The sequence below is a fragment of the Lacerta agilis genome, chromosome 15, assembly GCF_009819535.1.
Source record: "Lacerta agilis isolate rLacAgi1 chromosome 15, rLacAgi1.pri, whole genome shotgun sequence".
NCBI classification, from domain to species: domain Eukaryota; kingdom Metazoa; phylum Chordata; class Lepidosauria; order Squamata; family Lacertidae; genus Lacerta; species Lacerta agilis.
The window spans coordinates 28,595,006-28,724,503 of NC_046326.1; the positions used below are offsets into that span (position 1 = coordinate 28,595,006).

The 129,498-nt window shown below is 48.9% G+C and overlaps 4 protein-coding genes across 8 annotated transcripts; 3 read left to right on the forward strand and 1 right to left on the reverse strand.

Moving 5' to 3' along the window:
* Positions 1-5,322: 5,322 nt before the first annotated feature.
* MLXIPL (MLX interacting protein like) lies at positions 5,323-46,964 on the forward strand. Its single transcript, XM_033171986.1, has 17 exons — positions 5,323-5,744; positions 16,211-16,317; positions 16,671-16,753; positions 18,401-18,490; positions 19,879-19,923; positions 20,111-20,306; positions 21,930-22,010; positions 36,184-36,365; positions 37,489-38,053; positions 38,907-38,980; positions 39,394-39,559; positions 41,828-41,934; positions 43,110-43,229; positions 43,917-44,044; positions 44,635-44,758; positions 45,512-45,641; positions 46,388-46,964. The coding sequence occupies exons 1-17, from the start codon at positions 5,455-5,457 to the stop codon at positions 46,507-46,509; spliced, it is 2,610 nt and encodes an 869-aa protein (XP_033027877.1). The 5' UTR covers positions 5,323-5,454; the 3' UTR covers positions 46,510-46,964.
* A 4,422-nt stretch (positions 46,965-51,386) lies between these two features.
* On the forward strand, positions 51,387-53,098 carry DNAJC30 (DnaJ heat shock protein family (Hsp40) member C30). Its single transcript, XM_033172189.1, has one exon. The coding sequence runs from the start codon at positions 51,509-51,511 to the stop codon at positions 52,181-52,183; it is 675 nt and encodes a 224-aa protein (XP_033028080.1). The 5' UTR covers positions 51,387-51,508; the 3' UTR covers positions 52,184-53,098.
* A 10,863-nt stretch (positions 53,099-63,961) lies between these two features.
* Positions 63,962-73,259, reverse strand: VPS37D (VPS37D subunit of ESCRT-I). Its single transcript, XM_033172470.1, has 4 exons — positions 73,056-73,259; positions 68,786-68,957; positions 65,788-65,870; positions 63,962-64,826 (listed from the first exon to the last, which is right to left on the reverse strand). Exons 1-4 carry the CDS (start codon positions 73,182-73,184, stop codon positions 64,329-64,331), a joined length of 882 nt encoding a protein of 293 aa, XP_033028361.1. The 5' UTR covers positions 73,185-73,259; the 3' UTR covers positions 63,962-64,328.
* A 10,538-nt stretch (positions 73,260-83,797) lies between these two features.
* LOC117060124 (septin-5-like) lies at positions 83,798-128,586 on the forward strand. 5 transcript variants are annotated; one of them, XM_033172248.1, is made up of 13 exons: positions 83,798-83,861; positions 87,270-87,277; positions 109,835-110,167; positions 111,164-111,257; positions 112,144-112,230; positions 113,066-113,189; positions 115,521-115,655; positions 116,478-116,595; positions 117,296-117,397; positions 118,090-118,186; positions 119,236-119,398; positions 126,676-126,775; positions 127,938-128,586. In XM_033172248.1, exons 1-13 carry the CDS (start codon positions 83,831-83,833, stop codon positions 127,995-127,997), a joined length of 1,452 nt encoding a protein of 483 aa, XP_033028139.1. In that variant the 5' UTR covers positions 83,798-83,830; the 3' UTR covers positions 127,998-128,586. The 5 variants fall into 5 exon arrangements, with proteins under 5 accessions (XP_033028139.1, XP_033028141.1, XP_033028140.1 ...); XM_033172250.1 differs by lacking the exons at positions 83,798-83,861; positions 87,270-87,277 and adding an exon at positions 98,024-98,217; XM_033172249.1 differs by lacking the exons at positions 83,798-83,861; positions 87,270-87,277 and adding an exon at positions 103,443-103,520.
* The last annotated feature ends 912 nt before the right edge of the window (positions 128,587-129,498 follow it).

The following is a 129,498-nucleotide window of genomic DNA, read 5'->3' on the forward strand; positions in this document are numbered from 1 at the left end:
ACTCTGGAGTTAAATGATTCTATGATCTGCAGGTGAAATTCCCAAAGCAGCTGGCTCCAAACTGTATATTCTGATTTCCCACCAGGCTGGCCTCCTGCAGCCCCACGCTTAGGAGACGTGGGGCTGGAGTAGAGGGGTGACGGGGAGAGGCACATGCCTGGCAATGCCAGGGGGTGCATTTTCAAGCCTGGTCTTTTGCCAAGTCAGCCAATGTGCATCCTGCTGATGCAACCCTGGGGCCTTGCGGGGGGGGGCTCTGTTTTCACGTAGCGCCATGGCAACACCACCCATAATGATAGCCCTGGAGCCTGCTGGAGGAGGCCTCTTCTGCGCTTGCCCTCACCTGGGTGACAGGGCACCGTACCTGCTTGTCTGACAAAGGAGGGCTCCCTTTGATTCTCCACTGCCCCCCCCAGCTGCTCCAGAGGACTGCCCCCTCTGCTCTGCAGAGGCTCCTTTGTGCCTCCACTTGCCATCTGTCACCATTCTCTGCCAGGGCCCACATGCCAGCCCCCCCCCCCGATCCACCCTCCCAGTGACACATCAGCAGAGTCTTAGGACAGGCAGAAAGGAATTAACTCATAATTGGTTCAAGTGTTTGTGAGCATGAGGTGCAGCAATGGCAGCTGGCCTACACCTGAACATAAGACCAGAAGAGGAAGAGTATGCTTGATCAAGCCAGAGGCCTGTCCAGTCCATCATCCTGTTCTCACAGGGGCCAACCAGATGCCTGTGGGAAACTGCCAAGCAGGACCTGAGCCCAAGAACCCTCTCCCCTTCTCTGGCTTCCAGCCAGTATTCAGTATTCCGAAGCATTGCTGCTTCTGAGTGTGGAAGCAGGGCATGGCCCTCATGTCTAGTAGCCATTGATAGCTGTCTCCTCTATGAATTTGTCTAATCCTCTTAAAAAGCCATCTGGGTTGGTGGTCATCGCTGCCTCCTGTGGGAGGGAGTTCCACAGCTATCAACTGCTTTGAAATGACAACTTCTAGGAGGGAGGAGAGGTCTTATTATTGCTAGGCATTGATCACTATATGGAGGCTCCATACTACATGCAGGAGGAACCTGGGTTCAATCCCTGATGAGCTCTTTGTGGGAATGTTGAGGGATGTGGGAGAGGATATATTGTTTTAGATATCCTATCCCAACTTGCGTTTACAAGCTCGATAATATCAGCAGAGCTAACATTCCCTTTTTACTTCATATGCGCAGCAGATAGTTTGCATAGACTCGCTAGAGTCATTAAAAATATTGTCCTGGTGTCTTCCCCTTTTTATCCCTCTTTCAATAAGACACTTCACAGTGTTTGGTAAAGTGTATAGCGTTTACTTACAAGTAATCATCTAGTCACACAAGGATCCTAGAGGCAGGCTTAAAAGTTACTAAATAATATACATATGGTGACTTTCTCCTTTTGAGAGAAAGTCCCTCTTTTTACTTTTGGCCTAGTGCCAACGGTGCATTTTAATAATGCTGCTTTTAAACTGTCTTAGAGATCAACACGACAACTGACCAGCGACATGGAGACTCGGCATATACTACAGTTGGAAGCTCCCAACTGTAGAGTTCACTCCCAACTGTAGAGTTCCATATAAGGAAGTTGGGTTTGACTGCCCCTGTCCTTTTACATCCCACACTCTTCGCAGAGACAAAAATATTTGGCCGCAGTTGGGGATCCTAAGAGCAGGGGTGGGAAGCCTGTGGCCCCCTCAAATGTTGTTGCAACACCCAGCAGCCATGAAAGCCAGAGGAGCTCCCCAGGTTCTACTTCGTCAGGATTCTGTCCCACAACAGCAGAGGCCAGGGGTGGGTAACATGGTGCCCTCCAGATGTTGTTGGGACTACTACAACACCCATTATCTCTGGCCATTGGCCACATGGGCTGCTGGGAGTTGTAGTCTCAGAGCATCTGAAGGGCCCTGTGTTAGCTCTCCCTGGGGGAAGCCATTGTAAATGCATTCGGTGGTGTATATCTCACCATTTCCTCCAGCTCCAACACCCTTCCGCTGCTGGCGTTCGAAAATGTGTACTCGCAATTCTTAGCTATTTTGTGCTTTCTAGAGAAATGCTGCAGCTTGATGTGTCTTCCCTCAAATCAGCTTCCATCCAATTTGAAAACGTAAGACACTGTCACTTCCCTTTTAAGCTGAGGTGTGCCCATTTGAGACAGCCATTGCACATGCTCAAATGACTTCTTTTTCTTTTTGTGAACAGGAGTTCCAGGGTGTGGGTGTTTGCAGGTGTGGGGAATTCAAACAGGCAATGTGCATCGGGCAAAGACCTCCTTGCACCCCTCCTCATGCAACTGTGACTTGAAACGGGGGACAAGGATGACCTCACTGCATTTTAGGCCACTAATATGAGCACTGATGTAGTCTTTAGGGTACCACAAGACCATGTTGTTTTTGCAGACTTGACAGCACCGGTTTTGCCATTCTGGAAATTTATGTCTTCTTTCTTCTGCTCCTTGTTGCAGAATACCGGTATTTATCAGCACTGCCAGACTGATGGGGCAGCATTCTTGCCCTGGATTGCAGATACACAGCCTGATTGGTGGTGACCCACTTCCTATTTCTAAACCTGGTTGTCCCAGCAGTTGGGTGAGTTTTGTGACTGTTGCCAAGTAGTACAGGAACGACCACACCTTACACAAGCATGTAACTTGAGCAAATTCAACCAAGGTTGAAATCACACAAGTGAAATCCAAGCAAGGCGGAGAGCCTGAAAGCTGTTTTCGTGCTGGATGCGCTTGGGGTTACCTGTCACGAAAATAGCCTTTAAGCTCTCTACCTTGCAAGAGGGCCAAGTTCCACTCAGCGCAGCAGCACTAGGATGCTCTTGTGAGATATTGTGGGACCGTCCGAGTTCCCATGAGATCGCACGTGAGCATCCCAGAGCCAGCATGCTGAGTGGGCCTTGCCCAGCAAAGCAAGGCAGAGAGCTAAAAAGTTATACATATGTCTGATCCACTTGGGGTTCCCCAATGCAAAAAGAGCTCTCGAGCCCCCTGGTTCTGGGAGGATGGAGAAATTCTTTCTCTCTCTTCCCGTCACCTGCTAGCTATGAGGTGGCTCCAAGGGTTTGCAGGCAACCCCTGATTTCTGTGGGTGTTGCATTCCTCCCCCCACATCAGTGGGGTACTCATAAGCCCATTCCACCTCGTTCCGCCCCCATTCTGCCCTTTTCTGGGTCCAAAATGACTCGCCCCTTGGCATTTGTGCATCAATTGAACCCGTGCAAAATGGTCGCTGCCTGGATGTGGTTTTTGTGTAAACATGGAACCCTTGGGACCGAACCCCTGCATAAGATGCAGTCGTCTTGTAGACGTTTTCAACACCCATGTTGCCGCCTCCCTTCCTTCTGAAAAAGGATGTGCTTGTTGACACTTCTGCTTGTTCCATGCTTTCCAAACCTTTTCCCCCTTGTCCTGCTCCTTTCCCAGGGAAAACCTGCTCTTTAGTGCTAAATTGGAGCAAACATTAATCTGGAGGAAACCGGAATTGCTGTTTGGTGCAACTAAGCACTAAAGAGTGGTTTTCTCAGAGGTGGGGTGGGGAGCAGCAGGAGAAGTGGATAAGCCCCTAGTTGAAATGAACCATCTCTCCATCTCAGTACTGAGTCCAGAAGCCCAGGGTAATTGACAAAGACGCCTTGCTGGCTTTCATCCACCATCACTTCCTCTTGTTTTTGTAGAGATCTGTCAATTTCACATATACTTTCCAAGCAGCGCTCCCCATCTTTGGTGCCCCTGTGATGACCAGGGGGCTGGTTGGAGTCGTGGTCCAAAACAGCTGGAGTCCATCAGGTTGGGGAAGGCTGCTGCAAATTGTTGACAATGTGCTCCAGTGTTCACACTGTAAATTGGTGGGTAAAGTGGATAGAGAGACTTATTCCTCCTCCTCTCCCAACACTAGAACTAGATCCAATGACGCTGAATGTCAGAAGGTTCGGTGCAGATAAAATAAAGTACTTCTTCACACAGCACATAGTAAACTGTGGAACTCCTTGCTACAGGAGGCAGGGTGGTCATCCACATGGATGGCTTTAAAAGAGCATTAGATGGATTCATGGAGGGGAGGGCTATCAATGGCTACTGGCTGTCATGCCTATGTTCTGCCTCCACAGTCAAGAGACAGCAGTGTTTCTGAATGCCATACACCACAGGACGTGAGAGGCATCTCGTTGGCCACTGTGAGAACAGGATGCTGGACTAGATGAGCCCCCTTTGGCCTGATCCAGCAAGCTCTCCCAGATCCTCCAAGTGTCCCTATTTTCCAGGGATGTCCCTGATTTAGAGAAGCTGTCCCATTTTCTGATTTGATCCCAGAATGTCCCGCTTTTCCTTAGGATGTCCCTATTTTCATTGGAGAAATGTTGGAGGGTATGGAGTTATCTGAACCCTGAGCCGTCTGAAGGCAATCCTGTATAGGGAAGTGTTTTCTTTTTAAAAAATGTTTAATGTTTTATTATGTTTTTATATATGTTGGAAGCTGCCCAGAGTGGCTGGGGCAACCCAGTATAAGATGTGTGGGGTACAAATAGTAAAATTATCAAAATGGGGACTGGCACATCCCTATTTTCATCCGAGAAATGTTGGAGGGTATGCTCTCCTTATGTTCTTATGGTCCTCCTATGAATCTGCTTGGCTGCCTTTTTTTCCTCTGTGGGTGCTCAAACACACAGGCACCATCTGTGGCCTACCCCCCCCCACAAAGACTGCAAGAGCCCCCTTGCTCGCTCTTTCCGTTGTTGTTTCCTGCGGGTGGGGAGCAGCTTTTCATGTCCATTCACGCTGCGCTGCACCCGGGTCACTCTCCTCTTGCTTATTTTTGTCCTTTAATCGGTGTTTGCTCGTTGGGAACTCTGGGAAGGGGAGTACATTAGCAGTGGGTAAACACTGGGTATAATTCGCTCTCCTGCACATACTCTCAGCCAAGGCAAACAAACCCTGTTTGAGTAGCTCGTTGGCAGCAGCTGTCTCTCTGTGTGCGCGCGTGTAGAGGGGGTGTCCCTGCCCCCCACATATGCAGCAACTGGAGCGAGAAAGTGGCTGGGACAGTTTCCTTGACGTGCCCTATCACCCAATCGTGGCAGAAGACCAGAGGGTTGCCTTTGCACTTCAGAAGCTGGCAAACTTAGCTGGAATTTCAGGCGGCTCTTTTTTGAAAGTTGCCTCTTCCCAGTTGCTCATTTCTGAATACACCAAGCCCACGAGGGGTTAACTCCCCTCCCAACTTTTTTTGTGCCCGCCCACCAGGAGGTGGAGCCAACCGGGCTGCTCTATAAATGCAGCCGCCACAGGAGGCGAGAGCAGGTGGCAGCAGGAGAGGCTGTGAGAGGTGGGGCTCTTCGCCTGTTTGCCAACTAAGGTGCGCCATCGTCACCTGGGGCCCACGTGGGGCACCAGCTTGGACTGCAGGAGCCCTCTGAGCCAGCTGGCCTTTGCCCCTCCCCATGGCATCCCTCCAGCCGGGCTCTTCAGGACTCTACCTGGAACCGCAGATGGGACCCAGAGATGACTCGGATTCTGATTCCGACAGCCCAGCCCCCAGCGGCACTAGGCCCGGGGCGGCCTACCCCACCTGCTCCCAGGTCATCCACAGTGGACATTTCATGGTGTCGTCTCCGCACAGCGATGTGGGGCCTCGCCGGCGCCACCATCAGGCGGAGCAGGAATCCCCTGCCCCTCCAAGCATCGACCCCACCCTCACCCGGCTTTTTGAGTGCATGAGCCTGGCCTACAGGTGAGTCTCAGGTGGCTACTGGTGGCCAAGTCTGTTTCTTGACAGGTCTGGGGTGCAACTGGGGTGGCCATCTACTCGTTGGCTCGTCTTCGGGAATATCTGAGGCAGGAGGAAGTTCCTGGAAACCACAGGAAAGGGGGCTCTTGTGTTCGAATGCTGTTTGCGGGTTTCACAGATGTAGTTCCATAGAATTGTAGATGGGACCACAAGAGTCACCTAGTACAACCCCCTGCAACACAGGAATCCTTTTGCCAGACGTGGGGCTCGAACCTGTAACCCTGAGTCGCATGCTGCACCGACAGAACCCCCGCTGCGTTTCTGAAAGGTTACTGGTAGGCCACTGTCAGAACAGAATGGTTGGCAGGATTGGCCCCCTTTGGCCTGATCCAGCAGGCTCTTCTTATGTTCTTTCGGGTTTCTCCTTCGCCCAGGAGAGGGATCTGCTCAGAAGTGATACTTTAGTTAAACTATGGAACTCCCTCCCACAAGAGGCAGTGAAGGCCACCAACCTGGATGGCTTTGAAAGAGGATTAGACAAATTCGTGGAGGAGCAGAGGGCTATCAATGACTATTGGCCACAATGGCTATGCTCTGCCTCTATGATCAGAGGCAGCAGCAGTGCTTCTGAATACCAGTTGCTGGAAGCTAGAGAAGGGGAGAGGGCTCTTGGACTCAGGTCCTGCTTGCAGCCTTCTCTTGGGGGCATCTGGTTGGCCACTGTGAGAGCAGGATGCTGGACTAGATGGGCCACTGACCTGATGCAGCAAGGCACTTCTTATATTCTTAGGGGCTTTTCACGTCCTGGGAGGGCAGGCGCAGGTTAATTGCAGAGTTGGGGCCCCTGTATGCCAATAGCTCTCACTGGTAAATGTTCTCACTGTCATACATCTTGTACTGTTAGCCAAGCTTGCTTTTCTCTCCCGAAATCCCCCAAATCCCAAACTAGGGGAAAGTTTAGGCTGTACAGATGACAGAGCTCTAAATGATTGTATAACATGGATGGGCTTCTTTGTAGAGTTGAAAGCTATGGGGTGGGGTGGGGTGGGGGTGAATAGTAGAATCACAGAACTGTAGGGACCCCAAATCCATCTAATCCAACCCCCTGCAATGAAGGAACCACAGCCGAAGAATCCCTGATGGGTGGCCATCCAACCTCTTCTTGAAAACCTCCAGCAAAGGAGAGCCCACCTCCCAAGTGAGTCCATGTCTGGTCTTGAGAGCAAACTTGTATTGGAGCCCATCACCTCTCTTCAACCCCCACCCATGGCCTGTCTCCAGCAGAGGGCAGTAAGATTCTTCTGGGAACTCCCAAAGGGCTACTTCACACGATGCACGATTAGCATATGGAACTCTCCGCCACATGACTGCTGTTGGGGACAGAAAGCCTCTCTTCTTTCATGCTGCCTGCAAAGCCTGACACAGAGTTACTGTATATTCTGGTGTATAAAACTACTTTTTAATGCAGGAAAATCTTCTCAAAAGTCGGGGGTCGTCTTATACGCCGGGTGGAGAATCTGCGGTCGAGTATGTCTCAAACTCTATATTTTAACTGGAAAAGTTGGGGGTCGTCTATACACCCAGTCGTCTTATACGCCGGAAAATACGGTAGGGGCTGAGCGCTCTGCTTCCCCGACCATATCAAGGCTAGCCACCAATGCCAGCTGAAGTGTGTGAGCCTTAGATTTCTTCCCTTTGCTGCTTTTGTCAAAACGGCTAGGGTTTTAGAAATCCTTAGGGTTTTGGTGGGACTTTGGCCCTCCAGTGAGCGGCGCGCTGAGCTACAACAGCTCAGGAAACTTTGGAGGAACAAAAGTTCCCCACACCTAGATTAGTGGGTGCTTCATAAGCCATCCTCTGTCTCCAATCCTTGTGACATGACCAGGGAACATTTGACCTGTATCTAAAAAAGGGTGCTTTTAAAACATTTTTGTTGCCTGTTATCACCTGTCAGGGTTGACCAGGAAGGCCCTTGGCTCAGGGGCCAGAGTGTGGGTTGCTGGCACACAGGCCTAGGTATTGTGCCCCCTAAGGCAAATATGGTGCCCCCTAACTGGCTTCTCCATGCGTTGCTGCTGCTGGGTGGAGCTGAGGAGCAGCAGTGGGGCATGCATGTGTGCGTCCTCAGGATGGGGCACTGCCACCACCTGAGTCTTGCCGTCTGTCCCTCCATGCTACGCCACTGCCTTGGTTGCTGCTGTGGTATTGTGCTGTTGTTACTCCACAAGAACATCAGAGCAGCCTGCTGGATCAGGCCAGCGGCCCATCTAGTCCAGAGTCCTGTTCTCGCAGAGGCCAGCCAGATGCCAAGCAGGACCTGAGTGCAAAAGTCCTCTCCCCTCCTGTGGTTCCCAGCAACTGGTGGTCAGAAGCATTGCTTTCTCCAGCTGTGGAGGCAGGGCAGAGCCACCCATCGATAGCCCTCTCCTCCATGAATCTGCCTTTTAAAGTCATCTAGGTTGTTGACCATCGCTGCCTCCTGAAGGAGCGAGTTCCATTGTTCAACTGTGCGCTGCAGGAAGAGGGACTTCCTTTTATCTGCCCTCAATATTCCAACATTTGGCTTCAGTGGATGTTCACGAGTTCTGTAGACCCTCCAAGTGTCTCTGCGGTTTCTGATTTGATCCTGGAATGTCCTGCTTTACCTTAGGACATCCCTATTTTCACTGGAGAAATGTTGCCAAGGAAATAAGTAACTGTACAACCTTTAGAAGACATTTGAAGGCAGCCTTGTATGGGGAAGTTTTTTTAAAAAATGTATATTGTTTTGCTATGTTTTTATATATGTTAGAAGCCGCTCAGAATGGCTGGGGCAACCCAGCCAGATGAGCGGGATATAAATAATGTTGTTGTTGTTGTTGAATAGGACATCCCTATTTATATCAGAGAAATGTTGTAGTGTTAGGGGAGAGGGAGAAGAACTACATTCACTTTCACTACATCCACTTTCTCCAGGCCATGTAAAAATATATGCCCTCCAACATTTCTCCAATGAAAATAGGGACGTCACATTCCATAATGATAATTTGACTATTTATATCCCACACATTGCTTTTGAATTATGGTGCTGGAGGAGACTCTTGAGAGTCCCATGGACTTCAAGAAGATCAAACCTATCCATTCTCAAGGAAATCAGCCCTGAGTGTTCACTAGAAGGACAGATCCTGAAGCTGAGGCTCCAGTACTTTGGCCACCTCATGAGAAGAGAAGACTCCCTAGAAAAGACCCTGATGTTGGGAAAGATGGAGGGCACAAGGAGAAGGGGACGACAGAGGATGAGATGGTTGGACAGTGTTCTCGAAGCTACTAACATGAGTTTGGCCAAACTACGAGAGGCAGTGAAGGATAGGCGTGCCTGGCGTGCTCTGGTCCATGGGGTCACGAAGAGTCGGACACGACTGAACGACTGAACAACAACAACAATCCCACACATCTAACTGGGTTGCCCCAGCCACTCTGGGCAGCTTCCAACATCTATAAAAACATGATAAAACATTATACATTTTTTGAAAACTTTGCTGTACAGGGCTGCCTTCAGATGGCTCAGGGGTCGGATAACTCCATACCCTCCAACGTAAATAGGGACATCCTAAGGAAAAGCGGGACATTCCGGGATCAAATCAGAAACTGGGACGTTCCTGGAAAATAGGGACACTCTGAGGTTCTGAAAATATGCAATTCAAGAGTCCTCCTGGGCCCAGCTTGCTGAAGCAATGCCACTGGGGTGTTGTTGCTAGCGCAGACCTGCCCGCTGTCAAACGAGGAGGGTGGGAGGACAATGCCAAGTCTTCCATTGACTTTTGGACATGCTGTGCTCAAGTCCTGTTTACTTTGACCAGCAGGGCAGTCCAAGTGCAGACAGAGCCGGAACACGGGAAAGGGACCCCCGTGGTGTTCAGCCGTCCACTCCACAAATGGCCTTCTTTGGTGTCTGCTTTGACAGAAAAACTGAGCTGTGACACGCATATACACACACGGGGGGAAATGCATTTGCTGTTTGTTTTTCTAAGAAATGCCATAGAAGGGAGGGACAGAAGGGAAATGACCTCTCCCACTCCATACACTAAAATTCAGATTGGTGCCGGGACGTTCACTCAGGGAATACTTTAACTGAATGGCCTTCATTTCCAACAGAGGTTGTGATGATGGCTAGTAGCACTCAACAATACAGTGATGCAGAGATCCAGGGTGGGGTAGAGGTTAGAGTGTCGGACTAGGACCTGGAAGAGCAGGGTTCGAATCCCCACTTGGCCATGGAGCTCACTGGGTGACCTTGGACCAGTCACTTCCTCTCAACCTAACCTACCTCACAGGGTTGTTGTGTGGATAAAATGGGGAAGTCGTGGACACCATTTTGAGATCCTTGGCGGTATAAATGTAATAAATGGTAAATAGGCATTGCCAAATCCGTCAATTTTGCTTTCTCCCAGTTTCTCCCCCAACTCCACCTCAAGATATTGCAAATGGCTGCAGAAATGTGGAGATCTGAATTTAAGTCCTCGTGAAAATTCACTGGCCTTTTTGTGTGAATTTCTCCTAAGGCATGTACAGTATCTGTGTACACAATTTCCCCTGGGAGAGAGAGAGAGAGAGAGAGAGAGAGAGAGATGTATTTGCAAAGCAATCTTCTTTATTATGATGCATTTTTAATATGTTGTTTCCCCCTGATAGTTGCATGGTTTTTATGCACCCTTTGCTCTAATAAGTGTTATTTTATACACATTGTGTGGTTGGAGAACTACACTGCAAGATTTGACCAAACACGAATTTGGAAGGAAATTGGCTTTCCTGCGCCTTGTTTTTGAAAGAGTGGATTAAGTCGTTTTTGCCTTTCAGTGTGAACTGAGTTGAGAGCCTTTCAGCCCGAGCCCAATCCTGACAGTGTTCGGGGCCTCATGAGAGGACTTTCTGCAAGGAAACCAGGTGCTCTGCTGCTGAGCTAAGATCCTAGTCCTCATGATTCCCAATTGAGGGCTGTTTAGGAACATAGGAAACTGCCTTCTACTGAGTCAGACCCAGCTGTCCAGCCAGCTCAGTGTTGCACACACTGACTGGCAGCAGCTCTTTGGGGGCTTCAGGCAGTGGACATTCCCTGCCCTTGCATAGACTCATAGAATTATAGAGTGGAAGGGATCCCAAGAGTCATCTAGCTCAACCCCCCCCCCCCCACAATGCAGGAATCATAGCTAAGGATATTTGCCTTTCTTGGCTCATCCTTGGAACCTCTGCATGAGAAGCTGTGAGCCATGGGGTTTGGATATCTCAGATCTCCTGAATGGCTCCGCTTGAATGTTCCATGATGTGAGGGCCAGATCTGACTGGGGAGCTCAGTCAGCAGAGCGTTTGACTCTCCGGGTTGTGGGTTCGAGCCCCACGTTGGGCAAAAGATTCCTGCATTGCAGGGGGTTGGACTAGATGACCCTCAGGATCCTTCCCAACTCTACAGTTCTGTGATTCTGTGACTCTGTGACGTCACTGCGGCATCCTGAGCAGGGCAAACACACCCATTTTCATGACTCTTCCCTGTACAGCTGATGCTGTTGTCCCTTTTGGCCCCCATTGTGACTGTGTCTCTGGGGCAGCCCAGATCTGCTGTGTCCCTCCCGACCAAGAATGGGGTCACCTCTGTAGCCTCCCTACCCTTGGTTCTCCCTGTCGCTTGGCACCCAGATGCTGTCCCAGACATGTGGGGGAAAGGGTGCTAAACTTTAGTGAACAAAATAAAGATCTGCTCTGTCCGTGAACCAGAAGGATTTCTGCATCCTGCTTGGCAGGGAGTGTGAAATCCCACTGGGAATTCTTGGACTCTCCCCCCCTCCAATGCGCTTCCCATAACTCTCTTTGGCGAATGCAAAGTAGTGAATGCACATCAGAGCTGATTTGGGCTGCATATGCACAAATACTTATTTGAGAATCTTGAAAAGCTGCCTTGGTTGCAATCTCCTTTTAAAAATGTATTTATCATGTTTACATCCCAAGGAGCTTTACTCCAAGGTATTTACTGCTCTCCACATTATTTTCACAACAACCCTGCGAGGTAGGTTAGGCTGAGAGACACTGTGTCTGGCCCACACCCGATGAGCTTCGTGGCTGAGCAGGGATTCAAACTCAGGTCGCCTAAATCCTGCTCTGACACTTTTAACTCAGTGGTTCTCAAACTTTTTCAGGCCGTTGTCTCCTTGGTCCCATAAACTCCTCCTCCTCAGTGCCCCCTACTCAACCCTATAAAAAGCCTAATTCAGAAGAGTGGCTTGCACAGCCCGCTATGGAAGATAAAATTCAAAACAGGAACAATTGATTGCACATTTGTTCAAAATCCAGTTAAAACGATCTCATTTAATGAATTTAACAAAATGGATGATTGGCGTTTGCACCTCCAGTGCTCCCTGCCACCCCCTTGCCCCCTAGCACCCCTTTAGCACCCCACCGCCCACTTTGGGAACCACTGCTCTAACCAATGTACCACACTGCCTCTCTGTGGCAGAGCTGAGGCTTCCGACCGGCTCCCTTTCCAGCGCCAATTCCAGAGCAGCAGGCTCTTGTGATCTGGGCTGTGGCCCTGCAGCCCAGGTGCTCCAGTGTGCTGTCCCCTTTAAAGGGGAGAGTCTGCACTGTGGCAACCCTTGGCTTCCCAACAGCTGGGTAGCCTTGGCCCCTGGGGCATTTGGCCTGGCGCCCGGAGCTGCTGCCTCCCCGTTGGTTAACTCACCTGCTTGTCACCAGCTTAACATGTTTGCCCTGGAAGAGTCCAAAATCCCAGTGGATGACAGAGTACAGACAGGCTCCTTAAAGTGGGACGGCAGGCTTGGCTGGCCACGCCTCAGCCCTGTTTATCTTTTCCAAAGCAAGAGAGCATGTGCAGAGTGCTTTTCTTCCTTTCTTTTACCTGGCAGGGTAATGGATGCAGCCAACACTGTGCAAACTGCTTCAGTTACCTCACTAAATCCTTAGGAAGCTATCCAAGTTGGTGGCCGTTGCTGCTTCCTGTGGGTAATTTTAGTGGCCTTTTCCAGAACCCTTTCCAACTCTGCAATATCCTTTTTGAGGCGAGGCGACCAGAACCATATGCAGTATTCCAAATGTGGTCATACTGTAGATTTGTATCTGAGCAAAAAACAGAAATATGGTCACCTAAGCACGTTTAAAACAGATTTAACAATATCGTATGGTGGGAACTTCCCAATTGCCCAAGAAAATAAGAATGCCTTTTCTGACTTTGACCGGAACCAATGGATTTAAACGGCAAGAAAGGAGATTCCGACTAAACATTAGGAAGAAATTCCTGTCAGTAAGAGGAGTTTGACAGTGGAAGGTGGTGGAATCTCTTTCCTTGGGGGTTTTAAAGCAGAGGTTGGATGACCACCAGCCAGGAATTCTCAAGCTGTGATTCCTGCATTGCATTGCAAGGAATTTGGTTCGATGATCCTTGGGGATCCCTTCCAACTCTATTATTCTATTCTTCTCCTTCTTCAGCATGTCATATTAATTACATGCATTATTGTTCAATGTAAAGTGGTTCCATATTTCAGTGTGAGGTTACCTGGGCTGTGGGCATCCTATTATGTACTGCTGGAAAACAAAATGAAACCTCCAGACCTACCTTCTGTCCTGATCTTTCTCTATATGACATTCTTTTAATCCTCGCCCCTTCCCTCCGAGATGCTCAGAGTATCCTGCAAGGCTCTCTTACACACACCCATTTCCTCCTCACAACAACCCTGTAAGGCAACTTTGGCTGAGAAAGTGGCCAAACCCACGAAACAGTTTCATAGTTTTGCCCCCACACCGCCAGCTCTTGGCCTCTGTTTTCCCCACCCCACCTGTTGTTTACTTGCTTTCCTATCCGGGAGACAAGGAAGGGTTGCTCTGAGTGTGGGTCCGTGCCTGGCCCCATTAGGCCCCTTTTCTCAGCAGCAGAGCAAACAGCATCTGGACTCTTCCTGGGAACTTGGATACGAGGAGAAGAAAAAACAATCTGAGCTGCCATCACCCTTCAGTGTTTCAATTCTCTCCCCCCCCCCAGCCCCCACACTGCCAGGGTTGCCAACTGCTGCCACTCGTCAGCCTCATCATCACTGCTCCCACCTTGCTAGGCAGAGAGCCACTGAGCCAGCAGGCAGGGGCATCTGTTGAGCCTCCCCCCCTTTCTTTGGTCAGGGAGAGAGGCGGATGAGCAAGCAGGTTGCACTGCTGGAGTGGAAAAGCAAGCCGGGTGTGTGTGTGTGGCTAGGTGGGTTTTGCTGTGGTCTGGGGCCCCGCTTTTGGATTGGGAGCCCCAGGCAGATGCCTGACCGAGCCGAGTCCCGGCGCCAGCTCAGTTCCTCTTTATTAAATTAGGACTCTAACATTATGTTGTTACATGCCATCACCCCCCAGTCTCTGAGCAGCGGGAGACTCCAGGGATTCCGGACACTTTCCAAGATTTGGTTTCCTTGCAGTGGTCAGTGGAGATGGTGGTGTCTTTAGGATATATGGTTTTATTTACACATCTATACAACCTGAGCATAGGATGGAGGGGCTCTCAGCATCGGATCTTGCTTCTGCATTCGTCGCAGCTTTGGATTCAGCACAGAGCAAGCAGGTCTCTGTGTGTCTTCAGCTACCAGCCTGCTTCCAGCTCAGTTCACATGCATCTTACTGGCTATTGCTCTCCTACCCATGTCTTCTAAAGGTTGTATAGTTGCTTATCTCCTTGGCTCAGGGGTTGCATACCCTCCAACATTTCTCCGATGAAAATAGGAACATCCTAAGGAAAAGCAGGACATTCCAAGATCAAATCAGAAACTGACAGCTTTTGTAAATCTGAGGCTGTCCCTGGAAAATAGGGACATGGAGGGTCTGCACTTAGTGATAGCTCTTGCAACTGAGCTCATTCTTGATGGGGACACTGAAGTGGCCAGCCAAGGTCATTGTCTTACAAAGAAACTTGTCTCACTCGTTCAACAGCCTATTCTTCTATTAGGTTCTATCCCTCACTGGACTCCCAAGTATTAGAAGGGACGCAGGGCATCATCCAAACTGACCCCTCAGACTTAGCTTAGCTCAAAGGCCCAAGGGCAGGGTGTGGAGTGAGATACTCTCAGTTGAACCCCCTTGCATGCCCCTTGGATGAAGCCACAGCAGCTGCACTTCAAGCAAACTTTAATCAAAACAAATGCTCAAGAAGAAGCAGGCATCGTTTAAGCCAGTGTTTTTCAACCTTTTTTGGGCAAAGGCACACTTGTTTCATGAAAAAAATCACGAGGCACACCACCATTAGATAACAATAATAGTAGTAGTAGTAATAATAAAAATGATAATTCTTCTCATGTCTGAATTGAGCATGTGAAGATGGCGCACCTTGCCCCGGCCCCACCAGGCTAATAATAATAAATAACAACTATAGTACTAGTCAGGACTCTCCCCCCAGCCACAGGAACTCAGTTCTGGCACCTCTCAGGTGGGCGCCTTCGCCATTATAAGAGAACGAGGGAAGGCGTCCGTGATGAGTTCCAGGCTCCAGCACCTCTTTTTCTAGAAAAATAGCATTGGTAGCAGCAGATGCCCCAATGCTAGGTAGGCAGCAGAGGTAGGAGGCGGTGTCGTAGCGGCGGCCGCCTCGCCCCGCACGGCGCACGGGGGTCAGCCAGTTGCTCCACTCGCGCAGTGCCCAGATGTTGGGCACGCAGCTCAGGTGTCGGCACAGCTGCAAGAAGCTGCCGGGCTGCCGCTGCACCCGCAGCCGCCACTCAGCCAGTCCCGAGGACGGCGGGAGGTGCTCGGCTGGCAGCAGGCGGGCCGGGCCCGCGGTGGTAGCGGCGGCGGCGGCATCAGCCACCGGCCCGGGCAGTACCAAGAGGACTCCGGCTTCTTCGAAGGCCTCGCGGATGGCGCAGAGGCGGAAGGCCACGTCTCCCGGCAGCGGCGAGCCCAGCTCCGGGCGCTCAGCAGCGAAGAGCGGCGCCCTCGGGCACTCGCCCCGCACTGAGCCCAGTCCGCAGCGCGGCCCGCCTGCCAGCAGCTGCAGCCAGTCGGACGAGAAGTCGGCCGCGTCCGCCACGCCGCCCGCGAAGACGTGAGCACTGGGCAGGAAGGCGCTCCGCGGGCTCCGCCGCAGGAGGAGCAGCTCATAGTCAAAGGCGCCCGCCGCCGCCGTGGGCCGAGGGGGAGACGCGCCCAGCCCACCTGCCGCTAGCAGCAGCGTCGCCACCTCCCGCCAGTGCCGCAACCGCCTGCCCATGTTTTCCCACGGAACACCAGGCAACATCTCGCGGCACACTAGTGTGCCGCGGAACAGTGGTTGAAAAACACTGGTTTAAGCTCCCTGCAAAGAGAATAACGTCATGTGACAGGTCATCTAGAAGCCCCCTTAAACATTTGAGGCATTTCTATAAATTTCCCAAATCGGACAGCATCCGTTTATGTTCACCTTTTGTATGTATCTCCACCCCCCCACCCCCCCATTCATATTCTGCTGCTTGGCGTTTTAGTGAGAAACTGGTGTCCCCCAAATGGAAGAATTTCAAGGGGCTGCGGCTGCTTTGCCGGGACAAGATACGCCTCAACAATGCCATTTGGAGAGCCTGGTACATCCAGTGTAAGTTCTGGGGCTGGGGAAGAGTGGGGGTGGGTGGGTAGGTGGGTGGGTGGGACTGGAGCTTAACTTGCAGCCAGAACTGAAAATTGGGCTTCTGCGGTTTCCCCCCCCCCTTTTTTTTATTTCGTGGGCCACCTTTTAAATAAACAAGGGCCCAAATGGCAAAAAAAGAGATTCTGATGAAACATCAGGAGGTTAGACTGTGGAATGGAGTCTCTCAGAATGTGGTGGAGTCTCCTTCGTTGGAGAAAGGGTGAGAAAGGGTTGGAGAGGCCTTGCACTGAGGAGGAGGAGGGGTTGGTGGTGGAGGAGCAGGATCGGGACCCTTGCTCTGAAGTCTTCCTCTGCCACAGATGTGGAACGTCGGAAGAGTCCCGTCTGTGGATTCGTCACCCCCCTGGATGGCTCAGAGGCAGATGAGCACCGGAAGCCAGAGGTGAGTATCCTAAACACATTTCCATCTCTCCATGGTGAAAACTGTGTGTAAGGTGTGTGTGTGTGTGTGTGAGGTGGGTGGGTGTGTATGGTTTGATTTCATTTCCTTTACGAAAATGGACACATATTAATGGATAGTGCCCCAGCTAATGGGTTGCATGAAAATACAATCAATAAAATACAACACATTCATGCTCTTTAATTTTATCATATTGTATTCTGATTATATTGATTTTTTAAAAAATTATTTATTAAATTTGCATAAGACCTTTCATCCAAAGATCACAGGGCAGGTCGCAACATAAAAATACAAAGCGAGAACACAAAATACATAAGAGAAACAAACAAACCAATACCCCCCCCCCCTCCGCCGCAAGCACATCTAAAGGCCTGGTTTATAGAGGAACGTTTTCACCTGGCGCCTAAGGATATGTAATGAAGGTACAGTACAGTTGTACCTTGGAAGTCAAACAGAATCCATTCTGGAAGTCCGTTCAACTTCCAGAATGTTCAGAAACCAAGGCGTGGCTTCCGATTGGCTGCAGGAAGCTCCTGGAGCCAATCGGAAGCCGTGTCGGATGTTTGGGTTCCAACGAACATTCGCAAAGTGGAATACTAATTTCTGGGTTTGCAGCATTTGGGAGCCAATATGTTCGAGTCGCAAGGCGTTCATCAACAAGGTACGACTGTACTGTAATATCAGAGTCAAGATCCCAGTGGATGCAATCAATTTTATCCTCAAAATGCTTTGCAAACAAGTCACAGCTACCCTCGGTTCTGCCACCTCCTTAGGGCCAGACTACCTGGGGAGTCTCTGCTGGACGGCACAAGGGGGACGCAATGGAGGCAGAAAAGTATGCCTTCTTTGCTGCCTTCACTGCCATTATTCTGTTCCTATGGTGTACACATGATGAAAAATCAAGGGGATCCAACTTTTTTGTTGGATCCACTTTGTGTTCAACACATTGCTTATTATTGTGGCATTTCCCAGATATGTAGAAGTATTCGTTAAACCTGAAAAATATTCTGCTGTGTACATACGCTTCAGGTTACAGACTCCGCTAACACAGAAATAACGCTTCAGGTTAAGAACTTTGCTTCAGGATAAGAACAGAAATTGTGCTCTGGCAGCGCAGCGGCAGCAGGAGGTCCCATTAGCTAAAGTGGTGCTTCAGGTTAAGAACAGTTTTAGGTTAAGAACGGACCTCCAGAACGAATTAAGTACGTAACCAGAGTCTACCACTGTATTCATATTCATTGACACTGCATAATGCTTTTTGGTTTGTTTGCTTGTTTCTTTGTTTGGTATCTTTTCTCTTGCTTATTTTCTGTGTATAAATGTTACCTTTTCTTATAATTATAAAACTTCAAATATATCTGTATGGGAGTGGGGGTCCTAGGCAAAGCCTCCAGGGTTTGGATGAGGTCAGATATGCACACGGAGAATTATTTCAGGACATGTATCTGTGCCTGATCTTCCTGGACAATCTGTGCCAATCAAATGCTGTGAGGGCACTAGAGACCCTCTTGAGGCCCAGGCAAGCTCCCAACTTGGCGATCCTCGGTATCAGCTGTGTCTTAAGCACTTAACCATTTCTCTCCTCTCCTTCCCTTCTCCCTCTCCTCCATTTCTCCCTTTCCTTCTTAGGCTGTTGTGCTGGAAGGGAACTATTGGAAGCGACGCATTGAGGTGGTGATGAAGGAGTATCACAAGTGGCGGATCTACTACAAGAAAAGGGTCAGGTTTCTTTCCCCCACCCTCACCTTTGTTGGAAGATTCAGGACACGTAAAGGAAGTCCTTCTTCATGCAGCGCATGGTTAAACGATGGAACTCCCTCCCACAAGAGCCACTGATAGCAAGATACGGCTGTTAGTGGCTATTGCCCTCCAAGTGTCCCTATTTCCCAGGGACAAACCCAGGCTGGATCTACAGCCCCCTTTAAAACGTTATTAGAAATGTCATTCTAAAATGGAACGCCTTCCCACCAGATGTAAAAGAGAAAAACAACTACCAGACTTTTAGAAGACACCTGAAGGCAGCCCTGTTTAGGGAAGCTTTTAATGTTTAATAGATTATTGCATTTTAATATTCTGTTGGAAGCTGCCCAGAGTGGCTGGGGAAACCCAGCCAGATGCGTGGGGTATAAATAATAAATTATTATTATTATTATTATTATTATTAAACCTCAATCCCATTTCGTTTCTCTTCGTTTTGTTTCCACAAAGGTCTACCCAGTTTTAGATAGCTGGTAGCTCTGCAGAGCCCTCTGCTGTCAAGTTTTAATAACACATTATTAACATTCTAAAAGGAAACGTACCATGCCTTTACCTTTAACTATTGTGCATGTTATTGTTGGCTGCGGCAAGGGCTGGTGTTGATTGGCTGACGCTGCGGCAATTGGGTGGGTACCTCCCCTTAAAAAAAGCTCAACAACTCTGGGTAATTCTCCCCCCCCCCCAAAAGCTCAACAACTCTGGGCAATCTCCCCCCATTTTCTTATTTTGGAGTCCCCCCCAAATGGGGGGGGTGTTATACAAGGGGGCATATTATACACGAAAAAATACAGTAATATGACCATTACATTTTGAAACATTTTCTTAGCCCTTTCCTAATGTTATAAAGCACAAGTGTAGCTCCACCCCTGGAATTACAAAAAAAAACTGTCCCAGTTTCTGATTTGATCCTGGTTTTCGTTGTTCCTCCCCTCCATCTCTTGGAGAACAATTAAAAGTCGAGTTGGTGGAAAAAAAATACCTGCACCAAATGAAGGAAATGTTGGTGTTGCCATACCCTATCATTTTGAAGGAAAAGGTCACCAATCCACTTTAAATTCTTTAATTGCAATGCTTCAGTGTCTAGCCGTTTGTTCCGAGGTGCAGGGAATGTTGATTCCTTCATTGCCGACTGGGATTCTAATGGATCTCACTTTCTGCCTGTTGATATCAGGATGGTACCTTCCCTACACACTTTTTGGCGCCTGCTGAAACATTTTTGTTTATACAAACCTGCCTAGACACTCAGAACGTTAATGTGTGTTTTATTCTGGTTTTTAGATTAGCGTTGGTTTTATTCATTTTTTTAAAAAAATGTTTCAATCATTTTGTTGCCCGTGTTTCCCTTGCAGCTCCGCAGGTTCAGCCGGGAAGAGGAAACCGCCAGCCCCAAACTAGTGAGTTAAGAAGCATGACAGAATTGGAAGGGAACCCAAGGGTCATCTAGTCCAACCCCCTGCGACGCAGGGACCCTAACCAGTCAGGCTTGCTGGATGGGGAACGAGGGCCCCCCTGGTCCCCATTTCGGGGTAGGGAATGGTTCTGGGTGGATCCCTCCCAGACCTGCTTGGCTCTCCTCTTCAGGCTGAACCTTGGAAGTCTCCGGAAAACTGGTGCGACCACCTCTTCTCCAACGTGGTCCCGATGCTGCTGCGGGACCAGGAGGAGGAGGCCGAGGGGAGGCAGCTCTTTGATCTGGACAGCTTCATCTCCGACATCTCGGACACCCTCTTCACCATGACCCAGGCCAGCTGCCCCCCTCAGTTGTCACCGGAAGAAGGTAATTGTGTGCTGGAACCCACAAGCTGCAGTTAGCACAGAATGCTGCAGCACAATTGCTGGTGGGAATGAGGCCTTGTCACCGCATCACACCTGTGCTCAGAGACCTGCCCTGGTTGCTGATTTGCTACTGGGCCAGATTCAAGGTGTTACCAGGGGTGTAGCAAGGTAAATTGGTACCCGGGGGCAAAACAAAATTGCCCCCCCCCAGGCATGGGAAGGTCAGGTGGTACCCAGTGCGGAAAATTTCATGTCAACCCCCCCCCATTGACCCCCCCCCCGCAAAAATGGTTTTACGTTATTTCATATTTTCTTACAAAGGAATAATAACAAGTAATAATAATAATAATAAACATTTTATTTATATCCCGCCCTCCCCGGCCAAAGTCAGGCTCAGGGTGGCTAACATCAGATACATAACATTGGTATAAAATCAAACAATAATTAAATTACCTCCTAAAAATCTCAAAATCAAATTAAAGTCTAATTAGATGGCTTTCCACAGGGTTAGGGTTGGGAACAGTAAGTGTTCTCTGAACTGAAATTTCAGCCTTCATGACATAGGAAAACAGCCAAGTGAACAGCTATTTTGGTGGAGGAGGCTCAAGATATTAACCGATATGCATGAAATATCATAATCCCCAGTATTGTTCCTTGGTAATTTGTCACCCCCTCCATTATGGAACCTGGGGCGGACCACCCCCCACCCCCCTTGCTACGCCCCTGGGTGTTACTATTAGCTTGGGACCAGTTTACCAGTGAGAACGCCTTAGTCCATATGTCATACCCTCCAACATTTCTCCAATGAAAATAAAGACATCCTACTCCATTATTATTATTATTATTATTATTATTATTATTATTATTATTATTATTATTATCCTGCCCATCTGACTGGGTTACACCAGCCACTTTGGGAGGCTTCCAACATATATAAAAACATAAGAAAACATCAAACATAAAAAACTTCCCTGTACAGGTCTGCCTTCAGAGGTCTTCTAAAGGTTGTTTAGTTACTTATTTCCTTGGCTTGCATAGCTTCATACCCTCCAACATTTCTCCTATGAAAATAGGGACATCCTACCATACCCTCCAACATTTCTCTGATGAAAATAGAGATGCCCTAAGGAAAAGCGGGACATTCCAGGATCAAATCAGAAACCAGGACGGCTTCTCCAAATCTGGGACTGTCCCTGGAAAATAGGGATACTTGCACCTACTGACCGCTTTAATCTGTGGAAATGGCCCTGTTACAGGTGCCACATTATAACAGCCAATCGGGATCTGTAAGCACCTGCACTTTGGAACTCCCTGCCTCATGATATCAGACAGCTGCCTTCACTGTAATCTTTTCGATGCCTGCTAAAAACATTTTTGTTTAGGCAAGCCTGCCCAGATATGTAGAATATTGATGTGTGTTGATTTATTTATTGATTAAATCCCTATCGCACCTTTTTCTCCAAGGAGTTCATGATGGTATTCATAGCTCATGGCCGAGTGGGGATTTGAACCCTGGTCTCTGGGGTCCTAGTCCATCACTCTAGCCGCAACACCACATTGGTGCTTTTTAGGAAAGAGGAAAGCTTGGTGATGTGCTGATTCCTCTCTCTTCTCTTGCCTACAGCCTACATTGGCAATGCAGACATGATCCAACCAGACCTGGCGCCGCTGCAGCCGACCCTCGATGATTTCATGGAGATATCTGGTAGGAGGCAGCTTTGCTTCTAAGGTCAGAAATTAATGCAATGAGTGGGGGGGGTCACCTTTATGGGGGAAGGGAGGTATGGGAAATTGGAGTGACTTTGGGGGGAACTGGTTGCTTCCACTCTGGGACCCCTTGAGCACATCTAAGGTTGCAATTATGCAGTTATTTGAAAGCGGGATTAAAACAGAGGGTAGCTGTGAAGCCGGATGTGGGTGGCGTGTGGGTTAAACCACTGAGCCTAGGGCTTGCCGATCAGAAGGTTGGCGGTTCGAATCCCTGCGATGGGTGAGCTCCCGTTGCTCGGTCCCAGCTCCTGCCAACCTAGCAGTTCGAAAGCATGCCAAAGTGCAAGTAGATAAATAGGTACTGCTCCGGCGGGAAGGTAAACGGCGTTTCCGTGCGCTGCTCTGGTTCGCCAGAAGCAGCTTAGTCATGCTGGCCACATGACCCGGAAGCTGTACGGCGGCTCCCTCGGCCAGTAAAGCGAGATGAGCAGCGCAACCCCAGAGTCGGACACGACTGGACCTAATGGTCAGGTGTCCCTTTACCTTTACCTTTTAGCTGTGAAGCCACTATACACTGGGCCACTGAGCACCCCATCACGGGGATTCGAACCGCCGACCTTCTGATGGCAAGCCCTAGGCTCTCTGGTTTAGACCACAGCACCACCCGCGTCTCTGCATTAGTGACCCCTCAAATATTCTAGAAGGGTCCATTTCTGTTCTGAGGTGAGTTATAGTGGAGGCACAAGTGGTTTCCTCTCTCTCTCTTTCTTTTAATTTTTCTAACAGGAAGCAGGCACCATTTCGCTATTTATTTAGAGTGGTTTCTAGCCCACACATCATTAAAATAATCTCAGGGCATCTAAAAACCAAACACAAAGCATAAAAAGATTACCTGAAACCAAATAACCCCGTACAACATACCAATGAGGACACGTGGCTCAATTCTCAACCCATTTAGCCCGAAGCCTAGCGGAATAAAAATGTCTTTGAGTGGCTCCTAAAACCCATCAAGGTCAGCACGAGTTGTTTGTGGGGGGCATGCCACAGACGGAGAGCCAATACTGAGAATATCTCTGTACCGTATTTGATAATGAAATATATCATTCTGTACTCCCAAGGAATAACAGATACTGGTTTGGGGGCCATTGGGAGGGGCAGATTTTTCCTTCCTATATTCATAGAAATGTAAGACTGTCGTCACACAGCTCCAGTTGCAGGATCTGTAGTGCCGCGTCACAGTCCTGGATTTACAAGAAGTCTGGGTGGAGAGCAAAAGAAATGCCAGGTTTTTACAAGGGTGGTTTTAAACAAACAGAGGTTTGACTAAAGCAGGGATGGAGAAGCGTTGAGGAGCTCGTGTGTGTGTGTGTGTGTGCCAGACTGGCAGAGGGGGCAAAAATGGGACGGTCAATATATTGAATGAGAATAGAGTGCCTGTGTCTTGCAGCAGTTCCCAAAATAGAGTTTGGGTTACAGGAATGTGAAACCACACTGGGGGCGAGACGAGAGAGGAAGGGAAACTTTTGACCCAAGAAAGGGGAAAGAGGGGCAGCTGGAGCTGTCGAGCAACAGAGGGCTGAGGACCTGAAGAAGAGGGGTTGAGTTTATTTATCTATTGTATTTATACCACACCTTTCCCCCATAGTTCTCCTCCTTCCTTTTTTATCCCCACAACAACCCTGTGAGGTAGGTTAGGCTGAGAGCAAATGGCTGGCCCAAGGTCACACAGTAAGGTTCATGATTTGGTTAGGATCAGCCAAGTGTGTGTTTGTGTGTGTGTGTGTGCCCTATACCAGGCTGTCTGAAAGAATACAAACCTTCCCAGGGTGTGAGATCTAGGGAGGAGGCCATTCTCTTGATCCCGCCACCCCCAGAGGTGCACTTGGCAGCACCTACACTGTGGAACTCCCTGCCTATTGATATCAAGCAGGCACCTTCGCTGTACTCTTTTCGGCACCTGTTTAGAGGCAAACCTGCCCAGATGCATAGAAAGTTGGTGTGAATTTTAGTCTGTTTCAGTATTTTAACTTTCCGTTTGCTCTAAATTATTGCTGTAAAATTTTTCTTGATTTTATCCTTTTACCTTTTTCTAAATTGCTTTGAAGGTTGTTGTTGTATAAATATTATTAAATAAATCAGTTAGTTTAATTGTTTTTTAATTACCCCCCCCATGTTTTCAGCTGTTTCTATTTTAACAGTAAGCCACTCTGAGTCCCAGGCTGGGAAAAAGGCAGGATATAAATAATGATAAAGATAATACGTAATAAAAATTTGTGAGTGTGATGAGCTCTCAGTCTTTTGCACCAGCCTCCTTGTTCCCCCTTTTAAAAATATTTTTTTTAAAAAAAAATCTGCATATGGGGTAACTGGGCCACACTCCAAAAATGAGATGGCAGCGAGACCCCCCCCCCCAGGTATCCACTGCCTTACTTTTTTTAGAGGCCCTCTTGGAAGATTAAGGTTGTGGCGTGGCAAAAGTCAATTTCTGTCAATTTCACTAGCTCATCTATGCGTTTCCGCACCAGTTTTTAATTAATTTATTTTTTCCTTTAAAAAGACCTTGAGAAAATTTGCCAGTGTTGCAGTGCAAATCTCTCCTAAAATACGTACACAGTTTTGAATGCCGTTCTGTCTAACAGATGCAACTTCCCCTAGTGCAACGCACTTGTGCATGTCATTTTCACTAATAGACATGGATGTCATTTTTGCTATCAGAAGTACATTTCCGTGCACATGGGCTGCAGTAATGGGCTGCAAAGTTCAGAGATGTGTGGATTTCAAAAGATAGCTGCCTTCCGGTTTGCTGGCTAGTTTAAGAAGTGCCGATTGTTTATCAGGAAAATGCAAATAAAACTAAATTTCTCCCTCACCTCTAAATGCTGGCAAGGCCCCCAGCTCTCCAGCCGCCTTAATTTCCTTAGAGCCCCTCTGGTTAAAGCAAGATGTTGGGGTCTGTAGGGCTCGCTGAGCTTTGCAGGAAAGCTGGCTGCTATGCAGCTGGGATTTCAGGGATCATAGCCCCTGCCTCGCTCCCTGACAAGGATCTGTTCCTTCTTGGTCTTTGAAAACTCCTCTCTCCTGGAGTTCGGTTCACATCCCCTCCAAAAGCCTATTGTAGAGTTGAAAAAGGTGCAGAAAAGTGTTTGGGACGTTTCAATTTAGAGAAAACAAGAGTTAAGAGGTGAATCAAGAGGCCACATGATAGAGGTTTCATACCTTCCAACATTTCTCCAATGAAAACAGGGACATCCTATTTGATAACAATAATAATTTTATTATTATTTATACCCAGCCCATCAGACTAGGTTACCCCTGCCACTCTAGGCAGCTTCCAACATATAAAAACTTATAACGAAGCATTATACATTTAAAAACTGCCTTCAAGTGTCTTCTAATGGTTGTATAGCTGCTTATCTCCTTGACTCGGGGGTCGCATAACTCAGTACCCTCCGATGAAAATAGGGATGTCCTAAGGAAAAGCGGGACATTCCAGGATCAAATCAGAAACCGGGACAGCTTCTGTAAATCCGGGACTGTCCCTGGAAAATAGGGACACTAGGAGGATCTGAAGTTTATAAAAATTATGCATGGCATAGAGAAAGTGGATAGAGATTCCCCCCCCCCCTTGCCTTTCTCCTAGCCAAGCCAAGGATGGAAGATTCAGGACAGATAGGAAAAAGTTTTTTCCCCAATGCAGATCAGAGTTAAACAATGCAACCCTCTCTCGCAGGAAGCAGTGATGGCTGCTAACTTAGAAGGCTTTAAAAGATAATTGGAGAAGAGGGCTATCGATAGCCATTTTTTGTTTATACTGGTCAGAGGCTGTATTGCTTCTGAATGCCATTTGCTGGAAACGGAAGGGTTCTTGCGCTCTAATCCTGCTTGCTAATTTCCCACAGGCATCTGGTTGGCCACTGTGAGAACAGGATGCTGGACTAGATGGGCCTCTGGCCTAATCCAGCAGGGCTCTTCTCACGTTCTTACGGAAGGCTGAAAACGCCTCCATCCTGCCTCCAGATGCTCTGGGAGGTTGTGTAGCTTGGGTGGGTGGAGGGAAGGCCAAGCAAGGCACTTGGGCCAGCCCCACAGAGGGCTGTTGCAATGGGCTCGGGGGTAAGGTCACCACCTCTGTCCCCAGCCAGCCAGAGGCTTCCTGGGCTCCTGCCTGTCAATCAAAGGGCAGAGTGAATGAGGAACCGAGGCTGGAGAAGGAACCTGAGCCATATGTAGAAGTCCCCATGGCAGGTCCGTGGCAGACCACCCTAGGGATGGTAACCGACCGCGGGTGGAGCCCTTCTGCAGGTAGGAGACTGGGGTGGGGGGGCAGGGGGTGGGGCGCAGGGGTGGGGGGTGGGGAGCTGCCTAATCTTGCTTGCACGAAAATGGTAGAAGGGCAAGAACTCAGGCCACAGAAGTAAAGTAATACTGGATAGTGGTTCAAATCATACAAATGTTTCAAATAGCCTCTTCTGTAATCTTGCTTGCAGTCAGTCCCCTGCTCTCTGGACACCCTTCCCTCACTGAATCCCACAGGGGCTGGCAGTGGGGATCCCAGAAAGGTAGAGTTGGAAGGGACCCCCAAGGGTCATTTAGTCCAACCCCCTGCAATGCAAGAATCACAGCTCAAGAATCCCTGACCGATGGCCGTCCAGCCTCTGCTTAAAAATCTCCAGTGAAGGGAGCGTTTCACGGTTAGATAGCTCTTACTGACAGAAAGCTCTTCCTTATGTTTAGCTGGAATCTCCCGGCCACTTGAATCCAATGGTTTGGGTCCTCCTGGCAAAGGCCCGAGAGACTTTGCTGCTGGCTTAAAGGCAGGATGGGCCCTGCCCACGCCACCGTTGCCCAGCGTCTCTTGCCGCAGCCACCTGCTCCATTTTACCTAATGCTACGGTCAGCTCCAGCTCTGCTCCTTGAAAAGCATTCTCTCCTGGTTGTTGCCCAGGAGGCCGCTGTGAAAGGCTCAGGAGCTGAGGGCAGTTGGAAAACCGGCCACACTTTCCCTCCCAGCATGCTTTTGGGGGGATCAAAGCTTCGGGGCAGGGGTGTTGTCAGGTATAGTTGCCCACTTCTCTTGTCTGTGTTTCATTTCAGTTGAGTTTTGTCTGATTTGGGAGTAATTCTGACTGCTGTCAGTTTTTCTTCTGTAAAATGGGCACATGTGTGTGCTTGGTACCCACAACAGCCTCTTAGATTACCAGATATGCTCCAGGTCCAAAGGTGGTTTGGGTGTCACCGCTCCAGATGCTACTGGAGTCGAACACCCATCATCTCTAACCACTGGCCATGCTGGTCCCGTTGGGAGCTTGGGGGGGGGTGTCTCCCCACAAAATCTAGAGGGCCACAGGTGCCAACCAGAGCTGTACTAAAGGTTTGCCAAGCTCTTCTGCGTACCTGGCAGTCACCTGATCTCCACTTTATGGGTCTGGTAGAATTTCTTGGTGAATATGCTAACATCACATTTTATTCCTTATTCTTGCATGTCAGGGACATTTTAGTTTCGAGAAAAGGCATATGTTTGTTTACTGCATTTACTTACTGCATTTCTATCCCACCTTTTTCTCCAAGGAGTTCAAGGTGGTGGAGATTATTCTCAACCTCAGTTAATCCCCACAACAATCTTGTGAGGTAGGTTAGGCTGAGAACTCCCAGGTCCTAGTCCAACACTCTAACCACTGCACTACACTGTGACATGATAGAAGTTTATAAAATTATGCATGTCATGGAGATAGGAGTAAAGTTTTCCTTCCTCTCTCTCCTGGATATCCAATGAAGCTGAGCACTTCAGGAGAGACAAAAGAAAACCCTTCTTCATTCAGCGTAGAGTTAAACTATGGAACTCCCTCCCACAGGAGGCAGTGATAGCCACCAACTTGGACAGCTTTAAAAGAGGATTGGACAAATTCATGGAGGAGGAGAGGGCTATTGAAGGCTAGTATCCGTGCTGGCTATGCTCTGCCTTCATGGCCAGAAGCAGTTTTGCCTCTGAATACAAGGGTTTCCTTTTGCTCCAATCCTGCTTCCCACTGAGACATCTGGTCAGCCACTATAAGAACAGGACACTGGATAGGCCATTGGCCTGATCCAGCAGGCTCTCTCCACATTCTTAACGTAAGAATTCCAGCTAAAATCACTTTCGCCCTAGCTGGGCAAATCGGGAGGCTTTAACCTGGTGCCAAAAAGATTGCAACGTTGCCATGACACATGTGGTTTTGAGGAGGGGGCGCACTGCAGAGTTGGGGTGCTACCACAAATTGTGAGTTGCCTTGATTCTGTGCCAGTTCCCAGTTGCCTCCCTCTCGGTGTTAATATAACCTGGCGACGATTCGATTTTGCATTCCTGCTTTTTACAAATGCGAGTGGGGCAGGCCCCTTCTGTGGCTTAATCTTAACGTGTGCATCCCCCACCGCACACGTTTTATAAAGCCAAGAGGTTGCTTTATTCTCTCTTTTAACATCTTGGCTGATGCAAGAAGAGGATTCAAACTCGTGATCTGAATGGAAACTTGAGAGGCGGCTGCTTGAGCTGTAATTTGGGGCAATGGCGCAATCCAGCTTGGAAGTTGCGGTGCCATGAAATCTCTGCTCTTTCCATGATAGACAAAGTTCTCTCGTTTTGCTTATTTATATGTGGCATGGGACTAAAGATAAGGCAGAGCCTTTGCTTATTATTTAATCAATCATTAATTTCTTAGTCACCCACTATTAGAATTAGTCTTGGGTGACTTATAAGAGTATTTTAAAGTACTGCTGCATGCCACACCAATTTCTGGTGGGATGTTTTTGGTTTTTTTTTTTTTTGGCTCCAGGGTACTCCAATTTCTTTGCCACACCAATTTCTGAGTGCTGAGAGAATCCAGCTGCTTACAGGTGAAACTCGAAAAATTAGAATATCATGGGAAGGTTCATTTCTTTCAGTAATTCAACTTAAAAGGTGAAACTAATATACGAGATAGACTCATGACATGCAAAGCGAGATACGTCAAGCCTTTATTTGTTATAATTGTGATGATTATGACGTACAGCTGATGAGAACCCCAAATTAACAATTTCATCAGCTTTACGCCATAATCATCACAATTATAACAAATAAAGGCTTGACATATCTCGCTTTGCATGTCATGAGTCTATCTTATATATTAAACTCCAGTAGCTAATGAAAACAATTGCTTACATAAATGGACTTTTCAACGATATTCTAATTTTTCGAGTTTCACCTGTACATAGGCTTGGTTTCGTTGGAATGAAGGTCAGAGGAGACTGTGGTGTCTTTAGGATATACGGTTTTATTTGCACATCTGTACAACCTGAGCACAGGATAGAGGGGCTCACAGCATCAACACCCCAACAGATCTTACTTCTCCATTAGTCACAGCTTTAGATCCAGCACAGAGCAACCAGGTCTCTGTGTCTCCAGCTTCCAGCTCAGCTCACACACAACTTACTAGCTATTGCTCTCCTACCTAGCAACTAGGTGAGGGAGTGAAGGAAAGGCCCACCCATTCGCCTTCAGGGCCCCATCACTTAGTGGGAGCTCTTGCAACAGAGCTCATTTTTGGGGGATGCTGATGGGGACGCTGAAGAGGCCAGCGAAGGTCACTGTCTTACTGAGGAACCAGTTCAGCAATCTCCTCTGCTAGATTCTAACCCTCACTGGGTCCTGGACCCCAAGAATTGAGAGGGACTCAGGACATCATCCAGACTGACCCCCCAAACCCATACCAGTGCATATGACTTACATTCTGTCCCTCCCGGGGCTCATGAGCTAGAATCAATAGCAAAGTCCTCTGCAGGTTTGGCCTATATTTATTGTTTCTTTATTGCACTTCTATCCCCTCTTTTGTCCTTCCAAGGAACTGGAAGTGGCATACATAGTTTTCTTCTCCCATTTAATCCCCACAACAACCCTGTGAAGTAGGTTGGGCTGAGAGGCAGTGATTGGCCCCCAAGGTCACCCCGTGAGTTTCACTGCTGAGTGGGGATTTGACCCCTGGCCTCCCAGGTCTTATTCCAAGATTCCCAGCTGTTATTATTATTTTTTAAAGAGAATTTTTTTCCTAGTGTTTGTAGAATGTGAGAGATGAGGCAAAATGTCCATGCACGGCTCTTTCTGGAGGAGAAAGCAGCCTGCTCCCATCTTTCACTTTCCCTTTGAATCCCCACTGGTTGGGGGGGGGAGGAATCCCACAGACACCCAGGCAAAGAACCCTGCTTGAAATCTGAGAGTGCTGCTGCCAGCCAGTGCAGGAAATACAGTGGTACCTCGGGTTACATACGCTTCAGGTTACATATGCTTCAGGTTACAGACTCCGCTAACCCAGAAATAACGCTTCAGGTTAAGAACCTTGCTTCAGGATAAGAACAGAAATCATGCTCTGGCGGCACAGAGGCAGCGGGAGGCCCCATTAGCTAAAGTGGTGCTTCAGGTTAAGAACAGTTTCAGGTTAAGAACGGACCTCCGGAACGAATTAAGTACGTAACCAGAGGTACCACTGTACTGAGCTAGATGGACACCCCCCCCAACGGTCCGACTTGGGGTGGGGTGGGGATGCAGGAAGCTAAGGGACGAATGTGAGATGAAAGGCATTTTCACACCTGCTGACTTTTCTTAAGGTGGCGCGTGAGGTACATTTCCTGCTTGCGAACGTGGAACTAGGCACATTCCTTGGGATCAGAGAATTGCAGAATGCAAACCTACCTTGCAGGGCTGTTGCGCAAGGAAGCGATCGGCAGAAACGGGAGAGCGTGGCGGTTTATTTATGTGTGCTACTACAGCTCTTTGAAAAAAGGCAAATGCTGGTGTTTACATGCAAAGGGGAAGTTGCAGTGGAAAGGAAGAGAGAAGTTATATATGTGGATATTTTGGTGTAAGGGGGGGGGCGTGGAGGAGGAAGCCGCATAGGCGGTGTTGTGTTTGCATGAAGCAATGAGGGCTGTAGTAAATGTGCTGGAGGGGAGGTGTGTTTTGGGGGGGGGCATCTGTTTGATGGGGTGACAAAAAGGGGAAATGGCTTGGCCCAAGATGCCTGTGTGTGTGTGTGTGTGTGTGTGTGTGTGTGTTTCGGAGGGCATATTGTGTGTTATGGAGGGCAGTTATTTTGGGAGGGCCTGGGAGCAGGAACAGACAAATCAGTCCATTTCAGTTTCTCTCATTTTCCCAGTCTTGAGTTCACTTCACCGCATTTCCGCGGCACTTTGCATTTGCCTTTGTACCCGGGCACGAGGGGCTGACTGCGCTGCGGCTGCCCACTTAAAGGCAAATCAGCTGCCATATTCATAGAATCATAGAACTGTAGAGTTGAAAGGGACCTCAAGGCTCATCTAGTCCACCCCCCTGCAATGCAGGAAGCTTAGCAATTCCGTCCTCCGTCCCCTTTGTCTCCCTTTGGTGGGCCACCTAACATTGGCCTGCAACCTTTGCTGCAGGCCTGTGCTAGGAGGCCCAGCAGGGAACTGTGCAAAGGACTGTGTCAGTAAATCAGTTAAGTTCCTACACTTTAGAACTCCCTGCTTATTAATATCAGGCAGGCAAGTTCACAAGACTCATTCTGGTGCCTGTGGGGAAAAAAACCCCATTATTTTTCCAGACAAGCCTACGCAGATGTTTAGAAAATTGATGCAAGCCTTAGTTTTTAGTCTATTGTTATTTCAACTTTTGGAAATCTCTAAATTACCACCACCCATTTTTCTTAGGGGTAATATTATTGGGTTTTTTTCCTTTTTGTAAACCGTTTTGAGATTTAGAAATTCGCCTTTTTTCACAATCAAGCAGTGCGTAAATTGCGTGAAATACATAAATGACAAAATAAGGGGCAATTAGTTTTTACTCGTGCAGGCGCGATCAATTGTTGGCAAGTGGCTAAAAAAAAACTCCCCTAAAGGGTTTTAAATGGGTGACTTTGTGTTTAAAGGTCAGGACTTGATATGGGTCAAGGAGCCCAATCGAAGGCGGTGGAAAAAACCGCCACAGAGAGGTTGATGTGGGGTTGCGGTTTGCGAATTTTCCACTCCGGAATGAGGAAGAAAACAAGCCCGTGTTGGATGTGTGTCCCTTCGCAGGAGCCCTGAAAGTGCCGCCGCAGCAGTTTGGGGGTCGTCTGACTCTGAGGAAGCGAGAGGGTTGCGGCGCAGGGGCAGGAAGGGAGAGGGGGGGCGCGGCAGGGTCACGGGGCTTGGATTCGGGAAGGCCACGGGATGTGGTTAGCCACAGGCTGCACGCAAGGTGAGCGCAAGAGGGCAGGGATCGAGACCCAGGAGGGAGAAACCGCACCCACCCACCGAGGGGCTCGAACGTTTCCAAGCTGACTCAGGGCTCATGCACACCTATTCTTTTTTCCTTTTTTTACAAATTTGTCTTTAAAAATATTATATTTTTTATGATTTTATGTTTTTTTTAGGGGGGAAGAAGTCTCCCACATCCACTTTCTCCATGCCAGGAATAATTTTACAAACTTCCACCATGTCACCTCTCACTTGCCATTTCTCTAAATTGAAAAGTCCCGAATAGTGCAAGGGGATTGCTCCACCCGCTTGACCATGTAGTGGCCCCTTTCCTGAAGTTTTTCCAGCTCTACAATATCTTTTTTTTTTAGGGGAGGGGAGCAGAACCACCCGCAGTATTTCAAATGCAGTTTCACTATATTGGCAGTTTCAGTTATTTTCCTATTTCTCCAAGATAGGCACATTCTTGCAAACAACTTTCCCCAGTGCATTTTGCATGCATTACTTCAATGAATGTAAACACTCTTGAGCATGCTTTCCCCTAATTTACACTTTTGAAACATTTTTCCCCCAAAAAAATGTTGATTGGAGAACTGCACCGCAGGATTCAAAGGTGTTGTGCATTTCAAAAGGCAGGTGGTTCAGAAAGTACAAATCAGGTAACTTTGTGCTAGGATGTGACCTGAACTCATGGCCTCCCCATCACTAGCTGGGGATGGATATAGCTCAATTCATACCCCCGCCCCCAACGAAGCCAAGCTGCATCCCTGAATTCATGGGGAAGATTAATCACTCAGTGGCATAGAGCACCTGCTTCGCACACAGAAGAAGATCCCTGTGACCGCATCTGGAATAGTGTGTGCAGTTGTGGTTGCCTCACCTCCAAAAGCACACTGTAGAGTTGGAAAATATTGGCAAAAGGGCTTCCAGAATGATCATGAGGAAAGGTTGCAGCGTTTGGATCTTTTTAGCTTAGACAAAAGGTGAGTAAATTGTCCCAGGAAGTGTTGATCCAATTCTACAGAGGCATCATTGAAACTGTTCTCTGCAATTCTATAACAGCTTGTTATGGTACAGCCTCCAAGAGAGACAAGAAAAGGCTCCAACGAGCTGTAAGAATTGCAGAATTGGTGTTAGCTTGCCTTCAATAGAGGCAATTTATGCTACCCGAGTTAGGAAGAGAGCAGAGAGAATTGTAGCAGATCCTTTACATCCCGGTCATCATCTGCTTGATTTACTTCCATCTGGACGTTGCTACAGGACTTCATATACAAAATCGGCCAGGCACAAGAATAGTTTTTTCCCTTGTGCCATTAAATTGTTAAATTTGTAGTTGTATAGCTGAAGGGGAGGTAAATTATGGGTGGGGTTTCTTTGCTTCTTTGTATTGTGAGAGGAACAGTGTCTGTAGCCGAAACAAATTCCAAGTATGTTGGAAAATGTACTTGGCCAATAATAAATTATTCCTATTCCTAAAAGATAACACGATAGAAGTTTATAAAATTATGCACAGCAGGGAGAAAGCAAAGAGAGAAAGGTTTTTCTCTCTAGAACTTAAGGACAAGCAATGTAGGTTTTAGCAAAAGCTGAATTGTAGCGGAATGGAAATCGTGCTGGTTGGAAGATTCAGGACGGATAGAAATACTTTTCCATGCAGAGCAGAGTTAAACTGTGGAACTCCCTGCCACAGGAGGCAATGTTAGCTCCCAAGCTAGATGGCTTTGAAAGAGGGTTAGACAAATTCATGGATGTGAGGGCTATTGATGGTTACTAGCCAGGTTGGCTATGCTCTGCCTGCCCAGTTTGAGGCATCAGTGCTTTTGCTAAAACCTACATTAATTCGTTTCCCCCACCTGCAAGGATTGAAATGAGCGTGATTAATTTCTATGGAACGGCGTTTTCATAAACAATGCAGAAAACGACATTACTGATTTACTTAACATTTGTGCACTGAAAAAAAAAACCCACAACAGTAGTGAATACTGCTTGTACGACATTGCATGGTTTCTCTTCCTGACCTCAGACAAATATTCAGATTGCGGTGATTTTTGCTCCTCTCTATGTTTCCAGGAGAATTCTCTGACATTGCTAGAATAGAATTGTAGAGTTGGAAGGGGCACAAAGGGTCATCCAGTCCAACCCCCTGCAAGTGATGAGAAAGTTCTTTCTCTCCCCGACGCCCCAAAGGGATGCTGTGAGATTGGGCTAGATCAGGGATGATGAACCTGTGGCCCTCTAGAGATGCAGCTGGACTCCAACTCCCATCATCCATGAACATTGAATCTTGCTGGAGCTGACCCCTGATGCCCCAGGCTCTCGTGCGAGGCAGAGGGCGATTGCACCGCATGTTTAGGGTGGTTCGACTTGCAAATGTGGCAACGCCGTGCCCCCCACCCTGCTGCGGTCAGGGCCCCGGAAGGTGTCGGGTGCGGCTTGAGTGATCCGTGGGTGGCCCTGACACAGGCTTGCCTGCCCATGCAGCAAAAATGCTCGTGTTTCACAACTGCAGACGTTCTTGCTGCTGCTGCTGCTTGAAATGACAGCCCCTCCAAACTGGTAGTTGGCTAGATGAGAGAATGAAGGCAGCATGGGTGGCAGCAGCAGCAGGAGACTTCCCTCGCAGGACTGGCACAAGCAGAAGCACAGTTGCCCCCACCCAAAACTTTGGGATTGCTTGCTGATCAGAAGGTCGACGGTTCGAATCCCCGTGACGGGGTGAGCTCCCATTGCTCAGTCCCAGCTCCTGCCCACCTAGCAGTTCGAAAGTGCAAGTAGATAAATAGGTACCACTCCGGCGGGAAGGTAAACAGCATTTCCGTGCACTGCTCTGGTTCGCCAGAAGCGGCTTAGTCATGCTGGCCACATGACCCGGAAGCTGTACACCGGCTACCTCAGCCATTAACGCGAGATGAGCAACGCAACCCCAGAGTCAGACACGACTGGACCTAATGGTCAGGGGTCCCTTTACCTTTACCTTACCCTAAGGAGACTTCCTGATTGTCCTTAATTTACACAAAATTCACCTGTTCCTTTACATGCAGCAAGAAGACTGGCAGGTTGGAGGGGGTGTCTGTTTTTCTTTCTTTGGAAGCCCCGCCCCCCAATTCATTTAGTTAAGAGAGAGAAAATTGTTCATCTCATAAAAAAGTATCTAAAGGGAAGAGCTCAAATGACATTTTAAAAATATATGGCATGATTTTATTTCTTATATGAGTATTGAGGCACATGATTGTTCAGCACGATTTGTATATGCTCATTTAAGACTACAGTATATAAAATCTTTATTCTCAGTAACGGTGAAACTCACAGGTGGATAATCCTTTTTTTAAAAATAAATGTGTATTAATTGCAGGGGGAATCTTTGTATGAGTTAATCCTTTAGTATCCCTTTGGTGCTGCGCTGAATCCTTGTATTTCTGCCCATCCAGGCTGTGACACTTTATGGCTTAGTCTTCTGATTCTTTGCTTTCTTTCTTTCGTTATGTTTGCACTTTTTTTTTTTGCTAACAATTTTAAAAAAAGAAAAAGAAAAGAAAATTCATCATCACCGCGGCTTAAGAATAAACACCATGGCCTTCCTTGATATTTGTCCCCCTCCTGCCTGAAAGGCTTCCGGGTGAAATGGAGATGGCATAGATGCCTTTGGGAAACCCATAAGCAAGATCTGAGCACAAAAGCACTTTCCCCCTCCTACGGTTTCCAGCAACTGGTTTCAGAAGCATTTCCTGCCACCAGCCGTGGAGGCAACACGTAGACCTTGTGGCTAGTGGCCCTTGATGGCCCTCTCCTCCATGAATGTGTCTCCATGAATTGGTCCTCTCCATGCAAATACACACAAATGTCGTTTGTTGGAATTGGCACGGTTTCATCACGTTGCAAAACATGGCATGTTTGGTACAGCCATTTGCCTGGCCTGCTCTGACTTCTCTTTCTCATCCCCTGCCCAGATTTCTTTTCCAGCCCTCGGCCGCTGCCAGCTCAGACGTCCCTGAACTACCAGGACCAGCCCTGTTTTGCACCAGAGACCCTCTTCGGGACCACCGGCACCACCCTCCTCTCTAGCCCTGCAGACACCTTACTTTCCCCAGGCCCTGCCGCTTCTCCCGTCCTGCCCAGTCCTCGGCACCAGGTGCGAAAGCTCTGCTTGCCCTCAGACTTACCAGCTGATGGCTCTGCCCTATGGTCTGCCATTTTGCTCTCTTGTCCTGCAATTCCTGCCCTGGTCAGAGGCTTAGCTTGAGCAGAAGTTCCTGGGTGATGAAGCCCTCTCGCTGGTATGGGTTATCTGTGCATGTGCAGAGTGACTTCGGTAATTTGCATGGGTTGTTGTGCGTGTGGACTCCTGGGATGGACAGGTGGTCTGGCTTCCTTCAGGAGGCTGAGCTATTTCCTCTCCAGTCAGATGGTGCTGAGTCCCACCCAACCAGTTTTGGCCCTGCTGTGAACAGGCTGATGGAGTTGTCCCACCTCATGGCGAAACGGCAAGATTTGGTCTTTATTTACATGCCACCCAAATCTCTGAGCAGTGAGAGACCTCAGGGGTTCCAGGCACACGTCCAGAGTTCAGTTTCCTTTGAATGAAGGTCAGCTGAGATTGAAGTTTTATTTACACATATAGAACCTGAGCCTAGGATGGAGGGGCTCACAGCATTAACCCCACAACAGATCTTGTTTGTCCAATAATTTCCGCTTTGGATCCAGCACAGAGCAAGCTGGTCTCTGTGTCTCCGGCTTCCAGCTGGCTTCCAGCTCAGCTCAAACGGACTCCTGTTGTTCTTGCCCTCCTACCTAGCAGGTGGGGCGGGTGGGGGGGGGAGTCCCATCCATTTGATCCACATCACACATCAACATCTCTGGTTGTGCTATTCATTGTGCTTAACTAGTCAGCCACAACCACTGACTAAACAAAAATATTGGTTTGGCAAGCTTGCTCTCACACCTTGTCCCCCAGAGATACAGGACCCCAAGAATAGGAAGGAAGTCAGGGCATCATCCAGACTGACCCCCACCCTCAAACTCATAACATTAATTTCCTGCCGTTTTCAATGGTTTGAGTTTTCTCCCCGAGGCACCTTAATATACCAGCCCCCTCCCCTCAATCTGCTGTTTTTTTTCCTGTTTGCAAGCTTCTAGTCCTCAGCATTGCAAAAAGAAGCTTGACAACAGCTGCTGAATGACACTCCTGCAGTTTCTTTTGAGAGTGAGCAAATTGCACCCTCCTTCTTTTCCCTCCCTTTTCTGTCTCCCCACAGCCAGCCAGCGGTTGCCCTGCTCACCTCAGTTCACCTGGCGCCTTCCTCAACCATGACCTCCTGCCGGCTCCACCCTCCTCGACGCCCCCCAGCAGCCTCGGCCCTGACCTCAAGCAGAAGTCCGTGTTCCCATATACGTACCCTGCCAAATGGCTCAGCCTAGACCCCTATGGGTCCTACTGCCCCACCCCAATGCCCGGCGCCCCTCTGCTGAGCCAGGAGCCAGGGCGCCCTCCTGCCCCCAACCCCAAGTTCCACTACCCGCCCTCCCCGCTCTTCTCCCGACCCCCATCCCCATCGCTCTCCACTCCCTGCTTTTCCCAGAACGTCCCGGGGTACAGCATGGACCTGTCCTCAGGGTACCACTCTCCTCTCAGCACCCCACACCTACACACTGGTGTGCAAAGTCCCCCCATATTTGCTGCTGGTAGGGGGCAGCCACAGTCGGGGAGTGACCGGCCCAGGGCAAAGGGGGCCAATGCCAAGACCAAGAGGCCCTCGAGAATCCCAGCACCTCCACTTGTGGCAATGCCCAACCCGTGTCTGACACAGCTGCTGATCTCAGGTAGGAGAAAGGTGGGGTTTCTTTTCCAGGGGTCCCTTCTGCTCTTTAACATTTAACTCCTCTCCAGTGCCCCCTACCCTATAAGAAACCTTATTCAGAATAGCGGGTTGCCTGAATCACTAAGGAAGAGAGTGACACAATCAAATTCAACACAGTAATAATTAATCGCACCTCTATTCAAAATCCAGCTCAAACTGTTTAGTTTGATTAAATCCGCCCAGTGGATGTACTTGATCCAGTGATACCTGCTTTTCAAAACCTGAAAGTCATTTACTGTATACCTCCAGCCCCCGGCCACCTGCTTGCCTCTTAGTACCCACCTAGCTCTTAGCTTCCACCGCCTTAGCTCCTGCTGCTCCCCAGGAGGTAGTATCACCCACCTTGGGAACCACTAGGCTAAATTCTGATTGACCAAAAAAAGTACTGTACTCCAGTTAATCAAGGATACACCCACAGATATAATAAAAAGGTAAGTGTGTCATCATGCTGCAGTTTGCTTGGCCAAAGACAGGTGGCGCTGCAAACTACAGCACAATGAGAAACCGTGGATGGTGGTCTAGGCATGAGCTGCAGAGGGACAGCTAGAAGAGGCTGTACAAGCCCCTCCCCCTCGCAGCCCCCCCCCCCCCGGGCCCAGTCTGGCTGGTACCACTATCAACCACTTTCCTCCTCCCAGGCCAGCTTCGGGATCCACTGCTTCTGCTCTTCTTAGATTCTTAGATATGCACTAGAAAACCTGTTCTGCATACCTTAAGGCACAGGGAGGCAGAAGTCTCAGGGGGTGGAGGTTGGCGAGGACGGCCGCAGTCCCCCAACTAGTTGCCTTCAACACATTTTTCCTTCCTTCTTGCAGCTAAACCAGAGCCAATTCAAGATGCTTTTCCTGGTCCTAGCCACACCGTTGCTCCTCCGGTGCCTGAACCTCTGGTAGGAGTCAACTGTTGATAACAGGGGGCCACATTTCCTTTCTGGGTTCCAAACTGGCCTCGGGATGGGAAGGGATGGGTCTGTGACCACACTGGATCAGGCCCAAGGGTGCTTCTAATTTTGCATGCTGCCTCCAACAGTCAGGGGCTGGGAAGCTCATACGCAAAGTGGAATGGAAACAGCCATCCCGTTGACTGATCCTGGAATTTGGTATTCAGAGCTATACTCTCCCTGAACCTGAAAGCTCCATTCCTTGCTGTCAGGAGGGCTATGAACTGACAGAGCCACCCTCCACACGCTCCTGTCAATTATGCCGCTGGCCACCACAACATCCTGTGGTGGTGAGTTCCGCAGGCACCCTTGCCACCGAGCCGGTGTGCCTTCTAACTGTCTCTTTCTGTCCTCCTTTGTAGCAAAATGCCTTTGGCGAGGAGCCGGCCAACTTCCTGCCCAGAATGACCCAGCTCAGCCCTCGGCTGTCCCCCGCCTCCAGCCCCTCACATTCCGTCCCAGCTGCGCTGCCATCGGGACCCTTGCTCGTCCCCAAGACAGAACGGCTCTCCCCCACCCCTGTCTGTGGTGAGTAGTGCAGAGCTGGCAGTCCATCCCCCGCCCCCCTCACCAGCACAGCCTCCAACTCTACTGACTTCTGGTTATACGTCTGTCTCTGTGTGTAAAGGGTCTATTCTGTAGCAAGTCAGCAAAAGGGACCAATTTTGAAGTGTGTGGGGACTCCTCATGGCCCTCGCTGCGGCCCGTGGAGAGTCCCTAGCCATGCCCCCAAAGAAGGATCCCAAAATGCAGGCAGTTGTGTTGACCTGCATATACTGATACCTGCCCCCCCCCAATCTCTGAGACCCTCTAGGTCTAGGGGGTTCCTGTGTTTTCCTTGGGTTCAGTTTCCCTGGAATGAAAGTCACTGGAGACTGTGATGTCTTTAGGATATAGGTAGAAGTGGTTCCCAAACTTTCTGGGGCCACCACCCCCTTGGTTCTATTAACTCACCCCCAGAGCCCCCTACCCTATAGACAGCTTTATGCAGAATAGCAGTTTGCACAACCCCTGTGGAAGTTAGTAACACAATCACATTCAGCCAAGAATATTGCAGGAGAAATATTGCTGCGCCTTCTTACTAACAAATGCAGTGCTTTTTTCTGGGGGGGTTACGCAGGGGTACGCATACCCCTAACCATTTTGTGAATCTTTGTACTTTTTCCTTTTACTCTATTTATTTTCCCCCAATTTGAACTATAAAATGGTGATTTTCTGGAGTCAAAATGAGAGTACCCCTAAACATTTTTTAAAAGAAAAAAAGCACTGAACAAATGTGTAAGGGTGAAGGAAATTTATAGCATGAAACATTCACCTTTACCTTCTTACCAGACATGCACAAACTTTCCCCTACCACAAATGTACAGTGACTGATTTATAAGGAAATCAATAGCTATTACCAGTGCTGTTTTTCTAGAAAAAAGAGGTGCCCAAACTCACCATGAATGCCTCGTTCTCTTAGAATGGCACCTGAGAGCTGCTGGAACTGAGTTCCAGCTGAATAAAAGCCCTGCCTATTACCAATAATCTTGTGATCATACGCGCCAACTCTATGGGGCTGAGGACAGCTCAGCCCCCCTCCCCCAAGTATGCGGGGACGGGACTGAGCCCCCCTATCTTGAGGGGTTGGGTCCCACCGGACCTCCCTGAGGTAGCAGAGGGCCCTATCGGGCCTATCCATGGTGTTGGCAGACCTCCCTGGGCCTCGCGGCCTCTTCCCGGCAGGTGTGATGTCACAGGTGAGTGTCGCATGTGTTATTTCATGCGCACGTGATGAGCTCCCCCCCCCCCCCCGTGTCGTGTGGAACTTGGCTTGTGACAACTCATTAATAGAAATAAAAAGATGAATGTAAGGCTAAGTAGAGAAGAGAATTGAAGATTTGTATATAAGGGTGAAAGTATAAAAAAATGACAGATAGAAGAAAGTAACAAACTAGAATTATGAACCGTTGTAAAAGCAGTGGAAATACATCTAGAAGATCAACTGTGGATGCTTACTGTTGATTTTCTTTTGTCCTAATTCCTTTCTTTTCTTTTCTGTTTCCCTCTCTCCTTTTTTTTTCTTTTTCTTTTCCTCCCCTCTCCCTTTCCTTTTCTTTTTTGGCTTACCTTTTCTTATTAATTCCCCCCCCCCTTTTCTTTCACTTTCGATAATCATCTTACTGGAGCCCCTATTAGTAATATCAATGATGGAAAGTGATTCTTTTTATGTATTTTCTTTGTCTTTTTCTTGTGGATGCTGGTGATGTTTTAAATTGATATTTGTGTATGTATATGTATATATGAACGTATTTTAAATTAGTAATAAAGATTTGTTATAAAAAAAATAGAAACATACACGATCAAAGGAAATAGCTTTGGAAGAGCAGGAAAACATTAAATATGAAGCGAGGAAGGTGTTTCGCTCAAGGCTCTAGCCTGGTCAATTGTAAAGAAGCGGTCAATGTGCTCAGAGGGGCCCAGCTCCAGTGCCCCCCCCGGTAACCCCACTGCTCCCTTGGGGAATAACCAAGACATAGGGTTTTATTGACCACGTATATATGACCTGAGCACGGGATGGGAGGCTTGGCAGCACTAACACTCCAAAACACCTTGCTTCCTCATTCATCAGTTCCTCTGGTGCTTGGGGGACAATGCTGTCTCTCCTGCTTTCAACAAAACGAAACACAAGCCCCATATCCCGGACCTACGCTGCCTTCCTCCACTGTGCTGTGGGTCAGCGGCGAAGGGGAAGCACTCTGTGCATGCTCAGATGTGATTGAGAACAGCAGGGTCTCTTTCTCCCCCCCTCCTCAGCCAGTAACCGGAGGATGTCGGGGCAGGGATCCCCAGTGCTGCTGTTGGAGGGGATGATTTCTCCCAGCCCCTACTCGTGCAGTCGGAACAAGACGGAGCCAAGCAAGGTAAGGGGGCGAAACAGAGGGGTCTGTGCATGCATTTGATGAAGAGCGCTTGCATCCCGTTGGACAGGTACCAGTGATCGAAGCAGAAAACGTGACAAGTCATCTCCCAATGAAAAGAGCGTCATTGTGGTGCAATGTTGGACTACTAGGGTCTGGGTTCAAATCCCCACTCGGCTGTGAAATTCACTTTGGGGGCCAGCCACTGCCTCTCAGATTAACCTACCTCACAAGGTTGTTGCGGGGATTAAATGAGGAAGAGGAGAGCTTGAGCTTTTTTGGGGGGAAAGGTGGGACTTAAGTGCAAAAAATAAAATAAAATTACAATAATACAAATGTATTCTTTGATGGCAGTTTGGACTCTGTTTTGTGTTCCAAGGTTGGTCACCTGAATTAATTCCTCTCACCGGCCTCATGGGAAGTATGGGAGCTATAAGACATACTTCTTGGCCCCCTCATTCACATTCCCAATCCTCTCATTCAATGATATATATATTTTCCAGACGGGTCAATTGCCTTCGGTATATGCACTTCATCCTCTGGCCGTCCTTTGCTTGTTTCTTTTGTCTTCTTTTGTATCTGTTTCTTTTTTCATACTGCATTGCGATACTGAAAACCTTAGTGGAAGTTACTCCAAGAAGAACGGGGAGAAAGAAATGGAGTTGTTGTTATTGTTATTATTCTGCCCATTATTCTGCTTTTTATTATCTTTTAATTTTCATGCTCTGTTCTTAATGTTGTACACAGCCCTGGGATCTTGTGATCAAGTGTGGTACATAAAGGGAAATAATAATAATAATAATAATAATTATTATTATTATTATTATTAATATTAATATTTCCAGCCCTCCCTCGAGATTCCATCAGGGATTGAACCTGGGGCCTTTGCCAATGCACATTGGCAATGCAGGTGTGCCTCTGTCCAATGCTCCTCTTACGTGGCATACCAAAATCTGACCCATAGAACCATAGAGTTGGAAGGGACCCCAAGGGCCATCTAGTAGAAACTCCTGCAATGCAGGAATCGCAGCAAAAGCATCCCTGGCCGGTGGCCATCCAACCTCTGCTTAAAAACATCTGAGGAGGGGCAGTCCCCCACCTTCCAAGACCGTCCAACAGGAATGGCTTTCTGTACCCCACCCCACCCCGCCTAGCAACTGCCCTTCCCTCTACCGCAGACCGAGAGCCGCCGGATCACCCACATCTCGGCTGAGCAGAAGCGCCGTTTCAACATCAAGCTGGGCTTCGACACCCTGCACAGTTTGGTCAGCACACTGAGCTCCCAGCCTAGCCTCAAGGTGAGCAGCAGGGAGTTGGGGTGGGAACAGACAAACAGGACAGCGAGGGGCACCCTGAGGCTCGCAAGACCACAGGAAGCTGCCTTATACAGAGTCAGGCCATTGGCTCATCTGGCTCCATATTGTCGACACTGACTGGCAGCAGGGAATCTCTCCTCGAAGTGCCGGGGCATTGAACCAGAGAATTTCTGCATGCCAGTCAGATGCCCAGCATTGAAATGGAGTCATTCTCTGTATTTTACTTACTTACTTATTTCATAAGATTTCTACACCACTTGGTTGCAAGAGAAATCATCCCAAAGCAGTTTACAGTGTACAGATAATACAATGAAATTACCAAGGAAGACAACTTTCAACAGATAAAACCAACAGCAAACTCAAAACAGATTAAGCCACATTCTTGCTTAAACAAAAATGTGTTTAGCGGACACCAAAAAGAGTACAGCGATGGTGCCTGCCTGCCGTCAAGAGGCAGGGAGTTCCATAGCGCAGGTGCAGCCCCACTACAAGATCGATTTCTTAACAAATGCGGAACTGGTGTTATGTGGCACCTGTAATGGTGCAGCAGCCGTAACACTGAATGGCTAGGGCTCTTGTAGTCCTCTCTGGCCTCTTGATGAACCTGGCCTCTCTAAGCCTACCCTGCTTTCTCCCTCCTGCCTCCCCCCACCTGACGATGCTGTGCAGGTCAGCAAAGCCACCACCTTGCAGAAGACGGCTGAGTACATCAGCAAGCTGCAGCAAGAGCGAGCTGCCCTGCAGGATGAGGCACAGCACCTGCGGGATCAGATCGATGAACTGAATGCTGCCATCAAGTAGGATTCTATGTGGTTTTTTGGGGGGGGGGGAGACACACCAGGCCTTTTCTCAGGGGTGGGGATCTCAAGCTGGCCAATGGGACAGTTCCTGACCTTCCCTGTGAGCCCCGTTTTGTCCCGTTTTCTGGTTCACATCGAACCATGCAGGCAAAGCCACAGCGCGTTGTGAGCACTGGTGATTTATTAGTTTATTTATTAAATATACTTGTATACTGCTTGCCGTAAAAAACATATAACCAAGCGGTTTACAATTCAGCAATAAAGACATAAAAACCATACAAGGAAACCAATGAAAAGTTAAAAACAGACATCCGTTAACCATTGTGAAAAGATGTGTTCTTAATTGCCTGCGTAGGTCAGGCAGACTTAGAAAAGTTTACAGCAGGCATTTTAAGAGTTAGCACAGGAGGTGCCCGCTGAATCTCTAGTGGCAGAGAGTTCCACAGGACTGGGCTGACAATAAAGGCTCTGTTCCTTGTTGTCAAACGAGCCTTGCCAATTTAGGAAAGACTAGCAACGCCCCTGCAGATGATCTCAGAGATCGTTTCCCCAAAAGGAAAACTGTCTCCTTGTGGTTCCTTTTGCAGCTTGTGCCAGCAGCAGCTGCCTGCCACGGGGGTGCCCATCACCCGCCAGCGCTTCGACCAGATGCGGGACATGTTTGATGACTACGTCCGTTCTTGCACCTTGCAGAACTGGAAGTTCTGGGTTGTATCCTTTTTGGGAGGGGAGGGTATGTGTGTGTGTGTGTGTCTGTCTGTCTGTCTGTCTGTCTGTGATCACAACTGCTCTTCACAGTACTTGGTAAGGATTAATTAGAAATAGGCAGCAGTGGAGGAGCAAGGAATTTTTTTAATGCTTTATTAATTAAAAACTCTGTAACATAAATGTTCAGTGCATGTAAACAGAAAACACAAAAAGGGATAATAGGTAATCTACAATCATTTGTTCTTCAACTTTTTACCTTTTGTCTTATTTGCAATTAATTTCAGCGTGACCTCCGATCTTCCCTTTGTGTTTCCATGTTATATTTCTTAAACGCACATTGGTTTTATTTTCCATGCTATTTAGCTTACTTTAAATCTTATTGTATTCTCCGATTCTCCCGCAGAAGTTCAGTTGATACCTGCCAAAGGATTTATATTTTGGCAATGTTCTTTCACATAAGCTCTCTCTATATCCCACTCTCTATAGAATTTTTCATCTGTGGCGTCCCGTAACCTTGCCGATAGTCTCGCTATTTCAGCGTATTCTCTTAGTTTATTTTGCCAGTCTGATTGGTAGAAATGTCATGTGGCTCATAGCCCCCAAATTCAGGAACATGTCATGTGGCTCATAGCCCCCAAATTCAGGAACAGACAGCGGACAGGTCGGATTTTGAGACAGCACAAATAAGAGAAGGTAGCGATGGTGGGGCAGCTCATCACATTCCCTTCTGGTCCTTAACAGCACCTCCTCTCTCAGTTCAGCATCATCATGAGGCCACTCTTTGAGTCTTTCAATGGAATGGTCTCCACAAGCAGCATGGAGACCCTCGGCCAGACATCCTTGGCCTGGCTGGATCAGTACTGCTCTCTCCCAGCACTGCGGCCCAGTGAGTAGTTTCTGTGACCCCCACTTCCTTCCCTCCAGAAGGGTGATGGCAGTTGGGTCTTTCAACACTGTCTCCATCTTCTTCCTAGTACAGCAAGAGGGTCCTGGATAAGTAAGGAGGCTTCTTGGACACCAGCTGAGGCAAAGCACCATGTAGAAAATATACACAAAGAGAATTATTATTATTATTATTATTATTATTATTATTATTATTATTATTACACAGGAAAGAGCAGTTGAGTAAAGCTAGGAAATGGTGCGTACATTCTGAAAGCTATCTCTGTGCTGGCTCGCAAGGCCGAAAGTGTGAATAGCTTCTGTTGGGAAGCGACTCATTCTCAAGTGGAGCCAGGGATGCTCCCAAATCCCAGGAAACCGCAGGAGCAGAGAGTTCTGTTGTGCTTGTGGGTTTCCTATTGGGGCATCAGGTGGGCAGCTCTGAGAACAGGATACTGGGCTAGACCTGATCCAGTTACAGCATTCTTCATAAGTGCTCACTGATGTTTTTAAAAGAGGACGAGGCAAAGTTTTTGATGTCATTACACTTATTTATTATTATTATTATTATTATTATTATTATTATTATTATTATTATTACACTTGATTTATTAATTGCCTTCTGAAGCACTGTCTCTTCCCAGAAGAAGCATCTGGTTGGCCACTGTGGGGAATTGGGTGGGCCCCCACATGGCTTGATCCAGCTATATGACTTTGCTGATGATCTAATGCCTCCTTTTCTTCCTTTAGCCGTCCTGAGCTCCCTCCGTCAGCTGAGCGTTTCCACCTCGATCCTGACCAACCCGGCGGCCATCCCTGAGCAGGCCACCCAGGCAGTGACAAGGGCAGGAGCCAGCAATGGTTCTTCGTAGCCCCAGAGGATGATGAGACTCCAGCAGGGGCTGTTGGCTAGAGCAGCACCAGCAAGATCTCTCATCCCAGCTGAGGAACTGTTTGTCCAGAGCGGCTTGGAGGAGAGAAGCAGCCTGGAAGAAACTGCCCACACCCCAGGCTGGCCAGCCCCCATTCCTGGAAGGGAAGCCTCCTTCACCCTGGCAGGCTATTCTGTGCCCATTTCTTCCTGAATTTACTAGCGACCACAGCTCAAAAACCACCCGGCGCAAGCCACAACCGCAGCACTCTCCACATCCTGGCCTATGTAGGAAGTGGACTTGCCACCAGACCTCATGTAGGCTGTGTACTTCTTCACACAGCGCATAGTTCAACTGTGGAACTCGCTCCTGCAGGGAGCAGTGATGGCCACCAAACTAGATGGCTCTAAAGAGGATTAGACGAATGCGGGAGGGGAGGGCTATTGATGGCTACAAGCCATGATGGCTATGTTGTGCATCCACAGTTGAATACCAGTTGCTGGAAATGGCAAGAGAGGAGAGGGCTTGTGCTCCTACTTGTGGGTTTCCCAGGAGAGGCATCTGGGTGGCCACTGTGAGAACAGGATGCTGGATTAGATTGGCCCTCTTTGGCTTGATATAGGAGTCTTCTGATCTTCTGATGTCTGCTTTCTCTCTGCACACATAGTGGACACTGTTCAGCTTCTGCAGTGGCACTGTGCCACTTTCCCAGTCACTGTGGGTTCTGGAGCATGCCCTTTTCCCTCTGTCAAATCTTGCCCGTCTCCATCAGTGCCACCCAGCCCTCTGAGATGCGCCCATGTTGCAACTGGACAACCCCCTACTTGTGCCTTAGCCCGCATTTCAATCATTTTAGGGGACTTTCCCCCAAAAGGAATCCCAATGGCACCCCACTTATATTGGTAGAACACACATGGTCGCCTTTCACGAATGAAGAAAGACCTACATTTTCAGACAGGGTACGTGGTCTCGTTCTTCATTTGTGGGGAAACTTAGCCAAACCGCTGTTGTTACCCTTTTGCATGCTCTAATTTCTGAGTGAAAGAGAGTTTCAGGGCCCTCTTTTCTCAGAAGTCTCTTGGAAACCTACACACTAGGCACAAACCCTCTCTAAGTGTTTTATCTCCAGAATCTGGAACTCTAATGTAGACTGCCCCTGAACGTGGAGGTCTCTCTTAGCTGTCACATTTAATTGCCCCAGCATCAACCCACCTGCTAAACATTGCAGCAACTGCCTTCCGCTAGCCAGCAAGACTCCCCTGGTGACCTTTTATTAAGCTCATGCCTGTGTCTCTTTTCCAGCCCTTGTTTAAACTGCCAAAAATTATTCTCATCCCTTCCACCCAAGGGAAATAAATCCCAGCTGCTCCTGTCTCTTTCAAAATGAAACCATCAGAACCATCTTGTGCCAGCCTGTGCCAGATCCGAAACAAGCAGCCACAATTGTAACAAGGACATGTTTGCACCTGAGTAGTGGAAACACTGCCTCCCAGTGCAGCAATAAAACTTCTGCAAAAGCTTACGTTTATTCTGTAATGTGATCTATTTGCTTATATTTTCTGTAGTTGTGTCCCCCCCCTTTTACAATTGGGATCGAAAAGAGCTCCTTTGAGCTTCCACATTCTTTAGGCAAAGAGCCATAGCTCAGTGGTAGAGTGTCTGCCTTAGAACCAGAAGGTCCCAACTTCAATCCGCAACAGCATCTCCAGGCAGGGTTGAGAGAAACTCCTGCCTGAAACCCTGGGGAGCTGCTGCCAATCAGTGTAGGCAGTACTGAGCTTGATGGGCCTAATAGTCTGACTTGGTATATCAAGGCAGCTCCCTGACGACTCCTTCTGCAGGCTAGTGTAAGCCTAACAATCTCACAACACGTTCATTTAAGCAAACCCCCAAATTTTAGGCTTCAGGTCTAAAAGGTTTTTATTTCAGCAGGCTGCATTCCCAAACTCCTGGCTAACTTGTTCTCTCCCTGCCCTGCATCTCCTGTAGACTTATGGGGCTTGCCTCTTACCGGGATAGAAGCCTATCACTTCTGTGTGCCTGACATTGCAGGAATGTGTGTGTCTGGCAGTGGCTTACGATGGCCCTATAATACAGTCAGTGGTTTATCCCCACATTTTTCACGAGTGAGAGAGTCAGGCTATGACAACACTGTACTGTGGCCCATGGTTAGTTCTGTAGGTAAGGCTAAAGGGGGAGGGTAACCTGCAACAACCCTGCAGTTTAATCCAGTCTCTATATCAGTGGTTCCCAAACTTTTTGGGGGGGGGGTTACTGCCCCCATTGTTCCAAAAACTCATTCCCAGGGCCCCCTACCCTATAAAAAAGCATTATTCAGAACAGCAGTTTGCATGGCCTACTAAGGAAGGTAGTAACACAGTAAAATTCAAATGAGTAACAATTGCACATTTTTTTCAAAATCAAATTAAAAGTATTTAGTTTAATTAATTTCAACAAAATTGATGAAGAACTGGATCCAGGGATACCAACTTTTTTGTTCCCTGCCCCCCCCTCACCCCCAGGGCAGTACTGTCCGCTTTTGGAACCAGTGCTCTATATTATACGGATCTGGCAGGGACCCATCTACAACATCCCTGCAGTGTAGACTGCTGCTATTATTCCATTTTGTGGCAGTGCATGGTGGCCGACAACAGCCCTGCAAAGTAGGGTGCTTCCAGGTGGGACTTTACAGTGGTATTGGTTCTCCTCATGCACACAAGATTATCGGCATCAAAATGCCAGCCTGTATATATCACATGCAACCCCATTTAATCCGGATTTATCCTTTACAGGGGAAATCCAGCAAGTAAACATAGAATAGTTGTTTCCAATGACTTGTTTGCAGTGTCAAGCTGGTGTCCAGTCTATGGTTAATGGTGCAGGGTGGGAGGTGAGACTGAGTCAGAGGGAGAGTAGCTTGCGACAGCCATGCAGTATAGATGGATGTAAACATTGGGATTTGGCTTTTGCTGACCAACTCCCATGGGACTCCTATGACCCCTAAGTCCACGATTGGTCAGAGAAGAATGGGTGGAGGCAGGATCCAGTGGAAAGCAAGGCATATCTTTATTTTCTGTTGCAACAGAGTTCCCTTCCCTCCGTGTAAGGAGAGAGAGACCCAGAACAAAGTGTGCAGGAACCTTTAAAGACTTTTGACTTTGCCCAACCCCTTAGCCAAAGACCACCCTAAAAGCACCATACATACATCATAGGAGGCAGTCTACAGCAGAAATCCTGTCTGCCAGGATACCTGATGGTGGTCGCTGATTCCATTACCTGGGCAGCCTGGCCATTCTTTTGTGATGGTAATGTTACCCAAATCAGAATGGGGGGGGGGATCCACCATGGTGGGTCACCAGACTTTGACTGGTCTGCTCCCTTCATTTCCCTCACCTTATAGATAAGGGTAGACCAGCTGCCATACTCATTCATTATTCCCCATCCGCAATATGCCTAGCGAATGAAGAACTATCATTCAAATAGCTGTCAAAGCAGCAACCAATCAGAAGAGTCCGTCTTGACAGCAACTTCGATATACTTACCGGTATACAATAGCACCCCCTAACAAGGGCTCAGCTGGGGTTGCAGAGAAACCCCGCTGGTTATTAGTGTGTCTAGTTTAGCTTTTAGACTTTCTCCAAGCATGTACATTTAGAAATTCATATAAAATCAATCCTGTGGTGGATTCTCACAATTTCAACGTCTTGCTCAAAGGGGGAGGCCTACCAGAGGAGGGGCTTGATCTATGGGTAAGGTCAGCCATAAGTTTAACACTACCTAGGCGATAAACCCTGTACTTGACTCAACTGGGAGAAAACAGGAAGATGTAAATACTTTCTTTGTTGTACCTGGAAACAGGAATGTAGAGTAAGTTTGACTGACAGGGCAGGTCTGATACTCAAGTTTCAGTTCAGATGCTATGCCTGATTTATGACAACTGCATGATGTTTTTCCAAGGGTGTTGTGGGTAACTATGAGGAACTTTTAAAAGGAGAAGCACCTTTGTTTGGGGCTTCTCTCTGCTTCCTTTATGTTGTAATTTGAAGTCTTGTTGCAACAATAAAGATCAGGCTGCTATTTTGCTTCATTATCTTGACTGGAACCTTTTGTTTGATGATCCAACTCGAGCCCAGGGAACTCCCCGCTACAGTAAATACTTTTGTTCCTGAATCCAGGTCATAGGCTCACCCTATTCATACACAAGGATTAATACAGGATTTGAGCATTTGTAAGTGAAAAGACAGTGGGAAGCCTTTCCCTATTTGCCTCCCTTACCGCAGAGGAATATTTGAGGTCATTGGGAGAGTCAAAATGGCTTCAGGATTGAGGGAGACAGAAGAGGGAGAATCATAACTTTGAAAATGTTTTGTTTGAAACTTGGAGTTTGTGAGAGAATTTATCTATAACCAGATCACTTCTGACCTGAATTTACAACAGCCCTACAGAGCAGTCCAGTGCAGCTACGATATTCTAATGCTTGGAAAGAAGATGGTTTCTAATAGCCCCGCAGTGTAGTCCAATACGTTTCCCACTATGGTTTGGGCTGAGAGGACCTTACAACAGCCCTGCAGTGTAACGCAGCGCCCCCCCCCTCCGCCACAGCCGTCCAATAACACTCACTCCCCCCCCCGCACCTCTTCCCATTGGCGAATAACCGAGCCACGCATCCCTCCAATCGAGTGCCACAACGCCATCATTCTGCGCGCTCCTCCTCCATCGACCCGCTGTGTGGGCAAATGTGTCGCCTTATGACGCTATTTTCCCGCCCTCGCCCGTGATGCGTTCTTTCCCGCTATTGGCAGAGAAACGCGTCCGTCTGCATCTCGCCCAACAGCAACCAGGGCCCCACCTGTTCCCCAGCAAGGAACTATCTCCCAATTGGGTCCTGGCCCTGTGACGTCACTAGCCGGCCGGCTCCTTCCCTCGGAAGCGAGCCAAGATGGCGGAGGTCAGTCGTGGAAGGGCGGTCCGGTTGGGCCACTGAAGCTGGCGGCATCCCATGGCCTTATTAAGGGGCCTGAACAAGGGGGCGGCGACCCCACTACTGTGGGCGCCCCGGGCAGTGCTCCCCCACCCGCCCCAGACGGCGGGCCTTTCGGGGACCGAATCCGGGAGCGGCACAGGCCGGTCGGGCTCCGGTCCGCAGGGCTTGTACGAGCTGCTGGGGGTCCCCTCGGGGGCCACGCAGGCGCAGATCAAGACGGCATACTACAAGCAGTCTTTTCTGTACCACCCGGACCGCAACGCCGGCAGCGAAGAGGCGGCGCGGCGCTTCACCCTCGTAAACGAGGCCTACCTGGTGCTGGGCAGCGTCGCCCTCCGAAGGAAGTACGACCGCGGCCTGCTCAGCAAGGAGGACCTGCGCACCGCCGGCAAGCCTTCGGGCAAGACAGCAGGGTCGACCACCACCACCACCGGTACCTCTTCAGCCAGCAGGACGCAGCCCTTTGCCTCCACGTGGCCCCACAACAAGCCCATATTTGACTTTGACAAGTTCTACCAGGCCCACTATGGGGAGCAGCTGGAGCGTGAGCGCTTCCTCCGCGAGAAGCGACAGGAGATGCTGAAGCGCAAGGCTGAGATGGAAAAAATGTGGCAGCGGGAGCACCTGCAGGAGTTGCTGGTCGCCATCACTTTCTTGTCAGCTCTGATCCTCCTTGTCACCTTCAAGTGAGCAAAGAGGAGGAGAAGCTGGCATAGCCAGGTGTCTCTTTGGGCTTGCCACTCCTGGGGGACTTTCTCCTGGAGCAGGCAAAACCAGCTAGGAGAAGTGTGTCCTTCATGAAAGCTGATGCGGGCTCCCACTAGGGCCAAGCTTGGAGGGATCTCTGCTTTCCTACATGCCTCACTGTAACCACCCAGAGAACATAGCAAACAATTTCAGAAGGATTTGGAGTGTTGCCAACCAACCAACCCCCCGACACAGTGCTGGGAAGCAAAACTCCAGATGCCAGTTCCAATAATAATAAAACATTTAAAACGTGCTTTACTTTGCCTTAGAAATCACACCCCTATCATCCAATTATTGTTTGCATGGATTTGGTTGCCTCAGCTGTTTTATTTGGAACAAGGTGCAAGTGGGTTTAATTTCCCACACCTAATTGTACTGTGAGAAGTGGATGGTATTTATGAGTGTCAATGTTTTGAGCATGGTGCTTCAGTTAGCAGGTGTCATCTCTGTAGCTTGAAATTCTCCCTTCCTCTGGGTGGGGGAGGGAGGGATTTCAGGTCTACCTTTCCTTACTTTCATAGAGATTCTGCTGACTCTTTCATTGGGGTGTCCCCTGCACTTGGGCCTCAAAAAGCTGCTCCACAACTTGGGCACTTAACAAACCTCTTTGTTTTGATAAAGGATGCATCTGAAGAGAAGAAAGTTCTCATTTGGAGACATTGTGGTGGCTTCTACAGTAATAGTTTTCGGGGAAATGCATTCTCTTTTATGGGGTAAACTGCTATAGGATTCACTCTTGCAGTTTGGAATGTAATGACGTGGCTACGGTGTTTTGATGTATATATACAAAGGATTCAAACCAATCATGTGAATGATACTTATTTTAATATGCTGTATAAAGACACAAAGAAACATTTAGGAACTGTCTCCTTGTCCTTCCAAGTCTTAAAGTGAAGCACTTAGATGCTTCTGGAAACACAGCTGCCTGGTCCCTTCTTTGATTGGTGTTGAGTTGTAAAAGTAAGCAAACATTGTGTAGGGTTATATAGAAGGCCAAGAGTGGAGAGAGGAGCATGTGGTGAATGTTATTCCTGCATTGCAGGGGTTTGGGATAATGACCCTTTGGCTCCCTCCAAACTTTAACATGTTATTCTTTGAATACATATGGGTAGGTTTCACTGAAATTGCAGGTGGGTTGAAGGTTGTGGGTCAGGCAAAGATTTCTAGTAAAAGGTGAGTTTTTAGTAGGCTGTGGGAAGGCGAGAAGCCCACCCCCTTCTTCTCCCCATATTCTTTCCATTCACCATTCCTTCTTGCAATTCCCTTTGAAGCAAGTTAGGAGAGGAGGGCAACCACCCTCAGCTGTGGTTGGTCGAGCTCAGCAACTCCCCTTGTGTTGAAATTGTGTTTTTCCAAGCGCTGGGTTGCTGTTCCTGAGTGGTGCAGCAGAGGGGGTCCTTGCACCATTGTTCAGCTGACAGTGAAAGGAAACTGATTTTCATTTGGAAAGGATATCGTCATCCCACAGCTAAATAAGGAAGGAGTGGCCTGCTCAACCAGGCTTGGTGAGGGAGCTCTTCTCACTGATAGGCAGGAAAGAAGTTTTTTCTTGGGGTGGCTGATGAAGAAGCCTGAAACTAGCTGCAGAGGTAGGATAACTGGATCACAAAATCATGAAAGGTACCCAATAGAAATATAGATGATTATATTGATTTCTCCCTAAGTGAAAACCTCACCAGGCAACCAACCCATCCATTCCATTTGAGTACAGGTGAAACTCAAAAAATTAGAATATCGTGGAAAAGTCCATTTATGTAAGCAATTGTTTTCATTAGCTTCTGGAGTTTAATATATGAGATAGACTCATGACATGCAAAGCGAGATATGTCAAGCCTTTGTTTGTTATAATTGTGATGATTATGGCGTACAGCTGATGAAAACCCCAAAGTTGAAATTGTTAATTTGGGGTTCTCATCAGCTGTACACAATAATCATCACAATTATAACAAATAAAGGCTTGACATATCTCGCTTTGCATGTCATGAGTCTATCTCATATATTAGTTTCACCTTTTAAGTTGAATTACTAAAAGAAATGAACCTTTCCACGATATTCTAATTTTTCGAGTTTCACCTGTATTTGCACCTGATTCAGGGTGCTGCTGCTGTCCTCCAAGCCCAGGTATCCCTTGGCCATTCAGAATAGCCCCCCTCCATCTCCCTTTTCAGCTGTGGACTTTCAACTCCTGCTACAATGGTTGGACCACTTCCTTGGACAAAAGTCTTGCCACAGACACCTATGAGATGCTTGAGCTAGCATTAGGGAGAGCGCAGGGCGGTAGTATACAGATAATGCAATTCTGACTGGCTTGGGCAGAAAATAACTGAAGCTGTTTGCTAAATGCTGTCCCTGATTAACTTGACTGGTTAGCCACTGGGCCAGCATTCACTGCCCTCATCCTGGTCTCGCAAAGTGTAGGTCCTTGCATCTGGCCTCTAATCCCTACCTCGCCTGTGTGCCAAATCCTGCCTCCCAAGTGCAATCCCCCACTGCAAATTGAATTATCACACGCGGGTTTCTACTGAGGATTGTACTTCAATCTTCATACACTTGAGTATATCCTCATAGCTCATAGTCTAGTTCCACTGCAGGAAAAGCTGCATCTGTCAGAATTCCTTCTAACAGCATGAAGCAATAGTCAACATAACTCCAGTTCTGCTTCTGATGCTTTCTCTGCAGAGGTTGGCAAGCAAGATGATCATAATCTTGTAGAGTTGGAAAGGGTAATCTAGTCCAAACCCCTGTAATGCAGGAATAAAGGGTCTAGAAATGGAGCCTTATGAGGAACAGTTGAGGGAGTTGGGTATGTTTATCCTGAACAAGAGAATGCTTGCAGAAGATGTAGCAAGCTGCTTTCTGCTGATCCAGAGGGGACAACCCGAACCAATGGGTTCAAACAACAGGAAAGGAAATTCTGATGAAACCTTAGGAAGAACCTTCTGCTGGTAAGAGCTGTTCGACCGTGGAACAGACTCCCTTGGAAGGTGGTGGAATCTCCTTCATTGGAGGTTTTTAAACAGGTTGGATGGGCATCTTTCAGGGATTCTTTAGCTGTGTTTCCTGCATTGCAAGGGGTTGGACTATACGACCATTGGGTTCCTTTGGTTTCAGTTTGATTTTCAAGCCTGAAGTCCCGGGACTGGGTTTCCTCAGTGCTTTGGACCTCTTCTCAGCCTCTCCCGCAAGTTCACAAAAGCTATCCCACAAATTAAAGAAGAAAAATATGATTAGCCTGCCAGCTTGTTCATGACTGTTGGATACAACTCACATCAGCCCCAGGCAGCATGGGATGGTGAAGGGAGCTGGGAGTCCAAAACACCCTGAAGAATGCAGGTTGAAGGATATTGACTTAGCATGTAGGACCAGGGAGACCGGGTTTAAATCTCACCCGCCTTCAGCTATGTAGTTCACTAGGTGACCTTCAGCCAGCCAGCCAGCCTGCCTGCCTGCCTGCCTGTCTCTCCTTCTGCCTGGCCTACCTCATAGGGTTGTGCTGAAGATAAAATGCAGCATGTGTGTGGGAGCACCATGTACGTGGCTCCTTGGAATATATACAGTAAATAACCAAATAAAAGCACCTTGAAGCCCCCCAGCCATGCCACAGAGCTTGCAGAAAGGAAGGGGGTATATACTCCTTGTTGCATGTGCGCTGCTTATTTCAGCCCGGGGTGGGGGTGGGGGTCCTCTGCGACACACCCCATACGATCCTGACTGTCGGGTGAAGGCACATCGCAGTTGCTAGGGCTCTTTGGAGAGGTTTGCAGAACAGCAAGACATCCCTCTCTCACACACAGGAGGAGCTGGATGCTGCTGTTGCCAGGGCAACGGGCGGCCCATCAGCGAGCAGGAGAGCCTGGCTGGTCCTCTCCGCCAATCGCAGGGCCCGGCTGGCATCCTAGAGACAGCGACTCTGCTGCCTGTAACCAGGGGTTACCCACTGGCAAATGGGAAGCAGATCTCTCTCCCCCCCCCCACCTTCCAGTTCCCCCCCTCTCTGGGAAAGTGTTTGATTTCCTATTAACCTAAGCAGCTGGGGGGGGGGCTAAGAGGACCCCCTCCTCCCCATCAGCGGTTACTTAGCAGCTAGTTCATGAGCATAATAACCTGTCCCTGAAGGCTTGGGGGCGGGGGGGGGGGGCCGGACAGGAGCCAGCCAACTTAGTTCTCCAGCTATGATTCCAGCAAGCAATGCTCGATTTCTGATGGGGGAGCCACCAGGAACTCAAGGCAAGGCTGAAACTCCACTCTCTCCCTGGTTCCACACAGAGCTGCATTAGCCTGAATGAAGGGGAACGGAGTTTGTGCACCCAAATCAGCATTTTTTGGGGTTACTCCAAATCACAACCACAGCCTTAATGTGTGCATACAACAAATACACATAGAACTACTTTCAATAGAAACAGTATTTAATTATTTGTGATGATATTCAAGCTCCCCCCACCATTTTCTACATGGATTTTTTTTTAAGTTTGTGAAAAGGAAAGTGAGCTACCCAACAACTCTTCCTCTTTCCATCTATTTATCTATCTATCTATCTATCTATCTATCTATCTATCTATCTATCATTAGCATCCTTCTGTCTTGAGAGACAATGGAGTGTGCTTCCAGGGGTGAAGTCACTGTTGCATTAGCAGCACCAAAGTGACCTCCCTGGGGCGCAAGTCTGGGCAGTGCGTATGGAGGTCCTGGACTGCCCAGATGATGAGACTCTCCTCTCTTGGCCTCGCTGATATGGTCCAAAAGAAAGCAGAGCAAGACATTTGGCACCAGCTTGGCTGCAGGAGTTGCTGGTAGGAGGAGTGCAAGGCACCATCCAACAATCTTAGGGACTTCACTCCAGATTTGTGTAGGGGTTTACTCCTTAGCCTTTTCTCCCAGATATCCCACAAGGCAGCAGAAGTGTAGGACCAGTCTTCCTTCTCCTCCAGGTTGACAAGTCCCAAAACTGCCTTCGTGGCAGTTTGGAGCCACTATTGGTTTTGTCTGTTCAATCCACCAGAACCTGTCTTCACATGCAAAGGAAGTCCCTGACTCACTGAGGGACCTATTGACTACCCTCACCTGGTTTAGTTGGCCAATTGAAGCTGTTCCCTGGGGCATGGCCAATGTTGCATGCTGACAGCTTACGTGAGCCACAGGTGAGAGCTGAGTGCAAAGCGGGGACCAAAGGTGGAGAAACAACCCTAGAAGGAGCATGGTGTACCTTCTGCTAACACCTCATAAACACATATATGAATGGCAAGCCAATTCCCTCAACCATTCCTCATAAGGCTTGGTTTCCAGGCCCTTTATCACCCTGGTCACCCTACCCTGAAAACCTTCTAGCTTCTCAATATCCTCCTTAAACTGGGGTGCCCAGAACTGAGCAAAGGAATCTGACCAAGACAGAATATATCAGTACTGTGCATTTCCTCACTGAACTCAGTTACTCCCTCACTTGAGAGTACTGTAGACCTGAACAGGAGTCTGCAACAAAGACCCTTTTATTCTTCAGAGGCCATACCCTTGCTGAACATTTCTCTCCCTGCCCTCGTGTGATGTAAAAATATATTACTGAATGGTAGGCCGTAAATTGTGTTGAATTATTTTGCTCTTTAATTCCTTATTTGTGTTTCTTGATTGATGCCTGGTTTCTGCTCTTAATATCTGCTGGAGGTTTTGCTGTTAATTAAACACACATTTCATGGTTTTTTTGGGGGGGATCTTTTAAAACATTCTGTGTCTTTCCAAGAAGCAGCCACTGCTTGTCTGACTGGGGAGAGCCTCGCCAATATTTTGTCTGGTGCTTCCCCCGAAACAGCAAACACGGCTGTGCTGTGCCGAGGCAAACGCTCACCCTGCCAGCCGGCTGCTCTTGCTATATTTGCAGGAGCCGTTGGTGATGTGAATTTCTGTTGTGATTGAATGTTCTGTTACTGTCTACCCTGGAGAGTGCCGGGCCTCTGGCCCAAGCCATGCCAATTTGTCAAGGCCTGGGCGCAATCCGTTGGAGCTTAATAGAGCAGGGAACCAGCCCCTCTCGGTGTGTTGGCTTCCTCCCTCGCAGGGGTGTTGTTAGGGTCGTCCCAAGCACCTCCTGTCTTGGCTTTTTCACACTGGGCATCGAATATTGTATTAAGTTACAAATCCCTGGACAATTAAGTCCAAGGTACCTTGGGGATCGCTTGATCCTTTAAGATATCCCAGCTCGATCAGTAAGAACACTTGCAGGAGAGCTGTTTATCATTTTCAGAGTTGGCGAGGCTCATATGACAACAATGAGAAGCCAAGACCCAGCCAAGACCTGTGGAACTCTCTGCCACTACATACTCAGCAGGCCAACTTTTAAACGCCTGTTGTTAACTTTTTTATTCCACCAAGCCAATGCAGGCTATTAGGAATATATCTTTCCACAATGATTTACTGGTGCTTGTTTTTAGCTTTTTTGTTTTTCACTTGTTATGCTTTTCCTGTCTGCTTTTGTTTTTATTGCTGTAAAATGTTTTGCTATATTTTTTACGGTATACAAATACTTTTATAAGTAAATAAAACAAATATCCTTTTAAAAATTTGTCTGAAATGTTAAAGCTTTGCTCATAGGGAAGCTTGCTGTGTTGCAAAGCACAGGGCCTGTGAGACACATGTACCCTGCCATAGTCAATCAGCATCTTAAGTTCCAGAGGGTCCGCTCTTCCAGTTTTCCTCACAGATCTATGGGGCATCAATAGGACTTCCTGGGTCCAGTATACTGTATGCCCTTAGGGTCCCTTCCAACTCTATAATTCTACGATCAACTTGGTCACCCTCCTCTGCACCCCTTCCAGCTTGTCAATGTCCTTTTAAAACTTTGGTGTCCCAGAACTAGACACAGGACACCAAGGCAGAACAGAGTGGGGCTATCATTTCTCTTGATCTGGACTCTAGACTTCTGTTGATACAACCTAGAATTACATTAGCTTTTTTTGCTGCTGCATCACACTGTTGACTCATGTTCAGCAGACCACCTATTCGTCTCATATCCAACAAATACAGCTGGTGTTCAATGTTGTTGTTTTCCATGTGACCACCATTAAGATAGCTGAAGACGGCTTTCATATCACCTCTTGGTCTTCTCCAGATTAAACTTCCCCAACTCCCTCAATCGTTCCTCATAAGATTCTGTACCAAGTAGCCCTTAGCGCCTTTGTGACATCAGCAGCCGCTCCTCCAATCTTCAGCCTGTTCTCAGACCTATCTGCATGCTTAGCAACCAACATGTCCAGCACATTGCAATGACTGCCATTGTTAGCAGGTCTGCGGCCATCGATTTAAGAGATAGGCATGAGCTTCAATAGGCAACTATGCGTTGCCACTGTGGCTACTTTCGGAGACCACATGGGATTGTGATTTAATGGGCACACCCTCCACATTTTCACGTGCAAACTGGAAAACAAATTGCACCGCAGGGGGTTGGACTAGATGACCCTTGGGTCCCTTCCAACTTGACAGTCCTATGAAAATCTCATTGTTTCTACCATGATGCTGGTCTCCCGCCCTCGCAGTTCCACACACCTCAATGTCTCTAGAATGCAGGTGACCCCTGCAGTTGAAAACGCCGCTGGCAGAAATGTATTCCCTTGATTTATTCCAAAGAATATATTTATATTTATATACTTGTTTCCACACTTATTTTTCCAAAAACATTACATGGAAAAGAAAACGTCCACAAAGACAGCATGGGGTCTACCTTGAAGCTGCCGGAATCGGATTGAGACCGTGGGAATATTTAAAGACCCCCACCCACCCACCCACCCCCCGACACACATGGAAAGTTTTGCAGTGGATCCTGAAAGAGAGAGGTTCTGGCTTGTAATGGGGTGGGGGGTGGGGAGAGTGTCAAGAAAGTTCAGTTGGTGTTTCGGAGACAGGGAGAACCCCAGGAAACTGCCCCTTCCTCTCCCCCCCCCCACCCCCAGTTTCTCAAATCTTGCAGAAAAAAATCAAATCAGAAAAATTCTATTCCAAGAATGAGGCCCCTAGGCTTTCTCAGGAAAGTGAGGTCTTTTTTTTGGGGGGGGGGGTGTTTCTGGATATAGGTGGAAATACATTATCACCCACCTACCCCCCCCCCCCAAAACCAGGATGTGGTGCTCTTTCAAAGCTCAACCCATGTGGTTGTAGCTTTTGTTTTTTTAAACCTAGCCATCAAATAGGAAAACTGTTCTGTGTCGATGCTAGAAAACCAGCCGCATTACATTTGCATGCATTTAAATGAATTAAAATATAATTGCCCAATGCCGCCCGCCCCCCTTTCCTCCTCTCCTTCCTTGGGAGCTGAGACAAGTTAGGTTTCAGACAAATTTTGGAATGTCATATTTCCTCTGCAAATGGAGCCACCTCAACCCCCCCCCCCAATATTCTAAAGCAACACCCTCTGTTACATTTCCAGTGAAGACATGGAGTTGGGGCAAATTCATGGATGGAGAGGTATATCGTCAGCCATCCGTCACAACAGCTGGAGAGACTTTCCAGGTTCAGGAGTAATCTGCCTCTCAGTTGCAGTTGTCCCATTGGAAATGACCATTGGGGAATTCTGTTGCAGGCCTCCCAAAGGCATCTGATTGGCTGCTAGTGGAAACAGACTGCTGAACACTATGGACTTTCAGCCTGATCCAGCAGGGCTCTGGACTAGCAGGTTTCAGAGAGCCAGCCTATAAAACCAGGGTGGAGGGCGAACATCTGTGGCCTTCCTCTGGGTGCTGTTAGACTCCCACCAGGCCTAGACAGCATAGCCAGGGATGAAGGGAGATGAAGTCTAACAACATAAGGACCAAAGAAGAGGCTGCTGGATCAGGCCATTGGCCCTTCTACCCCAGCAGCCTTTTATTTTAGAGGGGCCAACTAGATGCCTATGGAAAACCTGCAAGCAGGACCTGAGAGCATCTCCCCTCCTGGGATTTTCAGTAATCGGTATTTAGAAGCATTCCTGGCCCTCTAACTGCGGAATCCCTAACTAGCCATAATTGACAGTAGTCATCATTGGTCCTCCTCCCCCTCCACCTCCTCCATGAATTTGTCTAATGCTCTTTTAAAGCCATCTAGGCTGCTGGCCATCACTGCCTCCTGCAGCAGGGAGTTCCACAGTTCAACCTTGCACTGCACAAAAAAGGACTTTCTTTTATCAGTCCTGACACTTCCAGCATTCAAGATCAGGGGCCACCATAACTACTGCAAAGCCGGGGGGCGGGCGGCGGGCGGTGGCCCTCCAGAGTGCCATGATCTAAGCCAGTCTTTGTCAACCTGGTGCCTCCTAGATGCTGGAGTCCAGCTCCCAGCAGCCAGCATGACCAGTAGTCAGGGGTGATATGATGATGGGAGCCGGTGTCTGGCTCCATCTGGAGGGCTACAGGCTCCCTATTCTGGTCCCTTCCAACTCTTCCATTCTATGATTCCACTTCATACCAATAATTCAGCCCCCACCCTTTAATTCTTGCAAACTGGCTTTCCTTCTGCCAAATTCCACCAAGCTTGACATTTTTGATTCGGACCTCATCAAACACTGTAAACCGCTTCAAGGTTTTTCTTACAATCAAGCGGAGGATAAATTTTATGAAAATTAAATCGGCATTTCATTTTAGATCCCTGGAATATGCCCTCTAGAGTGGGGAGTGGTTTCAGATGGTCCTGCATCACAACCCCTCAGTGCCAAATCCTCTACATTTTCTCCTCCAGGAACTGGATTTTGCAGCCGTTCCTTGCGGAGGGAAAATAGGTGGCTGCAATGACTCTGTGATTGGAGAACCTGGCGGCTGCAGCAGTGAGGGGGGGGGGGGGTCAGGGATCATACAGTGTAGAAGGAAGACTAGGCTGGCCAGGGGTTCATTTGGACCGGAGTGATCTAGCAAGGCGAAGCAACTGGATGTGCTTTCAGCTCTGCGACCTGTGGAATGCTGACAGTGCCTCTGAGCGTGTGCAGAGTGCATTCCCTTCATCATAGCTGCTGTGCCATGCTCCTGCCTGGGTTCAAGCAAAGAAAGAAGGTTCCTCCAGGCCTCCAGCTCAGCTGACAGCTGCTTTCTTCCTCTCAATGTTCCAGACCTCCTGGCTCCCTACATCAGGGGCTGGTTTCTAAGCGCCGGGTTGGAGGAGCTGCCCTGGTACACAATCCCTCCTGGTACACAATCACCCCAGCAACCAGCCAGAGGTGGAGGGCGCTGCCGTCCTCCTCTCCCAAAGTGGGATCAGTCACAGGGACATCATGCCCCATGGAAGAGGGGAATAGCCGTCCCCTGCCTGAGCAGGCTCCCCACAGTCATCTCCCACAGCCGTACCTTTCTCACAAGCTCACCCAGGGACACCCCAAATGCTCTTTCTACACCAGGGATGGCACAGTCAGAGGCGCGACAGCTGAACTCATCCTTACCCATCCCACTTGTCTGTCTCCAGACGACAGGGCAAGCCCCATCTGCAAGAGCTGAAATAAAAATCTCACCGCCTGTCAACAAAAAGTGGGGAACTTTTGACAGTTGAACGAAAATTTCAAGATTTGTTTTGCTCATTTTTTCGAGACACTTCGTACAAATTGCTCATGCAGAGAAGCGGCAGGCAGCCTCGTCTGCCGGCAGGTCAGAATACTGCTTTCTGGTTACCTCGGCAGTGACTGAATGACTCACTTGTACCAGCCCCTCAGGAGGCTGAACAAGAGAAGAAAACCAGGCCAGTGACTCATTCAGAGACACAGAAACCACTTCTTCCATGAGGGAGCACTTGAGACTCTCTAGATATTTTTTTTTAAAAAAAAAACACAAATAAGTTTTCCGGTTCAATCCTCCCTCTCGCTGCAGCCTCCCCCCCCCCGATCCTGACAATTCAAATTTTTGCAAGCACATTCAAGTTAAAACGGCTCAAAAATACATCCTCACCTGGCCCACCCCGCCCCAGTCTTTTGTGTGTGTGTGTGTGTGTCGCTCAGCCCTACGTCTTCCGGAAAGACAAATTCCACCCCACCCCCCGCCCCAGACCCTGGCTGAGCCCCACACCCCATACCCTGTTGAATCCGTGTGTGCTGGTTCCACAAACCCATCCTCTAGCCGTGGCCTAACTTTGGGCTTCATGTCCTACCCTGTGCTTCGCAACCTCAGCCCTTGCCCCCCAACCCCCCCAAATTAGCCCTCCCAGTTCTACCTCAGAAGCCGCCCCCCCCCTCACTCACTCCTAACATACAAATTATTGTGAGGAGGCGAGGGGGAGAAGAAGAATTCAGCTTCTGGCTCAGAAAAAACAACAACAACACACCCCGCCAACAGAATACCTGCCTGTGCCCAACTCCCTTCACCCCACCCCCATCCCAAATGTGCTCTACTCTACCCCTTTTCTTGGTCTTTCCCTCTGGCTTCCAAAATGGAGACACTTGTGCTATAGGGCAAGTTCTGTTTGTGGGCTGGGTCTGGAGGACAGGCGTTCCCACCCAGAGTCAGCCGCATCAAAGCAGGATGGGGGGGGCAGCCTGCAAGCCTCTCTCTCTCTCAGGGGTGCCAAATGGAATAAAATATTAGGGGGCTCAGGTAAACCCCGCCCCGCATAATCAATCACAAGACGCGGTACACGCACACCATTTAAATGGCAATGCCTATCAATTTTTTTGGGGGGGGGCCTGGCGCCCTCAAATATTTTATGGGGATGACAGCGAAGGGACCTCGGCCCCTGAGAGTTGGCTCCTATGCTCTTTCATGGGTGCAGAATGGTCATAGGGCCCCACCCCCCACAAGAAAGGAGAGGGATGGAGCTAAATATAGACTTTCCCTTATTTCTAAATGATGGGGGAGGGCAGCCCCCCTCCCCGGCCCTCCGGCACCTATACTTACAATAACGTTTGATAGCCCCAGCCAGCCAGGCAGCCCCAAGAGATGGGAGACAGAGACAGAGCCGAGTGTCTAAATCATATATGACACCCCCCCTGTAGCTGCCATAGTCCTGCCCCACCCCAACGCCCCAGCTCCGGGCAAGTCTGGGCGGGCAGAGTGGTCGGCAGGTCGGGGGTGGTGGTGCTGGCGGCGCCGCGCCCCGGACCCTGGCCCGTCTCGTCTCGTGACGGAGGCTCCGGTAAAAACGGTCCGTCAGCTCCAGCCGGCTACCGGTGCGGAGGCTCCTTCTTCTTCTGCTGGGGAGGCAGGTGGGCCTGTGCCAGGTGGATGTGTCCAATCAGGCTCAAGGGCGAGCTCACGAAGGGAGCAGAAGGGTGCGAGGTGGCCAGGGCCGGCAGGCAGCACTTTTGGGGGCCCGTCCCCACCGGGATGGGGAGCACGGCCTCCGAGGGGATGAGGAATGCCGGCGCCAAGCGCAGCTGGAAGACCTTGGGGGGCGGCCCGTTTGGCACCGGCGGAGGGGCTTGGGCCGAAGGCGGTGGTGGAGGCGGCGCTGGCACCGGGAGGGCAGGGGAGACGGCGGGCGGCTCCTCGCTGCCGGGGCTGGGCTTGTCCTTGGCCTTCTCCAGTTTCTCCAGTTTGAGGGCGCCCTGCAGTTTCTCCAGCTGGGTGCGGCGCAGGTGGGAGAGCATTCGGGCGTGCTGGAAAGACTCCACAAAGGTCTCCACGGGGAGGTCCCAGCAGAGAAACTGCTCCATCTGCTCCTGGAAATAAATGGGGGGGGGGGAGGAAGGAATGGGAGAATTCAAGCAAGCCTCTGGAGGGCCTTCCGCCCCTCTTGCCCTCTCCTTGAAGCGGGTTGGACTAGATGACCCAAGGATCCCCTTTATGAAATTAAAGTGAAACCTGCAGGGCCCAATTTATACAGAGAGGTTGGGGACAGGGAACCCTGTTCAGCCCAGACCCATGTTCCCTTCTTGGAAACCTTCACGTGCAAGTGGTGGACGGAGCCAGGAGCAAAAGTGGGCAAATCTTATACAGTGGTACCTCGGAAGTCGAACAGAATCCATTCTGGAAGTCCGTTCGACTTCCAAAATGTTCAGAAACCAAAGTGCGTCTCCTGCAGACAATCGGAAGCTGCAGAAGCCCCGTCGGACGTTTGGGTTCCAAAGATTGTTTGCAAACCGGAACACTCCCTTCCGGGTTTGTGGCGTTCAGGAGCCAAAACGTTCAACTCGCAAGGTGTTTGGGATCCAAGGTACGACTGTATTGTAATTTTAAGTTGCAAACCGCCCTGAGATCAACAGGTGATGGGCAATCAAATGTAATTAAAAAATAAAGGATAAACATCCTGCAGGGGAGGTTGTTTTTGCAAACCTTCACACACACACACACACATCTGTGCTGCGATCCCTGCACTGCAGGGTGTTGGGCTAGATGACCGTTGGGGTGCCCTCCAGCTCTACAGTTCTGCGATCTCAACCATCAGGGTTAAAGGGAATTACCCACCGTGGCAGAAACTCCCAAGGAGCTTCCTCCTCCTCCTCTCACAGAACTCAGCAGGGAGGATGAGGCTGAGGATAAAACTTGGCTTATTGGGCTCTTGTGCCCCCAGCTGATGGACTCCATGACAACCCTACAACACAGTTTTGTGGGGCAGGTGGCCATATGCACTTCAGTGTGGGTGTTTCCCCTCACAACTAATGCTCCCTCTTGGCAACTCACCTCCACCTTGGCCTCCACGCCGTCCAGCTCAGCTTGCAGCCTGCTCACGGCGTTCTCGGGGGTCCACTTGGCCATACATGCCCCTGCCAGGCAAAAAAGCAGTCTCAGCCGCAGACACTCCTTCCCCAGTGCCCCCACTCTTCCCTCCCATGAAGCAGGGTTTAATCCCAAGGTGCCATTGGGGCTTCACCTTCCTTCTCCATCCTGCTCTAGGAAACAGAACATTAGTCTGAGTCAGCAAAACAGCAGGTGATCTACCACCATGTTAAGTTCCTAGTCCCCATGGTTTTTAATGTTTGATGTTTTACTGTGTCGGATGTTTCAGTTTGTTGGGAGCCGCCAGAGTGGCTGGGGCAACCCAGTCAGATGGTTGGCATACAAATAATAAAAGATAATGATGAATACAAGCTGCCTTTACAGCAGGCATAGGCAACCTCGGCCCTCCAGATATTTTGGGGACTACAACTCCCATGATCCCTAGCTAACAGGACCAGTGGTCAGGGATGATGGGAATTGTAGTCCCAAAACATCTGGAGGGCCGAGGTTGCCTATGCCTCACTGGTCCATCTACCCCTGGGCTGTCTGATTTCAGAAAGGCACTTCTCCCATTCTGCTAACTGGAGACGTCAGGGATTGACCCCCTGGCAGCCTTCCTGGGGAAGAGGGATTGTAAAACCACTCTGGGGATTGTAGCTCTGGGAGGGGAATAGGGGCCTCCTAACTGTTCTCAGCACCCTAAACAAACAACACTTCCCAGAATTCTTTGGGGGAAACCAAAGTGGTATCACAGTCCAGTAAGTGTATGGGGTGAATCTGGCCGTGGTCCCAAACTTCTGGAGGGCACCAGGTTGGCAAAAGTCTGGTGTACAGAACTAGTGGGATGAGCAAGTTGCTAGTCCTGAATAAATTGCTTTGTTTCGATGTTTTCCCACCCCCCCTCCTTAAATTGCATTGTAGTTTCTGTTGTGACATGGGGGCTTGCAAATTGCTTTCGGAAGATTTCCTTCCTGACCAGGGACTGCCTGAACCCTCACATCCCAACTTGACCTCTGAGATTATCTGCAGGAATATCGCTGGCCATTCCCCGAGTTGGTGATGCTTGTTTGACAACAACGAGAAACCGAACCTTTGGTGTCCTGTGGAACTCTCTGCCGTTAAGAGATTCAGCAGGCGCCTTCTGTGCCGGCTTTTAAACACCTGCCGGAAACTATTCTATTCTGCCAACGCTTCGCAGGCAATTGTAAATACATCTTTTCTCACTGGTTGACTGCTGTCTGTTTTTAACCTTTTTCTGCTTTTATTGTTGAACGCTGCTTTGATTGTGTGTGTGTTTTATTTTAAAAAGTGATATTTAGTGGAAAAATAAATGCAGTTCCTCAAATGAACAAATAAAGGGGGAAGGTTCCTGGAGGGGTGACCTCAATGCCCCATCATTCCAGTCCAAACGTGACTCCACACAAGCAATTGGGTCTCATGCAGCTGTGCTAATGGGAATCACAGGCTCCCTAAGCATCCCTGTAGGATGTGTTGGGGGGCTCGTGGTCCACAGCCCAATCTAGACTGCCAGATGTGTGCATACATACAGGGGTGCTTAACGCCACATTTCACACTTTAAGCCAAAAGAACAGCTGTCTTGTAAAAGTATGGAGCTCTCCTGCTAAGCCACATTGCATACATCAGACTTCCCCAACCAGATATTTTGGATCCCAGGTCCCTTCTGCTCTCTGCAGCTGGCATGGCTATCAATATATATTATTACTTATTAAACTTTGAGGGTTGTTTTGTTTTTGTTTTAAAGTGACTTAAGGCAATAACCCCCCCCCCCCCACACACACACGTTAAAACCAGCCCAGGACAAAACACAGAGAAAAATCTAAAACGTGTTCATCTTTTTTAAAACGCAAGGATAAAACATCCCACCCACGGAAGGAGGCCACAGAGAATACACAGCCAAAGGTCAGGCGGAAAAGAAATGTTTTTTGTGGGGAGCCACCACCGAAAAGGTCCTTTTGACCCTTGAGGTTGATGGTTTTAGGAACCACCTTAATTTTATAGTTGAATGTTGTTTTTAGTTGTTTTCAATACTGCATTTTAATGCTCTAAGCCACCTTGGGACCTTAGGGTGATGGGTGGGCAATTAACAACAGCAGGAAGCTTCTATCCTAGGGAATCACCATGGCATGGTGGGTGGGGGAGAGGCTATGACATGCTATTCTAGGATGCCAGCGTGGCTCAAGGGTAGGGTCACCGGGTCAGGAGCATCCCAGAAGCTGAGATTTCAGGGCCCAAAGCTGAGATTTCAGGGCCCAAAGATTTCAGGGTGATATCACAGGGGGCGGCCCCTGGTGGTTCTTCCTCTGTGCTCCCTCCTACCACTGAGCCCTGGAGATGGAGGTTAATTGGGAGAGGGGAGGAGGAAGGGCAGGAGGGCAGACCCCCACCCTAGAGAATCTATGCAATAATTTGCAGCCAGCTTCCCCTGCCACCTGGGCCAGGCCAATCTGCAGACTTCATGTGAGTCCTGGAGGTCTGGCAGCCCTGCTCATGGGACACACCAGTCCAACAAAGCCCAGCCTGGAGCTCAACTCTGATTCCTACCCTTTGGAACTCCATGCCTATTGACACCAGGCAGGTGCCTTTGCTGCACTCTTTCCCCTGCTGAAGACATTTTTTTTTTGTATAAACGAGCCTGGCCAGTTGTTTACAGTGTTGGTGTGTTTTTAGTTTATTGCTGGTTTTATTTTTTATTTTAACATCTTAGCGGTTTTTATTAATAATCTTACAGTTTTACTCTTTTTGCAAGCAGCTCTGGGGTTTTCTACAAGGAAGCGGTTCAGAAGCGTTAGGAAATAAACAGCAAAAGAGTCACAAAAGCACGTGCAGAATTCCCCTTCCTCACAGAGAGCCACAGCTGGCAGGCAACTGGAAAGAGGGGTGAGGCGAGGCTCAAAGAAATATGGCTGACAGGCTGGGATATGGGGGGGGGGAGGGGGCTCACCCAGACGCTGCTGCTTGTCCCGGCATGTCTCCCGCAGTTCCCTCAGCTCCTGATACTTGATGGCCAGGGAGGCCTTGCCGTTCTCCAGCCGTGGTTGCAGTGCCAGGTTCTGCTTTGCCAAAGCGTAGTTGGAGGCCAGGCGCCTCTCCCGTTCCAGCTGCAAGTTCTGGAACTGCAACAGACAGACAGACAGACATAGTGTTAAACTGTGGAACTCCCTCCCACAGGAGGATGCAGGGCTGGCAACCAGCTTGGATGGCTTTAAAAGATAATATTTTAGGATAGGTGCGTGAGGCTGAGTTTGGTCGTTTCGGCTACTAGCCTAGTCGGTGTGCAGGATGGGGATAGCCATACAGAGGCTCTTCTCTCAGTCCTGCTAGCCTCACTGGCATGCTTGGTGGGGATGTGGGAGAGGGTCTTGTCCAAGCATCCCCAAACTTGGTCCTCCAGATGTTTTGGGACTACAATTCCCATCATCCCTGGCCACTGGTCCTGTTAGCTAGGGATGATGGGAGTTGTAGTCCCAAAACATCTGGAGGGCCAAGTTTGGGGGTGCCTGGTCTTGTCGTTGGCTGCCCCCAGACTGAGGAACTCCCTCCCTAGAGAAACCAAACTTGCTCCCTCCTTGTTGCCCTTCCGCCATCAGGTGACGACCGATTCATTCCAATAGGCTTTTTGGGAACCAGCTGTTTTTAAAGAAAAGGGCTTTTAAATAGTGCCACATCTGTATTTTAATAGATCTATTTTTATATGGTTTTATTAGAGCTTAATTACTTTTAAACTATCATCTTTTATATGATTTTAGCCTTCTCTGCTTTATCTGTCTTGTTTTAATTTGTGTAAGCTGCCTCGACTCCCTGTTTGGGAAAAAGGCAGGATATAAATATAACAAGGAACAACAAGAAGAAGGATTGGCCTCGCAATCCTCTGCAGTATGCGGCTTGACTAACTTGCTTGAGCTACCTGTTTGCTCGCCAGGCACCTTTTCGGTAGCTCAGCCACCCTCTGTTTCTTGCAAATGGTGCAACTGTTTGGTCCATGAGGCAGGGACCTCTACCCAAAGTGCCAGGCACATTGATGGTGTTGTGTTATTGATATTAAGTTGATGGACTGGTTTTTAAAACTTATTAGAAGCTTTTGTGCCATAAACAGCTCCTATCCAGAGCAGAATGCAATCTTCAACAGCAGACAAACGCAGCCTGCAGACGTCAAATAGGTTTTTGTAATATGCCGGCGACCAAAACAATTCAAAGCTGGAGGAAACAAAGGCGTCCTTTCACAGACAGGGAGAGCCAAGCTCTAGAGCAGTGGAGCCACCAGTACAAAGGCCCCGCTTCATAACAGAGAGCCCATGGGGGGTGGATGGATGGAGGAGTAAACCAATAAACTTAATTATAAAACAACAGGAAGAAGAAAAATGCAGTACAGCTAAAACTGTGAACAGAGAGGATTTATATCTAATACCCACTTGGTGGTGTCTTTGGGTAAACAATCACCACTCAGCCTCAGTTTTCCCATCTGCAATATGGGGATAAGAAGGAAGCTGTGACTTTACAAGGATAACCAGAGAGAATGTCTCTGTGCCACAAGGCAACTAAAGTTTAGATTCTAAACTGCTTACCTGCTATCGCAATTGTCACAGACAATGACAACATCTCTCCTTAGAGCAGGCTCCCAGCTCTCTCCTGTCCTTGCCCAAGCTATGAACATTTTGGGCTCCCATTTCTGAAACCTTAAGTTCTCATGGCTCAGGCAAGCGACAGTGACTGACTTTGGAGCCCCTGTGTGGAATAAACCAGCTACACCTGCTTAACAAACACAAGAAGAGGCCTGGATCAGGCCAAAGGGGGGGGGCATTTGGCTCAGCATCCTGTTCTCACAGTGACCAACCAGATGCCCCGATGGGAAGCCCACAAGCAAGACCAAAGCAAAAGAGCCCTCTCTCCTCTTGCCGTTCCCAGCAACAGAGTTTCCAACTCTGGAGGCACAGCATAGCCCCACCATGGCGAGTAGCCTTCGATAGCTTTATTATCCTCCATGAATTTGTCTAATTCTCTTTAAAAGCCATCCGAGTCGGTGGCCCCCTGTGGAAGTGAGTTCCATAGTTTAACCATGCAAAGCAGGAAGGACTTCCTTTTATCTGTCCTGAACCTCCCAACATCCGCTTTCGTCAGATGGGCCAGAGCGGGATGCTGCTCCGCTCCACCAACCCATATCCAACAGCTAGATCTGCTCAGCGCTCTTGAGTTTGCAGCAGGGCCAATGAAAAACTGCGACAGTGCCCACCTCTGCCTAACCTGCTGCCCCGACTGAGCCTCAGAGCAAGATGACATCTGGACTCTCCCCCCCCCCCACACACTCCCTGAAGACGCTTCCAATTCTTCCAAGATGACACACTGCACAGAGCGACATTCTTTAAGCAATTCTCAAATAGCGTTGCAAGTATGATGCCTGCTTCAAGGCTTTGTTTAGGTCCTAAACACACACACAACCATGGTGGGCAGACAGGGCCTTGCATCACCCGCCCCAGTTTTAATCCTGGCTAAATGTCCACACGATGTGGAATCCTTTCTACACCCGTGCCCCATTTGGGAGCATCTCAGGGGCATCGAGTGAGGCGGAGTTGTGGGACCACGCAGGCATGGTTCCGGGGGTCCTCAGAAACCCCCGTGGGGCACCCCGCAGAGAAACAGTTATTCCAGAGCAATTAACCCAGTACAAACCCAAGAAACAGGGTGTGTGTGTGTGTGGGATCTCCTGCTTCCCAGGGTCGCGAGGCGAAGGTGCCTTTCTGAGATAAACAGACCCGACGTATTCTTGGGAGAATGGACAGCAACAGCAGCCTGTGACGTGTCTGGATGGGGGTGGGGGTGGTGGACACAAAATTGAGTGGGCCTGTAAAGGTTTTGGGGAGCCTGAATTAGGAGGCAGAAGGGGGGAGATTCCTGGAACGGGGAGGAGGCTAGTTAGATTTAGTAGGGGTTGGCCAAAAGCAAAAAGAGGATGTCCTTTGTTTCCATGGCTCTCTGTCGGAAAGGCAAAAACCCTACGCCATCCGTGATCCAAATGTATGAAAGGCTCTGGCAATTATTCGGCAAGCCAATGCACACAATACAGACAGCAACACCCACCCACCCGACCCAAAATAAAATAAAAATAAATCCTCTGGCTGATTCAGGGAGCTTTGGATGGATCCCAAACTCCCTTCCTAAGGGTGCAGAAAAACAAAACAGACAGGGGTGTACGGGGGAGGGGTGCGTGGGTTTGCAATTGTGAGCATTGGGGTTGGTTTTTGGAGGGGGGCGAGGGGGCACCCCAGGATGGAGGCTCTCCCCACCCACCGAGACAAAGCATCCAGGCCCTTGCAGCCTCTCTCTCACACACACACCTCGACCCTCAACTGGTATCGCCAGTGGCATAGAGATAACAAAGAAGGAGCCTTTGCAAAAACTGCTGCAAGGGGGCGGCTATTTTTTTTTTTTTTTGGAGGGGGGTCCAAGTGACAGGTGTCTGGGGAAGCAGCAGAATATTAAAATCACTGTGCAAAAGGGCTCAGTAGCATCTATTTTGGTAGGGGGTGGGCGGGTAACTGAGGAAGTGGGGTGCCAAGGAAACAGCAGCTGTGCTCAAATTTGTTTGGGGTGTCCTGGTAGGAGCTTTGAAGGTATGTGGGGGGGCATTATGGTCCCCCCAAGACAGCAGCTTGGATTGGGGGGGGGGTGAGATGGAGAGACACATCGGCCAGGTTGGGAGGCAATCAGGGAGCGGCTGGTTTGCCCCACAGGATTGCACATTTGGGGGGCATCGGGTGTTTTTTTGGGGGGGGGCATAGCCACAAGCCTCTGTGTGTGGGCCGTCAGTGGTGGTGCTGGACACCGTCTCTGGGCACCAAGCACAGGCCTGAATGGATTGGCACTGTGGCCCCCCCATGCCATGCCCCCCTCATCAGCGGGCACCCCCGCTGCAATAGGGTTTTGTGGTGTGTGGTACGGCCCCAGAGGAGGGCAGTGGAAGGCCTGACGGGGACTTCGCTGCCCCCTTTGTGTGCTGTGGGTGTTTTAATTGGCGTGGGGGGATTAGATGGATGGCGGGGTTGGGGGGGGGTCGGTTACATGTTTGGACCGGGAGGGGGCTGGGATGTGCATCCCGATGCATGCCATCCAAGCAATGCGTGCAAAAAAAAGAGGCAGGATGCGTCCCCCCCCCGTTCCACCTCTCCCTCCCAGGGGCCCGATCCTCTTCTCCTCGGGGGTCCCGATCCTGGGCTTACCTTCCTGCTCAGCTTGACGATGCGCTCCAGCCACGTCTCGTCCCGCATGAGGGCGCGGAGCTGCGCGGTGCTGAGCGCCCCGAAGCCCAGGTCCACCGCCGAGCCCCGCGGGCCCCGATCGCGCTCCATGGTGGGGACGGCCGAGCCGACGGAGCAGCAGCAGCGGCGGCCGCACCTGGAGGCGCGCGATCCTCCACCTGCACCTGCAGCGCCGCCGCGGGCCGCCAGGGGGCGCCCTCGGCCTCGCCGACGCTCTTAAAGGGGACGCCGACGCCGACGCCGCTTTCCCGGTATGAAAAAAAGGCGGTGGGCGCGGCAGGAGGAAGAAGGGGCGGGCGGGGGAGGGAGAGCTTTAAAGCAGCCCCCTCCTCGCAAAACAGCGGGAAGGGGGGGTCGCCTAAAGGGGACGGGTCTTTTGCTGCCTCGGTATCTTAAGCAGGAGATTCTGAGCATGTTAAGAGTGCTTTCTCTCAGCCTCCCAGCGGGCGAGCAAGCAAAAGGGGGCGGGGTTTCTGCTGCTTTGGCAGCGGATATATACAGTATAACAATATATCCTCTCCGAGCATCTAATCACATCTCAACAAGGAGGAGCTTCTGACCACGGTAACGGTGCCTTTCAGTCCTCCTCCCATAGGGGGAAAGCAGGAAAAAGGGGGCGGGGCTCCTGCTGCTTTGACAAAATGAGCTTTTGAGCATGTCAAGAGTGCTTTCTCCCAACTCCCCTCCCCACCCCCCAAACACCGGGGACTGGTGGGTCACTGTGGAAATAGGATTCTGGGCTAGATCCGGCTACATGGCTCCTCTTGTGACCTCTTTGGAGAAAATAATAATCCTGCAAAAATGAAGACTAGGAACTGAGTTGTAGCTTGGTGGCCAGAAGCTCAACCCCAATCCCTCCCTGTAGCTGCAATATGCAGCAGCTTCTCAGGGTCATTGTAAGGAGGATTACAGTGCGCATTTTGGCTTGACCTAGCTGATGTTACTAGGTTCTAGGTGATGTGAGATTAGAGGTGGGAGAGCACTTGTGAGTAGGTCTTTTTAGTGGTGGCACCCTGGTGATGAAAGAGAATAACTGTATGCTTAGCGATAAAGCACTGGGCTACCCTCAGGGCCTTCAGATCAAAGCCCCATCTCTGCCACAGACTCTCTGTTCAGCCTTGGCCCAACCGGAGTTGGTTTCCTGGGGTTAGAAGAAGCCCACGCTTGTGTGTTCATACCTCAATCTCGCATCCCTCAAGAGTAATGTCTGAATGTGTGCACCTTCATCTTCTTGCTGCCCCAACCTTCTGGGGCCCACATGCCAGCAGTAGGTGTGGTTAGAAGTAGCCATGGCCACTTAATACTCATTAGGCATGCCACTGGTGCATTTACACATTCACACCACAATCACACCAGTTCCTGCATTGCAGAGGGTTGGACTGGATGACCCTTTAGGTTCTCCCCACCACTACAATTCTACACATAGGGGACACACACACTCAGTCGGGGCAGGATTTGTGAGATAGCTGGTAAGAGAAACAGGAGGAAAGCTTTTTTTTGTATTTGATCTTGATCTTTATTATTTTTTATGTTCCATTATATCCTGCCTTCTTCCCAGACTGCGGCTCAAGGCGGCTTACACAAATTTAAACAACACCGGGGGGGGGGGGGGAGATACAAAAAGCTAAAAGCATGTAGAAGGTAATTGTTTAAAAGTACCGGTAATTAAACTCTAATAGATTTAATGCAATGCAAAAAGCAAATCTATTAAAATACAGCTAATAAAAAACAGCGCAGGACTATGTAACAAAATTTATATTCTGCCTACTAGGATAAAAGGCCTCTCAACGGTTTTCAAAGCAGTCTAAAATAGTCATTTAAAATACCTTTAAAAAAAATAATTAAAAGCAAGTTACAAACAAAACCAATATTTTGTTACAGGTAGGTAAACGTGTTGGTCTGCCATAGTTAAAAAAAAATAAAAATTATTCCAGTAGCACCTTAGAGACCAACTAAGTTTGTTCTTGGTATGAGCTTTCGTGTGCATGCACACTTCTTCAGATATTTTGTTGTTGTTGTTTTGAAGAAGAAGAAAAAACACCTCATAGCAGTTAAAATTCAAATGTACACATTCCTGTGGTGATCTTGGGGCCTGAATGGGCTTGCCAACCCTGGGGTAAACAGTCTCCACTGAAAAGTCCTGGACTTGAGCTGATCTTCCCTGAAGATTCCCATCATTGCCTGATGCTCTGCTGGTGCTCAGCTCTTGCAAGGGCGCCTCCTGCTGGTTAAGAGCAATGTCAGAAGCTGTGGTGGCTGGTTGGGTGAAAGTCAGGGATCCAACCAGTGGGTGGCGCCAGATTAACATAGTAAAATGATATATAAACAAACAAACAAACAAACAAACGATAAGATCGTCTCCAGGTGTTTGCAGAAAATCTTCTTTAAACATTAATTTAGTATTAATTACTAAACATACTAAACATTATTTTAGTATTAATTTAGTATTAATTTAGTATTAATACTTAGTATTCTACTAAGTATTGAACTTTGCTGGTCTTGGCTATTAATTTGGCTGTGGACTTTAAAAAAGTGGGGTTTTAAAAATTATTATTTAAGGATGGTTTCCTACCGTGCATCTTCATTTGTTCTTGGGGGCTTTTTCTTTCTTGTGAACCTTTTTTTAAAAAAAATAAATAAATAGAAAAAGTGAAAAACTAAGAATAATAATGGGTGGTCTCCAATTAAGTTCTACTCAGAGCAGATTCACTGGAATTAACAACATGATGAACTTAGGTCTTTTAATTTGAATGGGTTTACTCTGAGTAGAACTTAGTAGGGTACAACTTCATAATAGTAATAATAATAATAATAGTAATAGTAATAATACTACTATAAAATTACTAATAATATAGTCGGTCAGTGAGCAATTAACACACAGATTCAGTTCACACATGTATAGTGGGAATAACTGCATTGCCCACTTCGCAGGGTTGTTGTGAAAAAAATAACAGATTACAAAGCCTGAGGTTTAGGAGAGTGCCTTTCCCACCTGCCAGGCCACCTAAGTGCTTCCATCGTTTTGCCATGGAAAGTGTAGGGAAATGCAATTGCAGGGCCTTTTTGGTAGTGACCCCATCTCTTTGGAACACTTTCCAGGAACCCGGCAAATAGAGACTGTGATTCCTGCACTGCAGGGCTTGGAGTAGATGACCCTATGGGGTCTCAGCTCTACAATTCAATGTTTCTAAGGTGTTCCCCTTAAATGTTACTAGTTGTTGTTGTTGTTTAGTTGTTCAGTCGTGTCCGATTCTGTGACCCCATGGACCAGAGCACGCGAGGCACTCCTATCTTCCACTGCCTCCCGCAGTTTGGTCAGACTCATGTTAGTAGCTTCGAGAACACTGTCCAACCATCTCGTCCTCTGTCGTCCCGTTCTCCTTGTGCCCTCCATCTTTCCCAACATCAGGGTCTTTTCCAGGGAGTCTTCTCTTCTCATGAGGTGGCCAAAGTATTGGAGCCTCAGCTTCAGGATCTGTCCTTCCAGTGAACACTCAGGGCTGATTTCCTTCAGAATGGATGGGTTTGATCTTCTTGCAGTCCATGGGACTCTCAAGAGTCTCCTCCAGCACCACAATTCAAAAGCATCAATTCTTCGGTGATCAGCCTTCTTTATGGTCCAGCTCTCACTTCCATACATCACTACTGAGAAAACCATAGCTTTAACTAAACAGACCTTTGTCGGCAAGGTGATGTCTCTGCTTTTTAAGAAGCTGTCTAGGTTTGTCATTGCTTTTCTCCCAAGAAGCAGGCGTCTTTTAATTTCGTGACTGCTGTCACCATCTGCAGTGATCATGGAACCCAAGAAAGTAAAATCTCTCACAGTAGTTTGGGTTGAATCTCTGTTAGCTTTTCTCTGTTCCTTTAGTATGGGGAAACATTTTTTCCCCCCAGTCCGAGGGCCACATTCCCATCTGGGCAACCTCCTGAGGGCCACATGCCAGTGGTGGGTGTTGCCAGAGGAAAACTGGGTGGAGCAGCAAAGGCAAATTTTACCTTTGTATAGTAGGATAGTGTCTACACACCCACAGACAGTCCACCATCCAGACAAAAAAGAGTAAGAACAGAATTAAAGGATGCATCTCAGCCAGGCAAAAGCAGGTCCATTGAGGGGCTTAGCTTGGGGAGCACTCTGAGGGCCAAACATAAAGGCCCGGAGGACCACATTCAGCCGTCGGGCATAAGGTTCACCACCCCTGTTCTAGTGCATTGACCAGTGTTGAAAACTGGCATCTTTTTAAACGTTGTGCTTTAGTTATTGCCTTCTTAGAATTATAGAGCCTCTACAATGCAGGGACCATACCTATAGCACCCATGACAGATGGCCATCCGGCCTCTGCTTAAAAACCTCCAAGGAAGGAGAAGTCCACCACCTTCAAAAGGAGTTTGTACAACTCTCTCAGCTTTGGAACAGTCACTGCTATTTTTCTATAAAAAGAGGGAACTCACCACGAATGCCATCCTGGCAATGGCGCCTAAAGCTGTTAAGACCCGCAGGGAAATTTCATCATTTTGGACCTGGGGGTGCAGGGCCAACACTGCAGGGTCAGAGAGATGCAGCGCTTCGATGGGCTGTGCATAGGAGAGGAGGCAATGGCCTCTGGGCAGGTCCTTAGGGTTGTGTTTGATGACATCACAGTCCAGCAGGATGACATCACGGCTTTGTGATCTTGCCAGGACCCTGCCGAGCTGAGGAAATGGAAGGGCCCATAAAGATGCTCCCAGAACAACCAGGCGCTTTATGGAGGGCCCAAGATCACCTGTGCTTAGCACTGCCGGCAGGGCTCGTGCCCCGACGGCGGAGGACCAGGGGAAGCCAGCGGCGCCATGGGCTCCAATGAGAAGGGGTCGCCCGCCAGGATGGTTCTGCCTGTTCCAGCCAACGTAGCCCACGAGCCCCGCCAGGGCTCTCCCCGGCGAAGCAGAGAGACTCGGAGGAACACGTCCCCTCGACGAGAAGGAGCCTCCGGCACCCAGTCCCATCGAGGGAGCAGCCCTCAGACAGCCAATGAGTTTCTGAGAAGCTCCTCGCCCCCCAGAGGGAGCGATGCAGGCCAGAGCTCCTCCCCTCGGCGAGGAAGTGAACTGTCCCAGAATGCACCGCCCCAGAGGGGGAGCGTCAGCGAGGCTCCCCGAAGACTGTCCGTTCCGCCGGCTACCTCTTCACGGAGGGGAAGCGAGCTCTCTCAGGGCACCCCTTCTCAGAAGGGGGCTGAGGAACCCCGAAGGTTGTCTGCTCCAAGAGGGCCAAACTACCTCCTTCCGGGCCCATCTTTGAGGAAAGGGAGTGGGGTCTCAGAGAATTCATTCTACCAACAACCGGGTGACCTTCTGCGGAACAATTCTCCCCACAGAGGAAGCGACGCTTTCTGGAACGGCACCTACTCGCCAAAAGGGGGCGAACTCCCAGCTGGGGCCTCATCCCGCCGAGGGAGTGAGCTCTCCCAGGGACCTTCCTTGAGGTCAGGGTGTCAGGAAGAAAACGAGCTCTCCTTCGGGGCTTCTCTGCAGCAAGGGAGGGTGCCAATCCGGAGCATCTCCCCTCAGGCGGTGGTGGACTACCGGTGCGGCAGGTGTTCCATCCAGCCAGGGCAGCTCACCATGACGAACAGCCAGATGCTGATGGCGATGCAACAGAGCCTCAATTCGCAACGGGAGGAAATCTACCATAGGTCCCGGGCTGCATCCAGAATAGGGAAAACCCAAGTAGACAGCAGATGCCTCCCCATCTCCCCAAATCTGAGTGACTTGCCCCAGGCGACAACCCAGAGCTATTTGAGGACTGTGGCAAGTTCCAAGGAGGATTCTGCACAAGTAAATCCCCCAAAGAGGGATTCCCTTCAGGTGCCCAAGGCGTTTCCTCAGCTGGCACTAGAATTGGGACCACAGGACACCTGCCAGCCACCTCGGAAACTCATCCGCAAACACGTCCCCAACCCCAAGGACGAGTGGACCCAGACGGAGCCGGCCTACAAAGTCTCTGTCTTCCCAAAGAGCGACTCACCTCAAGCAGAGGTGTGGTTGGCCCTTCCTCTCCCCACAGAGGCTGAAGCAAGGAGGAGCTCTCTTGAACCGAACCCTGAACCCACCCGCCGGAGGAGCTCTCCTCCCAGGGAGCCAGATGCGAGGCGGAGCACCCTTGAATCGAACCCTGAACCCACTCGCCGGAAGAGCTCTCCTCCCAGGGAGCCAGATGCGAGGCGGAGCACCCTTGAATCAAACCCTGAACCCACTCGCCGGAAGAGCTCTCCTCCCAGAGAGCCAGATGCGAGGCGGAGCACCCTTGAATCGAACCCTGAACCCACCCGTCGGAAGAGCTCTCCTCCCAGGGAGCTAGACGCGAGGCGGAGCACCCTTGAACCTCCCACAGAACCCACCCGCCGGAGGAGCTCTCCTCCCAGGGAGCTAGACGTGAGGCGGAGCACCCTTGAACCTCCCACAGAACCCACCCGCCGGAGGAGCTCTCCTCCTAGGGAGCTAGACGTGAGGCGGAGCACCCTTGAACCTCCCACAGAACCCACCCGCCGGAGGAGCTCTCCTCCCAGAGAGCCAGGCATGAGGCATTCCTCCCTCCAGGCAAGGCCTGAACCAAGCCAGGCCATCTACAGGCCTTCCCTCCACCCTGAGTATGAATCCGAGTATCGCTGCCCGATCCACCAGGAGATGGAGGATGCTCGGAAGCGGGCTCTTTCCCCGGGGCAAGAGCCACCTGGCCGGCAACTCCTTTCCACCACCGAACAGAAAAGGGGTTCCCTCCAAGCCCGGTTCGAACCGGCCTCAAGGGGATCCATCCCTCGGGAGCCTGACACAAGAAGGGTCGAAGCCAAGAGGACCCCCCTCCAAACAGTCCCCGAATCCACCGACTGTGTGCCCCCCTGGCCTGACTCTCTGCCACGAGAATTCCAGCCTGTCTACAGACCTGCTTCTCACCCAGAGAGCGAATCTGAGTACAGGTGCCCTTTGCATAAAGAAATGGAGGCAGCCCTCAGCCGCTCTGCCCCCCCAGGGACTGATATTCCACACAGGGGCTCCCTTGTCAGGGAGACCCCGCAGCACAGGAGCCTTGGACCGGATTGGCTGCCCGGGACCAGTGATTGGACCCAGTCAGAGCCTGGCCTCAATGCCCATCAGGTTCCGAGAGGTTCTCTTCAGCCCACCACCGCCACCGTAGCAAGACCCAGACCCTTGTTGGATCCAGAGGCCACCGTGGACTGGGGACTCTTGCCTCCAAGGCCCTTAAGCAAGTTTGGGCCTCAGTCAACTTGGTGGCCTTTGCTCCAGCCAGGCCCCAGCCCTCCCACCCCGGATTTGATGGACAGGCACCTCAGCCTACCAGCTCCAGACTTCAGAGATAATCGTTCCAGCTTAGCTCTGGATTTGAGGGAGAAGCCCTGCAGCCTGCCAGCTCCAGATTTGAGGGAGAAGCCTCGCTCCAGCTTAGCTCCGGACTTGAGGGAGATGTTAAGCAGCCCGCCGGCTCCAGACCCAGCAAAGGTTGCGGCGGCTTTTCCTGGGGAGTTGGAGGAACCCTTGGGTTTGCCGCAGGATGCCATTTCCACCTTGAGCAAAGATCTGCCAAGACAGACAGAGCGTTTCGAAGAGCCGTCTGCCCACATGGACCAGAGGCCGGAGTGTATGGTCCCCAGCAGTGAGGCCGATGACCTCATCAACCTGCGCCTAGGGAAGGCCCCCCTGAGGTTTAGTGCTTTCTTTGTGGGTATGTTGCAGGAGTCTGTTGGGCTGCGTCTCGTGCCACCAGGCTGGTTTCCCCCCTGAGGAGGGCAGAGGAGGCTGCGCTCATCAGAGGCAAGGTGGATTTGCAAAGATGAAATAAAAAGCCCACCCCCACCCCGTTAGTTTGCAAAAAAATAAAACAAAACATGAAGTCAGCTTTAGCTCTGATTCCTGCACTGTAAGGGGTTGGACTAGATGGCCCTTTGTGTCCCTGCCAGTTCTGCAAATCTGTGATTACCTGTTTGCATGTGGAAGGTCTTGCGTTCCATTCATGGTATCCCCAGTTAGGTAGGTTTTTTGCCTGAAACTCTGAAGAGGTGCTGCTGCTGCGAGTCAGAGTGGTGAATGCTGAGCTAGGCAGGGCTGGACATAGTAGGTCTGGTGAGGTCTGGTCCAATACATTTTGCCGCCTGAGGCAAAGGACAAGATGACACCCCCCCCCCCCAATTTGACATACAGAATCTGACTGGACTCACAAATGACTCTTATTTCGACAACATCCCCAACTGCGACTGAGGCAGGAGGGCAGCTTAGAGGGTGCAGAGTCAAGGTTAGCTTAGGGGGCACAGGAGGAAGGGCTGCAGGACTGCTGTTTGCCACTCCTATGGCACCTGCTGCCCGAGGCTACTGCCTCACTCTGAAGAAGGATCCCACTGCCTGTCCAGTTGAGTTGCATCCATGAATTTGGAGGATGGCACCACCTTCTCCCCACTCAGGTTCCTTTGGGAAGATGGCAGGATATAAAGTCAGTCAACAGAAGGCCTTCGGTCAGCCCTGTGTGAAAAAATGGCTGCCCAAGGTCACTGTCTCAACCTACCTTATGGTAGGGCTGGCTCACAGTCCAGTTCCTATTCAGCTAAGGGCAAGGCAGAAAAAATACTGACAGGCAAATATGTCCTTTTCAGTCTCTCTCACCCCACATTTTCACAGTTTGCATAAAAAAAAAATCCCCATGAAAATTCACCAGCATTTTACTGTGATTTCCTCCCAATATACACCTTTTTGCATGTAATATTGCATAATATACTCATTTTGGCAAAACAACTTCCCCATATCAAATGCATTTCTTTATGTCATTGTGCTGGACATATGCCTTTTAATGCACGCTTCTGCACATCGCTTGGCTGGAGAAATGCATTGCAAATTTCGGAGAAATGCGAATTTTGCAAGATGAACTGTGTTTTGGTTGGCATATTGATTTGGGAAGTGCGAATCAGGCGGCTCCACCTTAAAATGAGGAAAGGATGGGATTTCTCCACTTCTCCCTAGCACAGCTCCTACGTACGCCACTCACTCAGGTCAGCAGAGACAGGGTCACAGTGCAAACAAAATAAAAAATAAAAATAAAATCCTTCCAGTAGCACCTTAGAGACCAACTATATTAGTCCTTGGTATGAGCTTTTGTGTGCATGCACACTTCTTCAGATAGGGTCACAGTGCAGTGTAACATTAATTGGAGATGCCCTTAGGGATTGAACTGGGGACCTTCTGCATGCCAAACAGGTTGCTTTGCCACCAGTTGCAGCTGCTGCCCATTGGGAATGGTTGGTGTATGTACGTAAGGCACGGAGTCGAACACTAGGGGCGCCAGAGGCAATGGCAGGCAGGGCCAAATCATCCTTGTTTGGAGGGGGCCTGGAAGAGACAAGAGGGGAAGATTACTGTCGTTGTTGTCGCTGCTGCTTTTATTACTTATTTATTTTGTAAAAACAAAACAGAACCCTCAAGGCAGTTTACAAAGAGGACACAGTGGTACCTTGGTTCTGAAACTTAATCCATTCCGGAAGTCCGTTCCAAAACCAAAGCGTTCCAAAACCAAGGCGCGCTTTCCCATAGAAAGTAATGCAAAATGGATTAATCCGTTCCAGATTTTTAAAAGCATCCGCTAAAACAGCGATTTAACATGAATTTTTACTATCTAATGAGACCGTTGATCCATAAAATGAAAACAATAAACAATGTACTGCAGTCACACAATCAATCAATCAATCAATCAATCAGTAGCTGAACTGGGTTCCACACAGTCACAAAAAAGAGCCACAAAAACAAAACCGCAAAAACAAAAAATGCTGAGACAGACCTCGGCGTAACACTCAAAGCAGAAGTGTGGCACTCAAATTAGAAGCGCAACACTCAAAACGAAGCACGTTCGGCTTCCAAAAAAAGTTCGCAAACCGGAACACTTACTTCCGAGTTTGCAGTGTTTGGGTTCCAATTTGTTTGAGTACCAAGGCATTTCAGAACCAAGGTACCACTGTAAAGCAATAAAATTATCAGTGAAACCAACTCTTTAAAACATTTTAAAAGAATCAAAGCCAGCAATAAACCAAAAACAGATCAAAACATCCACTAACATTCTACCTGCCTGAGTAGGCTTGCCTAAATGATAACGCTTTTAGCAGGCACCAAAAAGAGGACAGTGCTGGCGCCCCCTGATGTCAAAAGGCAGGGAGTTCCAGAAAATAGATTCTGTCCCGCTAAACGGTCAATTTCCCTACATTCCACCAGCCCCAGGGGCCAGCATGCCCAAAGTTTGGGGATAAGTTGGAGTCTGACAATATCTTGGGGAGCCCCCACATATGTCCCTCTCCCAAACCCTCATGCAAGCCCTTGGCTCTGTTTGCTGGTAGCAGGGCTGGATCCGAGCCAAAACAAGGCCCCGATGCTCAGCTTTCGAGGGGCAGAACAGCTTGCGGGAGATGCAAGACCCCCGAGGTTGCCACTGGGAAAGGCCGTGGGGTCTGTGCCGCCTTCCCTGCCACCACTGTGGGCTCGGCTTCGCCAGAGTGCCCCCCCCCCCGTTCCCCAGGCAGGGAGGTGGTGCGGAGACCAGCCTTTGACTCCTTCTCCTCCTCCTGAGTTCAGGAGCCCGGCCAATAAAAATAATCCCGCAAGCAGGATCCCCAGGCTGGCTGGCTAGCTTCCCTCCTGCCTCTCAGATGCTGCACTGCAGCTCCTAATGCTCCTTTCCCTCTTCCTCTGTTCTAGATGTCTCGGACGAGATGCGCACGGACGTTCTCTGGTGGCTGAAAGGTGGGTAAAGTTTTTGGAGCACAACCCCAGGGGGCAAGAGGGAAGGGAAAGAAAGCAGAGTGTTCCCGTTTTGATTTGTCATTTTGTGTCTATGCTGAAATTGCTCTGTGGCCTTTCCTGAAATTGTCCCTTCCTGGGATCCTTTTCCTGCAAGCCCTGGGCGGTTGCTAAGAAGATGTAGGACCAGGGCCAAATCGGGTTGTGTGTTCGGTGTCACAGATTAACAAAAACTTGCTGCTCCTTCCATCAAGATGTTGCCCACTTTCTAGTTATTCCATTCACTGCTGATTGACCAGCAATTGGGGCGTCTTAAGTCGTGCCGTGATCCTGACTTAGGAGTAAAACCCCACTGGACACAGCAGGGCTTCTGAGTAAAATGCACATTGAGACTGCACCGTTGGCGTCACAGAGAACCAGTGCAGCATGGCGCTTAGAATTTCAGTCTAGGCTAGGGTCTGGGCGAGGCCGGGGTTCGAATCCTCACCCGTCGGTGAAACTCACTAGGTGACCTTGGGCCTATCACTGGCTCTCTGCCAAATCTACCTCACTGGGTTGTCGTGGAGATAAAATGAGAAGGGGAAGACCATGTGTACACCGCCTTGAACTCCCCAGAGAAAAAGGTGGGGGGGGGGAAACGCAATAAGAAATAAATTGCTATCAGAAAAGAAGCAGGTCCCATTACACAGCAGCTGAATCAATATTCTATAGAAGTTACCCTAAATTCTTCATTAACAGCAGAGGACTTACCAAAGAGGTGCCACACATTTTGAGGTTCTTCATTATATCTGATGCACCCCCCTTGCAGGCCTTGGCTGCAGACATTTTTTCTTTGTTTCCGTTAGCCTGTGCAAAGTCATCCTTTCTTTCCCCGTCACTTTCATTTTTAGTGGCAAATGTTCTTTGATGTTCATGCACATTTATTTATTTCCACCATTTCCTCCAAGCGCTCAAGGTGGCATGCCCGTGGGTCTCCCTCTTCTTCCATTAATCCCCACAACAATCCTGTGAGGTAGGCTAACTCGACCACAAAGCTCACTGGGTGGTGAACTTGGGGGGGGGGGAATCAGCCACTGCCTCACAGGGTTGTTGTGGGGATTAAGTGAGAGGAGGAGGGAGAACCATTCGCTCCCTGGAGAAGAAGGTTGCGTAGGGATGCAATAAATCAGGCACGTCCAACAGGTAGATCATGATCTACTGGTAGATCACTAGAAGTCTGTGGTAGATCACTGGCTCCCCCCAAAGAAGCTCAACATTATTGCCTTGCACCCCAAAAAGGGGCTTTCCTCCTCCCTAAAAAACTTTGACCTGAACCCCAAAAAGGGGGTAGATTCACTGCAAGTTTTTAACTGTGAGTAGATCGCAGTCTCTTGGGAGCTGGCCACCCCTGCTTGAATAAATAATAGCATAAATAAAGATAATGAGCAGAGAGAAACTAACATTGACAGGTTTGCCCCTCCCTAGGTTAGTTCACAAGCATGGCCCATTAAAATCCTGTCATTCCTCCACTGATTCACACCACAGGTGGGCTGGAGGACACAATAAAAGCCTGCTGGATCAGACCAATGGCCCAGCATCCTGTTCTCACAGTGGCCAAATGGGAAACCTGCAAGCAGGACCTGAGCCCTCTCCCCTCCTGTGGTTCCCAGCAAGTGGTATTCAGAAGCATTGCTACCTCCAGCTGTGGAGCCAGAGTAAAACCCACAATGGACAGTAGCCACTGATAGCTTTATTCTCCACAAATTTGCCCAATCCTCTCTTAAAGCCATGTAGGTTGGTAGCCATCACTGCCTCCTGCGGGTGCAAGTTCCATAGTTTATGCGTTGTGCGAAGGAGGACTTTATTTTTTTTGTCTGCCCTGAATCTCCCAGCATTAAGTATTGGATTCAGTATTCCAACATTAAAGGCACCACAAGGCTTTTCATTGTCTTCTCTGTAAGCAGACGTCTAGCCCTCTGGAAATGCTAAGAAAGAGAATCCTTGCTGCCATCACCCACTAAAACCAGAAACTGATTTGCAACCTACATTTAGGTTGTAGAAGAGAGTTACACTGAAGTCCTGCTTGTGGGAGTCCCATTGGGGGCTTCTGGTTGGCCACTGTGAGAACAGGATGCTGGACTAAGATGGGCCATTGGCCTGATCCTGCAAGGTTCTTCTTATGTTGGTATTAGCCAATCAATCACTCAGTCAGCAATTCTGAATTTACCCAGAATTTCCTGTGGCTCAGAGTAGCAAGGTTAAGGGAAGACAGGAGCAGCACTGAAAGGTGGTCAAAAGGCCAGGACTGGTCAGCAGTGTTAATTCTCCCATTATTTTCAGAATTGTCTTCTGGAACATTTGTGGGCTGCCCCCTCACTTCCTATATTTAAGTCCCTTTTTAAAACTCTTTTTTTTTTCCTAAGGCCTTTGGGGCTGGTTAGCGAGTTTTATTATACACGGTGCTGTGGATTGTGAATTACACATTTTAAAGCATAGATTTTTTTATGGTTTAAATTTGTTGTTTGGGGCTGCATATCCTCCAGGGTGGAATTTCTTATTTTAATTGTGTACCGAGCCTTGTACATGGGTGGAACTACAATAATTCAATCACCATCACCATCTCATTAATAGCAACGACGACTAAAACAATACTACCAGTAGTCATCATAATAATGATAAAAATGCTAAGAGTTGCCATATCTTCTGTGGCTGAACAGCAGCAGAGCAAGCCGATAGGGCGCCAGGGGCGGGGCCTCCGAGGAGTCTGCCTGCCTCCTCCCACTCATTCGCCCTACAGCTGAGGGGGAGGCGGTAGGCGGACCATTTGGGGGCAGCGCAGAGCCTGCGGGTGCCCAAGCCACAGCGTCACTCCCAGGAGAGACGCGTGGCTCGGGTGTGCTGCAGGCCCCGCACTGTGCCACCCAGCATTTTGTCACCCCCCTCAGGAGTGACACCCAGGGCGGTCCACCCCATGGCACCCCCCTTTCCTTCTCCCTGCGGCTGAAATCAAAGGGCAGAGTGTTGGAGATCCTGGGGTGGAGCCTTGCAGGGCAAGGGCCGGATCTAGTATTGCTAGGGGGCAAAGTCAGGCACTGCATGATTTGGGAACTCCTGTGTTTGCACTGGAAGTTCCACAGCTGTTGGGATTCCCTGGACTGAGATGGATGTATTTTAGGATGGATGCAATGGGTGAGTGGGGGGTGTTTCTCATGGGTGGGGGAGGAGAATAAGCCAGCTCTCCCTGGTCGCCCAAATGCATCCATCCTGACAGCCATGGGGGTTCTGAGGCTCCTACAAAGCCCCTCTGCTTACCTCTTGGGTGTGACGCTGCACTAATTTGGTCCCCTTCTCTTTCTCGTCCTTGCCACCTCCTGACCGCCCATCTCTCCAACCTCTTCCCTGCTTGGGACGATGCCTCCTTGAACCCACCAGACGAAGAGGTAAGAGAGACCCTCTGTGTGACGTTCCCTTCAGCAGTTTAGTATTTGAGTGACTTGCCAGCTCAGTTGGATTGGATCCAACCCCCTCGAGGGAGGTAAGGTCTACTCTTTTATTCAGGAGGTACAGGGTGGATTAAAAGTAGACCTCAAAATAGTAATGGTCTTACCTTTGAACATCATACTTTAGGTGTGGCCCCCAAGCATTTGGTTCCCTAAACTCACCCCAGCGCCCCAAACCTTTAAAAAGCGTTATTCAGAATCATGGTTGGCAAGAACCGCTCGGGAAGATAATAAAAGAACACAATTCAAAACGGTAACTATTCTTTGCACATTTAATCAAAAGCGAATTAGAACTATTTGGTCGAATGAATTCAACAGAACTGAGGATCCAGGGATACTAGCTCCAGTGCCCCCCCCCATGCCTCTTAGCACCCGCCTTGGCAATCCCACGGCCCCCCAGGGGGTGCAAACACCCACTTTGGGAACCAGATGCAATTCATGTTACTACGGGTCACCTCCCAGCTTCCGTCCCCCACCCATCATTGGACACCTTGGAGGGGGGAAAGTTGAACTCTCAGAAAGTTTTATCAAGCTAATTCATCATTTGTGCATATCTGACCAACGGATGGCTCTCCCGTTAGTCAGACAGTACATTGGTCGTCTGACTCAAGTGGAAGACTCCGAGGAGGATGAAGGTGTCCCACATTGCAGAAGGGAAACCTAGGTTTCCACACCCCAATCAAAATGATGGGTTTCTGACCTACAAAGCTGTTGATGGCTCAGGACCCCAATATCTTCTGGAATGCCTCTCCTTGGCTATGAGCCCAACCAGACTCTTAGGTCTTCATCCTGAGACCCTTCTCTGGGTGCTTCCTTTAAGTGAAGTCTCAGAGGGTGATGGCAAGGGAGAGCAGGAGCTTTTTGGTTGTGGCTCCCTGCCTGTAGAACGCACTCTCCCTAGTGAGGTCTGCCTGGTGCTGTCCTTGACATCTTATCTGCCCCCACTCCTAGACCTTTGTTGGGCTATGATGATGCCGTTTGCTGTGAGTTTGGGCTGCTGAACTTTTTCTCTGCCATTGGTGGGGGGGGGGTGCTTTGTGGATTTCAATGAGCTGTGTGTGTTTTTATTCTAAAGTATTTTCGGGCTATGCTTTTCAGGGAAAAGACCCAGAACAAAGCCAGCATGCTCTTATAAAGACATTTCAAAATCCCTCCTGGAGTCTAGCCCACCCCCAGAAACATCAATCACGGAAGAGGTGTAACCCAAGCTCATCACCCAGATGCATCACACCTACACCACACAAAAAAGCATTATCTGATGTCTCTTCTCAGTAGCCTGGCCATTCCTTTGAGATGTTAATCTTCTTTACCGTAATTCCTGGAACAATTAAATCCCTCACCCCTCCTTCCTTGCAGAGACCCATTTGGTAAACATTTGGTCATTTTGAGAGTCAAAATGGTGTGAGACCTGTCTGCCTCAGACATGTGGCCTGTTTGCTTGGAAAATTAGTAACAATTATAATATATATATAAAAGAATTGTAAATTCTTATAACATGTCACAAGCAGCTGACAAGTCAAAAGGAGTTATTTTATTTATTTATTTATTTATTTATTTATTCCAGGTGGGGCAGGTGGGGGGGTGGAGGAGGTTTAAATGACTATCAGGGCCTCACAACAATTCTATGAGTAGGTTAGGCTGAGAGGGCATGACTGATCTCCCAGGACCTAGTTTGACAGTCTGATCACTACACCACACTGGCTCTCATACCTATTATAATAATAATGCACTCAGGGATACTGTCTCATAGCCAGGGCTGCTTGCCCATCCTAACAGTTGCCTCTCAGTTCCTTTGCAAGATAAGACCACCAGACGAGCAGGCCAAGGGGACCCATCTAGTCCTCACAATGAGCAATGGCAATTCTCCCCATTTGGGATTCCCAGCAGCTGGTATTGTGGGTGTGGGTATGTCCTGCCTCCGACAGAGGCGGCCAAACATAGCCAGTTTGGCTAGTACTGTATGTCATTCATAGTCATATTATGAACTTGTCTAATCTTCTTCTATAACCATCCGGGTTAGTGGCCATCCTAGCCTCCTGTGGGAGCGAGTTCCACAGTTTAATTCAGCGTTGCATGAAGATTGAAGTGTGTCTTGAATCTTCCAACATTCAGCTTCATGGGATGTCCATGATGAGTCCTAGTGTAATGAGAGATGGAGGTAGTCTTCTTCCGAATTTATTCCCTTCATTTTCCAACCTGACAGCCTTCAGGTGTGACCAGTTGGCACATGCAGAGCAGTGGTGGAAACAGGTCTGACTGGGACCCATGTGGCCAGTTATAGATGCATAGAATCACAGAATTATAGAGCTGGAAGGGATCCCGAGGGGTCATCTTGTCCAACCCCCTGCAACGCAGAAATCACAGCTAAAGAATCCCTGACTGGTGGCCATGCAGCCTCTGCTTATAAACCTCTGCCAACTTCCAAGTGAGTCCATTCCACTGTGGAACAGCTCTTACCCTCAGAAAGTTCTTCCTAATGTTTAGTCGGAATTTCTATTCTTGTAACTTGAATCCATGGGTTCAAGTCCTACCCTCCAGAGCAGGAGAAAACAAGCTTGCTCCGTCTTCCATGTGCCAGCCCTTGAGATATCATATCACCTCTCAGTCTCCTCTTCTCCAGGCTAAACATCCCCAACCCCCTTCACCCTTCCTCACAAGGCTTGGTTCTCAGGCCCTTTTCCGTCTTCGGTTGTCCTCATCTGCACATTTCCTATCTTATGTCAATAGAAATGGGATGCAAGCAATCTGAGTTCACCCAGGAGGTGGCAGTGTTGATTTAACAACTGGCCAGACATTCTTCTGCCTGAATCCTCTCCAATCTATTTGTTTCCTATACATTGTGGAGGCCACCAAGGTTGATGGCTGTAGGATTAGCCAGAAGGAAGACTCTCTTCTAATCGACTTCTGCTCTGAGGGTGGACAAGTTTTAACGACTGACCTCCTGTTACTCCTTCATTTTTTGGAAAACAGTAAAATAGTACACTTTTTTTTAAAAAAAGGAAAAGAATATTAAGAAACTTGTAATTGAAGCTTCCGCTGCCACACCTGGTGGGAACAGATTCTGACAGCGGAGCAATCACAAGGGGCAATTAATAGGTGTCGCCAGTTGCACTTCCGTAAATGTGAGTAAATAAAATGAGATGAAACTACCAGGCGGAAACTTAATTGACGTTGCTGGAAACCACTGGTGACTGGAACTGAAAATCTTAGAATTATAGAGTTCAAAGGGAGCCCAAGTGTTCATCTAGTCCAACCCCCTGCAAGGCAGGAATCACAGCTATAGAATCCCTTACTTGTAGGTGTGAGGATCTTGGCTACAGCGGGGAGGTATTTCCTTGATCACATATAGCCCTTCAAATGGGGTCCCTTAACAAAACCTTGGTGTGTGGGTATTAAAGCCATTAACCCATCAAGCTTAGTATTGTCTTCACAGACTGGCAGCAGCTGTCCAAGGTTTCATTTTGGCATCTTTCCTGCTCCTATTTAGAGATGCTGGGGATTGAAACTGGGGCCTTCTGGATGCAAAGCAGGTGTAGGAAATGGCCTTATGCCAAGTCAGACCATTGGTCCATCTAGCTCACCGCTGACTGGCAGTGGCACTCCTGGATTTCAGGCAAGGGGGTCTCTCTCAACCCGACCCAGAAATAAAGGGAAGTTTTTAATGATTGATGTTTTAATGTATTTTTAATCTCTGTTGGAAGCCGCCCCGAGTGGCTGGGGAAATATAATAATAATAATAATAATAATAATAATAATAATAATAATAATAATAATAATAATAATAAATATCGATCCTTCTACATGCAGAGCAGATGTTCTGCCTCAGAGTCTCACCCCTTTCCCAGCCTGTGGCTGAGCAGGGAGAAACAACAAAAGTTAGTATCTCTGCTCTGTGTCTAACTTCATGTGATTCCCCCCCCCCTTTTTAAAGTGTTTGATCATTTTAAAGTGCAATCAGCACTAGACAGCAAGAGAGTTCCTTCTACTCTTTTAATATCTCTTCCTCCTGCCTCGTTTTCCATTCCATTCCTTCTCCCACCTGGTTGTCTGTTTTTGTTTTTTTTTACCTCTCAGCAGTCAGTCAACATTGCAAAAGAGAGAGAGAGTGTGTGTGTGTCTCCCTACCCTTAAGTCTGCTGGTCCCATGCCCTTGCAGGTGAGAGTTGTGCTTCTCTCTCCCTACCAGTGGACTCCCCTCCCCTGAAGTTTGAAAACAAAATTGAATATATTTAAAAACCCTTGGGCGTCGCCTCTGTTTTAATTCCCCTTCTGGCTAATTGTGCCTATGCAAAGTCCACAGGATTGCTCGAGGGCTTCAAGGTGGATGTGCCACTCTGACAGGTATACTAATGGACTTCACTAGGAACAGCTTCACCTGCTGAATTGTTGCACATCGGGTGGCTGTTAAAGACACAAGAGCAAGGCTGGTTTATTAAAATAAAATTAAGCAAGGCTGGCTAAAAAGGGGTGGAGAACATAAGAACACAGAATCATAGAGTTGGAAGGGACCCCAAGAGTCATCTACTCCAGCCCTCTACAGTGCAGGAGTGTTTTGCCCAATGTGGGGCTCAAACCCACAACCCTGAGATTAAGAGCCTCATACTCTACCAAGTGAGCTATCCCAGCATCCTGTTCTCACAGTAGGCATCCAAATGCCTCTTTTGGGAAACAGGCAAATAGGATTTGAACATAAGCCCTCTCCTCTTCTGCAGTTTTTAGCACCTGGTATTCAGAAGCATCCCTGCCTCTGACTGTGGAGACAGAGCTTAGGCATTGTGGCCAGTAGCCTTTGATAGCCCTCTCCTCCATGAATTTTGCCGAATCCTCATTCAAAGCCATCTAGGTTGGGGCCCTCACTGCCTCCTGTGTGAAGCATGTGCTACGTGAAACAGGTGTCTGGGGACTACTGCAAGAATGGATAAGATGAATGTTGCTCTGCAGTCTGGGTGCTTGCCTCTGCAACAGGTCTGGCCCTGCTGGGTTTGGCTGTTGGGAAGAGAGGCCTGGGCAGCGGGCCAGATCCTCCCAAAATAAAATCTGGCCTCTGTAGATAATTATAGCTCTTTCCCCATGAGCCACGAGCTGCTGCAGCCTCCCTCCCTTCCCAGGAAGCTGGGTTTAAGGGTGGTCCATCCCACGAGTTGGGGTGGGTGGGGGTGACAGGGAGGGGGAGGGGAAAGGGGAGGAATTTTATTCTGTTTGCATTTAAAGACAAACCGACCTCATTTGCAATTGGTGAACTAAAATGCAACTGTCCCTTGGAATCCTCCGAATTTTGCAAAGCAGTTCGGCAGCAAAGCAATGTGCGCAAAAATGCATATGCTGGGGGCAAGTATGCATAAAAGAGCATATAATAATGAAAATAACATACAGAACAAACATTACATGATGGAGAAATCGCTTCATAAAAATGTGTATGTTTATTTGGTGAAAATTAGGTGGCTGGACGAAATGCCTTGATTCAGTTCCTAATGGTCCCAGACACACAAAATGAAACTGTTGAACATCTGCTGACCTGGTTATTTTAACAAGTGTTAAAAAGTATGCTTTCCGATTGTTGAGTTTTATTATACTTTGTAACCTAATGATGCTATGTCGTGTATGTAAACTGTTGCACTAAACCAAATGCTGAGGGCCTTAAAGACCAATAGCGGCACCTTAAATTTGACTCAGAAGCAAACAGGTAGCCTGCATCATGGACGCAGGATGGGTGCGATAGGATCAGAGCACCCAGCTCCTACAAGTCTGCCCTAGTTGAAGCTTCCATACAATCTCTAAGGGCAGCCGCATGCTGAATGCACTGCAGTAATCCAGCCTAGATATAAGCAAAGCATGTGTCCTAAAGGTGAGGCCTGCCTTCTTCTGGTTTGGTGGCTGCTGGTGAGCCAGCTGAAGGTGGTACAGAAATCAGGTCTGGCACCTGAAGAAGGGCATGCCTCCTCTGTTCCACAGCCTTCTCCTGCCTTCTCCCTGGGCCACTGGACTGGTGATCTGCAGTGGGAGATGTCTGGTGGCTTGGGAAAAGTCTGGGCCCTGCCCCTACAGGCCCTGGTAGTTGGGGGGGGTAGGGTTTCCTTGTGGGGTTCCTGTTGGACAGCCTTGGGCAGGGTAGCCTCCTCATCTCCAGTGGTCAGCTCAGAACCTGGAACCTCCCTCTGGTGCCTTTGCTGTGTCCCTGTGTTCAGATCGCTGCTGGATCCAGGGAGTGGCGAAGCTGCATGCTCTGGCACTGGGGTTGGAGAGCAGGTGTGGCGTGGCTGGCGTGCGTCCCGGCGGCGTGGTGTGCTGCCTGTGGGGGCGTGGCGCCCGGTGCGGTGGGAGGGTGCGCGGCACGTGTCTGGGGTGTGTGGCCGTGATGGTACCCCCCTCCACGATGGTGCCGGGGGCGGTGTACTCCTCCCACCCCCGTTCCTCCACCAATGGTTGTGAAACCTGGTCACTGGTGACACCTGAGGCCACGGACTCAGCTATACAGCTGCAAATATAACGTTTTAAGTGCATTATACAAATGTGACACTAGATGGAGATGGTGAGAGCCAGTGTGGTGTAGTGGTTAAGAGCGGTAGACTCGTAATCTGGTGAACCGGGTTCGTGTCTCCGCTCCTCCACATGCAGCTGCCGGGTGACCTTGGGCTAGTCACACTTCTTTAAAGTCTCTCAGCCCCACTCACCTCACAGAGTGTTTGTTGTGGGGGAGGAAGGGAAAGGAGTATGTTAGCCGCTTTGAGACTCCTTCAGGTAGTGATAAAGCGGGATATCAAATCCAAACTCTTCTTCTTCTTCTTCTTCTGGCAAATTCCATATATTTTTCAAAATGCTTTTCAAAAGAGCATTTTCACAGTGTTTTTTATGTGTCTAGATTCCACCTCTGTTGCGTATCTAATCCAGCAGGGCTCTGGATAGGATATAGAATGGGGGACACCTGGCTTGACAGTAGTGCATGTGAAAATATCTAGGGGTCTTAGTAGACCACAAGCTTGACATGAGTGAACAGTGTGATGCAGCAGCAAAAACCCCTAATGCTATTCTTGGCTGCATCAACGGAAGTCTAGTATCCCGGTCAAGGCAAGTAATAGTACGACTCTATTCTGCCTTGGTCAGACCACACCTGGAGTACTGTGATCAGTTCTGGGGATCCTGGTTCAAGGAGGATATTGACAAGCTGGAACATGTGTAGAGGAGTGTGACCGAGATGATCAAGGGTCCGGCAACCAAGCCTTATTTATGAGGCACAGTGGAGGGAGCTTGGTAAGTTTAGCCTGGAGAAGAGAAGACTGAGATGTGATGTGAGAGCCATCTTCATATATCCAAAGGGCTTCCACCCACATGGAAGATGGAGCCATCTTCTTTTCTTCTTCTCCAGAGGAAAGGAGCCAAACCAGTGGATTCAAATGACAAGAAAGGAGATTCCGACTCAACATTAGGAAGAACTTTCTGACAGTAAGAGCCGTTTGACAGTTGAGCGGACAACCTCCAAAGGTGGTGGAATGTCCTCGGTTGGAGGTTTTTAAGCAGAGGATGTTTGGTTATGTATTGGGGATTGATTCTTCAGCTGTGATTCCTGCACTGCAGGGGGTTGGACTAGATGACCCTTGGAAGTCCCTTCCAACTCTCCAATTTTATGATGATGATGATAAGGATGGTGAAGCTCGCTGCTCAAAAGAAGATTTATGCCACCTGCTTCAAGGTTTATTGCCATTTCTTCTCCCGCTTCCCCAGCAGGTGCTACTTTGATTTGCTCGGGCTCCAAATGCTGCCATTGACAGCCTCCAACCGTGGCTACTGCCAGCTCCCCTCTTGGCACTGTGTGCCAAAGCATCTGTTGCAAGCACCCCATGTGCCAGGCTCCTTGCACAGTTCCCGGCTGGCTGTGCAGCTCTTTACGGCACGCTGTCCCCGTTGGCGGCTTTGGAGAGATTGTGCCTGCATTTTCAGCACATCGCCATGTGCTGTTTGCTGCCTGCCGTGTTTTGCTACCTGCAGCCGATTTCCAACTAGCCTTACATGCTGCCGGGGTTGTAACCTGTGATGATGCTAGGCTTCTCCCTTTCTCCAAGGGCCAGCCCTGCTGTGAGGCAAGTAGATAAGCAGCCGCCCAGAGCCACAGATTTCAAGGGCCAGAGCACAGTGGGAGGTAGGCTGCTGGGATCTGGCAGGCAGCATCCCCTAGGAAGGCCTCCTCTCTGCAAGCCCTGCTGAGGTCAACAGGAGCACAGCAGGGCATAACAATGTGCTGCACACATGCGCCTGTGGGTTTCCCCCTCCTTTTCCTCACCAGGTGCCAAAATGTGGCTATTTTCACCAGGGAGGGTGTGTGCACTTCCTCTGGCAAAAGGGCACATTTTGCAAAGGTGCAGAATGGCAGAAATTGGGGAAGGGCCGTAGTTCAGCAGCAGGGCACCTGCTTGGCATGCAGCCTGTCCCAGGTTCAATCCCCAAGGGCATCTCCAAACAGGACTGGGGGAGGGGGAAAGACTCCCTGTCTGAAAGCTGCTGCCAGTCAGTGCTGACACTATTGAACTAGATGGACTAGTGGCCTGGCTCAGCATCAAGCAGTATCCTGGGTTCCCCATTGCAGTGCAGCACCAGATTCATGAGATGTTGCCCTGGCATGAGAACATAAGAAGAGCCCTGCTGGATCAGGCCAATGGCCCACCTAGTCCAGCATCCTGTTCTCACAGTAGCCAACCAGATGCCTGTGGGAAACATGCAAGCAAGATCTGAGCACAAGTTGTGAGGTAGGAGAGCCGAAAAGAATGCCAATACTGTATAGTTCACATCTAGCAACCAACGTACCCCTTTGGCTGCAGATAGTACCTGGGTAAAAAGGTAAAAGGTGATGAGTCTAAAAAAGCCCGGGACACAAATTTTCATGGCCCTCTAGCGGTTATGGTGGCTCATTTACCAGAAGCAATGTGTTTAGCATTAACTCTGGAAGTGTATATTCGATTCTGACCAAACTAAACTTCCTGGTGTCTGAACCCAAAGAGGCACACTGATTGACAGGTGTGAATTCTGCCTCCAGTCTCCCTTTGAAGCCATCCAGGTTGGTGGCCGTCACTGCTTCCTGTGGCAGTGAGTTCCATAGATTAACTCTGTGCTGTATGGAGAAGTCCTTCCTTTTATCTGTCCTGAGTCTTCTAACATTCAGCTTCATTGGATGTCCACGGTATCTAGTGTTACGAGAGAGGAGGAAAGACTTCTCTCTATCTGCTTTCTCCATGCCAAGCATAATTTTGCAAACTTCTACTGTGTCTCCTCTTCCTTGCCTTCCCCCCCTCTTCTCCAGTCTGGGTTTTGCCTTGCAAATCCAGGGGGGAGGCGCACCAGAAATGTTGCTGCTGTGGCAGAGAAATGCATCTGATCTGGAAGGCCTAAGAGGGTAATCCTCAGTAATCCCAGATCTTGGAGGAAGGCGCTCAGTGCACAGGCTACAGATTTAGACTTCCACGGTTCTTTGCTTCCTTGCGGCAGAGTCCTCCGTCCTGCCAGCTCTCCACGAGCGAAAAGGGAAACACCCTGCTTCAGAGCTCTTGCTCTCTTCATCCCTGCCGCCCACTTTGCTGATCTCCTCATTTTGGCCTGCTCTTTCCCGCCTCCTTCACATCACGCAGTGAACCTTGCTAAACCTGAGCCGTCAGGCAGCTCAGATCGATGACCTGCAAAGCTTCTAGTTGTGGCCTCCGTTTGCAGATGGAGGTGGTTTACTTTCAACACCTGTACTCTGCTTTTCTGTGCTGCTATACTAACCCTGAGAGACTTGCAAAATGTAAAACGAGGTAAATTAAAGCAGTAAGCAACGAGGTAAACTGAGAGAACTCTGCTAAGCCTGAGCTGCTTGGAAGCCCAGATCCAACGTCCTGTAGTTCTAGTTACAGGTAGGTAGCCGTGTTGGTTTGCCGTAGTCAAAACAAAATTTAAAAAATCATTCCAGTAGCACCTTAGAGACCAACTAAGTTTGTTCTTGGTATGAGCTTTCGTGTGCATGCACACGAAAGCTCATACCAAGAACAAACTTAGTTGGTCTCTAAGGTGCTACTGGAATGATTTTTTATATATAAATATTTTGTTTTAATGTCCTGTGGGTTAGAGCTGCTAGGCAGCTAAACAGTAGCTTTGCAGGCAGAAGGTTCCAGGTTCAATCAAACACTGGAATCTCCTGGTAGGAGTCAGAATACCCCCTACCTCAAATCCCGGAGAACCGCTGCCAGTCAGTGTAGGCGATACTGAAGCTAGATGGACCAAAGATCTGAGTTAGTACAGTTTCCCTATTTTAAAGCAGCCCTTGTAACTATGAGGCCTGGAATCTTGGCTCAGTGGTGGCAGAGCATCTGCTTTTACAATATTTTTGAAGCTGCAGTTGGCCCTGGACTCCACTCCACGCTTACAGCAGTTCTGCACTCTGCATATGCTCTTTTCCCCGAAAGCACCTGTTTCCCCCTCCCCCTTTCTTCCAATCCTGCCTCCTCCTTTCCGAAGCAGGGGCGTCCCGTTGCTCCTTTCAACAGCATCAGCCCACGCCCCGGGTTCAAATGCCAGCTCTGCCCTCTGCACGTGCCCAGAGACTCCGCCCCGTTCTGGAGCCGCGGAGGGTCCCGCGCTGGCTCGGAGAGAGAGAGAGAGAGAGGGAGCGCTGCCCACTACCCATGCTCAGAGACACTCTGGCGTCCTGTGAACTCCGCCGCAGAGGCCCGGAGGGAGGGAGGGAGACAGGCAGGCTCCCCCGCCCGTCCTGCCGCCGGTCACATGGCCGCCTGCTTGCCTGCCTCGGTCGGCTGCCCTAATCCGGCGCCCGGCTGGGAGAGGAACGGAGCCAGCCCCGCAGACCTCACCTGCCGGCCCCATCCATCCATCAATCCCGGCCGCTTCCTCCTGCCATGGTAAGCCTCGCTGGTGCGCGCCTGGTGCAGCGGGCGGGGGCAATCCGGAGTGACTCCGGAGCCGGGCTGGCGTTCTTCTCCGGGATCCGGATCGTTGCGTAAGTGGCCGGCGCGTTCTCGGATGCTCCGAGAGGCATCGCCCTCCCTGCTCCAGGGAAGGGATGCAGGGCGCCGCCGCCGCATCGCCGAGGGGAGGTTTGGAAGTGTGTGTGTGTGTGGGGGGGAAGAGAAGTAGACAGGCCTCTGCCCCGAGGGGCTCTCCAGAGCTGCATTTGGGAGGCACAGGTAGGAGCTCCCCTTCTCCGTGGCCGGTTTGGCCACAAATACCCTGTTTATCGCTTTTTCCTTCCATGGGAAAGGGAGACTCTGGCACCTGCAGATTGCCTGCTTGCTCGCTTATTTATTTATTTACTGCATTTGCACCCTAGCTTCTTTCCTCGAATGAGCTCAAGGTGGCATACATGGTTCTTTCCCTCCCCTCACAACAACCCTGTGCGGTAGGCCAGGCTGAGAGGCAGTGTGACTGAACCTCAAGGTCACCCACCCAGAGTTTCTGAGTGGCAGGGGGATTTGAACGCAGGCCGCTCAGGTCCCAGCACTCTAACCCTTACAGCACATTGGCTCACGTAAGGTAGAGCTCTGGTCCGGTTTGCACATCACGCAAAGTCAAAGTATTTCTTCATTTATTGCATTTCTGTCCCAACTTTCCTCCCAGGAGCTCAGGGTGGCATATGGGGGTTCTCTTTTATTCTCACAACAACCCTGTGAGGTAGGTTAGGGACTGAGAGGCGGGGACTGGTCACTATGGTCAACAAGTGAGCATCATGGCTGAGTGGGATTTGAACCCTAGCTTCTCCCAGGTCCTTGTTTGATGCTCTAACCACTAGGCAACACTGGTCCTTATTCCAGACATGCTGTTCTTCCTGCATCTGGAGTAAGGGGGGGTGGAGAGGGGGTTTCCTCTCTGTTAGTAAGATTGGGGATTCCCCTTCTTCCGTGTCAGGACTGCGCTTGGCACCAGCCACAAAACTGTCTAGCAGCAGCTCATTTTAGGCAAGGATCTGTTCTCCTCAGCCTCAGTTTTACCACTTGGAATATGGGATTAATGGATACAGTGTGTGTATGTGTGTATGTGAGCCTCCCTTGCAGGGGTGTTGTATGTGCTGTGCTCTAAAGCATTTTAAATGGATACTCATTGAAATCCATCCACCCAAGCTGTTGTTGATACTAATTCTGCCATTTATTTATCAGTTTGTTGTGTTTATTTCCCACTTTTTCCTCCAAGGAGCTCAAAGTGGCATACATGGTTCTCCTCCTCTTCATTTAATCCATGCAACAAACCTGTGAGGTTGGTTAGACTGTGAGGGATTGAGGCAGTCACCCTGCGAGCTTCATGACTACGTGGGGGGATTTGAACCATGGTCTCTCCCAGGTCTCAATACAACTCTCTAACCACTATGCCACAGTGGCGCTCAGCCACTTTATACAGCAAAAAAAGTCAAAAAGCAACAGAACAAAATGCATAAAAGCCAGAATTATTTCTTAAATCGTGACAATACAAAATCCATAAAGTTCTCATCCAGCAATGCCTTTTTTAAATTCTTACATTTATATTTTCCCCTCCCCCCCCACTCCAAGATGTTGATGGTTCTCCTCTCCCCTCTGTTTCATCCTCACAACAACCCTGTGAGGTAGGTCACACTGAGAGAGGAGAAGGACTAGCCCAAGGTCGCCCAGTGAGCATTAGTAAGGAGGCAACATCAACATTAACCAGGCCTTGGCCTGTACAAACAACCCTAACATTCTTCTTGGGACTTGGGAGGTTTTAATTTCATTTCACGGGAGTCGTAGAAATGTAGGGACCCACAGAATCAGTGCAGGATGTATATATGCCTTGTGTGCTTGGCTGACACCCTGATTCTTCCACCCTCTGGAACGAGGGGTGTGTGTGTGTGTGTGTGTGAGAGAGAGAGAGACCTTGAGGCAATTGCCTCCTCCCTGAGTCGCCCTTTGGGCATTCCACATTGTTTTCCTCTCATCACTCACTTGAGCTGGCCCAAAATCCTCTGGGTGGGATGGAGGGGCCTCTTTCTCCCGGCGTGTAACAAACATGCAGGATTCGTGGCCGTGAGATGGGATAGGTCACCAGAGGCACGGATGGCGCACATGAAAGAATTGGGCGTATTCATAGGGGGAAGAAAGGGAGTCTCATAATGGCTGTGATGGAACCTCCAGCTTCAGAGGCAGCCTATCTCTGGGTACCAAGCGATGGGATTAAACCACAGAAGAGATCTGCTATCTTTACGTCCACTTCATAGAGGCACCTGTTGGAAGCAGGGGTATCAGAAGGGATGGATGTTCAGCTGTCCCTGTTGGGCTCTTCTAATATCTTTCTAAGGAAGACTTTGGTCCATTCTCTGCACTGAAATGGTCTCTGCTCTCTGTCTTTCTGGCCTTTGTTTATTTCTAAGCAGTCGGTCATTCTCACACCACCCACCCCTGCAAGACTGCCTTGCCCCATAGATGCCCACTTGACCGCTTCGATCAGTGGAACTGCCACTGTTAGAGGTGCTACACAACACCCGTCCCACATTTGTAAGAACTTGATATTTTAGCATGGCATCACCTACACTTTGGAACTCCCTGCCTATTGATATCGGCCTTCCCAATATTCCTTTCGGGCACCTGCTAAAAACATCTTCGTTTAAGCAAGCCTGTCCACAGGTTTAGAAAGCTGTTGCGAGTTTTAATCAATTTTAGTCTGCTGTTATTTTACTTTTTAGAAAGTCTTAAATACTTATTAATTCTTCTTATTGATAATTTTATTGTGAACAGCTTGGAGTGGGTTTTTTCCCCCTTTTGATAACCAAGCAGTATATAAATTTCATGAGATAGATAAATAAGCACCTCCACCACTCATGTAATTTTCCCATGGCTTTCTGCAACATGCGGAAGTTCATGCCAGAGATTCTCAATATATTTTAAAATCTCTTGCAACAAGCCAGGCATTCTATGCATGTTTGTGTGTATGTGTGTGGCGGAAGCAACAGTTCACTTATAAATAAATCTGGGGGCAGGGGGTAGCTTCTCAAGACTTTCCAGATCTTCAGCATTGCTGGTGAAAAGAGTACAGCTTTTTTGTTGTATACTGGACCTCTTCTGTCCCCCTTTTTGAGGAACTCTTCAGAGAGAGGCTAGGAGGCAAAATATTTTAATGGATCCTGGGGGTCAGAAAACAGGGGAGGGCTGTTAACATCCCCCCCCGCCGGCTCATTGGCTTCCCAGAAGCAGTTGGCTGTGCAGCATTGGAAACAGGAGACTAGACTAGGTAGATCTCAGTCTGATCCATTGTTGCTCTTCTTATCTGAACGAGAAAGCTAAATGAGATTTGTTGGTACGGACATGCCTTTAAATCGAATCCATCTGGTTCAAAATTACTTGGTTAAAAGGCATGTGGTTTAATCAAGCTAGAAAAATATTAACGAATTGGCCAACTGCCTTTCTTGCAACTCAGATTTAACAAGTTCTGCAATGCTGTTCACTTATGGGTGAGTTCATGTGGTGACAGGCTAAGCCGGCTGATGCTGAGACGAGGATTTCTAGGGATGAATAATATTTAAATTGACTGTTCAAAAGAGAATTGCATTGACCTCCCTACTGACTGCTGTAAGCAACCAGCTGGCATCCTGTTGAACCTGTAAGATGGCTTCACACCTGAGTTTCTAATGTTTGAGGTCTTTAACACACCCGCAAGCTCATTTGAGCATATGCAGAGTGTTTTCTCCTCGTGCAGTTCTGGTCGCCTCCCCTCAAAAAGAATATTGTAGAGTTGGAAAAGGTTTGGGAAAGGTCAACCAAAATGATCACCGAGGTGGAATGACTCTCCTATAAAGAAAAGCAGCAGTGTTTGGAACTTTTTAATTTAGAAAAATGCGGAGACATGATAGAAGTTTATAAAATGATGCCTGGCATGGAGAAAAACGTATCAAGAAAAGTTTTCCTCCTTTTCTCGTAACAACCAGAATTTGTCAACATCCCATGAAGCCGAATGCTGGAAGATTCAGGACGGATAAAAGAAAGTCCTTCTTCATGCAACACATAGTTAAACTGTGGAACTCACACCTACATGAAGCAGTGATGGCCACCAACTTGGATGGCTTTGAAAGTGGAATTTGCTGCCAAGGAGTGTGGTGGAGTCTCCTTCTTTGGAGGTCTTTAAGCGGAGGCTTGACAGCCATCTGTCAGGAATGCTTTGATGGTGTTTCCTGCTTGGCAGGGGGTTGGACTGGATGGCCCTTGTGGTCTCTTCCAACTCTATGATTCTATGAAAGAGAATTAGACAAAATCATGGAGGAGGAGAGAGGGCTATCAGTGTCTCTTAGCCATAATGGCTTTTCTCTGCCTCCACAGTTGGGAGGCAGCAATGCTTCTGAATGCCAGCTACCGGAAGTGGTCCTGTCCTCCAATCCTGCTTGCTGATTTCCCACAGGCATCTGGTTGGCCACTGTGTGAACAGGATGCTGGACTGGATGGGCTGGGGGCCTGATCCAGTAGGTGCTTTTTACGTTCTTGTTAACCCAGTTCTCCAGCTAGAAGAAGGGCATTCAGGGATGAGAGCCAGTGTGGTGTAGTGGTTAAGAGCGGTAGACTCGTAATCTGGGGAACCGGGTTCGTGTCTCCACTCCTCCACATGCAGCTGCTGGGTGACCTTGGGCTAGTCACGCTTCTCTGAAGTCTCTCAGCCTCACTCACCTTACAGAGTGTTTGTTGTGGGGGAGGAAGGGAAAGGAGAATGTTAGCCACTTTGAGACTCCTTTCGGTAGTGAAAAGCGGGATATCAAATCCAAACTCTTCTTCCTGATAGCTCCACGCTTTTGAAACTTTAGCACTCTTCTGGCTGAGGTCAGTTCACTGGGAAGTGCAGGACACTCTGCATATGCTCAGAGACACTCCTTTATTGTTACTTCAGAGGATTTGGAATCAAACTGAATGAATTGAAGCCGGCAGTAAGCGCTGGCTTCCCTCCCCCTGCCACCCAGCACCAATGGCGGAAACCCTTTCCATTGCACGCTGTTCCAAAACAGCTGCCCCCAGGCGGGTCGAAGGACATGCAGCCATTGCTGGGATGTGGCCATGCAAATGAAAGGCATGCTCTTTCTCTCTTCCCCCCCTCCTGCACCCATCCCACTGCACTCTCCCCTGATCTTACAAGCCCTGTAGCAAAATATTCCATTTGCAGCCTAGATCTTGCATCAGAGTGGGAAATGGCCTCGTCCGTCCCAGAGCCAACGAATGATCAAAAGGTACTGAGGGGGGTGCCCAATTTCTGGGGCTGGATCTGGCACTATCAGGGGGCAGCACCTTCTTTCCTTTCGGGGCTCTGGGGTGGCAAGGGAAGCAAAGTCTCCACCTTCTGGGGGCCAGGGGCGTAGTAGAGAGATTTTCTGCACCAAAGCCCCGATCTTCTGTCCTTCTCAAACCCCCCCCCCCTTTAAATTTAATGTTGCTTACAGGTTGACTTTCCCTCTGAAAGCTGACCTAAATTATGTGAATCAATGAGCCCATGCACACTGGATGCAGATATGTCCTTTAAGGATTTTGAGTGGAATCATATAATTGCAGCGTTGGAAGGGATCTCCAAGAGTCATCTAGTCCAACCCTCTGCAGTGCAGGAATTCTGGACTGGTGGCCATTTCTGACTCTTGTTCTGAGAGCCTCGGCGCTTTTGGTTCTGGTCCATGAAAGCTCATTCCGCAGGATCTCATTTTTGCAGAATGCAGCTGCCCCTCTGGACTTTTGTTCAATTATTCAATTCAATTTTTAAAATGTTCATATCCTGCCTTTCTTTCATACTGGAACCTAAGGGGGTGTACATGGTTTGTGTGGTCCATGTGGTGGCCCTCACTCGGGACGTGTGTGTGTGTGTGGGGGGGGGGAATCCAATTTAGTTTGCATTGAAAGGTGGACGTAACAAATTCACACTTTGGGAAACAATGTGCAAACTGAATTGCAACCATCTTTCAAAATTCGCCCCTCGGGTTTTTTGCAATGAAGTTCTCCAGCCAAGTAATGTGTAGAAAAATGAATATACTATAAGGCAAAGTGTACATAAGGATGCATCTGTTGGTGAAAATTGCAAGCAAAGATGCATTATATTAAGAGAAATTGCTTTGCAAAAATGTGCGTGTTAGCCGAGAATTGCATACGAAGGAGAAATTTTCGTGGGTTTTCACAGGGACTAAAAAAAAAAAAAGAAGAAGAAAGTTTGCAAACTGACATGCAGTTATGGAGAACTGAAATATACAAGTGAGAAGCTACGATAAACTGAAATTGACAGATCTGCCTGCACCAGCTCATATCCTGGGAATTCTGCTCCAAAAGTGGGTCTTGGAAATGGTTCCTTGGTGAAAGGTTGTTCGCGGCAGGAAACATTATTGGCTTTTGTTTATTAGATTAGTTAGATTTATGTATTGCCTCACACACAGTAAGTCCCTTAGCAATTTACAACAACATTCAGTATACAGTAAGGAGAAGGGGGGGGGTGGAGTTGTGACTTTTTAGTTTAGAGAAAAGGAGGAAGAGGAGACATGATGGATGTGTTAAGAAATTATGCATGGCATGAAGAAAGTGGATACAGGAAAGTTTTCCTCCCTTTCCGCAATAGAACTCAGGGACATCCTATGAAAGCAGAAGGCTGGAAGATTCAGGACAGATAAAACAACTCCCTCAGGAGGCAGTGATGGCCACCAACCTGGATGGCTTTGAAAAGAGGATTGGAAAAATTCACAGAGGAGGAGGAGAGGGCTATTGATGGCTGCTAGCCATTGTGGCTGAGATCTGCCTCCACAGCCGGAGGCAGTGATGCTTCTGAGCACCAGTTTCTGGAAGTCGCAGGAGAGGAGAGTGTCCTTGCACCCGGGTCGTGCTTGAGGTTTTCCCACTGGTTGACTCTGGCTGGCCACTGTGAGAACAGGATGCTGAGCTGGATGGGCCACTGGCCTGATCCAGCAAGGGTCTTTTTATGCTCATAAGGCTATTAATGGCGATTAGCTAGAACGCTCTCCCTCTTTCAAAGGAAGCATGCCTCTGTATACCAGTTCCTGAAGATTGCAAAGGCAGGGAGCGCTGTTTGGGTCCTAACTCTTGCTGACTAGGATTTCATGCATTTATGGGCCCAATTGGGGCTGGTTCCCGGTAGGCAGAGGTGCTGGAAACTGCAAAAGGAGGGAGACCTAAATCTGGGGTGGAGAGGAAAAAGCTTAGGTCTAGAAGCTTGATGCTCACGCAAGAAGGTGCTGCTCAAAGAGAAAGCAGGAGTGCAGAATCTGTCGGGTGTATTTGGTTGCTCAACCACACGGGCCTAAAGCAGTCGCTCACCACTTTGTGACCTCTCCAAGGTCAGAGTCGGCGAGTGTGGCTGGGATCTGGGACGCAGCAATTAGGCAGACATAATGAGTGAAATTGATTAGGGTGGATGAGCAGAGCCCCTCTCCAGATGGTGCACCGCTGGGGGGGGGGGAGAGGAGGGAGCCATCCTGACCTCGTTCTGGCCTTGCCCCACTCCATGGCTGAGGCTTGCTGCCTCTCTTTCCAGTCCTGCGTCAAATGGCAACAGCCACCTCTTTTCGGGCAGAGGGGGCCCACCTTGCAGTCGCAAAGCATGAAAAAAAGCCCCCAGCATTTCCAGCTGATAAGGACAGTTTGCCTGGAACTCTGGAGAGCTGCTACCAGTCAGTGTAGACAACACTGTGCTAGATGAACCAATGATCGGATTAGTATACAGTTCTCTTTTTTATATAGGATGGCTTGTAGCTCAGGGATAGACATCTATGTGGCATGCAGGAGGTCTCGGGTTCAATGCTTGGTACCTCCAGGTTGGGCTCAGAGAGAAATTCCCTGCCTAAAACTCTGGAAGGCTGCCTCTGCCAGTCAGTGCAGGCAGCATTGAACTAGATGAACAAATGATCTGAATAGTATAGCTTTACATGCAGACAGTCCCAGGTCTGTTCCCAGGCATCTTAGAATAGGGCTGAGAAAAAGACCCCCATTTGGAATAATTGTGGAGTGCTGCTGCCAGTCAGTGGGGACAGTACTGAAGTAGATGAGCCCATTGTCTGATTTGGTGTAAAGCGGCAACAAATGTTCGAAGGAGGAGGTTTTCTAACTGAAGGACTTAGGTGAAGAAGCAGAGTAAGAGGTGACATGGTGGAAGTTTATAAAACTCTGCATGGCATGGCAGGTTACAGGAGAGACATCTTCAAATATTGGAAGGGCTGTCCCATGGAAGATGGAGCAAGCTTGTTTTCTGCTGCTCCAGAGGGGAGGACCCGAACCAATCAATTCAAATGACAGGGAAGGAGATTCAACATTAGGAACGACTTTCTGATGGCAATAACGGCCTGACAGTGGAATGGACTCCCTTGGGAGCTGGTGTTGGAGTTTTTTAAGCAGAGGTTGGACGGCCACATTTCAGGGATTCTTTACCTATGATTCCTGTATTGCCGGGGGTTGGGCTAGATGACCCTTGGGCTCCCTTCCAGCTCTAAAGTTCTATGATTCGAAAAGGGACAAAAAGGCTAACATCCAGGCGTGACGAGAGCTGGAGTTCAAAACATCTGGAGGGTTGCAATTGGTTCCTGATCCCTGACAACAACCTTCGTGGAATGAAAACATCCTCTTGCCTTCGCTCCCCCCAGTGTGTGGTTTGGGTCTGGGACATTTCCAGCTGCTTTATCTTTGCTCCATCTTCTGGTTTCTGTTCCTCTTTTCTTGCCATCCCAACCACTTCTCTCGCCTCTCTTCCTGTGCCCTGCCCTGTACTCTCGACTCAGGCTGCAGAGGTGGAAGGGACCTTGCCGGCCCACTTTGACTTCACAGAGACCCAACCCGGCACAGCAGAAATGCCCTTTGCTGGTGCCCCAGGAGAGGAGGATGCTGATCCTGGCCTCCCTGGGCAGCCGGAAGAGCCTGCCAGGATCCCCAGGGAGCAAGCAGTAAGACCTCGGCATGTGGGGAGAGGGAGCCTTCTCCTGGATTTTCCTCCATGGACCCCTGACTCAAGCTGTCTCAGCTTCTCCTGCGGCCTAACCCACGCTTTGCTTCCTTGATTGATCCAACAGTTCTTTATGTTTGGAAGATGCAAATGAGCCCCACGGATTTTCCTGTTGCATTCCTTCCCTGTTCCTCTCATTGACTCTTCCCCAATTTAGCTGTGATTCCTGCATGGCAGGGGGTTGCACTAGACGGCCCTTTGGGTCCCTTCTGAATCTTTAATTCTATGAGTATGAATTTAAGCTGGAGAATTTCTGGAATTAATTCCTGAATTAAGGGATGCATGCAAAGTTGACTGTAGCTAGACGTTCCTTCTGCTCCTGGTCATTTCTCCGCCTCCACCCCAATTTTGGCGACGGGCGTCGATATAAACGCTGCACTGCTATGGTATTATTGTTATGGGGTTTAATGCTGGGATTTTGGTCACCACTGTGGGTTTGCCTTCATCAGGGATAGAGGCCTCGTGGCCCTCCATAGATTATCATTATGGATGGCATGGAGAAAGTGTCTAGAAAAAAGTTTTACTCCCTCTCTCATAACACTCAAACTCGGGACATCCATTGCAGCTGGATGTTGGAAGATTCAGGACACATGAAAGGAATCATACAATCATAGAAGTACATTTTCATGCAGCGCATAGTTGAACTGTGGAACTTGCTGATAGCCACCAGCTTAGATAGCTTTAAAAAGGGACTAGACAAATTCATGGAGAGGGCTGCTCTGTCATAATGCTGGAGTGGGTGCTGCCCCCTATTGGCAGCTACGGAAACTGCAGCGTGATAAGAGCCTTACAATTTTATTTATACAGTAAGATAGAATAAATGAGTTACAATTTGGTATCTTCGGGTTGGGAGATGGGAGCAGGGAAATGAGCCAAGATGCGATCTTGGCAGATCCAGTGTTTGCAAGACTCCTGAATGGAACAAAAAGAAAAAAAGAGGTCTATCAGGGTTCCTGTGGCTACAATACTGCTACCATTAACACTTGGGAGACATGACATGAATTGGCAGTGGGGCTTCCTAAATAAAATCATGCCATGATCTGAAGGCTGCAGGTAGCTAGAAGTGGCATTGGCCCAAGACATTTTGCTGTCTTAGATGGAAATGAGGTGATGCAACTGGTAGTTGTATCTGACTTCAACAATAGTGACTAGGCAGTGTCGTCTTCCATACCAGGGGGTGCAATGCTAGCTCAGGGGAATATTGGTCAGGGTAGGTGGTACCTCGTCCTGCAGACGTCACTGCCACCGCTTCACATTTTGCCGCCTGAGGCAGCCGCTTCCCTCTCCCTAACATTAGAGCTGGCCCTGGTTGGAAAGAAAGTTTGAAGAAAGTCCATTGCATCAAGATCAGGAAAATAAATACAGGTGAAACTCGAAAATTTAGAATATCATGGAAAAGTCCATTTATGTAAGCAATTGTTTTCGTTAGCTACTGGAGTTTAATATATGAGATAGACTCATGACATGCAAAGCGAGATCTGTCAAGCCTTTGTTTGTTATAATTGTGATGATTATGGTGCACAGCTGATGAAGTTGAAATTGTTAATTTGGGGTTCTCATCAGCTGTACGCCTTAACTATCACAATTATAACAAATAAAGGCTTGACATATCTCGCTTTGCATGTCATGAGTCTATCTCATATATTAGTTTCACCTTTTAAGTTGAATTACTGAAAGAAACGAACCTTTCCACAATATTCAAATTTTTCGAGTTTCACCTGTAGATCACATTTTTTTCTTTTATAAAGTTTGTTTGTTTCATTTAATAATGTACATAAAACTGAGAGAACTGTAATAACAACAGATGAAAATCAAAAGATGGAAAACCAAACTATAAAATAGGTGCATAGAATGAGTACAGTTGCACATGGGCTAAAATAGCCAAATCCAAGAAAAAAATATATTAGCGTTCTCTGGTTATCAAGAATAGTTCCAGATCTGCCAAGCTTTTGATGAGGGTTGCCTTGAAAATGATGGTTTTGCCGTATAACAAAGGAATGCTAAATCATATTAGAAAGTGCCTTGAGGTTCTGGTCCTTGTTGAAATCTCAAATTATGCACAATTTCCTCCATTCTAGCTGTATTCCAGAGTTATACCAAGCATCCAGTGTAAGATTTTGGACTGTTTTCCGTTGTGCTGCAATAACTATTTGCGTTGCCAAGATCATCTATAAGACCAATTCTTTTGACAATATATCTACATTGGTATCATCAAAAATATTCAGTAACGCTGATTGTGGACAACAAACCTATAGTCTCTATAGTAATATTAATCATTTCTGTCAAAATTAAATTCCTAAAATCTTGTGCCAACTTATATTCCCACAATAAACATGTACCAAGTTTATTGCAACCCATCCAACAATTACCTGTTTTGGAAGAAAAATGTCTAATTTGCAAAGGAGGGCAATACCACCTGTGTGGTTATTTCACCTCAGAAAACTGGAAGCAGCTTTTAAGGGTTGTGATCCCCAAATTTTACTCCCACAATAGACCCCCGTTTTAAACCCTGTGTTAATCTTCATTTCCTGTTCTCTTCCTCTGCCGCTTCCTTGCCCTGCTCAGATAAAGCACCTCTTGAAGGAAGACTCGGAGGAGGCCGAGCTGGTCCATTTCCTCAAAGACTACCCGGCTGAGGAGGGTTTCCGCCGCGTGGAGCCAGGAGAGGCCTGGAAGAAGGACAGGGGCCGCGGCGGTGGCACAGAGCCCGAGATGTTCCCCAGTGCAGCACTGAGGACCCTCCCTGACGAGGCCTCGGAAGAGAAGGAGCAGAAGGGCTTCCACCGCCCGCGGCCTCTGGATCTGAAGCAGCACCAGCACATGGCCGCTCCAACGCCCCCCAGCCCATCCCGTCCCAGAAGCCCCTGGGGCAGGCTGGACCCCTATGAGTCTGATGAGGTATGGCACCCCCTCGATCTCACTTTTGCTTTCCTTCTCTCAAGCTTCCCATACACAAGCAGCTCCAAACTTCTTGGCGTTGGGGTGGGCATATTTGGCCTCATCGCCTGAGGTTCATAGAACTGTGGCGTTGGAAGGGACCTCCAAGGGTCATCCAGCCCTACCCTCTGCAATGCAGGAATCCCCAGTAGATGGCCAACCTCTCTTTGTTACGTTATCGTGCTGTGTTTTTCAACGGCGTTCCTGCATCCTGCGAATTAATCACACTTTTGCCCACCCTGCCTTGGTGGAAGCTTTGGCTGAAGGGTGGCTAAGAAGTGGTCTAAATAAGCTGACAAATCTCACAGGCAATCTCTGGGAAAACCTCGCTGGAGATGGTGGGAACATCGCATGTGGACGTATAACCCATCATACATTGAACTCCATGGGATTTTCTTCAGAGTGGATGCATGTAGGATTGTCCAGTTAGTTAGGTGTCGTTTCTCTCTTAGGCAATATACAGCATTTGATTTTTGTTGCAGGGTCTTTAAAGCCTTTTACCAGGCCAGGCCTCTCAAGGACAGGATGGGTTGTAAATAACAACAAGTACAGTGGAACCTCGGAAGCCGAACGCCTTTGAACTTGAACGTTTTGGCTGCCGAACTGGAAGCGATTGTTCCAGTTTTTGAATGATTTTCGGAGGCCGAAAGTCCAGTGCTGCTTCCGCGGCTTCCGATTGGCTGCAAGACGCTCCTGCAGCCAATCAGAAGCCGTGCCTTGGTTTTCGAACTGTTCCAGGAGTCGAACGGACTCCCGGAAACAGATTAAATTTGAAAACCAAGGTACCACTGTATATGAATAAGTGGTTTGGACTGACTTGCTCCATCTGTTTGGAATTGTGAGATTCTTCTAACCACACATTTCCCATTCCTTCCTTCCTTCCTTCCTTCCTTCCTTCCTTCCTTCCTTCCTTCCTTCCTTCTTTCCTTCCTTCCCTCCCTCCCTCCCTCCCTCCAGGATGACAAAGAGTATGTGGGTTTTGCCACGCTCCCCAATCAAGTCCACCGGAAGTCTGTGAAGAAAGGCTTCGATTTCACCCTCATGGTTGCAGGTACCAGGGCACTTGAGGGGGCGGGGGCAGGCCACTGTCCCCACTCCCCGCCTTCTCAATTACACATGAATATTTCAAGGTAGAGCCGGTGCAATGCACAACAATGAATTCTGATTAAAACAGGCTATCAAGTTTATTGCTCTCTGCCAACTTACGTTTAAGCTGTGTTTAGGAGCACTTCCAACACACTTTTGGGTGGTTCACAGACCTTCCCGGGATTGCGTTCTGGCCAGTACCAGATCAGGATGGAAATTGCGGCCGGCAGAGGTTGGGGGCAGATCAGAGGGCAAAGTTTCCACCCCAGGGCGGCTGCCTTAACCTTTTCCCTCATAGTCATCCACACTAGTAACTCCCTTATGAGGAAATGGGCTTTTGAGGGTGAGAGGAAAAGTGAGTAGAAGGAGACATGATGGAAGTGTGTGGAATTAGGTATGGCATGAGAAAAGAGGATAGAGAAAGCACCCCCCCCATGACACCAGAACTTGTGGATATCCAATCTATTTAGCAGGTGTTGAAAAGAGTATGACCTAGGCGCCTGCCTGATCTCATTAGGCAGGGAGTTCCAAAGTGTAGATTCTGCCACACCAAATGATCAGGTTCTTACAAATGAGGAATAAATATTATGTGGCACTTGTAACAGGGCCAGATCAAAGCAGCCAGGTGGACACATATGGGATAAGGTAACCTCAAGTGTAAACTGGTCCTAAGTTTTTAAGGGCCTTGTGTATAAATAGTACCGCCTTGAACTTGGCCTGAGCGTGTTCTCTTTATTTAAAAAGCTGTCGTTTGTCTGCACTTTTCCTTTTCTTCCCCAAAGTCTGATTCTTAAGGATCCACCTTCCTGTTGAGTGATCTTGCTTGCTCCCCCTCCACTTTCTCTTCCCAGGAGAGGCCGGGCTTGGGAAGTCCACCCTGGTGAACAGCCTTTTCCTTACGGACCTGTACAAAGACCGCAAACTCTTAAATGCCGAAGGTAGGTTGTTTGGTGGGAGTTGTGGACTAGCCTTTGCCCCTGTTCTGACACAGCGGAAGCGCTAAACTGGGGAAGCAGGTGGGGGTGTCGCTCTCATTGGCCGGCTCTCAATGAAATAGGAAAATGCCTTCTACCAAGTCAGGCTATTGGGTCTGCATTGTCTGCACTGACTGGCAGCAGCTCTACAGGGTTTCAGGCAGGCGATCTCTCCCAGACTTACCTGGAGGACGCCAGTGGGAGTGGAAGCTGGGACCTCCTGCATGCCAAGCAAATGCTGTGCCACTGAGCTATGGCTTTTCCCTTAAGACATAGCAACATATATCAAGCTAGACCGTGTTTCCACCTATCTCAGTATTGTTGACACTGACTGGCAGCAGGGTGTCACGCAGGACGCACTCCCAGCATTACCTGGGCTGCAACCTGGGACCTTCTGGATGCAAAGCGGGTGCTCTAACCCTGAGCTGCAGGCCTTTCTGGGCTCAGCGGACCCCTTGCAAGGCAGTTCTCATGGAGGTCACGCCAGCCAGCGGCTGCTATCTGTAACAGTTAAAGAAACCCTCCATGTTTAGGAATAGTCTACCTCTAATACTTAGATGCTGGTGGTGAAGCAAGTGAGGGGGATGGGACGGTGGCCACTGCTTCTCATACCCAGAACACTGACCTGGTCGGACGCATCCTGCCCTGATTTGTTGGTTATGTTCTTGGCAGAGAGGGATTCTCAGGGTTTGAGGGTGAGGTATCCTCTCCCACTCCCTCTGGGCCCCCTGCTCCCCCTCCCCAACCCCCCTCCCCCACCGCGTTCTGAACTCCTTCCTTCCGTCTTCCCCACGGCCAGAACGGATCCTCCAGACGGTGGAGATCACCAAGCACGTGGTGGACATTGAGGAGAAGGGTGTCAAACTGCGCCTGACCATCGTGGACACACCAGGCTTTGGAGATGCCTTGAACAACACAGAGTGGTACGGCCACCTCCCAGGGGGGTGGGGGTCAGCAGCAGAGAAGCAGAGGAATTAGCCTTGGCAGCTTCGCAGCAGAGCCGCTTGGAAGGAATCCCATTAAGCCATTGACCTTTGGGTGGGGGCCAAGGAAGGATAAAAATAATATATGGGAGACAAAGTCTAGCTGGCTGTGGGGCAGGTAAATCCCGTGAGAGCAGGATCCAGGCGAGAGCTGCAGTGCTTTAATCTGGTTCATCTAGGGCCTGGATATTTATTGTTATTATTATTATTATTATTATTATTATTATTGCAGTCTTACCTTGGATCCCGAATGCCTTGGTACTCGGATGTTTTGGCTCCTGAACGCCGCAAACCCGGAAGTGAGTGTTCCGGTTTGCGAATGTTCTTTGGAACGCGAACATCCTGCAGCCAATCAGAAGCCACACTTTGGTTTCCAAACGTTTTGGAAGTTGAACGGACTTCTGGAACAGATTCCGTTCGACTTCCAAGGTATGACTGTATTATTAGGTAAAGGGACCCCGACCATTAGGTCCAGTCGTGTCCGACTCTGGGGTTGCGGCGCTCATCTCGCGTTACTGGCCGAGGGAGCCGTTGTACAGCTTCCAGGTCATGTGGCCAGCATGACAAAGCTGCTTCTGGCGAACCAGAGCAGCGCACAGAAACGCACTTTACCTTCCCACCGGAGCGGTACCTATTTATCAACTTGCACTTTGATGTGCTTTCGAACTGCTAGGTGGGCAGGAGCTGGGACCAAGCAACGGGAGCTCACCCCGTTACGGGGATTCTGATCAGCAAGCCCTAGGCTCTGTAGTTTAATCCACAGCGCCACCCGCGTCCCGACTGTATTATTATTATTATTATTATTATTATTATTATTATTATTATTATTATTATTTATTACTAGCTAGATAACTATTAAATTTGTATACTGCCCTATACCCGCAAGTCTCAGAGTGGTTACAACATAAAATCGCGATATGAAAACACAAAATACATCATAAAAATTAAAATAAAAACCCAATAAACTCCCCTCCCCAACACATTTTAAAATGGCATTGGATGTCACATTTTTGTCTGGTGCCTAAATGTGTTTAATGAAGGTACCAGGCGAACCTCCCTGGGGAGAGCATTCCACAGATGGGGAGCCACTGCAGAGAAGGCCCCGTTCTTGTGTTGCCGCCCTCCACACCTCTCGAAGAGGAGGCACATAAAGAAGGGCCTCAGAAGGTGATCTCAGGGTCTGGGTAGGTTCATAGGGAAAGAGGCGGTCCTTGAGGTATTGCGGTCCTGAGCTGTTTAAGGCTTTATAGGTCAAAACCAGCACTTTGAATTGGGCCTGGAGCTGATTGGTAGCCAGTGCAGTCAGACCAGGATCGGTGTAATATGCTCAAATTTTGCACTAGCTCACGTTTATGAACCGTCTTCACAGGCAGCCCTGTTATTATTAATAATAAAAATTCAGAAATGGCGCCCGGGCGGAAATCACGGACATGTCCGGGAAAATCTGGACTCGTGGCAACCCATGTCGGAAGTGTAGATTTAGGAATCTCCCTAAAAAAATGGCTGCCACCCTAGTCCTACCCATTGCTCAGGATAGGAAACTACAGAAGCCAAGGGAGCCAGCATAGTGTACTGGTTAGAGTCTCGGAATTGGACCTGGGAGACCAGGGTTCAAATCCCCACTTGGCCTTGAAGCTCATTTGGTGACCTTGAAGGCCCAGCCACTGCCTCTAAACCTAACCAACCTCACAGGGTTGTTGTAGGGATTAAATGAGGAGCGAGAGAGAGTTAAGGTGGGATATAAATCTAAATTATGAATATAAATATAAAATAGGAAATACAAAGTTTTCCTTTTTCACCAGGTCTTTAGCTTTTATTTATCTAAGGCCTTTTTGTTCGGGCAAAATGTTCTAATCTAATTTTTCAAAACGCAATTGTGTTTTAGATTTTTTTTTTTTTAAAAAAAATTGCTTTATTGTCTGCTTGTGTTGGTTTGTTTAAAATAGTTGTAAACCGCTTTGAGTTGCTATGGTAAAAACAGACAAAAAATGTTTATAATAACAGTAGAGAAGCAAGTTAGCAAGCAAATAAATAAATAAACAAATACATACATACAGAAGCCATGGCAGATGACTTGCCTAGACTGATAAAGCGAGATATCAAATCCCAAAAAATCCAAAAACTTCTGATTAGGTATGAGGCTGGGGGGACTCAGGATATTTACTCAGACCTTTTGTGGGCGCCATGGGAAACGCTGGTGGGCACGCTAGTGCCCGTGGGCACCACATGGTGACTCTTTGCTCTCTAAAGCCTGCCCAATTCCCTCTGCAGCTGGAAGCCGGTGGCTGACTATGTAGACCAGCAGTTTGAACAGTACTTCCGGGACGAGAGCGGCCTGAACCGGAAGAACATCCTGGACAACCGCGTCCACTGCTGCCTCTACTTCATCTCGCCCTTTGGCCACGGGTACGAACTGAGTCTGACCTGCCTGGGCTCTGGGAGGGGCATGGGATGATTGCAGAACTCAACTAAAAATTGGGCAGATGAGAAGCTGAAACTGACGGATCTGTCCCAAATTGTTGCAAAACATCCAACCCTCCCAATGCAAGTCATGCGGGGTTGGACTAGATGAACCTTGGGGTCCCTTACAGCTCCACAATTCTACGATTCAATGAAATAATTTGAATAGAAAGACAAAACTTGGTGATGTAGCAAAATAATCAGCTATAATCTTGGACCACATCACCTGGGCTCATTGTGCAGCAAAGAAAATACAATTTTGAAGTTTTCCTTACTGTGTTTTGAAAATTTTATAAACCACTTAATTAAAAAACTGAACAGAAACTATGCCTAGGGGCACAGGAAGCTGCTTTATACTGAGTCTGACCATTGGCCTGCCTTGCTCAGTGCTGTCTACACTAACTGGCAGCAGCTCTCCAGGATTATCAGGCAGGGGTCTGTCTCCCAAGCTCTACCACTGAGCTGTAGGCGTTCCCCTAGAAACAAAGATTCTAGTCCTTAAGGTTAAAAAGAGAGAGCTGGATTACTTAGGAAGCTGCCTTATGCTAGTCAGACCATTGGCTCCTCTTGTTCAGTTTTGTCTACACTGACTGGCAGCAGGTCTCCAGGGATGCAGGCAGGAGTGTCTCCAAACTCTGACTGGAGATGCCATTGGAGAATGAATCTGGGATGTTCTGCATGATGCTCTGCCACTGAGTGCTCCCCAAGCACTGTGTGTGTTTGTGTGTGTGCTGTACACTTGAGACTTGCGCTGTCTCTCCCTGGCAGGCTGCGGCCTCTGGATGTCGAGTTCATGAAGGCTCTCCACCAGCGGGTCAACATCGTTCCCGTTCTAGCCAAAGCGGACACTCTCATGCCTTCCGAGGTCGAGCGGATGAAGAACAAGGTGAGGAATTGGGAGCAGGGAGGAGAGATGAGGAACTTCCTGGTGGCCTTGCCTACCTTCCCAGGCGGTGGGAAGTTCAGGAGAAGCACTTTTGTCCCAGGATATCTGCTGTGACCCGAGATCCTCTCACACCAGGCAGGAAAGCATCTGGAGAGTCTTGTGGCTACTATCGGGTCAAAGGGAGTCCACCTGCTCCAGCGACCTGTTCCCACAGTGGCCAACCAGATGCAGTGGGTACTAGATCACCCTTTGGGTTCCTTCCAACTCTACGGTTCTAGGATTCTAGGAATTTGTTTACCCCATGCACAACCACTCAATTGGTGGAACTGGCACTGTTACAGATGCCACGTAATACTCGTTCTGCATTTGTTAGAACACGGATCTAGTCGTGTGGCACCTACACTTTGGAACTCCCTGCCTCTTGATATCAGGCAAAGCGCCTTCACTGCCCTCTTTTCGGCACCTGCTAAAAACATTTTTGTTTAGACAAGCCTACCCAAACTTTTAGAAAGCTGAAGCGAGTTTTAATCTGCTTTTAGAGCCTATTGTTATTTTAACTTTTCGAATGTCTTAGATGGTTGTTGCTAGTTTTTCTTATTGGCAATTAAAAAATAATAATTATTTTTTTTGTAAAGTGCATTGAAGTTTGTTTGCTCTTTACAATTGAGCTGTGTATAAATTTTAAGTTCCTCTTCTTCAGATCCGGGATGAAATTGATCAGTTTGGGATCCGCATCTACCAGTTTCCTGAATGTGATTCGGATGAAGATGAGGATTTCAAGCTTCAGGATCAAGCCCTCAAGGTGAGGGGGAGGATATATTTTGTGAAAAAATATGTGTTGAAATGCCTGTTTAAATACATTATACGTGTGTGTGTGAAAATGTAAGAACATTGGAATTCAGCTTTATATGGTGTTAAACCACTGGCCCATCTAGCTCAGTATTCTTTGCACTGACTGGCAGCAGCTTCTCCAGGGTTTCAGGTTTCAGCCTTACCTGTAGATGCCGCTGGGGATTGAACCTGTGACCTTCTGCATGCCAAGCAGATTCTCTGCCACTGAGCTACAGCCCATGACAACTTAACATTCCTTTAAGGTGTGAATGGGGAGCCAGGGTGGTGTAGCAGTTAGAGTGTTGGACTAGGACCTGGGAGAGCAGGGTTCGAATCCCACTCAGCCCTGAAGCTCACCGGGTGACCTTGGGCCAGTCACTGCCTCTCAGATTAATCAACCTCACAGGGTTGTTGTGTAGATCAAATGAGGAGGTGCAGGAGACTCATATATGCCACCTTGAACTCCTTAAAGGTGGAATATAAATATATATTTTTTAAAAAGTGGAGGGAGCAGATTTACAAATGAATGCTTTTCAAAGTGACACAGGCCAGAAACCTCCTGAGCCATCCCTTCCCTGTTTCTGTGCTCCTAATATTTTGCAAACAGCCGCTTGTGTTCTTTGCAATGCCACGAGGCCCCTGACTGCCCCTGTTCTCTTCCAGGAGAGCATCCCTTTCGCCGTCATTGGGAGCAACACCGTGGTGGAGACGAAAGGCCGGCGTATCCGTGGGAGGCTGTATCCGTGGGGCATCGTGGAAGGTAACCAACAGAGCCCTTTCTAGATTGTGCTAGTTCTGCTGTGCCTGTAAGGAAAGCCACGCATCTCAAATTTGGAGGCAAGAGGTAGCATGGCATAGTGGTTAGAGTGCCGGTCTAGGACCTGGGAGAACAAATCCCCACCACTCAGCCATGAATCTCACTAGGCGACCTTGAGCTCAGCCACTGCCTCAGTCTAACCTTCCTCGCAGGGTTGAGGTGAGGATAAAACGTGAAGGAACTGAACCACATCTGCCACCTTGAGTGTCTTCATCTGAGGCCTTTCTTTATGTGCCTCCTCCATAACAGGTCCAGAGGGCGGTGACATGAGAACAGGCCTTTTCTGTGGTGGCTCCCCACTTGTGGAATGTTCTCCCCAGGGAGGCTGGCCTGGTGCCTTCATTACATATCTTTAGGCACCAGGCAAAAACATTCCTCTCTTCTCATCCCTTTGTTTAGTTAGCCAATCAATGGCCTTTTAAACTGTCGGTGGGCTGTTAATTGTTTTAGTTTGTTATTATGGTAAGCGTTTTTGCGTTTTTATTGTAAATGGCCCTGTGATCTTTGGATGAAGGGCAGTGTAGAAATTTTAGCAGCAGCAGCAGCAGCAACAACAACAACAACATCATCATCATCAACAACAACAACAACAAATTGCTTAGTGGGCCCATGCAGAAGGCACACCAAAGCCAGCCCAAAACTGATCATGGATTGAATTAATATCCAGTTACAGGGGCTTGAAATAATTAATTCTGGCAGTGGGGGTGGAAGTCCCAGAAAAATTTGGTGCCTCTAAACCTACCTCCCTGAGTGCTGAACTAGGTGTTAGAAGGAATGCAAGGCTTTCTTGCAGAGAGATCGAACCATCTCCTTGCATCTCTCTAGTAACATCCAGAGGAAGAAGGCATGTGACCTGGCGTTGCCCCCCCCCCATCCGTTCCCTCTCCCCAAGTATCAGCCAATAAAGAAGAGTGGCAAGGGTGGGGAGGGGCGCCATCACCATGTCATGTGGCGGGGAGTTCCACCCGCTAACGCTACCTTCTCCCGCACAGTGGAGAACCCTCTGCACTGCGACTTTGTCAAGCTGCGGACCATGCTGGTGAGGACCCACATGCAGGACCTGAAGGACGTGACGCGGGAGACCCACTACGAGAACTACCGGGCACAGTGCATCCAAAGCATGACCAGGATGGTGGTCAAAGAGAGGAATCGCAAGTAAGCCGGTATTCTGTGTGCCCTCGCATGTGTTATCTGGGGCTGGCGCCATCAGGGAGTGGGGAGGATATGCCCCCCTCTGGGACGGAGCGCTGCTCCCCCTCCCCGACCTCAATAACATGCTCTTGCCCCCTCCACCCTAATAACAGGTTTCAGGCGGAGAGATGGACAGTGCCCCCAGCTGGGGCAAGGGTGTAAGACAGAGAGAGAGAGAAGGATTCTGCAGGAAGGTTAGCGCTGCCTATGATTCCAAGATCATTATCTCTTTTTCTTTTTTATTTAAAAAAAACACACCAAAAAAACACTATTGTTTTAGCCCCCGACCCCCAAAGCAGGACTTGAGTTTATTAAAACCACAACAGGCCACCATTTTGCAACTGAAATAAATTATTCACAATTGAAATCCATTGGTTTATTTGGAGCATTATTTTTTTTTAAGAAACTGCCTGCCCCCCCACCCCTTTTCTCTTAAATGGTTACCAAAAAAAACCAACACCCCAACAACTTGGGACAAGTTTACTTGCAGGATCACCTTACCCCTTATACTCCCACTTGATTGCTTAGTTCTGCAGAAATAGCATACAATACCTGTTCCGCACTTTGGAACTCCCCGCCTCTTGACTTAGGCAGGCGCTTTCGCTGTACTCTTTCTGGTGCCTGCCAAAAATATTTCCGTTTAGGCAAGCCTACCCAGGCACGCAGAACATTGATGTGTGCTTTCTTCTGGTTTTCAGCTTATTGTGGATTTTAATTATTTTTCAATAGAGTGGTACCTCTGGTTGCGAACGGGATCCATTCTGGAGGCCCATTCACAACGTGAAAAGCCCGCAACCTGAAGCGCCGTATCTGTGCAGGTGCACGGCGCGATTCGGTGCTTGTGCGCATGCATGAAGCACGATTTAGCGCTACTGCGCATGCGCGAGTGGTGAAACCCGGAAGTAACCCTTTCCAGTACTTCTGGGTCGCTGCGGGACACAACCTGAAAAAGCGTAACATGAAGCAAACGTAGCATGAGGTGTGACTAGCTCTTTTTTTACCGCTGGTGGTTTTATTGTTTTAATTCTTTCTGTAAACTGGGTTTGAGGTTTTGCTTTGTTTTGCAATCAAGGGGCATATAAATCTTATGAAATAACTAGATAAGACCACAATAACAGGCCCTGTCCTCAGGCTGAGTAGCCTAAAAGTGATCAAGCGTAGAGAGGTCTCCCTCCGTAAGAAGGAGGGATCCAGCAATCATTCCACTAGGGCAGCCCCCGCTAAGCTCTTGCCCTCCAGATGTTTTTTATGGGAGTTTCCAGCAGCTGGTATTCAGAAGCATCACTGCCTCCAACCGTGAAGGCAGAGCACAGCCATTGTGACTAGTAGCCGTCAGCAGTAGCCCTTTTCTCCTCCATTAATTCGTCTAATCCTCTCTTAAAGCCACCCTGGTTGGTGGCCATTACTGCCTCCTGTGGGAGGGAGTTCCACGGTCTATGTGCTGCATGAGTTTTAGTCCAGAACATCTTGGTGGTGCCAGGTTGGAGGTGGTCATCCCAGGGACTTCCCAACATGAGTTTGATTTGGTTAATTCCAACCCATAGATTGAATTCCAGCTCCCCCTAGTGGCTTTCTCCGCCTCTTCGGTCTGTAGCCTCTCAGTCTCTGAAGCTCATATGCCCACCCACTCCTTCCGTCCCAGGAGCATGTACGGCCCACCTACCTTGCTGCTACCAGAATCCTTCCTCAGCTCCTTAATGCATTCTTTTCCACACCCCTCTTTCTCTCAGATCTTGCCCCGTCCTCTCGCGATTCCTAGATCTCCACGCTTCTTAGCCCACGACCCTTTTCCTTCCCTCGGGATGCTAGCGTCTTACCCTGTTCTGGATCTACTCTGCTCTTAGCTGCCTTCCCCTTCTGCCCCCTTCCAGCCAACCGTGCTCTGCTTGCATTCGACCCCCATCTAAACTGACCTCTCGCTTTCTCCCCAAGAGTTGCAGTTTGCCAACATTCCGTGACTGCCCCTTTGCTTCCTGGAGTTGGAATTCCTGTCACTCGGCCAAAGGACAGGGGAACACACACACACACACACACACACACACACACACACACCAGAGATAGGTATACCTAGGGGTTGGTGAAGCCAGACCCTGCCGGGGGCGCAGACCTAACAAGTGGGGGGTGGCAAAAAATCACCTACCAGACTAGGGAGTGTATGGCTTGTGTGGCCACACACCAGTTGCTGTTATGGTGAGATCATTTCCAGGAGAATCCTCCTGTCCGTCTTGTGCTGTGGCATGAAGGCATGCAATTTTTTCCTCCCTCCCTTCTGCCCTGCCCTCACTCTGGATGCTTTGAGTAATAGGGCTGTGTACAGTGGTACCTCAGTTCTCAAATGTAATCCATTCCGGAAGACCGTTCGACTCCTGAAACGTTTGAAAACCGAGGCGCAAAGGGCTGGCTGCAAGTTCAATTGGAAAAATAAAAAAAACTTGCAGTGGAAGCTGTTCAACTTCTGAGGCGCTTTCAAAAATGGAAGCAATCACGTCCGGGGGTTTTGGCGTTCGAAAACCGAAATGTTTGGTTTCCAAGATGCTCGAAAACCAAGATACCACTGTAATTTCTAATGTGGCAATTGCAATAAAGTGGTATTTTTTTTTCCTATGGGGGGGTGCTGATACAACTCCTTGCCAAGGGCCCAGGGGACCCTAAGTATGCCTCTACATGCATCACTCCCAAACCATAAGCTCTGCATACAAAACCCATGGTTTGGCCTTTCAGTTGTCTGGGCTATTATTCTGCACTCCGCTCCCTCTGTCTGCATCTTCAGCCACGAGCCCCCCACAAAATATCAAGGGGCAAGACCAACATAATGGGAAACATGGAACTGTAGAGTTGGAAGGGATCCCAAGGGTCATCTAGCCCAACCCCCTGCAATGTCTCAGCCGCCTTCTGCCTCAGTTTCCCTGATAGTGAATCTAAGCCTAGTGTTTCAATTCCCTTGTTCTGCTTGCCGCCATCTTTTTGGGGGAACCAAGGAGGGACTCCTCATCTTTGAGACTCTGCTGCAGCGACTGCTCTATGGAGTGAGCGACCGAGGTCCCCATTCCCGGCCGAAGATCCGTGCAGCGCTTCCCACCCAGGGGCTGCGCCACCAACCTCCTCCTCCTCCTCCTCCTCTTCTCTCTCTTTCTCTCTCTCCCGGAGACCCATGTTTTGTCTGGCATCCGTGCATTTTTACATAAATTATTTTCTTTCTAACCCATCCTTGTCTCGGCCCCTTGCATTGTGTCTGTGGGAAAGCAAAATGGTTTTTTTGGGGGGGGGAAGTGCACCTCCCGTTTGGCATGGCACTATTGACCCCAAAGGGCCACCTGCCCTCGTGCCCCACACCTGGCAAAGGGGTGATGTTGTCGTGAGCATAGACAGCAATGGCTGCAGGTGGGGGAGAGGGGGTGAGAGGGGGATTGAGGGAGGAGTTGTTCCTTAACAGGACAGAAAACAACAATATAGGATGTGGTTTGGGGTCAGTGAGTGGGAGCTTCACAAGCAAGGGAGAATTTGGCCATAAAGACATCAAAGGAAGGTCACCGCTGTTGGTTGAGCCCACCTTTGCCTCTGGCCCCGCCCACTTTCTGCCTTTGGCTCCGCCCACCTCTGCCACGCAGCCCCAGAAAGTTGCCAGTGCAGGCTGTCAGTCATGTGATGTCACAATGATGTCAAGCCAGAGCCGACTCACCTATTAGGCAGGGTGAAGCCTCTGCCTCAGACAGCAGAAACCCCCAGTCGGCATGCCCACAGGTGCCCTGCCCGCTTCCCCGTCACCTCCTCCAACGACAGAGAACCAATACCACCATGAGCACCAATTTGGGGCAAGATGGTGTCCATTTGGTTGAGATCTTGCCCGAAATCAGCGCAATCTTGCCCGAAATCAGCGCTGGCGGTGGTGACGCTTTTCCACCAGTGGTGGATGTGGTGGGCCACATGGCGGTGGCAGAAGGAGTTCGGTGGGGGCAGCGATGGCAGGGCAAAGCGGCACTACTTCCTACTTTGCCTCCAGCAGTGAAACGGGATGCGTCGCCCCTGCGTCAGGCGATGATTCCAGGGACTTCAAAGCACCTTCCGGGGCTTGGAAAGCGCTTTGACTGCCCGCTAATTGGCTGAGGCTAAATGCGACTGCCTGTCCCCTGGCAGAATGATGGGATTGTAGGGTTGGAAGGGACCTCCCCCCTCCCCTGGGAGTCATCTAGCATAACCCTTTGCAATGCAGGAGTCACAGCTAAAGAATCCCCGACAGATGGCCATCCAAACTCTGCTTAAAAGTCATCACGTGACAGCCCTTTAAATGTAGGGCATGGCTTGTGGGCAACGGCCTCGTGGGCCAAGCAGGGACCCTTGTTAGGCCCAATTTGGCTCGTGGGTTGGAGGTTTCCCACCCCTGAAGTAGATTCTCACCCAGCAAGGGTTGGCGAAGGAGATTCTTGGGTGTCACATTGACATCATTGGACAACTGCAGAAGTCATAGCACAAGGATTGGGGGGGGGGGGCGTGCGTGCGTGGGAGATGGGGAAGCCTGTGTCATGGATTTGCCCTCCACCTCACTAAGCTTGCTGTGTGGAGGAAGGGGGGCATTGATACACTGCACAACCCGGCTTTTGACGGAGTGCATCAGAACAGGATCATAGAATTGTAGACTGGGAAGGGACCCCCAAGGTTCATCTAGCCCAACCCCCTACAGATAGCTAAATAATCTTTGGCAGATAACCGCCCATGGCCCACTCCTCATTCCTCAAGGCCATGTGCCATGTTCTTTCACTCCACTCCATTTACTCTCCAAGCTGGTTGCTCCCAGTCATTGGAGAGTTTTGTTGGGGGATCAGGAACTGCACTGAATTTGCAGGTCAGCCTTGAAACGTTCAGAGGGTCTAGATGTCACCAGATCCAGGTGACTCTACAAAGCAGCATTGCATTTATTTATTTCAATTATCACATTAATACCTCACCTTTTCCTCCAAGGAGCTCATGGTGGTGTACATGGTTCTCCTCATCATATGATCCGCAATCTTGTGAGGTAGTTTAGTCCAGGCACCCCCAACCTCCGGCCCTCCAGATGTTTTGGACTACAATTCCCATCATCCCTGACCACTGGTCCTGTTAGCTAGGGATCATGGGAGTTGTAGGCCAAAACATCTGGAGGGCCGCAGGTTGGGGATACCTGGTCTAGTCTGAGAAAAGACAGAGACTGGCCCAAGGTCACCCAGTGAACTTGCTGGCCGAGTAGGAATTTGAATCCTGGTCTCTCCCAGGTACGAGTCTGACTCCCTAACCACTGCACACACTGGCCCTTTTACAGCATCAGTATCCTTTATGGTGGTTGGCCGAGGTGCTCTGGGTCATCTCATATCTTCTGCTGCTACCCTAAGAACCCTTTAGGGTGGGGACAAAGCAGGATTGTGGTACTACGTTCAGAGGCGAGAGGGAGTAGGAAGGGGGCCTGTGGGTAGAACATAGACTCACAGAATGACAGAGTCGGAAGGGACACACCCTAAGGGTCATCTAGTCCAACCCCCTGCAATGCAGGAATCACGGTTCAGGAAACACATCTCTCAGCAGACTTGACATGGCACAGGGTTCCCAAATGAACCAAGAACCAGCGCTTCTCCAAAGACCGTTGTGCATGATGGTACCTCTGGGGATGTGCCCTGACTTTTTGATGCTTCTCTCCATCACAGGAGCTTGTGACTGGGGGTGGGGTAGAAAAAGTTGGAGAGAAATTGGATGGGAGGGGCACATATGCTTGGGAATGTCATGAGCCCCTGCTGACATACATACATACATACATACATACATACATACATATTTAATAATAATGGTATATTTTCACAAGCGTATACTGCACAATATAACCATCTGCCTCCATACCCCGTTAATTCCCCTCTTCCAAATCCACTAATCTGCCTTTGCAACAATATCTCTGCCCTTCGGCCACTTATTGAGCCACAGAAATATATATATATATAGAAAGCTTCTATTGAGACAGATGCACCCAGTATTGTCTACACTGACTGGCAGCAGCGTCTGCGGAGACTTTCAGAGAGGAAGCCACTCCCAGCCCTGCTTGGAGAAAACAATTTGGAGGCCTGAACCAGGGACCTACTGAATGCCAAGCCAGGTGTCGTCCTTTGCAGAAGACAGTCCTTTTTTTGGACTTAGACTGCCCCACCAAAGAAAAAGCAGGATAGGGTGTCTGTAGCTGCACACCCACCGTTAACTCCTTGTCAGCAGAACTCATCCTGCACTTCCATCTTTTGAAAGCCAACTATCAGAACCTAAGAAGACCCACCTAGTCAAGCATCCTGTCTACACACTGGCCACAACAACTCTCCCCATGGCAAACTGCCTCTGCCAGGGGAAGGAGAACTGGTAGCCATGACTGATTGCCTCCTCCTCCTCCATGAATCTGCCTAGTCCTCTTCTAAAGCCATCCAAGCTGGTGGCCATCGCTACATCTTGTGGGAGCGAGTTCCACAGTTCAACTTAGCCCACAGATGCGTAGCGACCTGGCTGGGCTTTTCAGACCACGATCCCTGACCATTGGGCCATGCTGACTGGGGCTGATGGCAGACATGGATTGAGGGGAGCGCACCCACTTTGGGAGGGGCGGGGGAGGCGCCACAACTATGATTTAGAATGGAGAGCACAAGGGTGAGGGGCGCCAAATTTTTGGCATTGCACAGGACGGCGCTGGAATTTGAGAGCCCCAAGTTCTGCTACTGCTGTTGGGAGTTGTGGCCCAGCCAGATCGGGGTCGGGGGGGGGGGGAAGAGAAAGAAACCTGTTGTATCTCTAGATGCTCCTTAAGAACATCCCTTGTTGGATCAGACTGACAGAGGAGGAAAGTCCTTCTTTGCAAGAGCCCCAAGACTCTGGAATGAGTTCCCAGAGGAGGTTCAACACTCTGGTTCGCTGTGGAGGCTCAGAAAACCCTACTTATTTAGGTAAGCTTGGCGGGGTGAAGAGCAATTTGAGAGCAACGCTTTCCCTAAGAGCCTGATGCTCTAAGGTGTTACTCTCCATTTTAATTGTTGGGTGTCTTTGTGACAGCCTTGTAGGATGGCAGTTAAGCGAGTAAATTTAAGGACCTCAGTGTGGGGCGGAGCAGAAGAGTCAGTTTAGGCATCTCTGAACAGCTGTGTCTTGCAGAGTCGGGGTGGTTGGTTGCAAACACATCTCTGCTGCTTTTGGCCTTGATGGCTTTTCTCTCTCTCTCTCTCTCTTTAAAAAAAATAAAAAATAAATAGCAAACTGACAAGAGAAAGTGGGACAGATTTCCCCATTCCAGCCATCCCCACAACACCAGATGTGGAGACGGAGAAGCTGATCCGGGAGAAGGACGACGAGGTGAGTGGCATGAGGGTTACCTGCAGGTCAGATGGGAGCAAAAGAGGTGGGAGCCCAGTAGGGCTGGGAAGTGCCCCAAACAGACAAAGAACTCGTGGCTGCAGGAGGCAGTGGGGGGGGGCACCAACTTTGAGGATCGCACAGATTCATGGAGAGGGCTGCCCCCAGTTGGAAGCAGCAGCAATGTCTCTGAATAGCAGGAGAGGAGAGAGCTCTTGCGCTCAAGTCCTCCTTGAGGGTTTCCTTGTGGGGCATTTAGTCGGCCCCTGTGGGTCCCACCTGTTAGCCTGCAGGGGCCCCATCACTCTTTCAACTGAGCTCATTCTTTTGGGATGCTGGACACTTAAGCGGCCACCTAAAGTCACAAACGCATCCGGCTAGTTCAGCAACCTCCTGTCTTAGGTCCTGTATACCTGAAGGAGCGTCTCTACTCCCATCGTTCAGCCTGAGGTCCAGTGCCAAGGGCCTTCTGGCGGTTCCCCTCACTGCAAGAATTGAAGTTAAACTGAACCAGGCAGAGGGCCTTCTCGGTAGTGGCACCCGCCATGTGGTGCGCCCTCTCAACAGATGTCAAGGCAATAAGCAACTATCCGACTTTTAAAAGATATCTGAAGGCAGCCCTGTTTAGGGAAGTTTTTAATGTCTAATGCTGACATTTTAAATCTTCGGTTGGGAGCTGTCCAGAGTGGCTGGGGAAACCCAGCCAGATGGGCAGGGTATAAATAATAAATTATTATTATTATTATTATTATTATTATTATTATTATTACAACTACTACTACTATTAGTAGTAGTATTATTATATTGCAACCCTCACTGGGTACAGGACCTCAAGAATTGGAAGGGTTTCCTGGCATCATCCATACTGACCCCGCCAAACCCTCGATAGTATGAGTGATTCCAGATTTAACCGCTCCAAGATTTCCTAAATTCAGAACAGCCTATATATGAATTTGCTAACCACCAAAATAAATTGGCATGTCTTCCTCTAAATCCCAAGGTGGAGTTTTTTCCTTGTGTCTTATGGCTAGAGCCAGCCACGTCAGAGGGAACAGGGCCACAATTTAAAAGACCCAGGCCCAGTATCAAGGGATGCATAATGTCTGTGCCTTGCAACCCAACAAAAGGAACTCTCAGGTCTGATTTTTCTCCCCTTTTTCAGTTACGCCGAATGCAGGACATGTTGCAGAAAATCCAGCGGCAGATGGAAGATGCCCACTAGCCCCCGACCCCTCAGATCCTGCAAAAACACCTTTGCTCCTCGCGCCCCCCAGAGACACAAAATGTTTACATCTCAGCTGATCCATCTGCCCCTCCCCAGCGCTTGGCCCTGACAATGCACCTTGCACCTTAAGCTAACGGTCATCCGATGCAATGATCATCGCCTTATAACCGACACTCCGCCCTGCTTCTAGATCGGATTTCCGAAGGAATTAGGGCTCACCCAGGCGCCAAAGATTCTGGCTGCGACTCTCCAGCATGTGAGAATGTTCTGCCTCTTGCTCTCCTGCCTGACCTGAATCCTTTGGCAGCTGTTGCGATAATGATTTCGGTGCAATTCACGTGCTATTCAAATACCTCCTTTTCCAGCTGCAGAAGGATTCTGCAAACACGGATTTCCCCCTCGTAGCTGACGGCAGTGTGTGTCCTCGGATCATTTGCCCAGCAAATCCCACCATGGCAGCCGTAGCTTTTGCCCGTGTTCCTCTCTGGCTAGGTACCAGGTTTTTTCTTTTTAATATGAGTCACTTCTCTGATCAAACACACCCTCTGCCCTCTCTGTTGCCGAGAACTTATGACGGGGCACATTATAGGTGAAATTACACATTCTTTTTTATTATTAAAAATTTATAAGATTTTCCAATTAAAAGCACGAATCATTACATGGTTAAACTTTTCATACTCCCCCCTCTCCCACCGAGGGGAGCAAAATATCCAACCCCCCCTCTCACAGGAGCACATAAAATCATTCCACGTTTAACCTCATACTATACTAAAATCATTGCTTAAGCCCAACCCCTTTCCTGGGCCAGGTATTTATACATCCAACAAATTCATCTTTTAATCTGACTTCCCCGGATCCCCCCCTGTTGACTTCAAAGTAACACATAATTCCCAGTTTTCCTCTCATCTTCCAAATCTAATTTAAACCACATTTCTTTCTTCCTTAACACTTTTATAAACATTTATATTCCACAATTTATTACTAACATTTTCGTTTCTACCTCAGCTTCATTGTACTTCTGCACTTTCCTAGTTCCTCAACCAATTTTTCCCCCTTCCCTCCTTCCGGCCTCAAAATTTTTTGGCTAATTTTTCCTTTTTTAACATTTTCAATTGTAGGTGAAATTACAAATTCAAAACCCAGATGTGATATCAAACTGCCTGATTGAGAGTTCAAATTTTATTTATTTCATAAAATTTATACACCGCTTGATTGTAAAAAAAGAAACCAAACCCAACCAGCCTCAGAGTCATTTACCAAAAACATAGAACAATGAAATTATCAATAAGAAGTGACAATGATAATTTAAGACTTTCGGAAAGTTAAAGTAACAGTAGACTAAAAACAGATTAAAACTTGCACCGGCTTTCTAAACACCTGGATGGCTTGTTTAACCAAGAATGCTTTTAGCAGGAGCCGAAAAGAGTACAGTGGAGCTGCCTGCCTGATGTCAATAGGCAGGGAGTTCCAAAGTGTAGATGTTGCCATGCTAAAAGTT

What these genes read in the sequence shown, in the direction of transcription:
- DNAJC30 (XM_033172189.1), top strand. Translation starts at nt 51,509, where the DNA reads ATGGCCTTATTAAGGGGCCTGAACAAGGGGGCGGCGACCCCACTACTG.
- MLXIPL (XM_033171986.1), top strand. Translation starts at nt 5,455, where the DNA reads ATGGCATCCCTCCAGCCGGGCTCTTCAGGACTCTACCTGGAACCGCAG. An exon ending in TGCATGAGCCTGGCCTACAG is followed by an intron (nt 5,745 to 16,210) that starts GTGAGTCTCAGG and finishes TTGGCGTTTTAG; the next exon opens with TGAGAAACTGGTGTCCCCCA. An exon ending in AAACCGCCAGCCCCAAACTA is followed by an intron (nt 19,924 to 20,110) that starts GTGAGTTAAGAA and finishes TCTCCTCTTCAG; the next exon opens with GCTGAACCTTGGAAGTCTCC.
- VPS37D (XM_033172470.1), bottom strand. Translation starts at nt 73,184, where the DNA reads ATGGAGCGCGATCGGGGCCCGCGGGGCTCGGCGGTGGACCTGGGCTTC. An exon ending in TCGTCAAGCTGAGCAGGAAG is followed by an intron (nt 68,958 to 73,055) that starts GTAAGCCCAGGA and finishes TGTCTGTTGCAG; the next exon opens with TTCCAGAACTTGCAGCTGGA. An exon ending in GGACAAGCAGCAGCGTCTGG is followed by an intron (nt 65,871 to 68,785) that starts GTGAGCCCCCTC and finishes TTTGCCTGGCAG; the next exon opens with GGGCATGTATGGCCAAGTGG.
- LOC117060124 (XM_033172247.1), top strand. Translation starts at nt 107,118, where the DNA reads ATGCCCTTTGCTGGTGCCCCAGGAGAGGAGGATGCTGATCCTGGCCTC. An exon ending in GGATCCCCAGGGAGCAAGCA is followed by an intron (nt 107,211 to 109,834) that starts GTAAGACCTCGG and finishes TGCCCTGCTCAG; the next exon opens with ATAAAGCACCTCTTGAAGGA. An exon ending in TTTCACCCTCATGGTTGCAG is followed by an intron (nt 111,258 to 112,143) that starts GTACCAGGGCAC and finishes TTCTCTTCCCAG; the next exon opens with GAGAGGCCGGGCTTGGGAAG.